Source organism: Abramis brama (assembly GCF_963993115.1).
Source record: "Abramis brama genome assembly, chromosome: 11".
Classification (NCBI taxonomy): domain Eukaryota; kingdom Metazoa; phylum Chordata; class Actinopteri; order Cypriniformes; family Leuciscidae; genus Abramis; species Abramis brama.
The window spans coordinates 6,241,936-6,386,114 of record NC_139973.1 but is presented as its reverse complement, the minus strand read 5'-3'; the positions used below and the strand labels follow the sequence as shown (position 1 = coordinate 6,386,114).

Sequence of the window (144,179 nt, the reverse complement as noted above, 5' to 3'; positions counted from 1 at the left end):
ATTTTTCTTTACCACATATCTTATACTTATTCTCAAGCATACGTTTCAACAGCCCCGTTATCTTCTTGGTAACCAAGTACACTAACCATTTGAACTTTTGATAAAGCTTTACTTCAAAACAGTCATTTAATCTAAAAATTATTTCCAAAAAAAACAATTCACACAAATATTGCAGTGGCCTATTATATTATTCATTGTTTAGTTCATTGTATTTTAAAATGTTATACTGTCTTGTATATATTTAAAGATTATATTTAAAGTATAATCTTACTGACTTTGAAGATCATTTTCAGAAATAACATTTAAAATTGTCATAAAATAGAAGAAAAAAAAAAAAAAAAAAAAAAATATATATATATATATATATATACGTTATGCGTAAAATAAAATATATATATATATTATGTGCAATAATGTTTTTGTTTTTATTTTATATTTATTTATTTATTTTTGTGTGCGTGCGTGCGTGTGCAGAATCTGACAGCTTGTATTTCCAATTTTTGTTCCCAGGTCCTGTCAGCAGTATCCTGGTCAATAAGTATGGAAGTCGGATCGTTATGATTTTAGGAGGCTGTCTCTCGGGAGCAGGGCTCATCGCTGCCTCTTTCTGCAATACTATTGAGGGCTTGTACTTCTGTGTCGGTGTTTTAGGAGGTATAAATAAAATCTTCTTTTTTTTTTTTTTAAATGGTCAAACGTTATATTAGGTGTCCTTAACTACTATAGTTACATTAAAAAAAAGTAAAATGTACGTATTGTATTCATATTGTATCGCAATACACTTAGCTGCTATATTGAGGTAGGATATGGCAAAGGTTAGGGACAGGTTTGGTGGTGTGGTTAGGCAGCTGTAATTATATGCAGGTATTTTACAATGTAAAAACATGCATGTACACAATAAGTGTATTGTATCAAATTATTAGTTTAAATGTAGGACTGAAATATTAGTTAAAGACACCTAATATAAAGTGGGATCTTTTAAACATAAATCGTTGCATTTATCCCATGCAATTTGTAGTAATAGCACTTCTGTTGATGCTACACTCTTGTGACACATTTTAATATCACCCTGGGGACCAGTTATCTTTTTTAACTGTTTGTTATGATGTTTTCCAGGTCTGGGACTGGCATTCAATCTCAACCCAGCTCTCACAATGATCGGAAAATATTTCTACATAAGACGCCCGATAGCTAATGGTATCGCTATGGCTGGTAGCCCAGTTTTCTTGTGTACTCTGGCTCCTTTAAACACTTGGTTCTTTGAACATTTCGGCTGGAGAGGGAGTTTCTTGATTCTGGGTGGACTTCTGCTCAATTGTTGTGTAGCTGGATCACTGATGAGGCCCATTGGGCCAAAACCCCAACCTGCTGTTAAGGCTGCTAACAATAACAACAGAGCTAGAGAGCAAAAGACCATGATAGAGATCATCAATGGCTTTATCGATCTGACACTCTTCAAGCATCGTGGCTTCTTGCTTTACCTATTGGGTAATGTGGTCATGTTCTTCGGCCTCTTCACTCCTCTTGTGTACCTCAGTAATTACGCCAAGAGTAAAGAAATTCCCAAGGAGAAGGCAGCTTTTCTGCTCTCTGTCCTGGCCTTTGTAGATATGGTTGCACGGCCTTCAATGGGAATGGTCGCCAACCTGAAATGGGTGAGACCAAGAGTGCAGTACTACTTCGCCGCAGCTATTTTCCTTAATGGTGTGTGCCACCTGCTTGCCCCTCTGTCCACAGACTACTTAGGGTTTGTGATTTACTCTATCTTCTTTGGGTTTGCCTATGGCTGGCTGAGCTCAGTGCTGTTTGAGACTCTCATGGATCTCGTAGGGGCTCAACGTTTCTCCAGTGCTGTAGGACTGGTGACGATTGTGGAATGTGGGCCAGTGTTACTGGGGCCTCCTTTACTAGGTGAGTATGGAGTGTGCTTATGTCTCATACTCGGGCAAATCAAATGGTTTACTTTATCATACATGCATGTTTTATGACCTCATATTAATTGAGAGACTAGATATTGTATTTGTACTTGTACAAATTAATTTGTCACACAGCAGAAGCATTTAAAGTGCCCCTATTATGCTTTTTTCGGATATTACCTTTCATGTAGTGTGTAATATAGCTGTCTGTGAATGTAAAAGGTCTGCCAAGTTTTAAAACAAAGTGAATGACAAATGGAGTTATTGTCTCCCACAAGAAAGAACCGATTCTGAACTGAATCTTCAATAATTCTAGCCTCCATGTTTGGGTTGTTTATAGAGACCGAATCAAACATTGCAATGTATGAGAAAACTAAAGTGCTTTTTTTTTACCGTGAATGCATGTACAACCTTAAACAAAACAAAATTATGAACCTTTAAAATTGCATAGGTACACTTTAAAATTAATCAGTGAAGGCAAAGGGTAATTAAAATGTTTTTGTTTTGTTTTTTACTAAGAAATTACCAGTCAAATGACCTAAGAAATTAATTTTCCCTAATAAATTCAGGTTAATATTAACGTTCATTTAAAAAAAAGAAAAAAAAGAATAAGTATTACCTAAATTTGAATCGCTTTTATCACATTTTGTTGATAATGGGTTGATGGATCCCACTTGGATCACTGACCTTTTTTTTTATGTCTACACTCACAGGGAAGTTCAACGACATCTACCATGACTACAAGTATACTTACATGGCCTGTGGATTTATCCTGCTGGTTGGCAGTTTGTTTCTGTTCATCGGAATGGGCATCAACTACAGGCTGTTGCATAGAGAGGCAAAAGAGGAATCCAAAAGAGCCAAACTGCAGGAGGAACCTGGCAAAGAAGTTGAAGATGCACTGAAAGTACCCAATAAGAATACTGCAGAGGATGGTGTGTGACATTTTGCTGATTGGTGTTATTTTGGGTGATCCTTACATTTATACACTCTCCACATTGAAGATTTAGTTACAGATATCCATCCTTGGCCTATTCAGGCGACTGAGTCAGTGATGCAAACATTTCAGTGCCTTGCATGAGTGCACACTGCACAGTAATGCAAATTATATTTTTAATTTTATTTTTAGAATTTAACTTGAGTTTAAAAATGTTGCTTTCTAACAAAAAATACACTGGAGTAATAAAAAAGCAGTAGATATACAAATAGTGTATGTTGTTAAATAATAAATATATGCACAAATGAAACATAACTTGGTAAATATTTTCATTTTTGTCAGTATCCATGCACATTTGCCAATGTCTGTTATTTTGTGTAATCTTATGTGTATGTGCATAGCCTAGCAATGTAGTAATGAAAGATTGTTTACTTGTTTAAAACTATGTAAGTCCAACCACCATTTGTGTATAGCCTAAAAGGTAAAATTGCTCTTGAAATGTAAATAATTTACTATCAGAGACAATGTATAATTTATGTTGAAAAACTGTTAAAATAAAAATTATTTTCATTTAAATAAAAATTGTATTGTTTCATATCACCTCTCAAGTGCTGGCTGTTAACTCCTGTGTTCTGTTGAGATTTACAATGATGTAAATCTTATTTTTCTCGTTGACTTCTTTTGCGAAAATGTTTATCTGACCTTAAGTCAAAGCCCATATGTTACCCTTTGTTGGATGCACCTTTCATAAATGTGACAGGAGATATCCAAAATAAAATGTTCAGTTGTGCTTTTGGAAATAATAATAGCATAATAATAATAAAAATACAATAAAAGAAGAAATAAACAACTGGCAGAAGTGTATCTCTACACCAATCAGAAAACGTCAGCATGATGTGAGAGAATGCAATGCATTTGTTTTATGTTACCTTGGGTCTCTGAGGCGCCGAAATACCTTCGAAGCATGCCATCAAGGTTAAAACTGTTAAAAAGGTTTTGTAATACTTAGTAATATTTTGGATGTTATGACTAATATGGGGCAACCGTGTTCATTTCAGTTGCTACTGCTGTTGCTTAAAGTGAATCTCAGCGCGTGGCTGGAACCGCGGCGCGCAAACCATTTCAAATTCGGTGTCACGCGAGTCAAACAACTGACGTCAGGGAAAAACCGTTGGTTAACGGAGTCGTATCAATCATAAAACAGTTCAGACGGAGCTCGTGTGAATTGTTTAAAGGTAAAGATGTTTTAAAATTACGTTTAATTACGTAAACATGGTTTATAAAAGTGGAGGAGTAACGAAAATTTGATGATTTTGATCATTTGTAAGGAAGAACTTACAGCCTACCGTTCACGTTAAAGTTAGCTAACTGTCTCAACATTTTCGACTTTCTCAGCTAACGTTAACGTTAGCCAGTAACAGTTAATGTTCTCAAAAGGGAAAAGCCCTGAACAATAAAAACTATTCGGTATACAGTCCTGAGGATTTTTTAAGTGCTATTTCGTTTGACTCCACAGAATGCAAAAACCATTTAACTTCAAACTGTTGGTGCCCCCAAGAGCTCATTTGAATCAAGTGTATGCAGTGAAGCCTCAGGAAACAGGCTTGTTTGAAGAAAACTGTGTTTTTTCTCCTTCGGGTCAGGTTGGCAAACTTGTAAATTCTCTGTTTGTGCTACAATGTTGCTATTTGACCTGTGGCTGGCTGCTAAAACTGCGGTGTAAACTTTTAATGAATTAGCAGCTAGAATGATAGGCTAAGTTACATGTATTTTGTTTGTAGAGTTACAAGTGTTCAGATATGGAGACAAGCCTTCCATTACCATCCAAAATGGTGCTTCCTACGAAGGCATCCAGACCAGGTAACATTTATAAAGTCTAAAATGTAGAGATGTAACGTTACGTTAATATTTATGAATAAAATGTAGAGGTTTTTAATGTAGTGTCAATTCCAGTCTTAAAAGCAACATGTTCATTAAACCTAATACTTTGTGATTAAAGAGGGTATGAAGAAGGTTGCAGTCATGCCAATGGAAAAGGAGGAGGTCAGATCGAATGCTCATTTTATTTTGTATTTTTGTTTATTCCTTAAAAGATTATTCATTCATATATTTGTATACTATATAATGAGGTCCATGTTATGAATTTCGTAAAATGCATAATGAAAATAAATCTAAGCAGTTTAATTACTATGGTGCTTTTGCATTATAGACATCATTAAGATCCAGCCAGCTGTACTCCAGATTGCTGGATGAAGCTGAGAAAATTAAAATGTGGAAGTTCAGAGTAGATTCTGAGAATTCACAAAAAGACAGGAAGCTTCAGGAGAACAGAAAAACCATTGACACGCAGCGCAAAGCCATTCAAGAGCTTCAGGTAAATATTTTTTGGGTAGTACATTTGTTTTACTTCATTTTTTTTTTCTGTCTGCTTTACTAAAGACAGAATTATAAATTATGTCTGTTGCAGTTTGCAAATGAAACTCTGAGCATGAAATTAGAGGATCAACTCAATGAGAATGAAGACCTTAGAAATAAGTATGTACATCATGGGTTATATTTAAATAAGCACATACAGTACTATATTATATAATAATAATATTATATTATATTTTTATCATGCAGAAGTAATGCTACCAGAAATTTGTGTAACATACTAAAAGACACATTTGAGAGATCTGCTGAGAAAATGAATCTGTGTAAGTGTGAGAGCATGTTAAAAGATGTCATATAGCATAACATAATGTATTAATTCATTGCCAATTATTAGAGAACAATAATGTGTTTTTCATTTTGCCTGAAATAGTTGAGGCTGAACGGGAAGAAACTCATGATCTGTTTATACAGAACAGTGAGAATATTCAGGTAACTATATAATGAGTGTATTATTTACACTAGTGCTGGTGAAGCGTGGGGAATATGGCCAACTCTAGATTGGGACAATCCTTTTCACGACACTGTAATTTGTTCATTTGCAGAGGATGGTGGCAGCATTTGAAAGTCTTCGAAAGCAGGCAGAGGCTGATCAGCAGGAAATGTTAACATGTGCTCATTTTTAAATCATTTGTCTAATTATTATAAGTAAATTCATTTTAAGCATGTACTGTATTTGACACAACAAAATGAAACATTTTAACATTGTTTTGTTAACACATCCTTCAGTAAGAGAATGCCTTGCGCAGTTTGAGGATCTTAAAGTGAAGTTCCAGAGTGAATGCCATGTGAAGGAGAAGGAGGTTAGTCTTTATTTTGAGTGATCTTTTAATGCATACTGTAACACTCACCTGTCTTTGTGTTCATGTTGTGATTAAAACGCATATCTATTTTGTGTTCCTTGCTTTGACTTGTTGAGGTTGCCATGCTTCAAGAAAACCTCCAAGAAAAAGAAAACAATCTCAAAGATTTTTCAGTAAAACTCCAAGAGGCAAAGCAAAGCTGCAGTCTGCTAGAGGAGTCTGCAAGTAAGAATGCAGGACACATTGCATAAGTCTTTCCTTAATTTTTCCACAAGTCATGTATGTTCACTCATTTTGCTTTTAGGGGAACATCAGAAATTGCTTCAGAATGTTACACAGGATCGGGAGGTGCTTGAGGAAAAACTCAGGGTGACGGAGCAACTCAAATGGGAGATTGAGGTTTGTCCTTAAACAAAGTCTTACTCTTAATACAATTGTTTTGGACTTACTTGTAAAGGTAGGTAGTACATAAAGGTTAAAAGAGTTTATGTTATTGTTTTGCAGTGTTTTATATTGTATTGTATTTCTTTCCCAAGGAAAACCAGAGAGCCTTAACTGACAAACTGGAGCAAAGCAAGGAAAACCATGAGAAAGTTCTTCAAAAGAAAGACACTGAACTAGAGGAACTAAACAACATCAAAGAGCAACAGTCAAACCAACTTGCAGAGATGCAGCTGACAGTGAATTCTTTGCAGTCCTCACTAACATCTGAGATACAGAGGTACTTCATAGTATATCAGTTCAAGATCTAACATAATTAGGGATGGATATCGTTCAAAGATTTTCAATACCGATACCTTGACTTCAATACCAGTTCCTGAACGATACTTTTCTTCCATACATGAAATCTGGTTTAACAAGATTACTTTACAGATTACCTTAAAAAAAAACTTTGGTTTGTTGACTTTTTTTTTTTTTTTTACATACTCAAAGACTCAAATAGGCCACTGGGGGGCCGAATATATAGGCGAGGCGCGCCTATAGAGAGAAATGCACCTTTCATTTTGATTTAATAATCAGAGAGTATTTGTTTTCGATTCGAATTGGTTAGTTTAAAAGTAGACATTTCAAGCTTATAGCACAGGTGGAAATGAAGTACAATATTAAACCAAGAACTTTAATAATTAATTTTAATCCATATTGAAATGATTCCTTTGTTTTCACAGGGTACAAGACCTTGAGACAAAGATAACCTCAGTGGGGAATAAACTCAGTATCAAAAGCGCAGAATTGGGTGTGTTAAGTTTGTAAATGTTAATAAATAATGGCGCAGTTGCATGTTTTGTACCATTCTAAGATCATTGGTTCCATTATCTTCATGCAGAAGTTATCAAGGGGCAGAAAGAGGACCATAGCAAGCAAATACAGATACTCCGAGATGAGCTGGTATGTGTTTCCCCTTCTGTTTAAGCATTTATATTCTATGATTTATGCATTTATGAAACTAAGCTCACAGTATTTCTTTAACAGAATGAGAAGTCAAACTCACTCTGCTCTATAAAGGAGGAATTAAAGACAAGTGAGGTTCAGATGCTTCAGGTTATTGCTTCACTTGAAGAGAAACAAAGTGAGGCAAATCATTTGAAGGTGAGTAGAAGGTCATTAAGCATTCATCGGTATAGTAAAATGCATCCTCCATAATTTCAATGCTACATGTGCTTCGTATCTAACATTCACCCCTCTCAGGATGCAGTGGAGAGTGTCACCACAGAAAATAAAAACATGATGGAGGCCCTGACAAAAGCTAGACATGATAATGAAGAGCTGCAAGAAGCTGTTGTTTTAAAAGAGGTCAAGACATTCTTCAGTTTTTGTGCATTTGTGGCATATTGTTTCAGTTTTTCACTATATTACACATCATGTATATTTATTTGAGTTAAGTAATATGACAAATACTTTGGATACTCAAATTGAATGTGTACATCTTTCATCCAGGCTAAATTGAAAGAGATGGAGGAACAATTGTCAGGAGCTTTGGAGAGCTGTTGTAAATCATCTAAAGAGGTAGAAAGATTGGAGAGGGACTTAAAGGAACAGAAGTAAGAGCAACCACAACCTGTCTGGTTTTACACCATTAATCTTTAAATCTCAAACTAAACCTCTAATTTATTGCATACTGTTTCACATACAGTTAATCTTGATATGGGTAGTAATGTAAGGGAGGTAATCTATCTTTGAATTCTTTTAGCATCAAAATGTTTTGCAAATGCATATGTATTGTGAGTAATTAATGGGATGTAGGCAAAAATTCTAATGAGAAAATTTGTTAAAAATGTAATGTTAATTTAAATCTCATTAAATGAAGCATGTTGGCCATTTTCTATTGTATAATTGAGATCTGTTCAGTATTTTATTGAACTTATTGAAGTTGTTTTTTGCTTGAAGGGATTATTACAAGGAGCTGATGTTGAAGTTTAATGACCTGAAGATGCAGAAAGACATCATTCAACAACAGCTTGATAGTGGTGCTTTAGAGAAGAAAGTCCTTCAGTCTCATCTAATGGTTTGTAAATTAAATCAAGTCTCTAAATGTTGTAAATTTACAGAATGACATCAAATGCTGCATGTGATGGTTTGTTTTTTTGTTTGTTCTTTACAGGAAAGCAATGTAAATGCCGAACGGCAGAAGACAGAAATAGATAGACTTGAGAGAGAGAAGCAACAGCTTCAGTAAGACTGGAGGAGACTTTTTGTCTTGCAACATTGCAAATTTGGTTTCATTTATCATTTTATTTTGTCTTGCATGTACAATTTCTTATTCCAGGGAACAGGTGAATATTTTATCTGCAAAAATTGCTGGTCAGGATGAAGAGAGAAAGAATGCTCAGGAGCAGTTGAGAGAGAGTGTGCGTTCTTATTATTATACTGTTTTATTCCATTAGTTTGTTGACGTGTGTAATCTCATGTGTTTAACAATAATTCATGTTTAATCACCCCAACAGGGCAAAGGTGCAAAGAGAGAACTTCTCATAAAAGAAAAAAAAATCAAAGCATTAGAGTCAAAGGTAAATTATCAGATTGTGTTGTACTTAGGATGCAAATTAACGATTAATTCATTAATCATTAATTGATTGACCTTATCGATCGATTAACTGATAAGCAGCTATTTTCCTGAGAATGTAAATTTCTCACGGTATCAATAGTGTCTAAAAAAGCAAAATATTGCTTATAGGCTACTGAATAAAAATGCATGTTATATTGCTCAATTGATGTTTTATTGTAACAGTTGGGATATGGTACAGATAATGACATTCATGTAGTTTAACAAAATAAATTATCTACAGAAAATTAAAATACATAAAAAATAATTGTGCACTGGCTCACTTGTTGCATGTGAAACATTAAGCAACATAAAATAAATTTTAAATAAAAATCTACATGGGTAGACTTAGCCTACAATATTAAGCCTACATATAATAATCTATCTGGTAAACTACTTGAATGAAAAACTTGAAACCTTAGCAGCAGCAGCACTTATAATCCCCCTTGGTCAGAGAAAGGTAACAGTAAGATTACTAGACCTGGAAACTTCAAATATAGAACTGAACACAACTTAAATCATCCCTGAGGAAGGTGACCGTAAAATCCTCGTTTACACTGTCAGTGAAATGTGACCAAATTCCGATTTTTTGCTCACATGTGACACAGATCTGTGTTGTGTTCTATGACAGTGTAAACAGGAAAAAAACGCATGCATTCGGATATATTGAGATCGGTTTCAGGCCTCATTCATATGTGGAAATAAATCGGATATGTGCCAATGCGACTGTCATGTAAACAGGCAGGTCGGATTTTCTGAGGCATTAGGCAACGTCTCCGCGGTTTAATGACGAGAGAAACCCACGCGCATCTGCAAAGGGACGGATGACCCAACGAAACGTTGTGTCATCGTAGGAGAGGAATGGGGACAAACGTTGACACAACATATTGTTGTACACAACAAAATTTCGGACCCACTGCTCCTCGTTAAAGCCAATATTTAAAGCCAGTATGCTCCCACCAGTCCTGAGGTCTCTCTCACACACAATAACTGAAGCATATGCGCAATGGTGGCACTTTTCGTCCTCCGCCTCAAATTTGAAATGCTCCCACACTCCACTCCGTTTTGACCGCCTCATGTTTGGTTTCTTTTTTGCCGCCTCAGGTTTGTGTCGGGTCTCTCGCCGCCCGTGAGAATCTCGTGTCACGTTTGCAATGTTCAATTAGCCGACAATTTAATTTAATCGAGTAAATTCTTGTCGAAAATTAATCGATAATCGATTAACCGTTTCCATCCCTAACTCAAACACATGTTTTTAAACTGAAAATTGTCTTAAAACCAAAACAAAAGCTCACAAGGAATGTATTAAAGAGGTTTCACTATTATTTTGTAAAATGATAATGTTATAAGAAGATTGTTGAAGTCAACATGAAGTACATAAACATGAAATACATGAAACGGCATTTGCAACCCATTTTGCTAAAAGGGTATTCAGGATTTTATTCAGCAGGTCTTTAGAGGGGAGGGTGTGAAAAATAAAAGACCCTGGTGAAATTAATTTCATTCGTGACAAGTTTTCTTTAGAGGATTGAGATTGCATACACTGCTTTTTCATACATTTGAATTATGAAGTTTGAATTATTTGACATATTTCTCTTAGATGAGTAAACTTAAGGAAGATTCGGATAATTTAAAGAAACTTCAGGAAGAGGAGCTTCAGAAAATACGCTCTGACTTTGAAGACAAATCAACAGCAGAGGCCCAACTCAACCTTGAGGTGATTTTTTTTTCCCCATTAATTGCAATAACTGGAAAAAATAATAACAAGACATGATGCAAATAATGGTTATGTTTTATTGTTGTTTTGTATTTTGTTTTTGTTTTTAGATGCAAAAACTGAAGCAAACAGCCATGGAGGCACTGAAGAGTAAAGATGACACAGAAATTAAATGCCAGCAGAAGATATCAGACATGGTTGCTTTGATGGAGAGGCACAAGGTCATTACCATTCTTAATATTTTCCAGTGGTCTCTAAAATTCTACAATATTTTCAGTTGTTTTTAGGAAGGCTGCCCTAGACTAAAATTTTTTCTAGTCAACTAATAGTCGTTTATTTAAGTGATCAGTCGACTAATCACGCGTTTATATTAATAAGCCATGAATCAAAAGCCTTCTATATAAAATATATAGCCTAATCAGCACTCAAGCGCACTCATAAAGCTTGCCACAGCACACTAGCAAAAGTAATGATAATGAGTGTCGTGTAAAAACAGAAGGACACTGTTTAAACGTTGTAATCATTTATTGGTAATGTTTTCTGTGTTTTTGGCTGCAGAGATTTAGTCAACAATGCTGACTCGTCATCTCCACTGTAGTGGATACGCTTATATGCACGTTTCATACGGATTACATAATCTGAGAATATTTATTTTCCATTTGAATTTGTTCATTCAAAAATAGACATTTTAAGATTTCTATAGATAATTTCTCATGTCTGTGAGGCAAGTATACACTGACTCTGAGTTTCGGTTTATTTATGTGACGCGCATCCTGATTGTTTTCATTAATTTACAAAAGCACAATGTTTTGTTGTTATTGTGAGTTTACAGAAATAAAAGTAGACCCTTACAGTTTGCATTACTTATCTGTATGACCAAAAAAGACGGAGTATTTTAAATTAAATACAAGTGATCGCATTGGCACCTGTATGTCATGCAGTAAGCTCGCTCTTCACACAAAAACTTGGATATGCACCTAATAATAGTGTAAATTTCTCTAGGTTAATGTTAGTGCAAGCGGACTTGTAAAGTTGCTGTTACTTGTAGTGTTGTCAAAAGACCCGGTACTTCAGTACCAAGTCGGTACAAATTTCTTTTTAAACGTCACGGTACCAGGTTTTCTCAAACCCGGCACTCATAATAGAAGCGGCGCGCTCGTTTTTCCATGCGCGCCTATGTTCATGGATGCATAGCAACAACAGACACCACGGGAGAACAAGCGCTTGTGGAAAGGAGAAAGCGGTGCGAACTGCGCTCTCCATGATGACGAGGAAGTATTAGCAAATAATTAATTGATTTCTAGCCCTTGCATTAGCTTTACTACTATATATAGCCTATTTATATATAGAGGAGAGGAACTATATAGATATATTTATGGAGATGAGAAATAAAAAGCCGTCATTAATATCAGTCCGTCAGAAAAGCAGTTCTAGTCTTATTCTTGGCTGGATAACTCCTAGCAGGTTTAAAAAGCCCTTTTAAAATTAAATATGAATGCAGTTTTGGATTAAATAAAAGTACAGTCAAGTCAAATAAAACACGTTTTATCTCCTGTATAGTTTGGTAACGCTACAATAAGATACCATTCATTAACATCACTTAATGCGTTATCTAACATAACACATTGAGTGAACAATATATTTTTACAACATTAATTAATGTTTGTGAATGTTATTAAATACAAACACTTGATTGGTCATGTTTGTTCACTTCATTCATTGTGCATTAAATAATGTTAACAGAAATAATGTTAACTTTTGATTTTAAAAATGTATTTTTAAATTAACCCCTAAAGGAGAATAATTGCGACAGTATATAACTATTGTTTATTGTTAGGTCATTTTATCTAATGTTATCTAACAAATGGAATCTTATTGTAAAGTGTTTTTAATACTACAGTTTCCATCTTTGTAACTGTGATATACACTTTAATATAATTATGTAAATTTAATCTAAATTAAGCTTTGGTACCGAAATTGGTACCGAGAACCGTGGATTTTCACTGGTATTGGTACCGAATACTGAAATTTTGGTACCGTGACAACACTAGTTACTTGCATGTTTCAAGTGATAAGCCATATTTGAGGTCAATGAATGATAGGCGAATGTTTGGATTTTCTGCCGTTAATGATCTGTCCTTCACAGCCTGCGTGATTTTTCCACTTCCTGTGGAGTTTTTTTTTTTTTTTTTTTTTTTTTTTACCGACTAATACAATTTTGGTGGACCAAGCCTCTTCTAGTTGACTAACAGTTAGTTGACTATTAGGGGGCAGCCTGAGTTTTTAGCCACTTTTCATTCATTTTAATGTATTTTCTTTCTTTTTTTTGCAGCATGAGTATGACAAAATGGTAGAAGAAAAAGATGCAGAGCTGAGTGAAAAACGGATGAAAGAAGCTGAAGTCAATGCAAGCAAAGCATCACTGGTAAATATTGAATTCTGTTGTCTGCACTGAATATCATACTCAGCATAACTGAGTTGTCATTAAATGCCTGAGATGCTAATCCAAAAGTCCTAGGTCCAAAAGATTAATAATTACATTTATTGTAGAGTTATCATTGTGTTTGAGACATTTAACCAAAGGTTGCTGAAGCGAGACTTTTTTGTACCTTTAGTATAATATGTAAAATCTCTAAAAACCAAATAACCTATAAATTTAGGACCTGGAGCTGTCCCACTTGCAAGTGGAAAATGATGAGCTGAGACAACAACTTGAAAAGCTCAAAGGAGAAAAGATGGCCTTGAGGACACCAGTTTCATCTCTTGAAAAAGACACACTTTACCAGGTATTGTACCTTGTCATTTGAGATACCATAGGTATACATGGGAATTTAACTTGAACAGTACAACATGTAAATCTTGTTTTAGATTACTGAAATCAAACCAAAGAAGGGAGGAAACAAGATCTCTAAAACTCAAAAAGCTGGCACCACTAAGAAGAGACTGTATGAGGAAGAAAATGAAACTCCATCACGAAATGCATCTTACACTCCTGTTGTAGGTTTTTTTTCCATTATCTTTGTGCATTTTGTACATATTCACATCTAACAATCTTTTTTTATTATTATTGGTGCAAGGGAGAAGTGAACGAAGTCCTTCATACCCCATTATGGAGCCTGAGCAAAAAAACTCGAACACCTCAAATAAAGGTATGGGGGCAACCTAAATTGTTTGCACTAGTTATTATTCATCTTAAGCGTTTATACCAGCCAGCCAGTTTATTTATTTATTCATTCATTTTGCTTCAGTCATTCAGAATCCGCACACCACCCTCACCTGAGATTAAGGGGTCTTGGAAGAAAAACATTCTGAAGCTGGACCCAAAGTCAGACAACTCCGAGAGCAATGACATACTGGTAAATTGTATCTACTGTCACTCTATTCGCATACCATTAGTATTGTGCTATAAACAGACTCTTCAGTGCTCTGCTTATTTATTTGTGGTCAACTCAAGTAAATCCTTAGGCTTGTGGTTTTTTACTCTTTCTTAATCTGGTGTGCAGAGTTTCTCTCCAAGACCTGTTAAATCAAAGAAACCTATGCAGCCAAAAGACCCAAACACTGAGAGTTTGGACATGGTCAAGAAGGTAAAAAAAAAAATCACATTACACCAGTTTTTTCAAAATTTGTCTTCTTTATGTTCTTATTTTGACTGTCTTCATAATGTGCAGGTGCAGAGCTCTTTCATGTGTAAGTCTCCAGGAACAGCGCTGAAACTGGCTGCAATGAAGAGAATGCGAGATGCTGGATGGACCACCGTTAGCAGTTCAGATAAGAAGAAGAAAAAAGTTATAGACAAAATCTTTGCTTGAAACTGTATGCATAAAAAATGTGATTATCCTTTTTTTTTTTTTATTACATAGTGCACAATGTCTGATAGACAATAGCTTTTGATTGTTTTTAATTTCTACTGGTGTTTGAATTAGCAGAAATATTTATATTATTTATTCTAAGCTCTCAAAACAATTTCACGTCATAGTATGTTCAGTTAATATACAGTACCTTACAATATTTATCAAAAGATGTTCCTGGTACAGTTGTTGGTTGCAGTTACAAATCTTTGTATTTACATTTATATGTGTGTACGGTATTTACATTTATATTTGTGGGGTTTTTTTATGTTCAGTAATTTCATTAGTTCAAAGTAAAAAAAAAGAAGAAAAAAGTTGCAGTTTAAAAAAAGCTTTTTTTACCAGCCTTTTTCATTGAAGCTTTAAGTAAAAGCAACATTTTCATCTCAAAATGTGAACTGAAAAACCTTTTTTTGTTTTTGTTTTTTGAATAAAAAGAGGTTTGCTGAGATCTTAAGGCTCTTGGTCATGTGCATGAAATGTCTGAAAGGTGGAGGTCTCGTTGTCAAATGCTCTGTCTTGATCCTCTCTCAGAAACTCCAAGCGGAACTGAGTAGGTCTGGAAGCAAATCCAGGTATGCCTGTCTGGAATTCTTCCTCGTTCTGCACTGTCATGGTGGGGTTGTAAATCTGAGGGCCGTCATAGAGTCCCCCTGAAATGACCAGCGTGTCATCTGGCACTGCAAATGGCTCACCTGTGAAAGCAATTTACAGACAATACAGTAATACTATTCATAATTTTTATTGTGAGTATATATTCTTTGTGATTACTATAAACTAGATGAAACGGGCTTGCCCATGCACAAATTGATGGCATGGTGTTGGACTTTGCCTGACAACTTTCCCAGACTATAACCCATTTCTATGGTGTCATCAGCTGTGAGTAAGGTTTTTTATATATATATATATGTTGGTAAACACCACTAATATGATCATAAACAGATTCTCCTAACCTGTATCTTCATTCTGGAGACGGCGATGAGTATATTGGATACTTCTCTCTTTGCTTCTGCCGTACTTGTACACAAAGTTCATCAGAATTACCAGAACTATTACACCAAGCAGAATGCTGAATAAAATAGTCAGAGATTTCTCTGAATGATTCAGGCCACCACCTGCTTTAAAATAGAGGTAGGAATAGTTAAGCAGGATACACATATTTCATTATTTGGCTTACATTATTAATGCTAGGATATGTTCAAACCTACCTTGAGATTCATTGGAAGAAGTTGTTCCATTTTGAGTTACAATGGGAGAAGTAATCGCTGTTGGTTTGGTCACTGGTGCAGTGTTTGAAGTAGTAGTTTCATTGTTGCTATGAGTGCTGTTGTCTGTAGAAGTGCCAGCTGTTGAATTGATGTTGGTTGTTGTGAATGTGACTGATTGGGTTGTCTGAGCATTTTCTGTTGAGTTTGGCTGCACTGCTGATCCTGTGACTGTTGCATTGCTTTGGATGGGTCCCAAAGTACTAATGAAGCCAGTAGGGGTCGTCTGGGTTGTGAAGGTGTTTTGAGTTGTAGTACTATAATTGTACACTGAATTGCTGGATGAATTTGAAGCATTGTTCTCTGTGTGGTTTCTTGTTGCATTCAGAGGTGGAGCTTTTAATGGTGACTCACTGATCATCTGTGCATCGGTTATATTATTCACAACCAATGAAAACAATATTAGTTGGCCACATACCAAAAGCCGAAGAGTTAGCACACCCATAACTGTTGCAACTGCTTTCTCCTTAAAAATAAAATAAATAAAAAACATACACAGAGCATAAGTCAGTCTAGGTAAAAAAATAAAGGCATACACTTTCATACAGCGCATGACCTAGTTCAGTGTGTTTTATCTGTACGTGTGTGGTGTTGACATGTGGTTTCCTGCTAGGCGTTATTTCTGGTAAAAAAAAAAGAACGAAAAAAAAGTCATCATGACTTCCTTAGTATTTTACTACTATATTCAGTCGATTATAGTCACTTGATTCAAACAATACATTTTTATTTTATTGTCCTGGATTAAAAAATAAAATGCATACTGTATGTTTAGAACACATAATGATGACTTATCTTCTTCTAAATTGCTGTATATCTAAAATGGCACTGACATGAATCTTAAGACAACAAAGAGCCACATGAATTGTGCATAAGTTAAACGAACAATCACGAGCAACCGGTTTTATTAATGCCATCCATCACAGACTTTCCTCACATAATTTAACATTCTCGCAATTTTGTAGAATTTACATCATGTAAATTATTTTGAGAAAAACTGTATGTTGTGAATCTTAAGAAACTAATTGTACTTCTATCTCTTTCTCTCATCTCACTTTCGTTCTCCTACACCCTCTTGTTTGCGTAATTGTAGTAGTTTATATATATATATATATATATATATATATATATATATATATATAAACAGTATTAATATATGACAACAAGAGCAGAACTTACCTTGTAAGCTGAAAGGAACCCGGTTAGTGAAACCAGGAAGTGTCTCGCAGCAGTTATTACACTCCCCCCACCTGCTGCAGGCTCAATGCTTTTTCCACTCCCTAAAGAAAATGGCTCGGCTCCACGTCAAACAAACAGGTAGAGTGGGCCGGCCTTCAATCACTGACTTCCTTATCCAGCATCAAGGAGGCAAGTGCTCAGCCATTTTTAACCCTTCACTCTGAAGTACTTGTTTGATTTCAGTGTTTTTCCCCCTTTTCCTTTGTGTGTGTGTGTGTGTGTGTGTGAGTGAATGATATTCTGTGAGTTTGACATGTAATCATTTGTCAAATTTTATTTTAAAACCATTCAGATTTAATACAAAACCTTTTACTAAATATAGCTGTGTAAATGATTCAAAACTTGATCATGAAAACCGCAGAATGTTTAGTTTATAAGGACAGCCCATATGTAATATAAAGTAGCCCACTGGCACAAAAATAGATGCTTGCTATTAATTTATTCCTTCTCTTATGGGAAAGTTTAAAATAACTGAATTTATCATTATCATCATCACTCAGCAATTTCAACAGACAAAAATACAGTCATAATTTACTATTTACAATGCATCTATATCTCACATCTAAAACTTTGTGATCTTCTCCTTGTGGTCTTTCTCTTTCAGTGCAATTTCATTGTCATAGAAAACTGGACTGTCCAGACCCTGGATGTGTTTTGGATCTTTCTCAATTAAGTCTGACACCTAGAAAGAAAGAAAAAATATGCAATGCATTTAATAAATGTCTTTTGCAAAGCAGCTTTACTAAAACTTCAGCAATGAAACAATCAGAACTGAACAGCTAAGCATCTAGAAAAATGTATATTTACTGCAGACATTTATAAAACTTTCCATATAAATATATATGTTTGCATTGCTACAATATTTTAACAATTGTAAATATTTCGTGTACAGACGACAACGTTGTCAAAATGATCTGTGTTCACACGGATCCGTGAAAATAACTAAAAACTCTTTATTATGCTGCCAGGTCAGTAAATGTTGTGTAAATGAACACCAAAACTCATTTTTGTTTTCCGTTTTTAGTTGAAAACTGTGTTGTGTAAACGGCCCCTAAGTTATGATCTTTAATCCTGCTCAATATTTTTGGGCTGTGTTTGTCACACTGGTAATAACAGGTCTTACCTCTGAGTCTGAGTTTCTGCAGCCAAAGCAAATGAGATCTGACTTTCTGACAAAGAGCTCAGGTCGAGCTTTCTTCTGCTTACAGCCACCTGAAGTAAAAAAAAAAAAAAAAAAAAAAAACAGTTTAGGTTCAATCTTTGAGTGTTTGCCTCACCAACAGGCATATGAGAAAGTGTCATCTTACCTGAGATTGCACTAACGATTAGTCCTGTGATCATGGTCACCAGTATGCCCACAGGGCAGAAGTACAAGTAGGACAGAGAATACCAGTTGTCTGCCAAAGCTGGTCTTGGCCTTAAGGACAGCATGAGACATTTGTGTATTTGTTAGTTTTTGAAATGTGAGCGGTATAGATTTCATTAAAACAACAGCAGAAATAAATAACTATTTTTATATGAAGAAATGAATACTTTTATGTAGCAAGAATGCATTAAATGTTAGTGCAAATTAGTGATAGTAAAGATGTTTATAATGTTACAAAATGGTTTCCACAAAAACATTAGGCAGCACAACTGGTTTCAACATTGGTAATAATGATGATAATGTTTTTTTGAGCATGAGATTAGCATATTAGAATAATTTATGAAGGATCATGTGACACTGAAGACTGGAGTAATGATGCTGAAAATTCAGCTTTGATCACAGGAAAAGATTACATTCTAAAACATATTAAGAAAATTTAGTTTAAATTGATATAAAATTTCACAGTATTACGGTTTTACTGTATTTTTGATCAAATTAATGCAGCCTTGGTGAGCATAAGAGACTTTCAGCAACATTAAAAAATCGTACTAACTCTAAACTTTTTATTAGTTGTGCGTGTGTGTGTATATATATACTACTAACTGTGGAGTTGTGGTTTGTAGGACTGTGCTGAATGGTATCATAGTGGTGGTTTCATTCACGTCCTGTGCAATGCATCCTTCCACACTCAAAGGAAGGCGGAGGATCTTCTCAGGTAAAGGAGGATACAACTGAGCTCCAATTCCCACCCATAACGTTATAACCAGGCCGGAAATCAAACCAACTAAACCTCCCTGTTGGAAACAGTACATCATTAATTTGTATGAATTTTGTTTAGTGTTAAAAGTGCACAAAGTACTTTTTGTTTATATGACAGTGGTCTTGAAATTTACACCAAGTGCTATTGGTGTGGATGTAGCATGACAAACATTTTTGGTTACTGATGCTATAGGAATGCCCACTTGCTATGGAAAAAAATTACTTAGAGCACATTTAAGACATTTTGGTTATTTGTTTAAAAAAAGTGACACCTGAAATATTTAAGTTCTTACAGTGGAGTTTGCACAGCGGAAGAACATGCCAAGCAAAAAAAGGCCCAAGAGAGGTCCACTGATCATACCAAATATGGACAGCGCTGCCTGTGGAGGAAGGGATTCACAGCATGTCATTACAGTCTGTTATCAGCAGAGGGTGAGACAGTGAAAAAGTCAATGCAGGGACATTAAAATTTGCTTTGTGTACACAATAGATTTACCTGCAGTATATTGCCCATCAAAGATGCGATACCAGCCATTCCAATGCATACACCTCCATAGAATACACCTAGTGATGAACAGTACACCGTTACACATCAACATGCACGTCAATTCATCATCCCCTGCTTCACTCTGACGTGAAGCATGCAGTTGTCAGTGTATACAGCTGTCACTGAAACTCACTCATGCCCATGTTGATCCAGGTCTGCTGTCTCTCTGTCAGCCAGGGCATTGCTGGTTTCAAAAAGTCCGCCACTGTGACAGCCACCAGAGCGTTGATACTCGATGACACCGTACTGTTGAAACACAACACAAAAGCTAACTAATGGTGTCTGATACAAGATTCACATTGTGTTCCATCAAGCCTTAAAAATCAGGATCCCATATTTTTTCTCAGCTAAATCCTAATGACCTTATTTTTTATTTTAAGTACACCCAGTTGGTTTTGGTTTTAGGTTGTTCCCCCTCTCAATGACCTTGTTTCAGGTTAGAAAACTTTCCCAAAATGATCAGAATGGACTTATCTGACAGATATTTATTGGTTGTTCACCTTAATGTTCCACTGTAAGCTGCAGCCACAAACAAGCCTGGCAGTCCTGGGAAATCAGCTAGTATGTCCATCACCAGATAAGGAAGGAGCTGGAAAACATTTTATTTGGACAGATTAATTGTAAGCATTGTGAGTAAAAAATTAAGAGGTCACTTGTATTACCTGGTCTGAAGCTCCTACATCTTTATTGGTGAAAGGATCACAGTCTTTATATATGGAGTACATGGTGAGACCAGAGAGCATGGCCAAACTCACTGTGACCCATAAACCAACCATATTCACATACAGAGATCTGTGTGGGCAAATATTGACAGGACACCAGTGTTTGCATTGAACATATGCAGTATTAGTCTAATAATATCATGTCTTGAGTGAATACTCACAGCTTGGCATGAGTTACTGTCCGACAGGAAATGTAGCGCTGCACCTGTGATTGGTTGATTGAGTACATGGACGCCCACATCAGACTGCCGCCAACAACGATTGTCCAAAAACTATGACGCCTCAAAGGATCAGGATCAAAACTGGAGAAACATTTGAGAGGTAAGTCTATCTGTCTGTCTCTTTCTTTACACCTACCTTCTAACTATACACTACCATTCAAAAGTTTGGGGTTGTAAGTTTTTTAATGTTTTTGTAAAAAGTATATATCTAGTAATTAATTTAATAATTAATGATCTTTACAACGGAACTGAATCAACATTGAACTGACTTCAGCTGAACAACAGACGAAATGCATTATTTTCCTGTTATCACTATAAAGCTGCTTTGAAACAATAAAGCGCTATATAAGTAAAGGTGACTTGACTTTTGACCAATTTAATGCATTCTTGAACCTGAATAAAAGTATATATATATATATATATATATATATATATATATATATATATATATATATATTAATCAGTATGTGATCTAGTTTTCTAGTCCAGATTTCTTTACCTGAATGTTTCCAAACGTCCTCCATAGTAGCTGTCATTCCAGATCTTCCCGAGTCCCCCCTGCAGCACAGCCCCCCGAGCGATGACCGCCACAAACCCAGCCAACATGATGATCATCTGGAACACATCTGTCCATATCACTGCCTTCAGCCCTCCCTGTTAACAAAAGCATATCCGCGTAAAGTGCACAAATTGCACCATAGTTTAGATGAGCACCTGAAGACCAAGAACAACATGTAAAAAACAGTCATGTTGGTTTAAAAAAAGAGGTGGTTTTCATAGCAATGAACAATTCCAGTGAACAATTCTCAAAATAACCTTTTTTTTTTTTTCTTACTGCAAAGAACATTTAATAATCTAAAGAGCATTTTTTCACTATAAAGAACATTTTCTTCATGGAACCATCGATACCAGTCTATCGATTGGAAGTTAATGCAAAACTAGTAAATGAGCCAGGGGTGAATGGGACATTATCTGCTCTTGCCCTTTTCTGCAATCGCAAACAGAATGTAAAATTGTGATAAAACTGAATGATGTTACTGACCAGGGTGCAGTAGATGATGCAGACAGCCCCTGTCGCCACTAGCACTCCCCACAGATCCAGACCTGTGACTGTAACACAAGAGCTTATTTATAGACATTAATGTGTTTGTGGCCCTGTTTACACCTGGTATTAAGATGCGTTTAAATACAGGTGTAAACGGGGTCTAAAACGTTTCGAGCTTGTCCACTTTCGACCACTTCCAGTAGTCAAAAACACATTCGACCAGATTGCTTTCATATGCCCTGTTTACACCTGGTATTAAGATGCGTTTTGGTCGATCGGATCTCCAGTAGATGAGGGAGACACATTCCCGTTCACACCTGGTGTTTAAATCCGTCTCTTTTGTCCACTTTCAACCACTTCTGTCCTGATTTCTTCAAGTGGAAGGTCTATGGGCGGGTAAATGCATGGTCTTTTTTTCAGATCTTTTGATCTAATGGATGAAATAATCTCACACAATTTACTTATGAATGTAAATTGTGTGACTGGAAAACACTGAGAGCAGCAGTTTTAGTTCTTGCTCTGATAGCCACAACAGCAGTCGAACGCTGTGAATGTGTGTTAGAAATCAGGAATGGTGAGAGAACATTGTGCTTTTGTTTTCGTCTTCAAACCAAACTTGGGTAAATAGTGTGAGCTTATTTTGTCCATTAGATCGAAAGATATGAAAAACCCATAAATTTACCCACCCATAGACCCTCCAGTTGAAGAAATCAGGACAGAAGTGGTTGAAAGTGGACAAAAGAGACAGATTTAAACATCAGGTGTAAACAGGAATGTGTCACCCCTCGTCTGAGATCCGATCGACCAAAACGCAACTTAATACCAGGGGCCGGTTTCACAAAGATAGACTTTGACTATGGCTTAGATATAGTATAGTCAGACTTCAGATAGACATCTAAATCAGACCGTTGCACAAAGCATTTAAGACTCTGACTATCTTAAGTAGGACTACACTGCAATGCATTCTGGGTAAAATAAGACACTTTTCAAAACAAAAAACTTGGCGGATCGAGTAAGCGCATTCAACCGCTCAGTGCAGTTTACCCCAGCGGAAAATATGTGTTTGTTGGAGGAGTGTAACAGTTACAAGGACATTTTACTTGGGTAATTTAGCGGAGAATGTAGTAACAAGAATAAATTTTTAATTTGGAAAAAGATTGCTACGACAGTTAACAGCGTTAATCCGATCGTTGAGCGGATCGTTAAAGACATACAGAAAAGATACAAAAACATGGTACAAGATACCCTGTATACCACCCGTGACACAGAAGCTTTGCTGAGACCCACTGTGTCACCAACAGCATTCAGAAAAGTTCCTGTTGCATAATATCTCAACCAGTGCAAACCGGCGGCGCCCAGCAACGGCTCAGGACCTTGTTCAAAATTGTGCCACGCCACAGAGCGCCATTTACATTTTTGTCTCATATTTGTCTCAAATCGTCGTTAATGTATATACTGACTTCACCCTGTCCTGCAATATACATTTAGTTATACATTCATTAACAGAAATCAGCTCTGAGGTAAAGTGTTGCAACGATTGTATTTAATTGTACAGTACAAGCATAGCATAGTACAGACATATCTTAATTCCATAATGTCCTTAAACATAACAATATTGCTGGCCATAAACTGAGAAAATGCGCGTCCGGTGTGCGATACCTCGAGTTGTCCTAGATGCGAAACTTTTTCATCAATGAATGATAGTTGGTAATGTATTGCTGTATTGGGGAAATTGTTTTATTTTATTTTTTTTAAATTGTACATAAAAGCTAAATAACAATTTGTGTCATTTTCTTTCCCTAAAAGTATCCTAGGTGACAGAAAAGTTTCTATATTTGAAGAATCACCCTTATGCATTTCCGTACAAGCGTTGTTTGGTTTAATATACATTATATATGTGTGAAGTCATGGGGAGGCATTACTATTTCTTCTAGCAGGCTTTGTTAAATGGTTTTTGACATTAATAAATGAAAGATAGTTCTTTACTTACTCTGATTAAGTGCAAGTGCAGGGGCATAGATAACCATGCCTGTGTATAAAGCCTATGAGAGATAACACCACCCATTAGATGATTGAACAAATCTGTTTTGCCTAAAATTCGTTAATATATTCAACATTTATGACTCTATGACATGGAAAATGCATATACACAACAGACATTGTTTTTCCAAAGTGATTCACGATGACACAATCACTCATCAGATGCATGTTTAGTTATGTATAAAGTCATGCAAGAAGCTAAAATCCAACTTACGGTTTGAGCAATATACATGCTGGTCCCAATCACTCGGATGAGCTTGTTGAAACGCATTTCCAAGTACTGCAAAAACAAGTGACCAATTCAATTAATTATTAGCAAACGAAACAACATATTTACATTATATCATTTACATCATTACACAAAAGTCAGATTGTACGATGAACTATTACATACTGTTTTTCTCAGATTAACATCATTGTTGTTTTAAAGGTTAATTGTAAGAATCGTGTGCTGATACTGTAACTTATCAGTGACAACATCACCCGAACCCTTTTAGTTTTGCTGTTTTCGAAATACACTCAATGAATATATTCTAACACTAAATATATAATTTTTTTGTTTTAATTTTGATATGTTTTACTTTTTTATTTCATTTTAATTACTCTTTTTCATATAGACAGTGACCAGTGACAGTGATTATACAATAAAGCACTTCTGACTATGAAGTTGTCAAATCCAGTACAATGTCAGAGGTGATAAATCTGTTTGTCAATAATCTATCCTGACATTGCCTTTTTCCTTTTAATCCTCTCTCTCTCTCTCTCTCTCGTCCTCATTGCATTTCCATCTATTGATTCTTTATCAAACACAGGCACAAATGAGTGTGTTTCCAGTCTGTCTCTGTTCTCTGTCCTCATGCAAACCCCTTGTGCCCAGTGTCGCCCTCTTACCTCGTATGTGCTGGTGATGCCCAGGCGGTAAAACACAGGCACGAAGATTTCAGCGCTGATGATGGACATGATGGCATAAGAGAAGACAAAGATCCAGAACGGTGTGCCGTACATGTACGCCTCTGCAGGGGTGCCAATAACAGTGATCCCTGACATGAAACTAGCCGTTAGGGACAAAGCCACAGGCACTGCGGTCATCTGACGGCCACCCAGTAGAAAGTCTTCACTGCTGGTCTCCTTGCGTCCACGGATGGCTTGGAACAAGCCGATGCCCGCAGCAAAAAGGACCAAGCCGGCGAACACCACATAGTCCCAAACTGAGAACGTCGCAACTGGACCTCCAGTGCCCGCCATGATTTGGAAAGTGCTCTTTGAGAGACCCTAAAAAGTTATATACCCAGTGTCACGCCGGTTAGAAGTGATGTTCTGCTGGAAATTCCTTCCGAAGCTTTTGCCAACAGGAGGACGAAACCAAGTAGCTCCGGTCAGTGCCAATGACTGATAAGAATTAAAGTCTTCTGCAATCTTGGACCAGCAACAAAAAAAACTTGGGTTAATGATCCCTCAAGGCTAGAAGATATATCAAGTTACATTGTAAAAGGAAGTGAATGTTTCTTTTTTTTATCCCTAATCTTGCAGAAACAGTTTAGTCAAATTAAAATGAATTCAGGAGGATGCCTTGTGCTGACTTAAACCTCGCTTAGTCAGTCAACTTGTAGGTGATGAAGAACTAGGCTCTTTTAAGATCATTTTTAACAAGACTTCCAGAATATGACTAACATACCTCTTCATTGTGAGCAGGTCGTGTTAAACTCCCCAGTTCCTGGTACTGTTTTGAGGTTTACTTGAAATAAGACTTTTGTTTTTAGCTTAAAAAGTTTCCTTTCGGTCGTGTTGAATCATTATCTATCGATGGTTTCAGGTAAATCAGAAACCGTGAGCAGCTTTCCAATCAGCTACAGCTTGACAGAAACAATACACGCGATAAGATGAAGCAATTATTAACCACATATGAAACTCAGTTGATATGAGCAAGCAAAAGAGCTGTAAAATCTCAGATAGACATTCAATTGCACAGGTGTACTGTGAACGTGAACCTTACAATTCACACCAGTAAAACAACATAAGTAATGGTGCTGTGACGGTTGAGAAAGTTAATCTGTGACACTGTCAAAACATCTTGATGTTGTGATGCTGTTATAGGTTCTCCAAGCTGTAAAACAATTTTTAATGGCATTCTTTCTCCTATTTGAGCGCTGAAGATATGCGTCACTCAGGTGGAAAGAACTGCGCACTAACTGTGCATGCATTTACTTTTCCATTTTCAATATTGTGAACACAAGATAAGGCCTGCAAGATTTATACAATGAGAGCTTGGTAAATTGACTGAACTGACAGTGTGTATCTTTATTAAAGATCAGGTGTGCGATGATCTGCCAAGCGAGATGACTTAATGAAGCCCATTTGTTGCCATGTTTTGTTATAATACAGCTTGATTTGTGTACATAACCCACATAGGATATATTTCAACACTGAGTATCTTAGAACACCAAAAAATTGTAAAATGAATCATGTAATTATTGTGGAAAAGTGACCATTTATAGGGTATGCGTTTAAGCCAAAGAAGCTATATATCATACATTGGCAACATAGATACTGGATCAGACCCAAAAAGCTACTGTGTAGGAAAGGAAAATCCCAAGTGAGATCTCCCTAGTATCTAAATTGTTTCTCCTATACTGCGAAAGCAGATGCTGATTCTCAGTTAAATCTCCTGCTTCTCAGATTTTTCTCCTGGAAAAAAGGCTTTTATGTCTGATCTCAACAATGTCTCTTGGGCTACAAAGTTGCAAACAAAGGTCAGAGATTTTAATATTAAGTAATAGCTTAAAATAGCTTCCAAGATTAATTTTAAGAATTAAAAAAAATGTAAAATGAAAAATACTTTGTATACTATGGGCCCTATCTTGCACCCAGCGCAATTGACTTTGTACACCGATGCATGTATCATTCCTATTTTGCACCCAAAGCACAGCGGACTTTTCCCTCCACAGACGCACGTCGGTAAATTAGGGAATGAACTTGCGCTCCCGGGGGCGGTTCAGCGAAAAGAGGAGGCGTGTTCCGGCGCAAACGTTCCCTGGTGTTATTTTGCAGTTCCAGAAAACAATTCCGCCACCGACCAGGAAAAACCTAGTCTAAAGTCAGTGGTGCGTTCAGATGCTATTTTAAGGGCACATGCTTGGCCATAATGTAGCATGTGCACAACGCGCATACACTTTGCTTCTCTCATCTACACACAGACGGCAGTTGCCATTTTTGCAAACCATACATAATTACAAGGAAAAATATTCCACACAAGGGAAGATGTGAAAAAATAGGCATAAATCTAGCTTACACATTTACCAAAATTATTATACGCCTGTTTAACCGAAGCTAATTTGGGTGGATTTCTCCCATCCCTACAATGTCACTTCTCTGTGTTTTACGGCCCTGACGAGAACGTCGGTCTCCTCGGCTGTGAACCGCTCCTGGCGTGCGCCTGGCAAATCCGCCATTATAATAGCAACCCGCCATGGAACAAGCGTGCCTGCTCTTAAAGGGAATGTGAGATGTTGCTCTGATTGGTTTATTTCATGTTACGCCCAAACCACACCTATGAATAATGAAGCTACTTCAGACCAACCCATTTTAGATTTGCGTTGGACGCAAGAGTCATTTATCCCGCCGGTATAATAGTAACCACAAAGTTACTTGCGTTTCACGCTTGATACTTGCGTTTCAGATCGTTAAAATAGGGCCCTTTGTGTCTATTTATGTATTTGTTTTGTTTTTTCGCTTGCTTTTATTTATTTTTGGATTTTATTTTATTTTTAATGTTTATTTTGCAAGTAATTTTAGAAGAAACATCTGAGACTTACAGTAAATTGATATTTAAATGTAACAGAGATTTAGGGGTATTGACATGCACTGTGAATATTTAGTAGGCCCTTAATAATGACCATACAGCATGTAAGTGATTTGATTAGAAAAGAGTCATTTTTATGCATGCTGCACAGTATGATGGAGATGAAAGAGACAGAGAGAGATCAGGTTCTGTGTCTGTATAAGAGCAGCAGCCTTTCAACACAAGCAGGTTTAACCAGATCCTCCAGGTAAGTGGTCATTTTGATTTACTATAACACTGCTGTTTGGCAGCCAAAAAGTAGGAAAGACACATGAAAAGATAGCAATGAGATTCTGTATGCATTTTTTGAGTTATAGTCCAAAAAGTGACTTTCTCTTGGCTGACACTTTTTCATCATATGGACAACTTTTTCTCGTTGCAAAACAATGCTGTTCTAGGCAAGTAGGCAATGGAATGCATTTTTTGAATTCCATAATGGTGTCTTTTTTTCTAAACATGCATTAGACCAGGGGTTCTCAACTCAAGGTCAACTTTCATGCATTACTCCAACCCTAAACACACCTAAACAAGCTAATCAAGATCTTCAGGCTTACTAGAAAGCTACAGGCAGCAGGTGAGTTGGATGTTGGAGCTAAACTCTGCAGGAAAGACCACGAGTACCAGAACCCCTGCAAATTAAGGTTAAGAGTAGATCAAGTTCAAAACGGCTCTCCAAGCTCTGTGTTTTTTCCATTCATCAGTGCTCGTCCCTGCAGTCGTGCTGCGCCTCACATTTTTACTGCATAAACGCTTTCTGTGTGAATGACCCTTTACGTTTTTTTCCGCTGTCAGTGGAGCTACGAAATCGTAGAAGCCTATTTCCACCACATATGAAAAAAAATGCTTTGTTAAATCATAATTATGACATGCTAAGTAATATTTATAAGATGAAAAGTCGACTGTCAATTATGAGATGAAAAGTCTAAATGATGACTAAAAAAGTCTTAAATGTGATTGACACACTATGCCGAAATTATGACATGCTAAGTAATTGTTATGACATACTAAGTCAATTTTGAACTTTATTTCAGAATTATGAGATAAAAAGTAAAAAATTATGACATAAAAAAGTCATATTTATGACACACTGAGCCATTGACAGTCATTGAGATAAGAGGTCGAAATTATGACTTTCTATATCATAACTATGACTTTTTGTTATAATTTCTTCTTTTTATCTCATAATTATGACTTTTTAATGTCAAAGATGACTTTTTGATTTCAAAATTTAAACTTAATGTCACAATTTCTACTTTTTTAACAAAACTTGACTTTTCATCCCAAAATGTGACGTCATAATTTTGACTTTTCATCTAATATAATTTCTTCTTTTTATGCCATAATTGTACAAAAGCATGATTTATTTAATTTTTTTCTTATGTGGTGGAAATAGGCTTCCATGAAAGAGACCATGATTAGAGTTAACCTACTGTGCCCTTCAAGTGGAGACAGAAATATTATAATTACGAGTTCTGAGCACACGAATGACCAAACATAGTCAAATTTACTGGTGGAAAACTTAAAATTCTAGATGATATATGAGTTGCAAAGTTGTGATGTTGGAAGGAACGTGTTGATTTGAAAGAGATAATAAATATGCATAATCTATATAGAGATCAGTGGGTAAGTGTGTAGCGAATGATGTTAATCACTCAACTTTCACAGTTTGCATCACATTTAGTTGTGATAACATGTAAAAAAAAAAAAAAATGATAGAAATTATCATCATTTTGAATTCAGATGTGGTTATTTGGGTTAATTGTTTGCAAAATATTTCGACATGTCGTAATAACTAATGCCCGACTCTGAGATAAGAGTTTCCCAGCTGCACTTAAAGGCAGCAAAACAAAATCCTGGAAACCCCCCACAACAACAAGCCACAGTGGCAACTTGTGCAATCATGTGCTATCTATCACCAATCACATTTCACAATAAATGCTAGATGACTTTTAAATCATGTTGCCTGGTTTACTATGTTTATATTTGTGATTTTTAGAGTAAATTTGTCATTATATTCACTGTAGTTCTCCATATCCCACTAACAGACATCCTGATACCCTGCCAGCTATAATGTCTCCTCTGTATGTGGTTGGCATGCTGGGACTTTTGATGAAGATATCAGCGCCTATGTGTGCCCCCACTGAGTACACCATTTACATCGAGAGACAGGAGTGTAATTACTGTGTGGCTGTCAACACCACCATCTGCATGGGCTTCTGTTTCTCCAGGGTAAGTGTGAGGACAGAAAGTGAGGAGGGTTATGTAGAGAGCTGGATCCAAGGAGAGACGCTCCAGCATGATGTGTGACAAGCTGATTTTAACAAAAGATGATATCTGTCACTGTTTATTCACATCCATGCCAAACCTGTGACTTTCTTTCTTCTGTGGAACACAAACTGGGATGGGATTTTTCCATTCCATTTAATTTCATTTTGTGTTCCACAGAATAACAAAGATCATAATCTCTTAATTACCTGCATTTTCTGTGTAGATGGCACTATTGTTCAGTACTAGCAGGCTAGCCTTTTTGCCTGTGTTTTTGATGTTGATGTTTGTAAGTTTTATAGAAGACAGAGAGGAAACACTGTACCTTTTCCAGAAAGTATTGATGATAGTGATGGCAGTGCATCAGAAAATAAGGTGAAAGGAAGAAGTTGGAGATCAAGGAGGATAAAATAATAACAGAGATCAAGAATATAAATCATAGATTGTTGTGGAAGTCAGGCATTTGAGTACATTATCCTATGCCAGTTTGGAAGATGTGATCCATACTACAACCAGAGGTCAGGGAAGACGCCACTGCCTATTGGCCTCACTACACTGACACGCAGTGATGCTCCAAAAGTGATGACTAAACAGGTCAAAATCCAGTCATACACTGAAAACGAAGAGTCTTGGTGATTTTCACTTGTGCTACAATTGGTTTGGAATTCCAAGAAAGAAACAATGTTAAAGATTTGTTTGATGTTTTAAAAAAAAAAAAAAACTAAGACATTCACTACTTTGAAACCAGTGAAGTTACATCTGAATTTGTGTCAAGTTTTTCACATGTGAGTTCCAAATGAAATATACTAGCACAATGGAATATTAATAAACCCTTTGGATGTTTTTTTGAAACACTAAGACCTTTCTACTACTTTTAAGACAGTGTGTGACGTTTCAGAAAATTTGCCAAAATTATTTTCCCCTAATAGGACTGAGCTGAAACTTCACAGACGCATTCTGGGGACACCTGAGACTTATTTTACATCTTGTGAAAAGGGCCATAATATTTCCCCTTTAAGAGTTTATGGGTATTGGTTTAAGAGTGTGTAAATGAATTTAATAAACAACTACTTTAAGAAATAAACTGGGATATTCTAGATCATAACCTCAAATGTTTTCTGAAATGATTTAGTGGCAATTTGGCTAAATATGCATCTCTGCGTACATTCGTCCTATAGGACAGTAATGTGAAGGAGTTGGTGGGTCCTCGTTTCCTGGTTCAGAGGGGCTGCACCTATCAGGAAGTCGAGTACCGGACGGCCATCTTGCCTGGCTGTCCTTCATATGCAGATCCTCACTTCACCTATCCAGTGGCACTTACTTGCCACTGCAGCACCTGTAACACCCACAGTGATGAATGTGCCCACAAAATCAGCAGCGCTGCGAGGAAATGCTCCAAACCTGTCCGTCATCTGTACCCCGACCCTGAGGAGGACTACATCCAGCCATTTTGGGAACAGTACGAGTAATGTTTGATAATTCCTTGACTAAAACTGAAATTAAAACAAAGTGTATGTGTTGTAGCAGTTGACTGGGGGGAATTGTTTGCTAGAAAATCACTGAGTAAACCTTATGTCACTAAGTTACCTAACTCGTTATGTTTGCTGTATTTTATATCAAGCATCTGACGTCTTTAATGAGGCCAAAAGTGGTTAAAAAAAAGGTGTGGTTTTAATGGGGTTCAAATACTTATGCTTTTATGGATAATAGACCTTCTGCGAACTTTAATGATGCTTTAGTGTTTGATCGGCAGTGTCTCTATAAAAAATTTAGAGGAAATATCTTTCCATAAAAATGTGTTTTATCACTATTGCTAGTGTATATGGTTTAACAATGGGTGTTTATGAAATTATTCATCCAGTTGGTTGTAAGGACAATGGCTTGAACCATTTTATGTTTTGGAAAATTGTTGACTAATTCATATGAATTTCTACAATCTCTTTTGTACGTTTTTCTACGATCTGCTTAGGTTTGGGGTGAACCATCATGCTTACTTTTTCTTTAAAAAAACTCACATTTCCATTCAAATCACATAATACAAATTCATACAAAGTTGCTGCCTCTTAAAATAGTTACCAAAACGACTGCCAAACATTCCCCCTGTCTGCCATTAGTCATCAAACTGATAGTCCCACCTTAAAAGCATACCATTGGCTGAACCGATGTTGCTTTGCTTAGAGAACCATTTGAATACTGATTCTGAGACTGTGCCACTTGGTAAAACATTGTGTTGCCTAAATGTTTTTCATTAAAAGACCTGCTTTGTATTGAACCACCAAACAGTGTCATTGACTTTTAATTGTCCAGTGTGTTTGTGTGTAGTAAATGAGCAATCATTGCTAGATAATGCACATTTAGAGAGGCAAATAGCTGTGGGTTATTTATATTACGAACTCAGAGGACGGTTAACCCAAGTTTGCATTCATTCTAGTCCTTTTGTTTCTGTCTTTATAGGCCATATTGTATTTTATAGGTACTTGTAACCAGCTGTTACTATGTTTTTCTTTTATGGCTGTCACGCAAGAATATATCTTTCTTTTTTTACGTGTCAGAAAATAAGGGCTACTACAGGGGAGGGTTGGGAAAGAATTGCCTAGAGGTGGATCAAGGGCTGACACCATGGTTACATGCCTGGGGTTCATAACAGGACAACAAATTAAATATCCACCTCTTAGTCAGTGTCCTAACAACCAGCACAAACATAACCTACTCCTCTTTTGAAACAAAGGAAAGGTACTACATGTTCTATAATTATGAGTAAAAATACAGTATGTCCTTTTGTTGCCATCCAAATATGATATATTGATGTGTAAGTATTACACAATAGCATAATGTGAAGTTGTTCTTCATCTTTCAGCTGTTATTTAATTTTTTCTCCTTGCTAATTTCTCTTTAATGTTCATTCACATGTAGAGACGTGATCCCACTGTGATCCCCTTTATATTATTCAAGGATTCCTGTCGGCTTGGTCACAATCTGGCCAATCAAATTAGAATGCCGCAGATGCTTTCTTGACAATAGCGCATGAGTCTGTGTTGTGATAATCCAATGCCCTGATATAATAATACATCAAACAATAAAGCTGGTGGAATCTGGCTGCTCAGCAGTCTTTAACAGGGTTGGTGGGACTAGAATACCTTCCCCATGTGTTCAGTGTCCAGTGGAATTTTTTTCTGCCACATTCCTCCTGCTAAAACTGGCTAGACTTGAAACATAAACCAAAGGTTGAGAAGCCAATGGCTGAATTTCAGTGGGGTTGTTGTTGCTGAACTATAGTAGCGTTGCATTAAAATCTGAGTATATAAGATACATTCCAGTCGTGTCTTTGATGTTTATCATGACCTAAAAACGTTCAGATGTCATTCAGGTCTCAACAAGTCAGAAGCTCAAAAAAAAAAAAAAAAAAAAAGTGTTTGAAAAAGAGAGTCTAAAGAAAAAAGAAGAGCAGCATGACAGAAAAACACAACCGTGCAATATGATAAAACAACGTTTGCTTTTTGTACCTAAATTAGATCAAGATTAGACTTAGACTTTTAAAATTAGACTTTTCAAAAGCATTGTGAGCCAAGTTTATCGTAGAGACCATTGCTGGCAATGGTTCTTTATCTCCTTAGTCTTACGATGCTTTTGGGAAACGCAGCCCTTATCAATAGCCGTGGATCACATGCTATGAGTCAATGAGCTAAATAAAGCTGGTACTGTGACTGATAACCAGCAGCTGCATGCCTGGTCATTTTAATATAACACCTGCAAGTTCATTGTGTGTTATTTTAAGCATATCGGACAGCTGTCTGCTTAATTTATAACTGTATTTCAACCTCAGCCAAAGAAACAAAGATTAACATGATCTTTCTGGAGTTTCACTTAATCTCATTGAGAAGAAGTGTCGTTAGATTAGTAACTTCCGGGTATTTGCCTTCATCATGATCTGTAGAAAGAGCGTGGCGTATTCTACATCTCTTAATCACAGTTAGACCAAACAAGTATACACTTTGCCTCAAAACAGGGTTTCAGGTGAAAAATAGAGGCTTTTTTGCAAGTTGGCCTTTATACAATGTTTACACAAGCATTCTAATGTTAATCAGGGCAATCAAGAGAATTAGATTACTAGTGTCTGTGAGAGTAGTTTCTGTGATTGCTGTAGAACACAGCTACTCTGGAAAACAAAATGTACAACAATTTGTTTTTGTTATGGTATGTTTTTATGTTTATTCATGCTGACGATAGATAGATATTACTCATGTTGTTTTTAGCACAAACAACTATTATTCTATAAACGTCATTGAACTAAAACACTCGTAGCTTTCCATTTGGCTGGTGTAATTTGACACCAATGCACCCACTCGGCTTTGACTCATAGGAGGAGGTCCTTAGAATGAATGTGGGTATGCAAATACATTGAGGCATGATTGGACAAGCACATTTACACCCGGAACAAATGGCCCGCCTCCTATTTTAAAGCTGAAAGGAATTTTCCGTAGAGTCACTCATTCAAATTTCTTCGCTGTGGAAGGTTCTGGTACCGAAACTCATTTAAATATTTGAACGATTTCAGAGGTGAGTGTTTATTTAGGAAAAAAGCCTAAACCAACTTTATGTTCTAGTAGAGTAACATAGAAGTTAAAATTTAACATAGTAGAGATATAAATGTTATGCACCGACCAAACGTTTATTAGTAATATTATCAAGTCATTGGACTCATATTTTCAGTGGTGGAGGTGTGTTCTCTTAAGTGTTTGACTTATTTAAACCGGCTTTATTGTGTTTGCCAACTAACCTGCAGTTTTGACTGTTAACGTTAGTTGAAACCGGGTAATTCATTCATTTCCGCCTTTCTCGAAATTTCCTTTACCGCCTCGTAGTTTTGAATTTTCCGCTTTTTATAAAAATGCATTGCATTAGATACTTCATTGTCTTGCTATTACTGTATTTGTCTATCTTAAATGCTACAGCCACAAAAAATGCATATCTTTTAAGAATAGGGAACTGCATGTGTTGTAAATTAACGAAGAAATAACATGCAGTCTTCAGTTTCTTTGCATGCCTGAAGCAAAAGCTGTGTGTTAGAGGAATGTCACTGAAACATGTCAGGTCTTGAGTAATCTTGTTAAATTCTAAGTGAATTTGAATCCTTCTTTTGGATCGACTCTTTTCGAACCAGTTCACACAACTAGTTTGAATGAGTTGTTCACGATTTCTGAAGCAGTCCGAGCGTCCATCGAGTCAATAACACATTCCATTATTTAAAAATTAAAACGTTATAAACTGTGTATATATGGCTTTATTATAACGTTATAGAATTTAATCTGCGAGGTGTTGGGGACAACGTGATGGCGTAATTACGTCAGGACGTAAAAGAATTGCCCGCTCTTTGAAATGTTCATAAACCAATTCGCGGAAATGAGTCAGATTTCCCATTGACTACTGCTATCTCTACTCAGCAGAGCAGAGATCCAATAACACGACACAAAGGCAAAGCCAAACCCTGACGGAACTGAACACATGCGTACAGGGCAGGCGTGCTTGTGTACATGCGCGCGCACCCTCACACACACACACACTAGCCGGAAGTGAGTGAGTCCGTGTCATTTGACCTTTATCGGTCAGTGTTTTGGTCAGTGGATTAAAGCGTCATGAGATGCGTAGGAAGAGCTTAATGACAGTGAGGTGTAAGTTATTTTTTCCGGTTGTAGAGTACGTGCAGACAGGCTTATTTATGGTATATCAGTCAGTTAACAGTCATCTCTGTGTCTTTTACTTCCAGGTCTCCGCACTCGTGGTCTGTACTTCCTTGCTTCCTTCACTGATCAAGAAGCTCTCATCAAACTCTCAATCTTTATCTGAAACTTCATTATGTCTCAGCAGATCAGGTACAGGAGAATATTATTCATTTATATACATTTTAACGTTTTGTTTAACAAATTAAATCGTGTTTTCTGGGTGATTTCTTCTGTTGAATGTCTAGTTGATGTTAATGAATTGACAAACACCACCTTGAATTTACTGAATTGCCTTTAGTTAAATATTTTATAAACATAGAAAGTGTGTGTTTATATTCATTAATCGTGAATTTGATAAAAGACCCCTTGAATTCACTTATTTTTAAGTGTTTTTTAGGAATTTTGTAAAGCACTTTAGTTGTATATATTAATTTAAAATATTTCTGTATATATATATATATATATATATATATATATATATATATATATATATAAAAAAAATCTTGGGCATGCTTTCATTCTCACCTCTTTTTGTTTGTTTTTCCTCTAGCCTCCCTGCCAAGCTGATTAATGGTGGTATTGCTGGCATTGTTGGGGTCACTTGCGTGTTTCCCATTGATTTGGTTAAGACCAGACTTCAGAACCAGAGACCAGGCCAGCAAGTCTACAAGAGCATGTAAGAGCCTGCCACTTTTTTTCTTTAAACCTCTCAATGCTTCAAAAATTCTTTTCCTTTTCAATTCACAAACACCATTTTAGTGGTGTTATAATATACTCCTGTTTGAGACATGGCTGTGCGTCAGACCCCTTACTTTGATTTGATAAACTGCCTTGCATTGGTGGCTAATCCTAGTGGAATGTGATGCGTGGGCAGGCGTTAGTTGCCGCCTGACATGATGGTTTGCCCGCTATGGTCACTGCAAAGCCTTATAAGGATTAAAGCCAGACAGTGTCCCATGCATGATGCAAACACATACATAGTGAACCGAGAGCACATGGCTTTTGTTGTTAATAAAGGTTAATTTGTGGAAACCGGTAGACTGGTCCATGTTAAAACATCTTGTTTGTCTTTCAGGATTGACTGCCTCATCAAAACAGTGCGATCTGAGGGATACTTTGGCATGTATAGAGGTAAGATTCACTCATTTATTTATTTATAAGTGCCTGTAAATATATAGTATGCCTTTTTTAGATTAGTATAGTTTTTTTAATGGCATGATGGGTACACCTGAATAGACTTGAGGAATCCAGTCCATATGACTTTGGATAATGAACTAGAATTGCTTGGCTGGTGATAGTAAACTCAAACTCAGACATTTTTTGTAATTGGTTGCACTTATAGTAATATTTAAGCATTTTCCCAACGTCTGAACAGTCTTAAAAAAAAAAAAAAATCAAAGAGTTGAACTAAAAATCAATACTATATAGTATACTTTAGGTTGATAGTGCGTCCATTTTACCAACCAGAGTATTACTTATACCTTACTTTTAACCCCCTGATGCATGGTGTCCACTATAGTGGCATTTTAACCATTCAGGGTGTGATGTTACATCCAAACCACAATGGGGTGATTTATATTTACCCTTAGCCATAATTCTGCATGACTGTCCATATTCATGACCATGTGTATTAAACAGCTCATGAAAGTGGTGATGCACCAAGTACATTTGCAATATTTACCATAATCTTTTCATTTTAAATGGGCCAATCTTTCAAAATGCAGATTTTATTCTAAATTCAAGAAAGTTGTTTAAATAAATACAAATTTTTGAGAATGATTAGATGCTGTTTTAAAGTCTTTAGACATGTGATTTTAATATTTAATGCATCAGAGGGTTCATTTTAAATTAAGCAGATCAAACATGTTGTCATTATTACAATTGGTAAATCGGTTGTTTGGCTTCAGTTATTCAATTGGCCAATATAAGTGTCCTTGAAGAGTGTTATCTGTAGAGTTTGGGGGAGATTGGAGTCGGTGTTTTGTGCCGGGTCTCCATTTCTGTGAGGAATGCTGTTGTTTGCATCTGTGTTTTTCATGTTACAGACATGGGTCCCCGCTGGCATAGTGAAGGCTAGCCGATAAGGCGCAGCCACGCTGGAGGCAAATCATTTATCATGGTTCTTACCCACTCTGCTCTATTACAATTAGGCACCAATATTTTTGTTGTTGTTTTTATTTATAGTTAATTGTTGAATCATTTTGATATTTACTTTTTTGCTTGTTTCTTTGTAGATTTTTTTTTTCTTCACTTTTTTCTTCACTGTCCTTGCTCTTGTCTCATTCAGTACTAACCCATCTTGCCATGTTCTGTTGGATATTATCATCACTTATGCTCATTATCTGCTTTCTTTTTTTTTTAAGATCAGTCTGATCATGTGAACAACTGTTTCTTTTAAACAGTTGTATCTTAAAACAACATGGTCCTAGTTAGGGCTGGGCAGTATGAACAAATACTTACAGCACTGTACATTTATTTATCACAATTATTTTGGCCTGAATTCAAGTAAAAACATTTTATATATTACCGAAAACAGGCATTATTACATGATTATGTAATATAGTGAATCGAATATGTTATAAATGAATGTTACTTAATCTTATTTTCCTTTCTTTTATATGAATTATTTTCTTTATTTAAACTTAATGCCAGACTTATGCATGTGTGAATTTATCAATGCAGTGTATAATTGTCTGCAACATTTTAAGCTGTTGTAAAATGGCTGTGACTGCACATCAGTTGATTTACTTTATTAATGCTACAGTTAGCACATGCAACGCGTCAAAACTACACATCAACAAAGCTGTCTTCATTGAAAGCGGTTTGTTTGCAAATTTAACGCTGCATAAACGGCATAGCGAAATCTCACATTTCTACCGTTGCACCGAATATACCGTCATGCTGCACAACCCTAATGTCAGTCTCTTTCTGGAATGTGCCTGCATTCTTTTCTCACTATATTGAAAATTCTATCCTATATTTCTAATATCCTCTCTGTTTGTTTATATAGTTGTTTTTATTTTGTTTTTCATTTTGTTCACATTATGTAAAATCCCCCTCCATCATCATCTCACAGTTTTCTAATAAGCTTTGCTTATATTCTTAGTCCGTTAGTGGCATTTTTAACTTATAATCTGCTTGAATGTTACTTGATAAGGTCATGTTGTAGATGTATCTCTGGTTTGATGGTGGTGGGGAATGTGTGTTTGCTGATCTGTGATCAGTTGTGGTGTGGTTTTCATTAACCCTCTGTTTGTTTGTCTTTTAGGTGCTGCAGTTAATCTTACACTGGTCACTCCTGAGAAGGCCATCAAACTGGCAGCCAATGACTTCTTCCGGCACCACCTCTCCAAAGACGGGTATGTTTGCTACTGCTACACTTGGTGCTATTCAATATCTGCTTTACCTAACAATTACATTTTAACATCTGTGCTGTTATATAACCATTGCCTTGTTTGTTACAGGAGAGGGCTGACTGTATTTAAAGAGATGTTGGCTGGATGTGCTGCTGGCATGTGCCAGGTTGTCATCACTACTCCAATGGAGATGCTGAAAATTCAACTACAGGATGCTGGGAGACTAGGTAGGTTTTCCTTTTTGTGCTTATTGGAGCAGTGAAATCTAGTAGGGCTGCTCGATTATGGCAAAAAATAATAATCATGATTATTTTGGTCAATATTGAAATCACGATTACTGGTGTGCAATATTGTGAAATAAGACTTTGATCATAAGTAAATTGCGAAATTTCACAATTATCGATACTTCAGCATAAACTAATACTAGGTTAACTAATGTAAGAAAAAGGTCCTCATAATAATTACACAAGACAAGTAAACTGTCAGCAATACAATAAAAACAAAGAAACTGATTACAAACAAAACGGAAAAAATACAACAGAGCAAAATTTTGAATGAACAAAATAAACAGTGTTAAGTTTTTCAGTAATATGTACAAACAGTGGTATTCAGATAATATATTTAAAAAAATACAACACTTCATATAACATTGCATAGTCATACTGTACACATTAAATATAGATTATCCTTATTAAAGCTACTTAAGTTTTTCAGTCAAGATCAGTGAGTGATTTCCTGTCATTTGTTGATTATCTTTAATGACTTGCAGCAGGTTTATTAGGCTGCTGTCACTTTAAGAGCTAATGCACGAATCCAATATACTGTTACACACACGTTTTCTTTCTTAACTGTGTACGTTTACTTAAGACACAACTCACTGTTTACATGAATACTCTCCAAAAAGGCATTTTGACTTGTAGACAGTAGACTGCATTTTACAACACTCACTTATTTGGCTGATTTGGATGTCAAGCTTGGGCTTTTAGGGAGGAACGAAAGCGCACTGCTGTTAAGGAAAGGAAGGTACGCTGGACTGAATGTGGCAGTGGCACAATGATCGTTTTACTTTGATTATCTTGTTTTCATAATCGTTAAAATCGAAAATCAATTACGATCAATTGTACAGCCCTAAAATCTAGTATATGCAGTACTTTATTCTGATGCTGACGGAGTTTATTTAGCAATAATGATCAACATTATCCCTTATTGTATTTATTACTCACTTGGAACAACTTTTCTGATCGTCTTTACAGCCGCACAGCAGAGAAAACCAGGCATCATCCCTCCCAATAGACTGGCCACCACAAACACGGTGCTGAGTCGCTCCTACAATGTGATACCCAGCACCTCACACCGGGCCGTATCTGCCACCCAGATCGCAAGAGAGTTACTGCACACTCAAGGCATTCAGGGGCTCTACAAAGGCCTTGGAGCAACTCTATTGAGGTAGTGCATTGTAAAATCTTTACTGTGACTGTTAAATGCAAACATTCACAATAATGAGAACATAAATGCAACTTTTTGTTTTCTCTTTTTCTCCAATTTAGAGACGTACCTTTCTCGATCATTTACTTCCCACTCTTTGCAAATTTGAACAAGTTGGGTAAGCCCTCCTCTGAAGATGCGGCACCATTTTATTGGTCATTCATCTCTGGATGCGTTGCGGGCTCCACAGCTGCTGTTGCTGTTAACCCATGTGATGGTGAGCTGCTTTTCTGTCCTCTTAAGCCCATCTTGTTGGTGCACTTCAAATGGGAATGCAGATGCTCACCTTGTCTTTTGTTTTTAACAGTGGTTAAGACCAGGCTGCAGTCTCTGAACAAAGGTGCCAATGAGGAAACCTACAGTGGCATAATTGACTGTTTCAGGTGACGCATCAGTCCCATTACTTGTTTTAAATGTTACAGTTTAACTTGATTTGTAATTCTGGAATGTGAGTATATCATCTACTGTGTGTGACCTTTGCTTGTTTCCTTGTTCCTACAGTAAGATCTTCAGGCGAGAAGGGCCGTCTGCATTCCTGAAGGGTGCGGGTTGCAGGGCTCTAGTCATCGCACCGCTGTTCGGCATCGTGCAGGTCATGTACTTCATCGGTGTGGGAGAGTTTATCATGAGCCAGTCCCCCTTAAAGCTAATCTCTGACTGAACAGACACAAATACCTCTGAGTCGACCAAGACTGTGGCAGCTACACAACCAACTGTACATTTACAAGAAAAGATAAACATTAATCAAGATGGAGAAGTTGTCGAGAGAACGACAACTTCTGCTCTGGTTAAGTTCCTGTGAGTTTATCCAGCCTTACCGCACTTCCTCTATGGTTTACAGGCTTCTTTGATGGGCTGTAGCCAACATTTTGCACTTGTTGGTAAGGATATGTCTGGAGGAGAGCGCTTATGATGTGCTTACATTTTCTAGAAGCATATGTGAAAGTTTCCCCTCAATGAGGAAGACTGGTGTTGCTGTAATGACACTAATGTTTTTGTTGACTTTTTTTTTTTTTTCCTCCCATCTATTCACTTTGTACAATTCTTTTTGCATTAATACTTGCTTTGTCTCTGTCTTTTTTCAAACTCAGAATTCATTTTATTTCTGTTCCTGTCACTGTTTTCAGTGTCTAAACAATTGGGTTATTTAATGCTTTGAAGCCTTCAGACCTTGTAACTCTAAATTGTTAATTTTAGGGAATGTCATTGCTTGGCTTTTATTCTGTTGATGCACATGCCCTCAATCTTACACCATTTTGGTTTTTGAACCAATTTGGGGAAAGTATGTGAGATGCAGTCTAAAATTCAGGATTATCTTGATGGTTTCCTATAACAGACCAACATTTGATGCATATCGTATTTATGCAATATTTTGCAATTTTGTAGACATGCATTTTATTGCATTTACTTCCGTTACATGGACCAGCACATGTTACAACTGTAGCTTCCTGAGATTTCTAATCTCAAAGCATAGGTCATTATTTTTAGGTCATGTATTTGCAAAAGTTTGTCCATCGTATTCATTCAGGGCAAAGTTTGAAGGACCCAGCCTTGAACAAAAGACAATATTTAAGTGCTATGATATTTTGACTACAGTATTAACATCTACAGACAATGACACTTCAGTGCAACGTATTCATTTCTGTTCAATGGAAATGGGTTTTATTCAACATTGCAAAAATAAAAAAGCAAATGTATACTTGTGAGCTCTGTTTTAATATTGTTCAGGGTTTATTGACCTGTGACCATATTTTCTCATTTCAAAGCCATTTACATGCAACACAATGCTATAAAAGAGTTTAAAAAAAAAAAACTACTTGAAGTTGAGGAGCTACAAACTTAAATGTGTATATTACTGGAACTGCAAACACATAATGGGGCTTTGTCAGTTGTAAAGGCACATCGATCAATTAAACTATTGGGTCATATTCTTGAACAGAAGACAGAGAAGCAATGGCTGAAGAATTTAGATATGTTTTTGATTTGGCTGCTTTTGTACAATTTTACAGTAATTTTGCAAATTACATTTGTTGATCTCCCTAAAACCTGGTGTTTGAATTCTTCATATTCAAAATCAGCCAAGTGAGGACGGTAATGTGGATTACCCACTTAAACAAGTGACACACTTAAGTCAAAATGAATGAAAACATGTTTAAAGAGTGGAACATGGAGTCTTGAAGGTTGAGTTTCCTCTCAGCAGTAAGTTTACAAAAATTTATATTTGCTATTACTGCTGTAATATTTATTACATTACTATTAATCAACATTAAATTCCTACTGGCAAGATTTTTACAAAGTAACCAAATTAGGAATTTGCTTACTGCTTAACATTAACCAATAGCCTAGACAATAGCAGCAAACTCAAAAGGTTCCAGAGGAAGAGCAAGTTTACATTTTGATGAACAATTATGAAGCTAATTGTTTTTCTTTGTAATATCATGCACTCATGAATCTTTCACAATAGAACCAGGAACGTTACTAAATCAAATAGGTTTAATTTTGAGTTCATGCTGACTTTAAGTGTGACAATCTGTGTCAGAGGTCTTTAATCACACTATTCCACTCTTTGGCTTCATTCAGTATCTATATGATGTGGCAAAATTACAATAACCAAATATTAATAACCAGCAAAACACAAACATATGACCCATTATCTATTAGCACAGAAAACCTGGTCTACTTCACACAATAAATAACATGAAAATAAGTTGATCAATAAGAGGCATCAGAAAGCTTATTTACATCAGTAAGAAAATGGTCAGTTCACTGAAAGTCTGGACTGAAGAAGATACTCAAGATGTGAGAACTCTCTATTAAGCGAGAGCAAGTTTGAAAAAGAGATGTACACTATGTACCCCGTGTAATGATTCAGTGATAAATAAAGACAAAATAAATGTAAAGGTTAATTGGGTTACAATAGCAGTCCATGCAGTGGAGGTCATCTTCAAACAATGCAAGGAACAGAAAAGACAGAAACGATCAGAGACAGAATGCTGTTCACAAAACAGTACCACAAGACCCACACTGCCTCATGGGAGTTCCTCCACCCTGCTCCCAAGCCTGAATGTGATGGTCCGATGAGGTCAAAGAAGGTGCGCTTTGAAACAGTCCAACTGGGCGAGAGGGGAACTGAGGTGCCTAAATAACTTCTCTGCTGTTTCGAATGGCACAGCAAAGAACCATGCTGAAGATCATGCCAATTATCTGTTAAAACAGTGAGGGAATGTTCAGATGTTATACATGATAAATAAATATAGGCTACAGTGTTCCCAAAAAGCATTTGAACACTTAAGCCACACTTATAAAGCAAATCTCAATTTTTTCATCTCAAAATTAAGCGATAGCTCTTTATATAAAGTTGTATATATGAGTATGCCCAACTTTGAAAAAGAATGTTGGTTTCATATTCTTACCATTATTCCAGCAATGCCAAGCCCAACATATCCAATTATGAAGAGTTTTTCATTGAAGAAGTCTTCGATAGCTTTAACGCAATCCTTGAACGCATTTAAAAAGAACATTAGATGAGTTTGGCAAACTGATGTAGTGCGTTAATGTTAAAACAATATATAAGCCTACACATCTGTTCACTTCTGTTCACTTCTACAGATTTAGCTCTGGCTCTGACATCTGATTGGACGAGCACCAAAGCTGTTGTAAAATAGCAGAGATGTGCACACCATTTATAACTAATTATTATTCTGATTAATTAGTTAATTGAATATTAGAGTTTTATATCACATCTTTGTTGCCAAAAAGCTTTGTTGTGTCGTGCATAAAAACCCATAAACTATGTAAAAAAAAATCATTGCAACGCATAACCGTATTTATGTTGATTTAAAAAAAATAAAAAATAAAAAAAACTGGATGGAAATGCCAAGATTGCGTATTTCATCAGCGCGCTCTGAGACGCCAGTCATTCATGATGTAGGAAAAAAAGTCACAGTGGCTTCCCTGATAATATCTTACCAACCCAAGACTTTTGAACGGCAGTGTATATTCACACACACACACATGAGCTGCACCTGAATAGTAGTCATTTTTTATAGGCTAAAGCCATTGTAAACACTGTTAACACGCTGTTGCGGTATCTTCTTTCTAATGTGCTTTGCTTATTGGGATCAACTGACAGTATGAACTTCACAACTGAAGCACAATGTGACATCATGTTTCTCAGCCGATCAATGTGCTTTCGTGACAGCTATAAATAAAAAACTGGCGCCTTTGTGCCCCTGTGGGCTTATCGGATCAAGTGACTCATTGGACATCTTGCCGCTGTCTGCTTCATTTCTCTCTCTAAGCCCTTCTTACCTTCTCCCTCCACTGGTCTGCGCCCCTCCCTCCCTTTCTTTAGCCCGTACAGAGCAACATGGCTGCCACCTAAGGGTCTGTGTCAGAACTGCTCATCATTCGAGTATGAAAGGTAACGTCCTTCCTGTGAGTCTAAGGGCCAGATTTACTAACAGCCAGCACAAAGCCTATTTTGGCATTAAAAAACTACTGTCAGGATTTGTTAAAGACATGCTTGTCTGTCCTCATTAACACTCTCCCTGCCACTGATTCATTTTTCTAGCAATCCGTGTTTTCACTGTTATATGGTAGGGGGCGCCGTTACACATCTTCTGAAATAGTACAGCAACTCTGGATCCAAAAACAAGCGAAGATCTGTTAATAACTAGAAGGCATGGATAGTAAGTAAGCTAACGTAATTAAACATTCAACAGCATATAAATCAAAACTGCCTAATGTTACTAAATGAAATGTTGAGCCCAAATCGCAAATTTTGTTGAAAAATTTTGTTTGGATATATTGTTGTAAATTTTCTTTGGATATATTGACTCAGTGAATCAGAACACATCTGATAATTAATAAACATGTGGAGTGGATTTTTTTTTTTATCAAATAATGCAAAATAATAGAGCTTTGGCCTATACAGAAATAACGGATGGCAAATCGTCTCAAATCACCTGGCATTGAAACGTGTGTCAAAAAGTTATGTTTCTCTTCAACTAATTCAAGAGCTTCCTTCAGAATAGTGAACTGAATTCCAATCAGCAGATGAAGTGGCAGAGGTGAAATGATATTGAGCCATCTAACATAAGCAATAAAAGATCTGTGCATTTTAACTAACCGTGTTAGGACTGGCTTCAGTGCACAGATCAGGAGGGCGAGAAGATTCAGTCCCACAGCACTCCAGCTGTGAAATAAGAACAGACATTACATCCACACAGACACTATGGCCACAGATCATTTACTAAATCAAATGCTTGACTGACCACTCTGTGATAGATGGTGGCAATAGCAGTCCCGTTGTCATTTCCCAGAGTGGACTCATAGTAGTTTTGTACATCATTAATGATCTAGAAACACATGTGCGAGTATCAGCTCATTATTACATGACAGTTCATTTCATATTTATGCTCAATTAAATGATTGACACGGTGCATGCAATACCTTTTCCTTATTCAAAAAGCCAAAGACTCCGGCAGCGACCTCTGCCCCAAAGATCACCAGAAGGCAAGCAAAAAACTACAAAAGAGACTTCACTTTAGTTTTTCAATAATAATTGCAATTCAACAGTATCATATAACAGGATATCAAGAATGTTATTTTCAATTATGTAAACATTTTATTTTATTTTAACACTGTGCATGGGTCGAGCATAATGAGACCAGGAACATGTATTAAGGAAGTAAAAAAGCTCCATTTTGATTTAATGTTTAATTTAAAAAGTGCAAAAAAGGCAGAGTTGGCTGCAACTCATTACTATGTAATTAATTACTGTGATTTAATTACTTTTCCCTTGAAAAAGTAAAGTAAGGGATTACTCTTAATTTTTCTGTAATTTAATTACTGTTACTTATGATGTAATTGCATTAAATATTATATAGACAATACAACAATTCTATATAAAACAATAGTGGATTTAACATCAAAATGTTATGTCCAATTTTAAAATGTACGTTTTTAACGAACAGTAACCTTCCTTTAAATACTTTGGTAAATTTAAGAATAATTTATTCAATTTATTATTATATATTTGAAAGAATTATAAGAGCAGTTTCATGTTTATCATTGTATTGTTCAATGTGGGATTTGAATTGGAAAATAATTAGTAATAAGTAATGCAATACTTTTTAGAGAGAGTAATTAGTACAGTAATAGAGAAACAGTGTGTTTCAGGGTATTTCTTCATTTATTGTTGTGTAGTTTGTACTAGAGGTGTTCACAGGTCCACTATGATCTGAAAACCCGAGTCCAAACTTTGACAAGTGCCTCAGACACGGGTCGGGTGTGATATTAGTAGCTTCTGGTCTTGGGTACTTTTAAATATAAGTGCTTTTACAGATATAACCTGAGAATACCCAAATTCTTTCAAAATATGCCAACTTTTCATTATTCGTTTTGGCCGTTCAATAATATTTTATTATTTAAAACGAATGATTCTACTTTATTCCAGGCTTATATGTGTACACAACCAAACCCTCCTGGACCGTGTTCTGCAACACCCGAGGCATTCAAGGGAATGATTAATGTTAACATTCATATCAATTTATGTCGTTTGAGGTGCAACATAAAGCTTGTGAGCGGTTGGACTCGCTCGCCCCAGAAGAAAAATGATTTACTGTTGCCAGACACATTAATTACAGAAAACCATCTCTATGCAGTACTAAATCAAATGAACAAAAATGAAACCATAACTATATTTTGGTGTTTTTCCTCAAACAAAGCAACTTGTGAAAATCCACGGCAAACATTTTCACACATTTTTGACATACTCAAAGCAGATATTATATGGCAACATGGCTAAACAGCTAACGTAAACGTTTGTGAACTGCAAATAAAGTAGAAAGACGGGCATATTTTTAAATCTACACCTGCCGTGGTGTTTCTTATTTGTTGTATCTTATTTTGGTCTGTCATATCCGGTTGAAAAAGTCCCCACTCAACCACTATGCAGGGGATCGGGTTTGGAAAAAACTTCTCAGGTCTCAAGTCTAATTTTATCGGGTCAGGTTTTTCTTTTTTTCTTTTTTTCAAATTAATTGATGCACATCAGGTTTGGGTGAGAAGTGATTCGAGTCAATTCGGGTCAGGTACAGATCTTAGGACCCGAGAAGACCTCTAGTTCTTACCCACCGATCCCAGAAGACACTGTGACTCTCTCACGGCCCCAAAGCAACCAAAGAACCCCACCAACATCATGACACCTCCTGCTCCGATCAAGATGTACACCGCTGCGGGGAGAACAGAGTATAGTGTAATGTTGAAAGTTAGTTCTAGAAAATCCCAGTGTGCAGTTCATTTTATGACCAGATGATGGCAGAACATGAATAGGTAATAAAATCATTTATTAATTTCAACTGTAAAAGTGTTCATATGCTCTAATACAGATGGTAGTTAAATGAAAATAATGTGGACCCAGGTGTACTTTTAGATGACTGAGAGTGAAAGCAACTGATTCAAATTTTATGAAGGTTCTGTAGGCATTTCCTGACAGATGGTCATAATCAAAATCACCTTTATGTGTTAGGTAATTTCCCAGTCAATGTAAACCACAATCCCACACAAAAACAATTCTTGTGTTTTGCGTGTCTATGCATTGAAGTGAGAAGTTTGAGTTGCGCCTCCTCACGTATCTCCAACAACCAGTGTCAAAGGCCTCAGCTCAACAGAAACAGTCTTTGTGTGAACAACACATACAGAAACCACAAGCTCAACCGTTGCCCTGACGCCTCAATCGTATTTACTGGCATAGTTTTATTTTTCCCAAAACAGTTAAGCGCAAACCTTACCCTGCAGCCGTTTTCATTGGTTATCTCGATCACACACACACACACACACACACACACACACACACACACACACACATACATATATATATATATATATATATATATATATATATAGTATTATTATTATTATTTTTATATTTTTTATATATTATTATTTTTTAATTTTTTTTATTGCACACACACACACACACACATATATATATATATATATGTGTGTGTGTGTGTGCAATAAAAAAAATAAAATAATAATAAATAAATAAATAAATAAAATAATAATAATAAATAAAAAAATTATATATATATATATATATATGCAATCAAAATGGTCATATATTTCATGCATAAAATATATTATGCCATTTTTTCTAAATATAAAGTATAAACTGATAAACCACCTAAAACACCCTAGCAATGCACAACAGTTGCACATTGTGGCAGCAGGTTTTGCATGAGCAAACAGCACTCTAATTTTCTTTAGAAAATGTGAAACTGTAGTTAAAGACATAACATTTCAGATCTATTTTGGACATTCATGATTACGGGATCTTCATGATCTTGTTGTCTTTCTCCTCTTCTTGCCAATTATCTCACCATAGCAACAATTCAGCCACCCCAGACGCAGGGCGCTGACACGTCTGCTGTGCCACACTCACTTGAGACCGCCGTTGCTAGGATGGCACAGTCTCCCTCGCGAACAACTGCTTTCCCTTGCCACTTTAGACAAGCTAGAGCCATACTAATTAATGGAAAAAGATAAACTAGAGCAAAATCTGAGGGCCTGGTGAAGCTAAACGCAGCTAAATATGCTACAATCCCTGTTGTTTAACGCCAGACTATAAATTAAAAGCCAATTGTACACAGGTTTACATTTCAGATATGACTCCACTGACATTTCCATCCTCGAAGGAGTCAAGAAGGCCAAAAGGCTTGCCAGAAAGCACAGAGCTGAAGTTTTGCCGAGGTTTTATTAAGGCTAAAGGAAGACAAGCATCACAACCCACAATAATTGATCCCCAAGGGAGAAAATAATGTTGTTTTCCGAGGACAGAACAAAGGAGATTTGACACGAGTCCTCTGTGAGTTCAGCAAGCTAAAAACACCAAGCCTCCTCTACTCTTGACTTCCTAATTGCCAAATGGATGGAAAACAAGCTGACATTTAATATAAACAGCCCTCCTCCTTTCCTTATGCTATAAACACTGAACATCTCTAAATGGGCAGAGAGCTCTCTCTTCAACATGCCAGGACTCAGTCAATTCATTACTTGAGAGCCCGGAAAATGGGCAATTGTTGTTTACCAATGATGCAAGAACATCAACAGCAAGAAGACGAGCAAATGGAAAGTCTTGAGTTTTCTGCAAAGGTGTTTACCGAAAGATCACATGCTGGCAGTGTTGACTGGAATTATAAATGCATGATATAGCAACAGCTATGATGCAAAAAAAGAAAGGAAAAAAAAGCACCCATAGGAACTAACCATAGTGCATAGATAGATTGTTGATGTTGATGGGAATGTTGATTTCACTTACATATTATTAAAATAAAAATTACAAAATACATTTTAAAAAAAACATTTCACCAGTAACTCTTTACTTAGTTTTTAATAGTCCAGTCTTTGAAAATATGAAGAAAAAAAAAAGTCTGTTAGGATTATTTTAGTTTGCTCAAAAAGCTAAATCATCTGTTTACTGATGTATCACAAATCTATTTAAACTAGTGCTGTCAAACGATTAAAATATTTAATCGCGATTAATCGCACATTTTTATCTATTCTAAATGTCCCTTGATTTCTTTTTGTCCCATTATTTTTTTCTCATTAACATGGAAAAGTGGATCGGCTTGTTTTGTGCAAATGTTTTTTTTATTGAAAACAACATTGGCATATACTGTAGTGTTCAATTTAACACTAACATTCTCACTTGGAGCAAATAATCGCATCAGAGAAATCGCATCATCTGTGTGCTTGGCCATCAAGTGGTATTTCAGACTGGACGTGCTGCGATGATAGCTCAGTTCACAACGACAAAACACACAGATGATCACTTTGGTCTTGTCAATGGAACCATTTGGCAACTTTTTAAAAGTAAACTTTCCATTCAGAATCTTATTGGCATCCATTTCGGCGTCTCACGCTAGCCATCCACTCAAAAGGTAACGTTAGCCTACTACTCTTTGGCTGGCTCGCAAGCCCAAAGTGTGTGCGGCGTGCCTGTTGTTTTGTTTCCGGTCTAGCTAGATCCGGTGTGGTGTTGTAGTTTTTCTAACGTTACTAGTTGTTGCAACGGCATGTGAAAAAAACTACAAAGTTTGCTAGGCCAAAAAGAACGTTAATCTTGCGATAAAAAAATTAACGCCGTTAAAATGGGTTTACGTTAACGCCGTTAATAACGCGTTTAACTGACAGCACTAATTTAAACGTACTTAGATGCAATTGATTTTAAAACTTTTTCCCACCACTTCTGTGACTAAAATAAGTGTAATTTGCATCTGGTAAAATATCTGAAATATCTGAAAATATCTGCAAATATCTGAAATATCTTTAGCTAAGAAGTCTGTGTTAATAAATAAATAGAATATCTGAGCTGTGTTTCATACGGAAATACAATATCCTAGTGTTATATATATACTAGGAAACAGAGAATATATTATGTATTTTTGCAGAATTCTTCATCTTACTTCCTGTTTTTGTCTCCTGCATCTGCTGCATTAGCTTCATAGCACATAGTTGTTTGCCAAGTGATATTTTTCTGTTACTGGGTAGACACTGTTTGTTCCAAGCATAAACATATTGCCAGGAAATGCTTGTTATCTTATGGTCTAGATGAATCCACAGAGCATCTCTCACTTCTTCTTTTTTTATTATCGCTCTGTCACCGAGACATCATTGAAACGTTTATGCCTTAGGCTATACCTGGTTGATCAGCTTCAGTGTCTGGGTATCAGCATATGATGTCAAGACCCAGTTTTGCAATTTGTTTCATAACAAACATTGTGTTTAGCACTTGCAAAGTAGTTGTTTGTCCATTATGTAGCTACGGACAGCAGTTAGCAGTCCCATATAGATCGTCTCATTGCTGCCACCAGTGGAAAAAAAGCAGGAAGCCGGGTTATAAATGTGCAAATAAATGCCCTTAAACGCAGTTCTACAACTAGACACACCAATCAACACGCTAACCATTACAAATAAACCAATTACTGCACCACTCCTCTGCAAGACCAATGAGGTATATGTTGAGACCAGCTTTCCGACCAAACGCCTGCTCTGGGGACTAAACCGGAGCTAAAGGGGAAATTACGCTTTTATAATTAACCGACACCAGTTACACGCCTTCCCCTATGAGAAATCAGATTTGGCTATTAGCAAGAACTATCAGTGTCCCTGCTTATTCATCACAGCTAAAACCAATATCAGATTCGCCATTACAGAGGCCATTAGGGCTCCATGATGCAGATGGGAAATTTCAGCTTGAAATTGCCGTTGGAGCCTGGTGCTTTATTAATAGGCATTGGTGTTGTGCTTATTTATGAAACTGTGAGGTACATTATGGATTTCTTTATGACAGTTTCTGTACTTTGTGATTAATAAACAGATAACATACCATGGTAGAATTAATGCTGCCTTCACGACACATGCAATCAGAATTATGGTAAATATGAGTTTCCTAGTTAAAAATAGGACATGAACACCCTCTCATGTTATATTTACCACTGGGAATCTCCGAGATAATTTTCATATCGGAGTTCCCGAGTTGAGCGTGCCATAAACCATAAACATGACGGAGGGGAGAACGATTGCTGCTGTGACAGGAATGCTTTATTAGTTATTTCACAACAGCTACAACACCTTGTCTTATCATTAGAGTAGTGCATATTTACATATATGAATAATCATTTGAAGCGTATTGTATGTTTGTATACACAGCGAAAATAGCCTGTATTTGACCGAAATTCCAGAATCACCAGCAAGCTGATTATCTAGACAGTGCTGTGAATGTTTATATAGTTGTCAATGAATGGGACACTACATTTCATTTTGGCTTTCCAAAGATTTTCCCAATAAATAGGCAAGAATAAACCTAGTGTCCTCCATTATTCCTGTTCTTTCCAACAACGAAGCACTTAAATGCAATGAGCTAATAATCATGAAAGTGGGAAAGTGGGAAATAGGAAATTTCCGCTAGCACATGAAGGCAGCATAATAAATGCCACATTATCATTACAACACATACTATTTATCCCATGATGTAGTGCATAATGGCATATGTAGCATGTTCAACAACAAGAAGGGAAGCATTTAATGATTATTCACTGTCTGTCACAATATCTCTATAGCACAAAAAGGTTTTTTTTTTATCTGATTGGCTGGCTTTATCTAACAAAAGTCAGGGTGCAAAGGTTTATTTCAGTCTTTCTCGTGTACACAATATTTTTTTCTCTGTTTTCTTAGTTTTTAGAGGGACATAAATTTAGATTACAAAGTCTGTACAAATTTCGTAATTACTAAATTGACTAAAATAAAATAAAAATAAATTAAAGCTAAATTAACACTGGCCAACACTCCTGTGCAATTATTTTTCTTGCATGTTTTTTTCTTTATTTTGCTCTATCATTGTAGTATCAACTATTTCAGATAAACAAACTCCTAAAAGGTACAGAAAAAGAAAGGAAACTGTGGTTAGTCATTTTATAGTCACATGGCCACTTTTTAACAGTTTCTCCTATTCATATATTTACAGTGTAGTTTCCACTCCTAAAAACCCCCAAGTCTGCTTTCATGACACTATATTTTGCGTAAGGTTTATGAAACCTACAAAACTGTTATGTAAACATTTGCTGTGGGCTTCAAAAAAAATGTGCAACTCACCAATGAAGAAGTGTTCAGGGGCATCATTTTCGGCTAAGAGGTTGGCCGTGTCCGAGTCAAACCTCAACCATAATCCCACAGCCAACACCACTGAGCCCGACAGCTGGAAACAAGAGTGAAACAAATCAGGAACATGTGCGGAAAAAATTCACTTCACACTGTTTCTATGACCTTTGCTGGTCCTTCCTCCATGTCTTTGATTTCAAATTCTGCACTGGTCTATTTAGTTACAAACTGGGTTTGACTTTGAGAACAGGATACTTTGTATTTTTCCCATCACCGTAACTGGAAGGATAACCTTGACTAAAATAGAGCATTGATTGTAATTCTGTAAGATAAAGTGTATTATTGTGATACTGAAAACAACCTTTTGTCCATCTGTAAGGTCATCAGAGAAAGTTTGTTTGCCTTCTAGTTATCAAGTCAAAGGGAAACCTACTAGACATTTTAGATTTACAAATTTTAGTAGTGTTGTGGTCAAGACCACCTAAACTAAGTCGAGACCAAGACCAGACTAACATTCCTCAAATTCATCTGAAAGATTAACATTTACTGCCTGAGAAATGTCTTATTATTAATCAACTATTACAATTAGAATAATAAGAGACTATATAGAGCTGTTACTAATCAAATGAAATCACTAACAACAAAATGTATCTTTTCACAGCAGAGGTGGCACAGAAGTTCATCTGAATCGGTACAATTACAAATGCACAAATAATGTTGAGATTAATGTTATAAAAATAACATTTTGTTTATTGACCATTTGTATAAAATCAATATCACTTTGCAATTGTGATCATATTTGTGAAAACACCCCTCTTGCTCGTGATATTGCTTAACTATATCATATGTTATAATATAAATATCAAGATATCAAGTACTTTTCTGTAATCATATCTTGAATTTTGTGGGCATTTGTATTCATTTTGGTGACATTTTTGACACAATTCCTTGTATAATTTCAGACCCGCCACAACAGTAACAAAATAAATGAAATTAGAAATAAGTTACTGATTGCATTTGATGCAGGAAGTTTAGCATCCAATTCCATTATGATGTTAACAAATAAATCAGACAATGCAACGGCAATTACATCCCCGCTGTTGTGGACTTGAAATAAAATCCAGAATCCTCTTAGTCTGAGACCGAGAAAAATGCGGTCGAGACCGAGACAAGATCAAGACCTTCAAAAAATGGTCTTAAGACCGGTCTCGAGAACTAACACTAAATCTTTAGAAATTTACCCTTTCCAATGAGTCAACAGTTAATGTTTGCTCAGTTAAATCAGCCTCAATATGCAATTTTGAAATGGTGAAATATTAATAATAATTATGACAAAACTCAGTTGAAAGAAATTCAGTTGATATTAAAAAATATTTTCCTATTATTACCTTTATATTTCATCATTTTGATTGCTAATAACTGACTTTTTAAATTCATAATTTCGAGTTTTTATGACTTTTTGTCTTATGTGGCAGATACGGGCTTTCATTGAAATGACTGCATAATCTTTGTGGAACAGGTGATTATTGCAAAGGCGACATCATGAATGTTATCCGTGCGCAATTACATTTTTAAGTGTAAATTGAGAATCTAAATAGTTTTTAAGGCCACTGTCTACTTTGGTGCCCATCTCTATGATCAACAGGCAGGCTGTGCCAGTCTGACAGGCTTGTCCTGCTGGTATCCACCATCCCCCAGTGCCATCCCCTGCCCCCTCATACCCACCCTATGCAACACCAGGACATAAAACTGCACAGGACAACGACCCACTTCTTTTTTTGCCTGCCCTCTCAAAGACAAAGGCCTTGCTGTCCAGCGCAGTGAAACCACTCTACAGATAACCAATGACTGAAGCCACTGTGCCCTAAATTACATCTTACACTAACCATCTAAGCCAATCTAATGACCATTAGCGCAGTGACAAAATCACAGTGTGATGTGGCCTTTGAATGGTTCCTATGACATTTGTGTGGTTTTGAGCAACAAAGACTAAAGAACAAAGAGAGGCTTTAAAAGAACTTCATTTAAACCCTTCATTAAAATAAAGCTGAAATCAAAACTTACCTTTAATTTTTTCAACTAAAACTGATTTTAGTTCAGTTAATCGCATATATGCCACATTTCTAATTTTAGCTCAAGTACTAAAATTACTAAAGCTGAAATAAAACTAAATTAAAGCTAAATAGAAAAATAAAAAACTACAAATGCACATAACAAAATTACTAAAACTTAAACTACAATTCAAAATAAAAGCCAATTCAAAAATATTAATAAATGCCACAATAGTTGTGTATAACTATTAGTACTTATATAACACTGATCTAATTATACAATCTATTGGCTTATGCATAAGTTTAAGTATATATTTATTTAGTCGAAAATGAACATTTTCTCATCAATTACTTGCATCCATGTAATTCCAACCCTGTATAACAAAACTAGCAACACCAAGGTCATATGCATGATCAGATAAAATATAAAACTAAGTCGCAATGGATAAAAGCGTCTGAAAATGTAAATCATATTTCTTAAGCACAAAAAACAAAATTACAGAGTGTTTGAGACTGAGCTTCATTTTTACATTTAACAAAACAGGATGGTAATTTATACTAAAAGGATCAAAAAAAGCACCATAAAAGTATAAAAATACTGGTAAAGTATTGTCTACTAATAATCTTTCTTTAGATTTTAATATGAGGCCATGTAACTTGCAGCATAACAACTGGTCACGTGATACATAAAAACTAATGGCATTTATATCAGCGACATGATGCACCAATAATGGAAGGCACAGTTTTTTATTTGAGCATAAGCACAAATTAGGAGGTGAAGATTATGAGCCAATAACAGCTTTCACTCTGTTTCTCGCAAAAGCTATCGTCTGATTTCCGAAGACTCGGAATAACATGGGGTCAGAAAAACGTGGGTGTGTCTCATTTATGGGTGATCTATCCCTTTAAGTAGGAGTAGTATGCAAGGAAAACCAAAGATATCCTTCATTTAGACGGAGATGAATTTATGCACTTTTAGCACTAAGCTGGATTGAACTTTTATCAGGAATAATAAAACGAAGTGTAATAAGCAACTGAGACCATAAAATGGTCAAATATTAACCTTAGCCACCTCACGGAACATGCTATAAAATTATTATCTGGGACGTACTGTGCATGTACTCTGCTTTGCATGTGACAAAAACCTAATCAACAATGTAGCGTTATTAGGGGTGTAACGATACCCTAATTTCACGATTCGATACATATCACGATACTGAACTCACGATATGATATTATTGCGATACTCCAAGACATATAATAAAAGGTTAAGAAAAAATGTACTTTTGATTAAATGCTAAATTTTATATAACATTGTGGGTGTAAATGAATAGGCTTGGACAATGGTGACACCAGAATAAATATATTCATGATTCTGAACCTGAAAATACAGAATTATTTTAGACGAATATGCTTGCACTCTGTCACTGGCTAGATATATTTAAAATAATGTAGGCCACTTTTTACTGGTAACATAAGACTTATAACATAAGCATTATCAGGACTCACTAATATTCCCCCATTATTATACATTATCTTCAACATAATATATTGTAGTTTAATGTAGTACTGACTCTGAAAACTTCCATTTTTTCTCACAGGGTAACTTTTATTTTTGGTGAACTATCCACGATACATATTGTCACTATCCACGATACATATTGTTGCATTTTTGTATTGCGATATATTGTGACACGATATATTGTTACACTCCTAGGCGTTATCTTTGAAGAAATGACAACACCATTATTATCCAGAAAGTCGTTTCAGTCTCAATGCACCCTTCAGAATTCAATGCAGCCCAGTGAATAAAGGGGTGTTGAATGCAGCACAAGAGGGTTGTACACTTTCAATAACTTTCCTTAGTAACCCGATCTTTGAGAACTAGCTTTGAAGGTTTGCCCATTCAGCATGTGCAGCTTGCATCTTAAAAAAAGTTTGCACAGCCACAGAGAAATTTCAAAGCCCCTTATGATGGACTGCATGTTGTTTGCTTCTTACGTACAAGTGCAAGTATCAAGGATCAAAACGATCCTGTTAGTAAACTTGTCACATTCACATTCTATAATTTAGGGTACATATCGGCAAAAAAGTGTAAAAACAATATGCTTTCTTAATACAACTACAATTGGTTTATATTTATATATTTTATCAGTGTAACTCGTCAGCTAGTTGCCAATATCACCATTTTGATATTACAAATAAAAAGATGTTTTCCCTGGTAAGTTTGCAAACTCTGTTACCAGCAAACTGCATGCCACTACAACTACACTTATTAAGTGCTACACTTTAAGTGACTCAAATATTCAATGTTTCTTTGGTCTATTCTGCCATATGCACAGTGGTTATTTAAAGACATTTTGCAGATATTTCTGTAAAATTCTCAGCATGCTCAGTAAGGACAAGAATATTTTGTAATCAGAAATCTTCCTTAAAGATCATTTTGATAGTTTTAAGAGATGTCCTGCAAAACTCCAGTCCGTGTAGATGTAAACTCTACCCTGAAAGAATATCAGAAGCAGCATTCTAGTTATTTAACAGTAACATAGTTGACACAAGAAACATAGTTGACTGGACACATTGTTACAATGACACTCAAGTCATTTGCATGTGAAGATCTCTTATGTTTTCACTGGCAAATAAACAGTTAAGTTAATTTAGTCAAATTTAGTCAAAAGTCAAACATCCCTTAATCCTTCCTCATCCTGATTCACCCTCATGCACATCAACACTCAGTCTCCTCTGAGACAAATAGGGTTAAATTATGATTAAAAACTAATCCATGACAAATAATTCATTATCATCAGAGGACACGAGGACACAGTCACACAGTTGGACCATTACAACAATTTCATTCAAGAGTTGGCTCTACAGGGTAACTTATTTGACAGGTAACATAGTTGACAATGTTACCATTTTCACTCATAATTTCAAGGGCAGGCCTTGTCTGGCCAACCAAGCGTTATGTTTTATTACTTGATCAGGTTAACCTGAAATTTTAATATTTACTTGAATTAAAAATCATAAAAAATATTGCAAACCATAACAATGTACCCAACATAGTTGACGGGCAATTAGTATACTCCTTGACAAAAGATCATTGGAGATAAAATAAAAAATTAAGAGGATATTTAGCATAATGTCTTCAAAATATCTGCTGCCGAAAAAAAAAAAAAAAAGAAGAACCCATTTTTTTAGATTTTCATGGTTCGGTTAGTAACATATAGGCCTAGTTGACAGAATTTTAGCTTACAGTTAAATTAAACATTTTCTTATTTGAAAGAAAATGACATTTAAACTCAATGTATTTTTCTAAGGTTTTTAGATTTTAGAAATAAATGTAGTTCTCAAGACCCACTGACTTCAAAGAATGGTCAAAGCAAGAACTAATTTAACGGACATAAAGGCAATTTCAAGCAAACTAAAAAACAGGGTGCACAAAATATTTGTGTGAGATTATAGTTTGCGTTCTCTTAATGGATAAAATATGATATTTCAAAAGAAAATTGTTACAAAAAATATAATCATCATTAATGTACATCAAATGTACCCTAAATTATAGAATGACCCACATTCAGCTTTAGACATATATGCTTTCCACTTTAAAACACACTTATGGATCCACGCAGTACTTTCTAAGACTTGACCGAAGGAAATCACATCACAACCCCAAATGATCCTAAATAAATAAGACCAATTCTGTTTATCTGGCTATACATTAGTTTTGTTGAAAATGTCACAACAAACTGACAGCCTGTTAAACATTTGTCACTCTCAGCTGGTGGGGTGTACTAGAAAATGGCCAAATAAAACATTGAGACACTGTCCACAATGCAAGTGGATGGATAGAGAGTCAAAAAAACAATAAGAAATTTCTCCTATGGTATGGCATAGTTAGTTAACTGTTATATATACATACAGGCGAGACTTGGCCTATTCTCTAGAAGTGTGGTTTTTGTATATGTTGGTTTCAAACACCTAGTTAAAACTGTCCTAAAACTAGAATCATTTTGTAAAATATAAGTTCCAAATTAAAATGCAAAACAAGTAAAACCACAGACATTATTCAATCAAAAGTCAGCTAATGAAGGTTTTACTATTTGCATTTAACTTAAAAGCCAATAAATAGGCTACGTTAAGTATTTAATAAATATTACATTAAATTAATAAATACAGATATATTGTGGAAAATGGCTTTTTCAAAATAAGGTACTATTTTAAAATCAGTGTCAATAAACAATAAGTTCCCATTGAGACATGCTGACAGAAATCCACGCTAAGAATATTCATTGGAGAAAAAAGTGTGCAACTTGCCTCGTTCTTCCTTATAATAGACAATGGATACTATAAATATAAAAATATATAGCTTTCCTCTAAGACATAGGCACATTGTGGCTGTGTTTCAAAATCTACTGTCTATCTATAATGCACAAATGATGCTCAAAATGTCTGCACGTGCCTATGAGGCTCAAAAGTGTTGTCCAGATAGTCAGCTCGCTAGGTATTGAGACAGAGCCGACATCTGTCACCTGTTTGTAGTTTACAAAAACATCGAATCCTAAATGTGTTGCTGTTGTTGTTGCTAGAGCCCATAAAAACCTGCATCATGCGAAAATAAATAAATAAATTGTGCCGAGACAGAAAAATTATCCTACAGATGTTGAGCAACTCCTAGAAAACAAGGCGACAGCAAATGCACGCACACTTGTGTCAGTGCAATTCATTATAGATCAAAGCATGTATGTGTGACATCATCGTCACGCAGATATCATCAGCACTGTTCGCACTTACCCAGAATATGAAGTTGAAGACGAACAGCAGGTATTTGACACATTTCATGCCGCCCTGTACTTTGCTCATCCTGCCAGCCGTTTCGTTTCGCGCGCTCGCCGTTTCGACCAAAATGTTTGCGCAAATGTGCAGGCCTGTCTCGGAGATTTAGGTCAGTAATATTATTCAAGCAGAATCCACTCACGGACCGTCAACACCAGCGCTGCTCGCGTGTGCACAGTGTGAGAGCGCGCGCGCGCGGATCAGCACCGCCCATTGGTCCAGCAGGACACGGGGGCGAGGGCAATGCTTCTTTCCCGCGTTTTCCTGATAGATAGATAGATAGATAGATAGATAGATAGATAGATAGATAGATAGATGTGAAAGAACACACGCCACACACACATACACACACAAAATACAATGATTTTAAGTTTAGAATTGCTTTAGGCATTATGTTTGAAACTACAGTGTAATTTACAACGCCTTCATCATGTGGTCAGACATTCAGGGTATTCATTACTGAGTATCTTTCATAAGGTTTGTTTCACTACACAATGAATCTGTCACAATCTCTGTCATCTCCACGACCATTGTCTGCTGGTCTGAGGTCAAACTCGGGACACACTGATAATCATGAGATAATCTTTCTCACATTTTCATTAGAGACTGTCATATTTATCCAAACCCGTGGTAGTTTGAGTATTTATACATAGCAATGTAAAACAAATCAGGCTTTTTATATATATATATATATATATATATATATATATATATATATATATATATTATTTAGGCTACTCATATTTAGTTGTATTATCTTTAACCTTCCCTGTTTGGGTATAAACTTTAAAATGCTTTAAGACAATGATGCCAAAACACAAGTGGTGCCAACAAAGAAGAGATCAACAATGATGAGCTTGGGTTTATAAAACATTAGTAAGCTTGAGCTAACCCTATAGGCTTTGACCATTATCTGAGTTCATCATACAGCCAGCTAAATATCAATAAAGTCTTCACATACAGTACTTCTAGGACACAAACAGACATGAATTTAAAGAACAAGAAGACATATCTTTAAAATTCACCCAGTGTAGAATATTTTAATAAGGAGTTAAATCTACCTCCAAAGTGTACATGTGTACAAGTGTAAATGCACACTCGGACATACGCACACACAGACACATAAGATGCACAAAGGAAGGAAACACCATAAAAAGGACACATGAGGACTTATCTGCAACTATGCAGGATTGCATGCTGCAAACTAAGCATAAAAGTCACTAGACTGTTTCCCCCAGTTCCTCTGGAAAAACCCAAAGTGGCCTAAACAGGAACAATGTGTGGTTTAGGATATATACCTCAGAAAAAGAATGTTCAAGTGTGTTCATTTTTTGATGTTCATGTCTAGAGGGAGTGAATTCTCTCTAGATCCTTATTTTTACCTGCTGCTATTTCATAACCTGAGAAGCTCAAGACGAGAACAGGTTTTTTTTTTTAATCAGATTGCTTGTGTGAACTGGTATAACAAACTAGCCAGTGTAGTAAACCTGACCTGACAGCAAAAGACCACCTAACTAGGGGTTAATCAGGCACTGAGGTAAATACCAGATCTCACCACACCAGACATAGTGGTAATGTTATATATAGCATTGAGTTATGGTCTGAGGACAAATGGTTTTATGGATAATAATGAGTGATAATTATAAAACCATGATTTAATAAAGTAATATGAAAAGTAATAAAATATATATATATTGATTTCAAAGTGGAAATGCTGCTATTTAAAAAATTCATAATAATCTCAGGAACATGATTTCCCATGAATCAAGCACAACCTTATAGAGCTGCAATACAATCATGACATGGGGTATATGAGCAATAAATAACATTACATTAACACCAATTTCATAGAGATACAATTTGTTCTGTAAGAGCAGTGCTCCCTCTTGTGATAAAAAATGTAGGCTGTGGTTCAAACTTGTTCAGTAGCCTACTGTACAAACATGTACATTCAGTACAGTACTGATTTGGTTGAGGGTTAGTTGCATGTAATTATGCATAATTTACTGTTATTTCTATGGTAAGTACATGTAACATATGTAACAAGGACACTGTAAAATAAAGTGTTATTAAACTTCGTTCTCACTCATATTACAGAGGAAAATGCAAACAGTCATCATCCGGGAAAGCGTAAATGAGCGAATGAACCACTAGGGGGCGACAGTTGTTTGTTTTTTGAATCGCTCCATCCAGCGCTGTTTACTGTTGTACACCTTATCACTTTACATAGCCTACCATAATACACAGTCATATCTCGATTAAGACTTTTAGACTTTTATGTGAATGTAATTAGGGAATCTTTAACCTTTCTAAAGACAATAAATCCTACGTTGTAGTAGGGGTGGCCGTAGCCTTGTTTGAAATCTCCACGGTGTGTCAGTAGCCTACCATCCACACTTCATTAATCTCATTAATATTCTTTGTGAATTAAACAAAAGAGCTTCTCTTGGATTTGTCACAGCAGACTCTCCATAGGGAGCTGTCCTACAAACAATCAGAGACAGGCATGTTTGTTCCATTTACATGAGCGTGAGGAAAATTCTCTCTCATTCTTCATCCGAGTGCACAGAACTGTTTGAAATAGCCGATGACCACAAAACATCACCTAACGAGAGCAAATGAGTGTGTGAACGTGATTTTGTTTGAAACGACGACCCCTTTTGACCTGCACTATATCGCTAAACAAACACGTGCTGATGAAGGACTCGCTTGTGGGTGATGTGATATATAAACCTAACAATCCTGTTGAATATTCCACCCGAACTTTGACGCCTGACCTCGCAGACTTAAGCCTGTGGCTTTCAGGCTTCCAGACATGACCTCATCATTTGGCCATGCACCTGACCTTTGACATGTGGTCTCCCCCTGTTTACACAATCAAACCTGAGGTGGGTATTGCAGGCCGCGGCCCATCTGTTTTTTAGACTTCCTCATGCTGCCTAAACAAATGTATTCAGAGTCTGATTGGAGTGACACACCTGTTTGTGGTTGTTAGAATTGCTTTTTAACGATTTTCACTCTCAAGGCCAGTTGCATCATGTGGAAGCCTCTGGAAGGATAACGTCTAATGCATTCCAGCATAGGTCCGTTTCCATGTGTAAGAAGCACATCTGTTGAGACGTGAGGTCGACCCCACCAACACATTCAATAAACTCTCCAGCTTACTCAAAGCTTCTGACAAAATTTGCCCAAACCATTTAGTTTTTCTGCCACATGGTTGAAGGTCATGTCTGAGTCACAGGGGGGTTTTTTTTACACCAAAACCAGAAAAAAAAAACTCAACTCCTGAAAGCTTAAACTGAGGTCGTTACGGAAAGTTCAATGGGTTTTTTGGGCTTCAAGCACACTGGAAAATATTTAAAGGAATATGCTAGATTAAATGCAATTTAGGCTCTGTCAGCAGCTTGGCATGCGCTCGATGACCACAGAAAATAATCTGGACATTCCTTAATGTTCAAAAAATAATATCAAATATTTATAGTAAAGCAATTACAATTGAAGTCTAGTGGGCCAACATTTAAAAGCAAAAAGATGAAGGTAAATTATGTTATAGTTACCCTGGTAATCCAGAGTTCTCACAAGAGCACAAGTTGAATTTGCTCAATGAGTTACTCTGGTGTCGAGTAATGATGCTCATTAAATATGCCCCTCGATCAGAGCTGCACCAATCACATCGGGTTATCTGATATAGGCGGGCCAGAGGCGAGCTAAACAGATGACGACAGCGCTGTGACGTCGAAGTCATTAGTAAACATTGCAAGATGGCTATGGATGAACACCAGTTGTTTGAAACGGCTTTGGCCGCTACAATGAACGAGTTAGACTTGGCTTTTTATCTAAAACAGGAACAGAAGACGCCGCTCGATTCGTTCCTTTGCAAGAAGGACGTTTTTGCTGTTTTGCCGACCGGATATGGTATAATCTACCAGTTAGCTCTGCTGGTAGCTGGGGTTTATTGTTGTGATTGGTCGTAGTGTTATCCAATTGCGTGCAGTGAGATTTTCAAATGCATGCTTGGTGCCGCCCCTCGAGCTGGCCGATTTTCATTAGTCGACGCCAGACCATTAATCTTTCAGATTTAGGTCTGGATTTCCAGGCTATGTTATAGTAACTTGCATGAAGTAAATTTATGAGGTTTTGAGGTGGAACTAATTTTCTAGTTAGATAAAGTTCTGGTTATACACTACCACCAACATAATCACTGGTTTCCTTCTATGTCCATTACTGGTATTCTTGCACAAATACCAAATGCAGGTTTAACTGGGTTTAACTTTGGTAACACTTAATTTTAAGGTGACGTAGTAACACGTAACTACAAGTACTTACTATAGTAACAGTAAATTATGCATAATTACAAATAACTACCCTAAACCAAACCCTAACCATAACTCTAAGGTAAGTACATGGTTAATTAATATTACTCAGTCAGTACTTATTTGATGTAACTACGTTACCTTAAAATAAAGGGTTACACTTTATTTTAAGGAGTCATTGTTACAGTGTAATTATATATTTAAGCACTGAGTAATAATAATTAACAACATGTACTTACTATAGGGTTAGGGTTGGATTAGGGTTTGGTTGAGGGTTAATTTAATGTAATTATGCATAATTTACTGTTATTAATATGGTAATAAATTGGTAAAATATGGTATATGCTAAAAAAAAGTGTTACCAAATAAAGAGTAACCTCAACTTTTTTTTAGCTGGGTGATAAGCAAATCTTTCAAACCAGTGTCATGCTAACATGTAATGTTTGAGTGTTATGATTTTATAACCAAAATAATCGTGCAGGATTTTCGCTAAATAATAAATTAAATGTTGGTGTGTTTTTCACCAAACCCTATCATATGTCCTCAGAACACTTGGAAAATATGACATTAGTCATATGGGTTCTTAAAAATAAAAGTCATATGGCATTATAACACCAACAGGGTGAATACATAATGACGGAATTCCCATTTTTTGGGTGAACTGTCCCTTTAAAGGGGTGGTATAATGCCCTTTTTACAAGATGTAAAATAAGTCTTTGATGTCCCCAGAGTGTGTATGTGAAGTTTTAGCTCAAAATACCCCACAGATATTTTTATACAGCATGTTAAAGTCGTTAATTTTTGAGGGTGAGCAAAAACACACCATTTTGCTCCCAGCACAGAGGCTTCAACAGCTTGTGTCATTTTACTTCACACAGATATGCACTGAAAATTTCTAAACTTTTAGCCTTTTATGTTCAAACCAGAGTCAGACAATGATAGAGAGATTCAAGAAGAAGTGATAACATGTAGAATGCAACAGGATATTTCTGAAAGGTTAGTTGATGAATTTATGTAGCTTATGTGTAGTTATCTTCTAGTGATTGATTAGCATATTCTGTCTTGATAATCTATAAATCGTGTTCAGGGGGCGGGGTTTATGTAAATTCTAGGGTTGGTGATGTCACTAACCCGGGAGGAATGTTGTGTAGTTCCTATCAGCCGTTTGTTGTAGTCCTTAAAAAGCAATTTCTTTAAAAGCAAATATCTCCCTTTGCTTTGAACTTTGAGCGTTGTAACTTTGCAGATGTTGTTTATGCTCAAACAGCAACATTACAAACTAACTAAAGTTGGAAAAGTGAAATCATATTCAACCACCCCAAGCATTATCTACTAGGCTTCACTAAGTGTATCATAGAAGACACATTTCGTTAATGTGAAATAATTTTCTGTGGTAACCAACAGCACAAATGCTGTCAAAAGAGCTTAAGTCAACATGAAACAGATTTTTTTTTTTTTTTACCATTTCCAAACCATTTTAATTTGATAAGGTGATGAATTTTAGAGTCAAGATATTCAACAAAAACAAAATGCAGGCCAGCAGTTGGTTGCAAGAAATCCCTTAAGAAAACCCTTGACAATACACTTCTTGCAACTGGGCCCATGACTTCTTGAACTATTGGAGACTGGCAAGTTGTCTGTGAAAATATGTTGACAAGTGGTTGGAGGGGCCAAAAATGAAAGTCATTCAGTAAATTTTTTTTGCTTTGGAAAAATGTGCACCAATCTATAATAAAAAGAACATGTATTAGGAAAAAATTAAGTTCACTTTTGTTAACAAGTTGTTCATCCAAAAATTAAAATTCTGTCATCATTTACTCACTCTCATGTCGTTCCAAACCTGTATGGCTTTTTTCTTCCACAGAAAAAAAAACAGGACAAAATGTCAATGCAATTACAATGAATGTATTGAAGTTTTCAAGTAAGAGTAAATCATGACAATTTTAATTTTAAGTTGAATTTAACCCAGAATGTTGCTTTAAAAAATGATCCACGTCCTAATATGCACACTAAGGACCCTCAATAAACTTGACAATAATGCTGCAGTTTAATAAATAACAATTACCACACACAACAATGTATGTACATGTTCAGGTAGGCCTACTGCTGCAAAAGAAAACAATTATTTTAAAAAGACAGAAATGCATAAAAAAGAACTGAAAAAACAAACTCTGAAGTCCAACTCATTCCATTGACAATATCCTCCTTAGACGGTGTATTTTATGTCACAAAGTTATCATTAACGGTTTGCTCAAGTAAAATGTCCACCATCCCATGGAGGAAATTGGAATATCAAGTTTGATAGCATAAGGCTTTTGCTGGTGTATTCAAAAGCAGCCAGTGTGTCACTGTCTCCAAGACTTTCGGCTCAGCACACACACACAAGCTACATTGATCCTTATGAGTCTCCACGCCACCAGGTTCTTGAATGAAGTCAGCGCTCGCACGAACGTGTGCGAATTGGTACAGTACGAGTTCCAATGGCGCGCATCGATTCCCAAACACCCAGAACCTCCGGTCCGCCCGCTGCTGCAGGTCGTCTCAAAAAAGTACTGCTTTTTCTTGGAGTTGTTGATGATGACGTCAGGCAAGACGGTGACCTCGTTGCCTGACATGTCTGTAGCTTTGGTTTTGTTCCCCTCCCAAGTGCTGACGCTCTCACAGACGGAGTAAACGCCGCGGTGTTGAGGCGGTCCTGCTTTCCTCTTCGTCCTGCTCCTCATCCGGTGCCCAGTGGGCTCAGAGTCGGGGGGGTGTTCGCTGAAAAGTACGCGGGGCGAGCGGTACCGTCTCTTGTTGAAGAGTTTGGGATCCACGGTTGGCACAGGGATGGCTGTGACATCTTGTCCGTGGTGGTTGTGTTGTAAGCAGATGTCACCTGGGCGCTGGGCAAACATCTGGCTGCAGGACAAGAGCAGCAGGGCAAGCATGGACCACCGCATGGGCTCAGCGTGACCTGAGTACAGCACAGATTCATGTTAGGTTTGATCACACAGAATACCAGTAGCATACACACAAATAATGCCAAATTTCTTCAGATTTTCTTCTGCACTGTGATGCACAGGTGCTTTGGCTGATATAGGTATCCAGTAATTATATCATGGTAGCTAAAGAATGGTAGATAAACTATATGATGGCTGATATCTGTAGATCTAAACCGTATTTTTCCACAAACAGCTTCACAATAAAGCTCCAATCTAGTATTTTACTAGATATTTTTTTCTTTCATATTTTTCAGGCACTTCTTATTTTCAAGTAGTGAAAAAGTTCAAGTAGATGGATAACTGTTTTTGTTTTATACTGTATAGACAAAAGTGTACTGTCTAAATCTGACTAAAACTTATCTACTTTTAATACTGGCCAATTCATATATTGAAAATAATGCATATTTATTGAACTGATGGTCAAAATAATAGTGAAATATAAAAATAAAAATTAGCTGCAGATGGTGTCAGTTATATATGACCATCTGTAGCTGAACATCGGTTTAGTTTAATCAGTTTTAAGAATCCATTATCCAATGTAATAAACCTTTTTTTAAAAATAACTAAGAATATTTTATAGGGCCCTATTTTAACGATCTGAAACGCAAGTATCAAGCGCGAAACGCAAGTAACTTAGTGGGCGGGTCTTGGGCGCTGTTGCTATTATACCGGCGGGATATATGACTCTTGCGTCCGACGCAAATCTAAAATGGGTTGGTCTGAAGTAGCTTCATTATTCATAGGTGTGGTTTGGGCGTAACATGAAATAAACCAATCAGATCGTCATTTCACATTCCCTTTAAGAGCAGGCGCGCTTGTTCCATGGCGGATGGCTATTATAACGGCGGATTTGCCAGGCGCACGCCAGGAGCGGTTCACAGCCGAGGAGACTGACGTTCTCGTCAGGGCCGTAAAACACAGAGAAGTGACGTTGTATGGGGATGGGAGAAACCCACCCAAATTAGCTTCGGTTAAACAGGCGTATAAAAATTTGGGTAAATGTGTAAGCTAGATTTATGCCTATTTTTTCACATCTTCATGGACACAACAATGATTTCCCTCGTGTGTTAATATTTTTCCTTGTAATAATGTATGATTTGCAAAAATGAAAACTGCTGCTTCTGTGTAGATGAGAGAATCAAAGTGTATGTGCGTTGTGCACACGCTACATTGATTATGGCCAAGCATGCGCCCTTAAAATAGCATATGAATAACATGCGCAACACGTTAGAAAACAATTCCGCCACTGACCAGGAAAAACCTAGTCTAAAGTCAGTGGCGGAATTGTTTTCTAAACCTGCAAAATAGCACCAGGGAACGTTTGCGCCGGAACACGCCTCCTCTTTGCGCTGAACCGCCCCCGGGAGCGCAAGTGTATTTCTTAGTTAACCGACGTGCGTCTGTGGAGGGAAAAGTCCGCTGTGTGCGGGTGCAAAATAGGAATGATACATGCATCGTGTACAAAGTCAATTGCGCTGGGTGCAAGATAGGGCCCACTGTCTCCTAAACTGGATATTGTGACAGAACTGATGATATCATATTGGTAATATTACATAAACCACAGAATACTTCAAAGAATACTTTAGTATTAACATGGTATATGTCCAAAAAACATGGTAGTACCATGTTACCATGTCCAAACTACTCCAAAAGTAGTTTTTTTTTTCTTTTCTTTTTTCATTGAATCTGGGAGCTGAGATATAATGCCTCATACATGTGTTTCAGCACAGCCTGAATGAGCCTCTGTAAACTACCATGACATGCTTTTGCTTTCTGGACATTGATTATTTTTTTCAATTGAAAATATGAGACTTATATGCTTTTTATACAAGTAATCTTGTACTTGAAAGAAAGAATGTTTACCTGTGAAATGTATCCAGGTGAACTGTTTTCTCCTGTCTGTCTTTAGCGTAGATCTCCTGTGCTCCTCATGGTACATGTATCGACCAGCGTGGCATCTTCTGCTTCCAGCTCCTCTGCAATGAGGTAGAAAAAAAATAGGAAGCAAGCTATAATTTTAATAATTACCATTTACTGAATACATAATGCTCATGCAGCATTGGAAAGCCCGATTCATTCTTGTGAATCGGTTTATTTGAGCAGATTTACACAAATGATTCACCAGTTCAACGCATTCGGCCTTTTTTCTGAAGACAAAAATCTAAACTTGCTCTCAATGACGTCTCACTGTTGTCAAGGAGAAACATTTCTCACATTAAAGAGATCTCCAATGACTTATTTCTTTCCTACAGGGAGAAACACCTCATCTGTCCAAATACATTCCTTCCACTGCTGAAATGCTGGGAGAAAAGGCACATTTCAGACATCTTCAGTCAATGAAAACATCTTCTGTGAGTGATGTAGTAATCACTGTCGAATTATTGTTCAAGCGTGACGCGCGCAGACAAACAAGACAGACCAAAACCCAAAATGTGACACACATCAACTAACGCCCCACACCCAAACCTCCAGTAAATTGCTTTGGATCGCACAGCCTTTCTGTGTGGCTTGTCTAAGAAATCCTCAGCCGCTGACCTCAAACTCATTAGCTGTGATAGAGACAATTTAACACGTTCCGTCTGGCATAGCCGGTGTTATCGCGCTGACACAAAGAGCCGAGCCAGGCGGTACTCTCCTTTCAAAACAGTCTGCTTTCATATGGTAACAGTTCCTGGGTGGCATGAGTTTCAGCGTGTAACGTGAGCCCTTCCCAAGCGCACATACGCACGGCCTTATCTCCAGCCTCCACAGGGCTATGGATTCCAGCGGCTGGAGGGCAAGCTTTCTCTAAGCACTCATGTGTGGCAGAGCTCAAGCATGAAGCATGGCTTTGTGCTGTGGACTAGTAGTCCATGCATAGACAGCATCCGCTTTAGTGCACACTGAAGACTTGTTCTAGATAGGTTCACTAGAAGCTGTCACATAACATTACATAAAATGAGAATCATCATGGTTTGGGATGAGGTGAAACGGCGGGCATGTTCGGACCCTCCTGCAAAAAAAAAAGAAGCTAGTCAGATTAAACTTATATTCAATAAAGTATGAAAAATACCCAGATGAAAAACATAGGTTCAAATGACAAACATTTGAACCTTTGTTTTTCATCTGGGTATTTTTCATACTTCATTGAATATAGGTTTCATTTGACTAGCTTCTTTTTTTGCAAGTTTTTTTTTTTTTTTTTTACAATAACATTTTTTATATTTTTGAATATAATTTGACTGTTATCACAAATTAATAAATAAATATATCACATTACATAACATACATACTGTATGTATATATATATCACAATTTAAAAATGTAGAATTAATTTAGAATTAATTTCATATATTTATTTCATATATAGTTACTTATTTGTCATTTTACAATTTTATCACAAATTATTTTTTTTATAATATATAAATGTTTAATATATACCATTACATATATAAAGCTTGTAAAATGTTGTTTACATATTCTAAAGAAAAAGGAAGTGAATGCTATAGGCTTTTGTGGGTTGTTCCTCAAACAGAGCCCTAGTCTCTATTATTTTCTGGTTTCTAGATATAGCTCGGGTCCTTGCTTCTATGCAATTCCATAAGATTTTCCACTTGTTTTATCCCCTGCCAGAAGGAAATCATAAATATGATGGCAGTATTAGTAGAATGAGTTGTATAGTTGCACAGGGAAATATGTTAGGATATAAAGAACATTTATCTAAAGGCAGTTATTGCTTGCACAAAAGTCAGACAATAAAAATAATGATTTAAGTACAGTATTTCATTGCCAGCATAATTTATCAATGTTTCACTGACAAATTTATGGTTGTTAATAAAACCAACCAAGGACATAATGAACACAAACACACTCTCATACACACATCCAGATGGCTGGCTGGATGAGCTCTGTTACGAGAGGGTGTAAAAGACTTATTGCTGAAGTTATTGACAACAGACGATGATGAATCCAGATGGGGGAATGATAATCAGCTCTGGATATAAAACTGGACACTATTGTACCTTCACATACACATGCTGTTAGCAATTATACAAAGATATCATTTCACAAACCATAAACACATGTATGATTTACTGTACATGTGAAAAACACAACCAAACCCCTAACCAGGGGCGTAATTTGTGGGGGGGGTTGGGGGGGAGATAACCCCACCAATATTTAAATCTATGCATTACAACCCCCCCAATATTTATACCATGATCACATGAAAAGGAGGCATCAGGAGGCATACCCAAACTTCAGCCCCCCCAATGTTCAAACCAAATCTACGCCCTTGCCCCTAACCCTACTGTAGGTATTAAAGTATGATGAGTAACATAATGCTACAGACATAAATGATATAATGCAGCTCGTTGACGAGAGGTGTGCTTTTATAAAGATCTTGGGAAAGCCCTCTTTCCAAAGATGCAAAAAAACTAGTTATTGTTTTCAGAGTGATGGAGTAATATTTAGGTCATCACTGTATGAATGCATGACTACGGTATTCATTTTGGACACCAGTTGGCCATTGAGGCCCATGATGATGAAGTGTGACGTCACTGAAACAGATACATTTATCATGACTGAAATTCCTGGATGGAGTACATTAGTTAACCACCTAATTATATTTTAGGATAAGTATATGCAAAAAGGATGAAAATAATCTGTAATTTATTTCATTCAGTTAAACAGTCCTGAAGTACACACACTAATGCATGTAGTGTTCTGGAAAGAGCCACCCAGTAGACCGACATGATCAAGATGAAGCACCTGCTCGTCATCTGTGGACAGGCTCATCTGAGCGAGTGGCCAGAGGGTGTGTGTGTGTGTGTGTGTGTGTGTGTGTGCGTGGCACACAGTGTAAGGTTCAGGCTATTGTATCAGACAGTTGCTCGAGCCTCTCCCAGGACCGGCTAAAACCCGGCTAAATTTTTTTGTCTCTTTGCAGTGATGAACAGAATTGGCAAAAATCAAGTTTCTACAAGCTTCAGAGAATAAAATAGAGATAGACGAATCAAAAGAGAGATCAACATTCCTGATGAAATGTTTCTTGAGCAGAAAATCAGCATATTAGAATGATTTCTGAAGGATCACGTGACACTGAAGACTGGAGTAATGATGCTTGGCATCATAGGAATGAATTACATTTTAAAATTGTAATTCAATTTTACTAGATAAAGCCTTGGTGAGCATTAGAAACTTTTTTCAAAAAAAGAAAAAAAATCTTACAGATCCAAAAAAATGTTTTACAGTAGCATAATTATTAATGAATTCATTATTTAAAAAAAAAAAAAAAAAAATATATATATATATATATATATATATATATGCAAATGACACACACACACACATCATAGTTTAAACAATAAATGTCTATTTTTCATTGAATAATAAACTATTTACAACAAACTATTTTAAAAATAAAAATAAATGCATAGTATAATCTATTTATATTATATACTGGAATTTAAATTTTATATAATGCAAATTAAATTGCAACACTGGCTGTAATGTAACTCCATTACAGCTGTAATTTATAAATGCATTTTTTCTGGAAAATGAGGACATACATTCCAAAACATTACTCATTTGTTTATAACTTTCTACCAATGCTATGATGCTTCCAAGACTATCACAAATCATTTAGACAGAACCTAATCTATGTCAGCCAACTAGATAACGTTACTGTTACTGTTCATTTGCAACAACACCATTTAATACACCACAGTAAACTAAAAGTGTATGTTTGCATAAAACACAATGAATGCAGCACTATAAAAAATTTCTGCCATGATTATCAGTTAAGTTTACAGACATTTCCTTTAACCCCAAAACACAACACAATGTAATGCATAATTCAAAATAGGGGTAAAAAAACCTGTGAATAAGCAATATGGAAAATGTGTGCCCTATTTTTGTTACTGACTTTTCTTAGAGAGAAGATAGTGTGAACACAGCACTGGCCTGAAGTCCCTCATCTCAAACTCTCTCTGCCATCATACTGTTCATCCCCAGTTCATCTTAATCCAGTTACTCTTACCCTTTAACCCAGTTAAGGTTAAATATGAAGATAAGAGCAGTTCCACAGAAAATTGCAAAATGTATATAGGCCTAGAGTAAAAGTATAAACAATTTCAATACAACACAGAACAGATATTCAGTAGCAAATGACATCTATAAAAATGCTAGTCACTCATTAATGGCTGTTAAGCTAGCAGATATGTTTTCAGTGTGTATAAAAGTAACATGTGGGAGAACAGTAAACATTTCAAACGCATCAGTGGTCACATAATGAGAATCTTTTGATGTTTCCTTGACAAAAACACTACTGAGACTCAACTTTGTTTTCAGACTAAAGAAAACAGGTTGACTTTTCCCACCAGAGAAATAGCCATGTTGAAATGTGAAGACATCAATGTAAAATATATCTCACATCTCCCAAGCATAAAGCCAGATCTCTTCTGCACTTCTCTGAACCAGCAGCTGTGTAATTTAACAATCTCAACAAATTCCCTCAATGAGAAACAGAAGTTACATCATTTACTTGGACAACAATAAAAGCACAGGCATTTGGGACAGTCCCGTGCAGGGGCCCCTCGGTGAGTTATGAGTTATGGCTGCATTGCTGATTTTTACTCTGCATTGAAGCCACATCTAAGCAACAAATACTGAGTGACTTTTTAATGCAGTACAGAGAGGCAGACTAAATGTATTTACACAAAATATGCTCGAATGTTGAATTACATGCACATAGGACAGACAACAAGACATTCGTGTCAATTTTGCCAGTAAAGGCTCGTTCACACCAAGGACAATAACTATAACGATAAATATATAGCTCCAAAAATCTTTGTAAATATAAAAGAACAGCAGAGTCGGCACAGAGGAGAGGAACAATATCGCTGGAATCACTTTCAGAAAGTTTTTTAAACATTGACAGCCAATCAGAATCCATCCTGCTTTAAAGAGTTAAGCAGCAGAATAAACAGAACAACATTATCGTTATAGTAATCGTTTTTACAGTGAACACTGTGAACGATTTGCACTTTCTAAGTTAAAGATTATCCAAAATCGTTTCACTACATACAGTCATGAGTATGGAAGCCATTTTCTGCCAAATTTAAATAAATAAATTAAATGATTAAAATGAAAATTAAAACCAAATTAACGATTTCATTACAGAAAACAGTACGCAAAATATGTGACAAAATTGAGAATGAAATTAAATTATTTCATTTTCACAGCATTATCCCTGTCAAATTGAAAAATAAAATGCAATTGGTGATTTCACATTTCATTTTCCATACAGTCTGGAGGCAAGACTGCCAATATTAAAATGAAAAGCCAAACGTGAAAAAGAAACTACAAATACAGTTTTTACAATACTCTTTAGTAACGCTCACGCAATAATAGTGACACAATTCAAATACAAATGTAAATTTTCGTTTTCATTTTAATTCCTCTTTTATTTCACAGTTTTCATTTTCGTTTTCATTTTCAAAGACAACCTGCATGCAAATTCTATGTTAATGAGTGGGTGTGGCTTATTCTAGTAACGGCGCTAGAGACACGCCTTCTGTAAAGCGAAGTCATCGACGTCCGTGTGCATGAGTTGAATGTGTGAAACGAAATTATTTAAATGTGATTATATTGTAATTGAGATGACGAGATATGGCGAAATCTGTTAGGGAGCTTTTGCGGGAAGCTGCCGCAGCATTAGAACATGGAAACAACCAGCCTGACCATGTTAGTTATGATGTTAGACTCAGACTAGACCATAATCGATGAGGTTCATTCATGTATTAGGCTGTTTTGGAAATTCAACTATTTGGGTGTACAAAGGTCTTAACACAATTTCTACAACAATTATAGCCAGACATTAATACCCACTGGCTTTAACCGAGGACCTCGGCCAATGTTTCATATTCGCGTCGTGCCTAACAACGCCCTTCAGCCGTGACTTATTCAGATACAGCACTAGCCTGTATCTGTCCGCTGTTTAACTGTTACGTGTCTTTTGGTTATTTTAAGTTTGTGTACAAAAAGAATCACAATGCTGATTTTCATTTCCAGTAACAACTTCTGGATGAGATCGAGAAAGCGAGTGTACCTGCATTTACAGTAGGCTAGATATAGCATTTTCCTTCAGGTCAGTCCTATATTCATAAAAAATCCGTTTGAATGTCCGGTGTGATATCTTGTACTTTTAACAGTTAATGGGGTTGTCCGTGCCTATAGTCATGTCAAATGCGTCTTTCTTCTCCGTGATCACAAGTTTGAGTCATTTCAAAAGTCTTCTCTACTGACTGACTGACTCACTCATTAAGACAGTCTTTGTCTCCATCTAATGGAGAAATAATGTAACTTCTTCTGTTGCTTTATGGTCAGGGACTATTTTTTTTTCTCCAGCGGAAGGAATTGGCTTTTAGTGATTCATTTTACTTCATGAAAGTTGCATAGATACATATGTTTCGGGATTAATATTTGTATTGCGTGGTAACCGTTTTATAAAAGCAATAAGGTAGGCTACTCTAGGCTAGTGCTGTATCTGAATAAGTCACGGCTGAAGGGCGTTGTTAGGCACGACGCGAATATGAAACATTGGCCGAGGTTCTCGGTTAAAGCCAGGGTATTAATGTCTGGCTATAATTGTTGTAGAAATTGTGTTACTAAGACTTCTGTACACCCAAATAGTTGAATTTCCAAAACAGCCTAATACATGAATGAACCTCATCGATTATGGTCTAGCCTGAGTCTAACATCATAACTAACATGGTCAGGCTGGTTGTTTCCATGTTCTAATGCTGCGGCAGCTTCCCGCAAAAGCTCCCTAACAGATTTCGCCATATCTCGTCGTCTCGATTACAATATAATCACATTTAAATAATTTCGTTTCACACATTCAACTCATGCACACGGGACGTCGATGACTTCGCTTTACAGAAGGCGTGTCTCTAGCGCCGTTACTAGAATAAGCCACACCCACTCATTAACATAAGATTTGCATGCAGGTTGTCTTTGAAAATGAAAACGAAAATGAAAACTGTGAAATAAAAGAGGAATTAAAATGAAAACGAAAATTTACATTTGTATTTGAATTGTGTCACTATTATTGCGTGAGCGTTACTAAAGAGCATTGTAAAAACTGTATTTGTAGTTTCTTTTTCACATTTGGCTTTTCATTTTAATATTGGCAGTCTTGCCTCGAGACTGTCGTGAAAATGAAATGTGAAATCACCAATTGCATTTTATTTTTCAATTTGACAGGGATAATGCTGTGAAAATGAAATAATTTAATTTCATTCTCAATTTTGTCACATATTTTGCGTACTGTTTTCTGTAATGAAATCGTTAATTTGGTTTTAATTTTCATTTTAATCATTTAATTTATTTATTTAAATTTGGCAGAAAATGGCTTCCATACATGAGAAGGTATTTTAAAAAAGGGCTAAATTGCCAAAAATAAAATCACTGACTGTAAGAGTAATGATTACATTTGTAACCCTGGATCAGTCACAAGTCGCACGGGTATATTTGCGGCAATAGCCAACAATACATTGTATGGGTCAAAATTATCGACTTTTCTTTTATGCCAAAAATCATTAGGATATTAAGTAAAGATCATGTTCCATGAAGATATTTTGTAAACTACCTACCATAAAACATTTATTTTTATGTTTTTGAATGCAGCACAATTGCGTACATAAATTGACAACTTTAAAGGCGATTTTCTCAATGTTTCTATTTTTTGGCACCCTCAGATTTCAGATTTTCAAATAGTTGTATCTCAGCCAAATATTGCCCTATCCTAACAAACCATACATAAATGGAAAGCTTATTTATTCAGCTTTCATATTATGTATAAATATCAATGTACATCATGTGACTGGTTTTGTGGTCCAGGGTCACATTTGATAAAGAACTATGTGACTCAAAAAAAAAAGTGGCAAAATTATTTTAGTTTTTGAGATTTTGCCTACCACAGTATTCAAACGTTTGTCTCCATCAGATACTTAACATTAGACAAATTCTGATGCATGATGGTCATACTTTAATAAAAAAAAAAAAAATTAAACTGATTTTTTAGAAATAAATATATATAGGTCTTTAGAAAAAATATCTTATTTGTGATATATATATATATATATTTCTATATATTTTAATCAAATGGTTTGTAGGGAGTCACCAAGAATATGGAATAGAACAAATTTTACTCACAAGGAATCATGTAGAAAACAACTAACAACATAAGAAATGCTTTGGTCTGGGAATCCATTCAAATACTTCACAAATGTCTTAGGTTTTATAAATTATGTTGTTTTAGTTCATTTGCTTGCACAAACTGACAGTCAGCTACTTAACCAACAACTATAATTGAGAAAAGGGAAAAAAACAAACAAAAGCTGATCAAAAGAATAATTGCAGTGAATTGATGCTCCCGGCCAAGCAAATGCTTGAGTAGGATTGCGTGCTGCCGGCTAGCTCTGGCTTGCTTGGAATCCAGAGGCCGAGATTTTGTCTCGTTTGCCCTCTGGACGTTATTTTGCGGAAGCTGTCTTAAAAAGCATAATAGCAGGCAATTTAGACCAACTGTCAGCTGTCCTATTTTTTCGACACCCTTTCTGTTTCTCTGTGTGGAGGTGAAAGCTCGCCAATTACTGAATTATGGTATTGAGTAACTGTGGGGAAATCACAGGCATGAAGTCAAAGATGCCTAAATCTGACCGCTTCTGTCAAGGTATTTCAATCTAAAACAGATGTGCTGGATCTTTTGACCAGAACCAGGAGGTCTTGGTAGGTTTAGGAATAAGCTGAAATATTTCCCTTAGAGTAGCAGACTATTTCAAGGCCTGTGTGAACGTAGACAGGACCTAATTAAGTTATAATCTATTAGGGAACAATGTTCCTGCTGGTATAATACACAATACAAATTTCCGTCAGTTAAAGCCATGCAAAATGCAATCATTTAAATTCCTCCACATTAATATTTATTCTTTTATTTTTCAAATGAATGCACAAATACATTACGAACACATGATTGCATTTTCTGAATCTGAATGCTTTAGCACAAATAGTTCAGTGTCTCATCTTTGAAAACAGCACAGAAGACCTTTGCCAGTACAAAAGACATACAGTATTTACATTGTTTCCAAATTTTTGGCAGGTGAGGAGCGACTTCACAAGCAAGTCTGAATAAGGCTCTGGATGCCAGTAAAAGAGCGAAATGACATCAGAAATAGTTAGGAATGAATTGTTAATGGTCCTGAAATAAACACTTGGACATTCTAACCCTTGCAGTCACGAAAACAGCTCACTCTATGGCTGGAGAACACAGACACGAAAGGTATTTAAAGAAACTGCCGCCGCTCACGGGTTTCACCTGGACAGTCTCATCACTCGCTTTAAACCATGTTTGGTATCTACCGTGACAGAGTACAGACTGCACTTGTGCATGATGTTTCTTTAGAGTAAGAGCAACTCTTTTGGCATGCAGACTTGATACCTTTGGTCTTAGGGATTTGTGAGATTTGGCCTCGGACTTGTTTACGGCTACACTAGTGATATAGGCTACCATAGAAACAGACAAAGTTACTTGTCTCGGCAGCCACTGCATGTGAACTACACAAGATATCTGCATTATCTCTTGGCTGTCAAACTGTGTAAGACCACATCATTTTGGACTATGGTAATGGTTAACAACAATTATTATACGGTTCTGTGGAATACTTGATTCTGATTGGTCAATCGCGCCATCCAGCGGTAAGTTATTCCCAGATAACAAACTTACAGTCTCTCACTCTCACCTGCAAATATGGATCAATGATTTTGATGACATCACTCTGCAACTTCAGCTTCTCATCAGATTTTCTGTCCAATCAAATGCTCTCTAGAATCTAAAGTGTCCCGCCCCTGACGCTGAAGCTCACTTGATCACACATTTACTATTTTCTACATGGTGAATGGCACAAAGTGCACTATATAAGGGATAGGGAACGATTCAGAGAGTATGAACATGCTTTCCATTGGGGCAAATGAAGTCTGGTTTCACGTTAGTGTCACTCCGGTCCAGAGACACGATAGCACAGAGCGGATATGTGTGAGGCCACAAAACTTATCGGACCCATTTGAAGTCTGCTATATTTTAAAGCGATATGGAGGAGATTAGGAGGAGAAACAGTTCGAGATTAGGAGGAGGAAACTGCGGCTTTACCGAGCTCAACAGCTCTGAGCTGTGATATAAACTAAATGCTATTGGCTATTTAAAAAAAGAAGAGGTCCTGTCTTCATGTTTCAGAGGAAATTACATCAACACATTGAATAATGATGCACGTTTCAAGGCACTTCAGTGAGCCTTTTAAAAAAAAATCTGAAGTCGTTCAACCCCTACTAGTATATAGTGTAATTTTTATTTTATATATAATAAATATATAAAAATTACATATATATATATATATATATATATATATATATATATATAATAACAGATTTATGCCTTCCACATCACAGCTCAGGATAGTTTCTTCACATTGGACGGACAGGGGAAAAAAAAAGAATGATTATAATTATTATCTTCGAAAAAATGAGGGGAGCAAATTTAGTCATTTCTATATAAGGGTTTTAATGGCTGCTATGCCGCTGACAAAAGAGTCAATTATATCATCTATCAACAAGTCACAAGCAAAAACTCATTTGGAAAAAAATGAAGGGGCAAGGATGTTGAGAATCTGTCACAATCAAACAGCCTGGCTTTGCTTTGCGGTCCATAAACCCTGAGCCTGAGGCTGCGTGGTTAGTGGTCCTATGGCAAATGAATCCCTGCTCTTGTTGTTTTTTTTCACATCACATTTCCCACAGATGTTCTGATTTACACTGTGCTTCATGGTGGATGTATACAACTGTCCTCAGCCGCTCTAAATATTGAAATTTGTTCCAATGTTAGGATGGCGAAAATAAATCCATGTCACAGTGGAAAAGATCATTCATCCACAAGTAAAATAAACAGGGCTTCAAAGGTGCTGTAAGCGATTTCAGCTGTCTTGCTAACTTCCGTCATCTTGCTTGAACCACGTTCCCTCTGTCCACAGACATGTCAGCAAACTGGATGAAAGCTAGCTATTTGTTAGCAATCCCATTCATCTCAATGGCTCAGCTGCAGCATGCACCCCTGGAAGTACATGATTGAAAATCTGCCATCTTTGCTTATGGGCTGAATGCCACGTGGCTAATCACTCTGGAGCCACAGGAAATTATGTCATGCCAACAGTGATTGGTCGATGGCACCACAAGAATGCAAACAGACTCTTTTTCATTACAAAGACCAATGTGATTTCTCAGATAATAAGGCCATTTTATTCTTAGCGTTCCAAGAAAATGGCTTACAGCACCTTTGAAGCAGGAAATGAAAGACCTGTTCATATGAACGGAAAAGAAAACCCACGTGAAACACTTTATAATAGAAGTGTGCAAGAGAGTGTGAACACTGTCTAATAAACAACATATCTTGTTAAGAACTGGGATAATCGTTAAACCACATAAAGCTGCTTGCGAAGAAGAGTCTGATCAAATTACTGTATACGCCACAAAATTGACCCTTAAAGTAGAAATGAGGGCTGGGCAGCATGACAGCATACACTTGTTGTGACTGTAAAGATGTTTATACTCCAATAGAGTAGGGTTTGAAAGTGCAAAAACTTTTAACAACTTGAGTGAAATCTTTATTTAATGCACTCGAGCTGCATGCAGTCTGAAGTTTATTTCAATATTATATTATTGTAAATAAAAAACAAAATTGGCCCCTATACTGTGAAGCTATCAGTGTTCAGGACAGCTTTACATTGTTTGCAGGTGAAAGCCACACACACACAAAAAAAAAAAAAAAAAGAGAAGAGAAGAGAAGAAGAAGAAGAAGAAGAAAAAAAAAAGAAAAAGAGGAAAATGTAATGTGTTTGTATGAGACTTCATACTTATTATTTTGGTTTGTGTGTCTATCAAGTTTAAAGTAAACTAGATTTTATCTGTTAAGCATTTAATTAATAAGATTATACAAAAATATATATCATTGTTACTGTCAAAATATTTGGGGTTGGGAAGATGTTTTTATGTTTTTGAAAGAAGTCTCTTCTGCTCACCAAGGCTGCATTTATCTGATTAAAAATACAGTAAAAACAGTAATATTGTGAAATATTATATAACAATATTATTATTGTGAATTATTATTATTTAAAATAACAGTTTTCTACTTTTAGATTTATTTTTTAAAAAACAATTTATTCCTGTGATGCAAAGCTGAATTTTCAGTCTTCAGCGTCACATGATCCTTCAAAAATCATTCTAATATGATGATTTGCTGCTTATTATCAACATTGAAAACAGGAATTTTGTGTCTTTGCTGCCACTTATGATCAATTCAATGTATTTTGCTGAATAAAATAAATGTAAAGAAAATTTGTATTAATTTTTTTTTTTTTTTTTTCAGTAAAAAATTACTAATTTGTCCACCAGTAGGAGTGACTTGTTTGTCTTCTTCAGATATAATGCTGCAGATATAATTCTTTCCCTGCAGGTGCATTCCACTAACATCATTAACACAGAGCAAGACATGACAACCCAATTGTAGCAACTGCATAAGAGCTTGTTATGTCAGGTTTGAAAGCTAAACTGCAGGGGAATTAGAAGTTCAAGTCCTTAAACACACAGCTCCCTGAAGCCAGGTTGAAAAGAGCGAACGAGGCTGGCGGTGATCCAGGCCTGAGGAAAAGGCCTCCGACATGTTCCAATAGTTTACAGAGCACGGCATAAAAGGATGTGTCAGAGAATATTTCACAGGCGAACACCTGTATCTCTGGAAACTATTAGGAGGAGAAATGGTAAATATGCTGGATAGTTTACATCAAAAATCCGATTCAGAACTGTATGGGGACTGACGGCATACATTTAGAGTGATATTTATTGGAGTGCCTTTGAATTGAAACCACGTGTTAAGACACTTTAAAGCTCAGTCGCTGATCTTCAAAGGGAAGAAAGACAGAAACTACCCTTGCCTGTTCCACTCCACCATGCTGATAACTCATAAGAACACACATGAATCCCATTTAGCACATGCTTTACATTTATTATACGGTAAACAAAGTTTTTTTTCCCTTTCTGTGCCCCTTCAGTCCTTGTTTCAAACACCTCTTGAAACCATTTTGACTGCAAATCCAGCCGTTAATTTCTATTTAGTCTGAGCTCTGATTATCACCTCTCAGTTCCCCTTCACCTCTCGATCTCGGGGTATTTGCTTTCACAGTGCTGCAGATTTTTTCGCCCCATTTCTCTTGTTATTCTTCAGGTAATCCCTGGCTCAAAGGAGGAAGCCCCAGGGTCACCACCAATAACCCCCTCAAGGCTGACACCATAAACCCCTCTGAAAAGCCCCCAGACGCTTGTGGGAAAGAGGGCAGGTGGACTTAAATCCCAAAGAGAATGGTGTCTTGTGAGGGTCTATGGCAAGACAGCAAGTCAAGTTTTTCCTTTTGTTCAGTTCTTGAATTTCAGGCCAAATGGAAATTTTTTCCTGTTGCAAGAACGTGTTGGCAGATGTTGAAATCTGAAAGTTACAGCCAATTTTAAAGTACCTGACGGTTCCCGATAAACATTTCAAAGCATACGGACAGAAGTTGGGAAGCAGCTTTTGATTTTACAATGTCCACATAGATACTGCAGCTAATTACGGTTGTCACGCCTCTCTGAGTATTCAATCTCTTTCACAGAGTTCGGCTATTTACAAAACAGATAAACTCATTTTACAACCTTACAGTTCTGAAAAGTGACACCACCATCTTTGTGACAGCTTGTCTGTGGTGCAATGCTATGAAAAAATAATCACATGTATATCTTGGCTTATTCAAATTTACAAATTTAAAGTTTGATAAAAATTGAAGAATACCATTCAAAAGTTTGTGATCGTTAAGATTTTATGTTTTTAAAAGAAGTCTCTTATGCTCACCAGGGTTGGATTTACAGTAATACAGTAATATTATTATTACAACTTAAAATATAACTGTTTACTGTGATGGCAAAGCTGAATTTTTATGTCTTCAGTGTCACATGTTCCTTCAGAAATCCTTCTAATATGCTAATCTGGTGCTTAAGAAACATTTCTTATCAATGTTGAAAACAGTTGTGCTGCTTAATTTCTTTGTGGAGACTGTGATACATTTTGTCAGGATTCTTTGGCCCTGTTTGCACCTGGTATTGAGATGTGTTTTGGTCGATCGGATCACAAGTGGACAACGCTAAATACAGGTGCAAATGGGGTCTAAAACGTTTGAGCTTGTCCACTTTCGACCACTTCCAGAGGTAGTCGCATTAAACCGGAAAACGCATTAGACCGCGTTCGTAGTGTGAACGCTCGTGGTCGAATGTGTCCAAGACCACTCTCCACCTACTGACTTAATCCGTAAAAATTACGGGAAGCGCGCTAGCCAGACAGGATTTAAACTTTGTTGCCTGAAGACCCAAGTTTGGTTTGAAGACTAAATACAGACCCTCCCTTTAAATAAATCAGGACAGAAGTGGTTGAAAGTGGACAAAAGAGACGGATTTAAACACCAGGTGTGAACGGAAATGTGTCTCCCTCATCCACGGGAAATCCGATCGACCAAAACGCATCTTAATACCAAGTGTAAACAGGGCCTTTGATGAACGGAAAGCTCAGAAGAACATCATCTATTTGACAAAGTCTTTGCTGTCACTTTTGATCAATTTAACGCTTTCTCGTTAAATAAAAGTATTCATTTCTTTTAACGGTAGTATCTGTTATTCAGCCAGTGTTGCTTCAAAATAGCTTGCACCAAACATTTTAGATGACATCCATGTTCTTGTTTACAACCTTGAGATGCCAAACTGTTTCTATGGTTATCACTACTTCAGCCATCTCAAATGCAAGATGTAACACCTGTATTTTGTACACACATAGAACAATTTACTTTTCAGTTATTCTCACTCCCAAAACTTGTGTGTACGTGGCCTAGTAGCCTTAAAAAGTCTTGAATATAAGCCAATAGTACAGATCACTTGGCTTTGAGAGGACCAGCTACCCAAACACTGTCCTTTCTAAAAGAGAAATGGCACAAGAAATTGGATCTTCATTAAAGGGCAGAAGACAACCTGTTGTGTTCAAAGTATGAAGCTAAAAGTATGTCAGGTGTCTGGAGAACATCAGAGTCCATGAACCTGGCTTGCTATGTGGCAATTGACCCGAATAAACATCTGGTTAAACAGCATGAAATGCAAGTTAGTTTAGAGAGGGATAATTTACACAGAAATCATAATTACTCTAACGCCATTTCCAAACCTGTGGAACAAACTATGCAGAACACAAAAGGTGAATATTTAATCATGCAGGCCACTATTTTCTATTGTCTATTTTTAATGAAAGTGAGGACAGGGGCTGTCAAGCTCCTAAATGACCAAAAATAAAAATTAAGTACATTACGTAAAGATAAGAATAAAGTGGTCCATACTGCATGACTCGTGCGCAACTAAAAAGTGAGAATGACAAAAATCCTTCAAAGCAATAATGGCTTTTCCTTCTTGAAGCTAGAAAACTCCAGTACGGTGGCCAAGAGAGCTCAACACGCTGCAACTGTACAAAACACATGCGAAGAGTAGGGGAAAAAAACACCAGCAAATTAAGAAAACATCTTTGAGCTCTCTCGGCCACCGTACTTCAGTTCCCATTCATTACAAGGTTACTTTTGCATTCCACGGAAGACAGAAAAGTTATTAAGAGTTTGGAATGATGTGAGGGTTAATAAATAAAGACAGATTTTCAGTTTTTACAATTGAATTTTCTTCATGGATTTCTCATCTGCTTTTAATAATGTCCAAACTAATCTTCTTTTAAAGCGCCTTTATGATTTAGGTATTAGCTGGATGATTTCATGGATTAAGGATTTTTTTTTAAATTGCTTTATCAATAATATCATGTCTGACGGCTTGGTTTTAAATACTGTGTACTGTCTCCAATACTGTTCTCATTAATGAATTACAGTGTGATGATGATAATCTTTCCCTCGTGAAGTATGCTGATAGTATTTCATTGGTTTCCTATCAGAAGGAAATGAACAGCTATATATCGATAGTCTTATCGGTTGGTTTGATAGTTTTTTACATCTTAGGGTTATTTGATCATTTTATGGGGGGGGGGGGGGGGGGGGCGTCAATTGCGATTTTTAAAGACCATACACACTCTTCACTATGTTTTTGAAATACTCCCATCTTGGCACAGACTCAAAATACATATAAGAGAACGCCATTATTCTCATTTTTAAAGTCAATTTAATGTAATATAAGTTGAATTGACTTAAACATCCATGTTGAATGTACTTGCAAATTTAAGGCAGCAACTTTATTTTTAGTGTACACCATTCCTTTAAAAACATCTTCAAAATAGAAGTATTAAACACTTGATCATTTATAAGTTGCATTGTCCTTACAAAAAGTTAAAGTTTGCTTCACAAGAATGCTGATGTCAAAGGCTGTCTTTCATGGCTTCCATGTGTATACTGTACTGCACATATTATGTCTTGTAATGACTGGTTCTCATGAATCAGTAATGAGTGATGTAGGTAACTGAGATGGCTGCCTTACAACACAGAGGAAAAAATCATTAAAAAAAAGAAAAAAGCGCTGACAGTTTGTGTAGACTTCCATGATATGAAAAATATGGACGGTATGTTTGACCTGATGCTACAACCTCACCAGTGTATGACTGAGGTAATATGAGTCATGTGTGAGTATAGGTTTTGTGCATGTGTGCTGCAGCTGAAAGCGCTGCTATGGCCCGTATCGCAATGGTAACCTGATGATCCTGAAGTTTAAAGGGAGGGAGACCCGTTAAGCCCCCCAAAGAAAGGACAAATGGGATTGTTGGTTACCCCTGAAGACTGTGAACTAAGCTAATCCTATAGGTATTGTCATAAACTCTCTTACATACAATTACATGCATACACTTTGGCTTTTAAAAATGTGACTTTTTCTGTATAAAGTACAGAGAAGAATAGTTTAGATAAAAACAAGATAAGATTATGCACAAGAATGTTAAATTAATCAGTCCAGGTCAGAGTTTAGTCTAAAGCTTAAAAAAGTCTAAAGCTTAAAAGTGGACTAAGGTTAAACTAAAAATCAATATTTGTTTTGTTATTTGTATGGGCACAAAGACTTCACAATTAATGGACACAACTTCACTTCTAAAGTATTATATGCATGCATATGTCAAACTGTCCTACCTCTCTGCTCCTCTTCTTCACTCTCTGTCGCTTCAGAAAGTTAATCAGATGATGCCTTGATTATATATTTATGTTTAAATATTCCAATATTAAAGCTCCAATGCTTAATCCTGAATTGGGGAAACAGAATGCTCTTGTCATCCAGTCCGAAGCAGCTCCTGTTGTTGAGAAATTGATTGCTGTGGTAGTTAGAGCCAGAAGTCCCCTGTCTTAGTGCCTCCTCTGTGGAAGGGGAATCCACAGGTCCTAAAACCTGACAGGTTTCAGCCTTTAGTTTACTATGGAAAGAAAGGTACGGTTCACCAAAAAAATGATATTCTCTCATTATTTACTCACCCAGGTTGGTCAAAACCTGCATGATTGTCTTCTGATGAAATGTTCTGTGGAAAGTCAAATCTGCTATTTTCCATATAAGAAATATGGTAATTTACACCGCAACACAAAAAAGAACAACAAAAGTAGTTAAACCAACTCTATTACAATTCTTCTGACGAGGATATACCATGCAGTAGAGGAAAGGATTGAAATTCTGAATGTTATGGAAAAAATTTTTTTAATGAATGATCCCTTGAAAAGCCATTAAATGTGCAATGATCCTAATATTAGAGTAATATGAATGTTGAGTGCAACACAATATTCAAGGAGAAAAAAATAGAGGGGTTTTATCCATTTGCATTTGACTGGATTGTGAAAAGTGTCCATTAGATCCTAGAAATTGAATAATAATAAAATTACGAGGTCTTGGTGATGTCAACCAAAAAGGAATATTGTATCAGAGGACAAGCAATGCATTATTATAGAGTGGTGCAAACAAGTATCAATAATAAACATATGTTGATGATACTCAGACGATATTCGTGTTCGTTCGTTCGTTGGCCAAAGGAGGACTGGCTCCCCCGACTGATGCTTGTTTCTCCCAAGGTTTTTTTTTCCATTCTGTCACCTGATGGAGTTTGGGTTTCTTGTCACTGTGGCCTCTGGTTTTCTAGTTGGGGAGACTTAATATTCAACAATATTATTGATCTGACTGTACTAATGCTGCTGTATGAGAAAAAATTTTGCAGAGCTGCTTTATTTATGAAACAAACTAATTTAATAACAACGGAACTGAATCAACACTGAACTGACTTCAGCTGAACAACAGACGAAATGCATAATTTTCCTATTATCACTGAAAAGCTGATTTGAACTGATATTTTATAAATCGCTATATAAATAAAGGTGACTTGACTTGGCTAATTCGCCACTGGTTCGCTCGAGATTTTCCTATGTTTCCTATTTTTATAATGGGTTTTTTAAATTTATGAGTAAAATAAGGTCTGTGGTAAACATAACTTGGCAATAGTTTGATGTTTTGTTCTACAACATACTCACACCCCAAATGTTCTTATCTAGTTCCTTATTAGAAACATATTTTTTTAAATAAACATAACAGCCCCTCATGTTTTCGATATTGGTGTGTGTAATTTATTTTGTAGAACAATTGGCAAGTATTGTCAACATATGTTTACCACAGACCTTATTTTACTCATCAATTAAAAAATCCATTATAAAACCCCATTGGAATCTCATAGCACACAGCAGCCAAATTAGCTAATAGCTAGTGACTAAGGTTTAAAACTTCTATACTTAATCCGTCTCACTGTTTGAAGCACAGAAATTTAATTCTTCCCAGCTGGACCTTCGAGTCTGCATATGGTTGAGTTAAATGTGACTCAACTAGTTGAAACCCTGTGATTTGTGTTTGTTGATGAAGGATTGTACAGAGCGCATATGCTAACCTCTTAAAATAGCAAGCTGAAGACTAAAACAACACGAAGAGACAACAGCAATCACTGGAATTTCACATGTGACACCATCAGTCACAAATCTAGCGCCGTTGCCGTAGATAGACCGCGTGGCAAACATCACCTGAACATCACTATTAGCAGTATAAAACAAAGGGAAACAGAACTGTTGTATAAATGCAACTCATACAATATTGCGTGACATGACACACAGATTCACAGATTCAGAGAGGTACTTGCACAGGATTTCCAAAGTCTTTGCTACATCCTGAGGTAATTCCAAAAATGAAACATATTTATAATGAGGTTTCTTTAACAAATGCACATTAACCGAAACATTCCAATGCAAGTCAGTCTTTGTTAATTCTATGGCATTTTGCAATGTCCAGATTCGTCAAGGCTCATTTGCACAGTGATGAAGCTGCCCAGCAACACACGTTTGTTTACATTTTGGGGCCAATCAAAGACTCATAAACATGTGTTTTTCCATCTGAAGACTGAATTGCAACACTCTCTAAAACACTGCATTTCAAGGCAAAAGGAATGGAGACAGAAAATATTTTGTCAATTAAAAGAAATCCATAAAATGCAACAACATATTTAACTATTATTCATCAGAAATAATAATGATGCTCGTCTTGGCACGCACCACTAATAAAAATAACTTCTGGATTGTACTGCAGATATCCAACTCGGTTCCTCAGTGTTTTTCCTTCAGGGTGTTATACAAAGGTCTTGCCTTTCACCGGTGGAGACGGAGTGATAGATTCTCACAACTGCACAAAGTCGTATGTAGTGATGCATAATGATGTCAAAATCAAAGCCCATCACAATCTATAAAACTCCCTCAATGGTTGATGATGTTGCTTGCTGCATGAAAAGGATTTAAGGGAATATGTGATAGGAATTTGTCATGTTTGCAGACAGACAATCAAGTAAAAGTCTTCAGACCATGTGTAACTGTGTAAATGTAATTTTGAGGTTTGCAGCCCGTGACATTCCAAACAGTATTGTTTCTTGTTGATGTTGGCATGGGAAGCAGGACTCTTGTTTTTCTGCTGTTTTCAACAAATAACAACAGGGAAAAAGAAGCTATTGAGTGATCTGTATAGTTTTAATAAGCATGAAAACAGACAGTGGTACAAAAACTTGTGCTGACTAATATGACAAAACTGAAGTGACCACCAGAAAATTGTGTTGAGTTTTTTTATTTTATCTAACGATAAACACTGCACGATTTTCAAAGTCGCCAGATCGCTGTTCTTCTCACTCTACATGTCTAACTGGGGTAATATGTAGTTGCTGTTGTGTGCACATTACACGACGGATCGGCAACAGGGTAATGTTGACACATTACACAACATTTCAATAGGAATAATCGCAGACAATGTTTCACAACCAAACACACGTGAGAATTGAAACAGGAAATAACATAAGATCACGCAATAGACAAGAGTTCTCGCGCAAGACTGGATTTCTTCTTGTTAAAATGATGCACGCAAAAAGCTTGTGATCCAAATTGCCTGTAAGCTGATTTGCAGCAAAAAAGAAGAAAAAAAGAAGAATGAAGGAGAGTATGGTTGCTTGCAGAAGCCATGCTTGCTGATATTCTGTTGCAGGTCTATGACTCCTCTCCTTGAACTTCATAAATATAAATATCTCACAGGCATTGGCGATGCATCAGCGCTTCTCTCAGATCTCATCTTTGATCATACACACTACGCGATTGACACTCACGTGAACAAGCACAGATTTGCCTCTGATTTCAGGCATTTGTTGGCGATTTCCACAAAATGAGTGAAAATCTGGACTAAAATCGTGCAGTGTGCAAGTGGCAATAAAAGCTTATTCTGGCCAAGAACCATCCATATCGGAATGACATGTAAAACAACAATCCAAAGTAGTAGAGCTCCAAAGCCAATGGACCAGCCCGACCAAGAAAGCAAACCAAAACACACTCTCATGTAATTTATACCTGTATGACTTTCATTTTTTTTCTGCAAAACATTTGAAAAAGGTGTTTTGGTATTTTTTTGTCCACACAATGAAAGCCAATACACTCTTAAAAATAAAGGTCCTTTATTGGCATTGATGGTTCCACAAAAAACCTATTAATATCCATGGAACCGTTGCATTGTACAAATGGTTCTTTATAGTGTAAAAAGGTTCACTGAAAGGTTCTTTGGGGAACCCAGAATGGTTATTATTCCATGGCGTTGTTGGAACCTTTATTTTAAAGTTTTGGATCCCATTGACTTTTACTGTATGGACAAAAAAAAATCTTCCAAATTTCTTATTTTGTGTTATGCAGAAGAAGAAAAAAAGAAACCTGTTTGGAACAGAATTAATGTGAGCAACCAATGGCAGAATTTTCATTTTTAGGTGAACTATCCCGTTAAGATGTTTATTTTCCAGCAGGGATGTTCAAACATGGCAAACCTGAATCTAATTCCTGACAGGTTTTCTCAACCATTAAGGTGCTTTCATCTTTTATAATATCCTATTCAGCCAAAAACAAACAATTATTTTCTTCATAATTAAATGGAACTATAAAAAAACAACAACAATTGGTTGCAGGTTCCTCTTCATTCTAATCAAGAATCAACACTAATCCTGAACTTGTATGCTCTTTTGTGTACAACAGATTTTGCAGGTTTTGTATCAGACCAATCTATTAGCTCCAGTCATTTGTCATCAGATGTCTTTGGAGGTGTGTGAAAAAAGTAACTGGATAGGAACATACTGAACATACTGTATCTCTAACAAAGGCAAATTGCTTTGCGTCACATATATGGATCTCAACAGCCACATCTCTTTTTTTCTACACATATTATGTGATATGTAGGAAGCAGCTCAACTTTCACAGTTTTCTAGAATAAGTGCAAGCAGACCTTTTGGATGGATGAAATCTGTTCGCATTTACTGTCCACCTCTGAATCGCAGTCAGATGAAAAGAATTACAAGATCATTTCCTATTAATTTCCCCCTCAAAAAAACACCCAAAATGAATGAAAAATAAATTCCTTGGTTGTTTGAAATTCTTTCATGAAACTAATCAATGAGGATTTTGAATCAAGCATGAAAGAAGGATTAATATCTTCAAAAGACTTCAAAGGCAGTACAGTAGCGCAAGAGGCAAAGAAAAAGGGAGAAGGAGTAAAAATAATGTAAAACCGCAGGCCAGAACACAATGGAAACGGCAACGTAGATGAGAGAACTACTTAAGACTTTAATTCTAGTCTTAACAAATATAGCCGACAGTTCGGTTTCAGAAAATTCAGGTAAAGCTAGGATTGATTATAATTCACACACTTACTGAAATCATAAACGCTATGGGGAAACATGCCACTGTGTGATTTCCACAATCCTGCTCCAGTAAAAATCAGGGACTTTCAGACCTGGAAATGGAGGTTTTTCAGCCACAAATACTTTAATTACTTCTATATAATTATTGTTTATTAATAATACATAAATACTATTATTGTTATTAAGCATATATTATACAATATTGTACTACTAACCTAACTAACTAACCCTGTCCATAAACCTGATCAGCATAGGTTTTCACAATACCCTGATCTTGCTTTGCATGTAAACACACTTTCTGTCAGCTTATTCAAAGTCTAAGTTTTGACATCAAAACTGGAGATAAAAATACAATGATTTCAAAGTCTCATGTAAATGCCTTTCTTATGGCTATCAGCTTTCTTTTATACATGCAAATGCACTCAGTGTGACAACACAGAAACAGGATCCATAGTTGGAAAATGATACAGATGTAGCAGCAGCATAATAATCTCAACAATACTATTTATGTAACTCAAACACACAGCAGTGTGAACAATACTGAACTTATGCACCCCCCCCCCCCCCCCCCCCCCCACACACACACACACACTTGAGATGAAGAAGTCATTTCCTCTTGACGCGAGAGCCAACTGTTAAGATGAGAAGAAAGTCTCATCAGCTCTGCAGCTTCTCAAGACTCTGCCATACAGTCAGAGTGAAGGAATTCAGACTCTGAAGACTGAATCTGCTGCCAAATGACCCTTTGACCTTCTCCTTGAGCCATCAGGACGAACATCATTTCGCTTCTGACACATGGAAAGACAGTATCTGTGTTGTGTCAGATGTAAAGGTCGATTTCCATGCTGGATTTCAGTTCCCTGAAAACAACATGGATAGCTATGAGGAATTCGCAAAATCCCGCCATTTTATGTTCTTTGGAACAGACAACAGCCTCTTTGAAAATATTGACTTTGAACGTGTTTGTTGATTACGTCAATGAGGAACTAAAACCAGGCTTTAGTGCTGTGATTGCGATAATGACTGGAAATCTGTGTGAACTACTTGGTCCGAATGCTCTTGACCTTTTTACCTTAAACACTAGTTATAGCCTGCACACAGAATCTTTTTAAAAACCATAATCCTCTGGAGAATGTTGAAGAATTAGTGTTTAGCCATTAAGCCAAAAGAGTTTTCAATTCATCTCAGCATATTACAATTAAAGCTGAAGTCCGTAAATTAATTTTTTTGTTTGAGCCTGATGAACCTATTTTGGGCTGTTAGTTGAACAATGGAAGACAGAGGGATGTTTGTAGTGTTTACTTCAAATTTAAATGGATAGTTCACTCAAAAATGAAAATTCTGTCATTTACTCACCTTCATGTTGCTCGAAATCTGTATGACTGTTTTTCATTTGTGGAACACAGAAGAAAATATTTTGAAGACTGTGGACATATTACACTATTTAATATACTGTATACTAGATGCAGTTGACTTCGTTAGATATATTAGGGATGTTTTCTGCATTCTCTGTTCTCTGGATGAAAAATACATCACATTAAGTGCTCAATGACCTTTAATATGAATAGTGCCTTTAATATGAACAAAACCGGCAGCTATACTGTTGCTCTATATGAATATGTAGCATAGTTTGAACAGAATTTGCATTTTTATCCTGAGGGGGAATCGTTTTTTTATGCCACAATAATAGAATTTTGAATTGACAGTCTGAACATGGCACCCTTTGTTCGTTTTCTTCAATGTAGGCATTATTTCCTGTCAAGTTCAGTTCTTCTCAGACAGAAATGTCTTTCTCTTTTATATGAATGGCTTACAAATCCTTGAGAGGTTTTAAAAGAATAAAATATAAGTGTTTCAGTTTCTGGCGTTACACTAATTATATGGGTCATGCTGTATCCTTTATTATGAGAATCTGAAAGATATTTTAACAACTGCTAGTTAAGTGTTGATGATTGTTTTATCTGTATTTTGTCCCATTTTTTAACTAGTCTAAAATGAGAATGAGGGTTATCATCACTCAACAAACTGTTTTCTGAAGCTGTTGTTCAATATGGAGTGTTGACATATGAGCATACTGTATATTAAAGCAATTACACAGAACATTGTTTTGAGTTTTGCGTGAGACACAGGGCAATAAATGGAAGTCAACTGTTTGGTTACCGACATTCTTCAGAATTTTTTTTTTTTTTTTTTTTTTTTTTTAAAGAAGATATTCTGAAGAAGGTTTTGAACAAATTGATGTTGAGTACATTTTCTTTTTTGGGTGAACTATTCCTTTAACTCCACTTTAAGACATATACTCGCAATCTTCCCTCAGGGGAATGAAGTGTGTTTAACTTTGTCAAGTGAGCGAGGGAAGTTCATTTGGACAGACCCTCGACTCCTGGATTTTGACAGAGGGAGCGTGTCTACTCAATGGCTTCATCCGGAATCACATACTTCCATACTATATACAGTAGTAGGCGAAAAACAGTATGTGCCAAAGCTAGAATATCCAAATTCACTGTACTCATAAAAGAGTAGGTAAAAAGTACCCGGATGACCTACTTCTTCCGACGAGATTCTGAAGTGTGAATACATTGGACACTTTACTATCCTGTGAGGACACAGGAGAGGATTTGTGAATGGCAGTTAAACGACGCAACTGACGCTGGTACGAAACATGACAATGACAACATGGCGAATGTTGTACGTCTGAAATACATTCACACTACACACATTCATACTACTTAGAACATATTTTTTAAATGGTCGTTAAGTAATTACTTATTCAAAATAAGTACCTACTCAAGAGAGATTGCGATTTCGCACAAAGCCAATATGTACACTTCAGGCAGATCCATAGACCACAAGGCAAAATGATTTTAAGCTCCATCCACACAAAATAGAATCAGCATTTTTTAAGCCATTACATCAACACCTCTCATAATGGGAGTGGGGGAACGGATTCCGACAGCTGGTTTGTTTGCCGTCGGATTCTGTTCCCCCCATATTTCTAACACACTTGGTTCTATTATTTATCAAAATTGATGCTGGTTAAGCTCCATCCACACACAGAATAGAATAAGCATATTTTAAGCCAATACATCAACATCTCTCATCATCGGGGTGGGGGAACGGATTTCGACAGCTGAACAATTTGCCGTCGGATTCTGTTCCCCCTGTGTTACTTACACAATGAGGTTCTAATATGTATTAAATAGAAACTGTAATCTAGCCTCGTTAGCCTAGTGGACAGTGCACAGACATTCATTATTTTTGAGCTTTGGGCGACCCGAGTTCAAGTCCCGGCTCGTCCAACTTTCTTGATCCTATACTGTCTTATCATAATAAAAGGCAAACAAATACTCTTTAAACTGATGCCAGTTAAGCTCCATCCACACACAAAATAGAATCAGCATTTTTTAAGCCATTACATCAACACCTCTCATAATGGGAGTGGGGGAACGGATTCCGACAGCTGGTTTGTTTGCCGTCGGATTCTGTTCGCCCCATATTTCTGACACACTTAGGTTCTATTATTTATCAAAATTGATGCTGGTTAAGCTCCATCCACACACAGAATAGAATAAGCATATTTTAAGCCAATACATCAACATCTCTCATCATCGGGGTGGGGGAACGGATTTCGACAGCTGAACAATTTGCCGTCGGATTCTGTTCCCCCTATGTTTCTTACACAATGAGGTTCTAATATGTATTAAATAAAAAACTGTAATCTAGCCTCATTAGCCTAGTGGACAGTGCACAGACATTCATTATTTTTGAGCTTTGGGCGACCCGAGTTCAGGTCCCGGCTCGTCCAACTTTCTTGATCCTATACTGTATTATCATAATAAAAGTTAAAAAAATATTCTTTAAACTGATGCCAGTTAAGCTCCATCCACACAAAATAGAATCAGCATTATTTTTTAAGCCATTAAATCAACACCTCTCATAATGGGACTGGGGGAACGGATTCCGACAGCTGAACAATTTGCCGTCGGATTCTGTTCCCCCTATGTTTCTTACACAATGAGGTTCTAATATCTATTAAACAGAAGCTAAATATTATCCTCTTTAGCCTAGTGGACGGTGCACAGGATTTTAGTTTTTTTGAGCTTTGGGCGACCCGAGTTCAAGTCCCGGCTCGTCCAACTTTCTTGATCCTATACTGTCTTATCATAATAAAAGGCAAAAAAATACTCTTTAAACTGATGCCAGTTAAGCTCCATCCACACACAAAATAGAATCAGCATTTTTTAAGCCATTACATCAACACCTCTCATAATGGGAGTGGGGGAACGGATTCCGACAGCTGGTTTGTTTGCCGTCGGATTCTGTTCCCCCCATATTTCTGACACACTGAGGTTCTATTATTTATCAAAATTGATGCTGGTTAAGCTCCATCCACACACAGAATAGAATAAGCATATTTTAAGCCAATACATCAACATCTCTCATCATCGGGGTGGGGGAACGGATTTCGACAGCTGAACAATTTGCCGTCGGATTCTGTTCCCCCTATGTTTTTTACACAATGTGGTTCTAATATGTATTAAATATAAACTGTAATCTAGCCTCATTAGCCTAGTGGACAGTGCACAGATATTCATTATTTTTGAGCTTTGGGCGACCCGAGTTCAGGTCCCGGCTCGTCCAACTTTCTTGATCCTATACTGTATTATCATAATAAAAGTCAAAAAAATATTCTTTAAACTGATGCCAGTTAAGCTCCATCCACACAAAATAGAATCAGCATTTTTTAAGCCATTAAATCAACACCTCTCATAATGGGACTGGGGGAACGGATTCCGACAGCTGAACAATTTGCCGTCGGATTCTGTTCCCCCTATGTTTCTTACACAATAAGGTTCTAATATCTATTAAATAGAAGCTAAATATTATCCTCTTTAGCCTAGTGGACTGTGCACAGGAATTTAGTTTTTTTGTGCTTTGGGCGACCCGAGTTCAAGTCCCGGCTCGTCCAACTTTCTTGATCCTATATGTCTTATCATAATAAAAGGCAAAAAATACTCTTTAAACTGATGCCAGTTAAGCTCCATCCACACACAAAATAGAATCAGCATTTTTTAAGCCATTACATCAACACCTCTCATAATGGGAGTGGGGGAACGGATTCCGACCGCTGCTTTGTTTGCCGTCGGATTCTGTTCCCCCCATATTTCTAACACACTTAGGTTCTATTATTTATCAAAATTGATGCTGGTTAAGCTCCATCCACACACAGAATAGAATAAGCATATTTTAAGCCAATACATCAACATCTCTCATCATCGGGGTGGGGGAACGGATTTCGACAGCTGAACAATTTGCCGTCGGATTCTGTTCCCGCTATGTTTCTTACACAATGAGGTTCTAATATGTATTAAATAAAAAATTGTAATCTAGCCTCATTAGCCTAGTGGACAGTGCACAGACATTCATTATTTTTGAGCTTTGGGCGACCCGAGTTCAGGTCCCGGCTCGTCCAACTTTCTTGATCCTATACTGTATTATCATAATAAAAGTTAAAAAAATATTCTTTAAACTGATGCCAGTTAAGCTCCATCCACACAAAATAGAATCAGCATTTTTTAAGCCATTAAATCAACACCTCTCATAATGGGACTGGGGGAACGGATTCCGACAGCTGAACAATTTGCCGTCGGATTCTGTTCCCCCTATGTTTCTTACACAATGAGGTTCTAATATCTATTAAATAGAAGCTAAATATTATCCTCTTTAGCCTAGTGGACGGTGCACAGGAATTTAGTTTTTTTGAGCTTTGGGCGACCCGAGTTCAGGTCCCGGCTCGTCCAACTTTCTTGATCCTATACTGTATTATCATAATAATAGTCAAAAAAATATTCTTTAAACTGATGCCAGTTAAGCTCCATCCACACAAAATAGAATCAGCATTTTTTAAGCCATTACATCAACACCTCTCATAATGGGAGTGGGGGAACGGATTCCGACAGCTGGTTTGTTTGCCGTCGGATTCTGTTCCCCCCATATTTCTGACACACTGAGGTTCTATTATTTATCAAAATTGATGCTGGTTAAGCTCCATCCACACACAGAATAGAATAAGCATATTTTAAGCCAATACATCAACATCTCTCATCATCGGGGTGGGGGAACGGATTTCGACAGCTGAACAATTTGCCGTCGGATTCTGTTCCCCCTATGTTTTTTACACAATGTGGTTCTAATATGTATTAAATAGAAAATGTAATCTAGCCTCATTAGCCTAGTGGACAGTGCACAGACATTCATTATTTTTGAGCTTTGGGCGACCCGAGTTCAGGTCCCGGCTCGTCCAACTTTCTTGATCCTATACTGTATTATCATAATAAAAGTCAAAAAAATATTCTTTAAACTGATGCCAGTTAAGCTCCATCCACACAAAATAGAATCAGCATTTTTTAAGCCATTAAATCAACACCTCTCATAATGGGACTGGGGGAACGGATTCCGACAGCTGAACAATTTGCCGTCGGAATCTGTTCCCCCTATGTTTCTTACACAATGAGGTTCTAATATCTATTACATAGAAGGTAAATATTATCCTCTTTAGCCTAGTGGACTGTGCACAGGAATTTAGTTTTTTTGAGCTTTGGGCGACCCGAGTTCAAGTCCCGGCTCGTCCAACTTTCTTGATCCTATACTGTCTTATCATAATAAAAGGCAAAAAAAATACTCTTTAAACTGATGCCAGTTAAGCTCCATCCACACACAAAATAGAATCAGCATTTTTTAAGCCATTACATCAACACCTCTCATAATGGGAGTGGGGGAACGGATTCCGACAGCTGGTTTGTTTGCCGTCGGATTCTGTTCGCCCCATATTTCTGACACACTTAGGTTCTATTATTTATCAAAATTGATGCTGGTTAAGCTCCATCCACACACAGAATAGAATAAGCATATTTTAAGCCAATACATCAACATCTCTCATCATCGGGGTGGGGGAACGGATTTCGACAGCTGAACAATTTGCCGTCGGATTCTGTTCCCCCTATGTTTCTTACACAATGAGGTTCTAATATGTATTAAATAAAAGACTGTAATCTAGCCTCATTAGCCTAGTGGACAGTGCACAGATATTCAATATTTTTGAGCTTTGGGCGACCCGAGTTCAGGTCCCGGCTCGTCCAACTTTCTTGATCCTATACTGTATTATCATAATAAAAGTCAAAAAAATATTCTTTAAACTGATGCCAGTTAAGCTCCATCCACACAAAATAGAATCAGCATTTTTTAAGCCATTAAATCAACACCTCTCATAATGGGAGTGGGGGAACGGATTCCGACAGCTGGTTTCTTTGCCGTCGGATTCTGTTCCCCCCATATTTCTGACACACTGAGGTTCTATTATTTATCAAAATTGATGCTGGTTAAGCTCCATCCACACACAGAATAGAATAAGCATATTTTAAGCCAATACATCAACATCTCTCATCATCGGGGTGGGGGAACGGATTTCGACAGCTGAACAATTTGCCGTCGGATTCTGTTCCCCCTATGTTTCTTACACAATGAGGTTCTAATATCTATTAAATAGAAGGTAAATATTATCCTCTTTAGCCTAGTGGACTGTGCACAGGAATTTAGTTTTTTTGAGCTTTGGGCGACCCGAGTTCAAGTCCCGGCTCGTCCAACTTTCTTGATCCTATACTGTCTTATCATAATAAAAGGCAAAAAAAATACTCTTTAAACTGATGCCAGTTAAGCTCCATCCACACACAAAATAGAATCAGCATTTTTTAAGCCATTACATCAACACCTCTCATAATGGGAGTGGGGGAACGGATTCCGACAGCTGGTTTGTTTGCCGTCGGATTCTGTTCCCCCCATATTTCTGACACACTGAGGTTCTATTATTTATCAAAATTGATGCTGGTTAAGCTCCATCCACACACAGAATAGAATAAGCATATTTTAAGCCAATACATCAATATCTCTCATCATCGGGGTGGGGGAACGGATTTCGACAGCTGAACAATTTGCCGTCGGATTCTGTTCCCCCTATGTTTCTTACACAATGTGGTTCTAATATGTATTAAATAGAAACTGTAATCTAGCCTCATTAGCCTAGTGGACAGTGCACAGACATTCATTACTTTTGAGCTTTGGGCGACCCGAGTTCAGGTCCCGGCTCGTCCAACTTTCTTGATCCTATACTGTATTATCATAATAAAAGTCAAAAAAATATTCTTTAAACTGATGCCAGTTAAGCTCCATCCACACAAAATAGAATCAGCATTTTTTAAGCCATTAAATCAACACCTCTCATAATGGGACTGGGGGAACGGATTCCGACAGCTGAACAATTTGCCGTCGGATTCTGTTCCCCCTATGTTTCTTACACAATGAGGTTCTAATATCTATTACATAGAAGGTAAAGATTATCCTCTTTAGCCTAGTGGACTGTGCACAGGAATTTAGTTTTTTTGAGCTTTGGGCGACCCGAGTTCAAGTCCCGGCTCGTCCAACTTTCTTGATCCTATATGTCTTATCATAATAAAAGGCAAACAAATACTCTTTAAACTGATGCCAGTTAAGCTCCATCCACACACAAAATAGAATCAGCATTTTTTAAGCCATTACATCAACACCTCTCATAATGGGAGTGGGGGAACGGATTCCGACAGCTGGTTTGTTTGCCGTCGGATTCTGTTCCCCCCATATTTCTGACACACTGAGGTTCTATTATTTATCAAAATTGATGCTGGTTAAGCTCCATCCACACACAGAATAGAATAAGCATATTTTAAGCCAATACATCAACATCTCTCATCATCGGGGTGGGGGAACGGATTTCGACAGCTGAACAATTTGCCGTCGGATTCTGTTCCCCCTATGTTTTTTACACAATGTGGTTCTAATATGTATTAAATAGAAACTGTAATCTAGCCTCATTAGCCTAGTGGACAGTGCACAGATATTCATTATTTTTGAGCTTTGGGCGACCCGAGTTCAGGTCCCGGCTCGTCCAACTTTCTTGATCCTATACTGTCTTATCATAATAAAAGGCAAAAAAAACTGATGCCAGTTAAGCTCCATCCACAAACAAAATAGAATCAGCATTTTTTAAGCCATTACATCAACACCTCTCATAATGGGAGTGGGGGAACGGATTCCGACAGCTGGTTTCTTTGCCGTCGGATTCTGTTCCCCCCATATTTCTGACACACTGAGGTTCTATTATTTATCAAAATTGATGCTGGTTAAGCTCCATCCACACACAGAATAGAATAAGCATATTTTAAGCCAATACATCAACATCTCTCATCATCGGGGTGGGGGAACGGATTTCGACAGCTGAACAATTTGCCGTCGGATTCTGTTCCCCCTGTGGTTCTTACACAATGAGGTTCTAATATGTATTAAATAGAAAATGTAATCTAGCCTCGTTAGCCTAGTGGACAGTGCACAGACATTCATTATTTTTGAGCTTTGGGCGACCCGAGTTCAGGTCCCGGCTCGTCCAACTTTCTTGATCCTATACTGTATTATCATAATAAAAGTAAAAAAAATATTCTTTAAACTGATGCCAGTTAAGCTCCATCCACACAAAATAGAATCAGCATTTTTTAAGCCATTAAATCAACACCTCTCATAATGGGACTGGGGGAACGGATTCCGACAGCTGAACAATTTGCCGTCGGAATCTGTTCCCCCTATGTTTCTTACACAATGAGGTTCTAATATCTATTAAATAGAAGGTAAATATTATCCTCTTTAGCCTAGTGGACTGTGCACAGGAACTTAGTTTTTTTGAGCTTTGGGCGACCCGAGTTCAAGTCCCGGCTCGTCCAACTTTCTTGATCCTATACTGTCTTATCATAATAAAAGGCAAACAAATACTCTTTAAACTGATGCCAGTTAAGCTCCATCCACACACAAAATAGAATCAGCATTTTTTAAGCCATTACATCAACACCTCTCATAATGGAAGTGGGGGAACGGATTCCGACAGCTGGTTTGTTTGCCGTCGGATTCTGTTCCCCCCATATTTCTAACACACTTAGGTTCTATTATTTATCAAAATTGATGCTGGTTAAGCTCCATCCACACACAGAATAGAATAAGCATATTTTAAGCCAATACATCAATATCTCTCATCATCGGGGTGGGAGAACGGATTTCGACAGCTGAACAATTTGCCGTCGGATTCTGTTCCCCCTATGTTTCTTACACAATGAGGTTCTAATATCTAATAAATGGAAGGTAAATATTATCCTCTTTAGCCTAGTGGACTGTGCACAGGAATTTAGTTTTTTTGAGCTTTGGGCGACCCGAGTTCAAGTCCCGGCTCGTCCAACATTCTTGATCCTATACTGTCTTATCATAATAAAAGGCAAAAAAATACTCTTTAAACTGATGCCAGTTAAGTTCCATCCACACACAAAATAGAATCAGCATTTTTTAAGCCATGTTTCTTTCACAATGAGGTTCTAATATGTATTAACTGGCATCAGTTTAAAGAGTATTTTTTTGCCTTTTTTTATGATAAGACAGTATAGGATCAAGAAAGTTGGACGAGCCAGGACTTGAACTCGGGTTGCCCAAAGCTAAAAAAAACTAAATTCCTGTGCACCGTCCACTAGGCTAAAGAGGGAAATAATTAGCTTCTATTTAATACATATTAGAACCTCATTGTGTAAGAAACATAGGGGGAACAGAATCCGACGGTAAATTGTTCAGCTGTCGAAATCCGTTCCCCCACCCCGATGATGAGAGATGTTGATGTATTGGCTTAAAATATGCTTATTCTATTCTGTGTGTGGATGGAGCTTAACCAGCATCAATTCTGATAAATAATAGAACCTCAGTGTGTTAGAAATATGGGGGGAACAGAATCCGACGGCAAACAAACCAGCTGTCGGAATCCGTTCCCCCACTCCCATTATGAGAGGTGTTGATGTAATGGCTTAAAAAATGCTGATTCTATTTTGTGTGTGGATGGAGCTTAACTGGCATCAGTTTAAAGAGTATTTGTTTGCCTTTTATTATGATAAGACAGTATAGGATCAAGAAAGTTGGACGAGCCGGGACTTGAAATCGGGTCGCCCAAAGCTCAAAAAAACTAAATTCCTGTGCACAGTCCACTAGGCTAAAGAGGATAATATTTAGCTTCTATTTAATAGATATTAGAACCTCATTGTGTAAGAAACATAGGGGGAACAGAATCCGACGGCAAATTGTTCAGCTGTCGGAATCCGTTCCCCCAGTCCCATTATGAGAGGTGTTGATTTAATGGCTTAAAAAATGCTGATTCTATTTTGTGTGGATGGAGATTAACTGGCATCAGTTTAAAGAATATTTTTTTGACTTTTATTATGATAATACAGTATAGGATCAAGAAAGTTGGACGAGCCGGGACCTGAACTCGGGTCGCCCAAAGCTCAAAAATAATGAATGTCTGTGCACTGTCCACTAGGCTAAAGAGGATAATATTTAGCTTCTATTTAATAGATATTAGAACCTCATTGTGTAAGAAACATAGGGGGAACAGAATCCGACGGCAAATTGTTCAGCTGTCGGAATCCGTTCCCCCAGTCCCATTATGAGAGGTGTTGATTTGATGGCTTAAAAAATGCTGATTCTATTTTGTGTGGATGGAGATTAACTGGCATCAGTTTAAAGAATATTTTTTTGACTTTTATTATGATAATACAGTATAGGATCAAGAAAGTTGGACGAGCCGGGACCTGAACTCGGGTCGCCCAAAGCTCAAAAATAATGAATGTCTGTGCACTGTCCACTAGGCTAATGAGGCTAGATTATAGTTTCTATTTAATACATATTAGAACCACATTGTGTAAAAAACATAGGGGGAACAGAATCCGACGGCAAATTGTTCAGCTGTCGAAATCCGTTCTCCCACCCCGATGATGAGAGATATTGATGTATTGGCTTAAAATATGCTTATTCTATTCTGTGTGTGGATGGAGCTTAACCAGCATCAATTTTGATAAATAATAGAACCTCAGTGTGTCAGAAATATGGGGAACAGAATCCGACGGCAAACAAACCAGCTGTCGGAATCCGTTCCCCCACTCCCATTATGAGAGGTGTTGATGTAATGGCTTAAAAAAATGCTGATTCTATTTTAAATAATAGAACCAAGTGTGTTAGAAATATGGGGGGAACAGAATCCAACGGCAAACAAACCAGCTGTCGGAATCCGTTCCCCCACTCCCATTATGAGAGGTGTTGATGTAATGGCTTAAAAAATGCTGATTCTATTTTGTGTGTGGATGGAGCTTAACTGGCATCAGTTTAAAGAGTATTTGTTTGCCTTTTATTATGATAAGACAGTATAGGATCAAGAAAGTTGGACGAGCCGGGACTTGAACTCGGGTCGCCCAAAGCTCAAAAATAATGAATGTCTGTGCACCGTCCACTAGGCTAAAGAGGATAATATTTAGCTTCTATTTAATAGATATTAGAACCTCATTGTGTAAGAAACATAGGGGGAACAGAATCCGACGGCAAATTGTTCAGCTGTCCGAATCCGTTCCCCCAGTCCCATTATGAAAGGTGTTGATTTAATGGCTTAAAAAATGCTGATTCTATTTTGTGTGGATGGAGCTTAACTGGCATCAGTTTAAAGAATATTTTTTTTAACTTTTATTATGATAATACAGTATAGGATCAAGAAAGTTGGACGAGCCGGGACCTGAACTCGGGTCGCCCAAAGATCAAAAATAATGAATGTCTGTGCACTGTCCACTAGGCTAATGAGGCTAGATTACAGTTTTTTATTTAATACATATTAGAACCTCATTGTGTAAGAAACATAGGGGGAACAGAATCCGACGGCAAATTGTTCAGCTGTCGAAATCCGTTCCCCCACCCCGATGATGAGAGATGTTGATGTATTGGCTTAAAATATGCTTATTCTATTCTGTGTGTGGATGGAGCTTAACCAGCATCAATTTTGATAAATAATAGAACCTAAGTGTGTTAGAAATATGGGGGGAACAGAATCCGACGGCAAACAAACCAGCTGTCGGAATCCGTTCCCCCACTCCCATTATGAGAGGTGTTGATGTAATGGCTTAAAAAATGCTGATTCTATTTTGTGTGTGGATGGAGCTTAACTGGCATCAGTTTAAAGAGTATTTTTTTGCCTTTTATTATGATAAGACAGTATAGGATCAAGAAAGTTGGACGAGCCGGGACTTGAACTCGGGTCGCCCAAAGCTCAAAAAAACTAAATTCCTGTGCACAGTCCACTAGGCTAAAGAGGATAATATTTAGCTTCTATTTAATAGATATTAGAACCTCATTGTGTAAGAAACATAGGGGGAACAGAATCCGACGGCAAATTGTTCAGCTGTCGGAATCCGTTCCCCCAGTCCCATTATGAGAGGTGTTGATTTAATGGCTTAAAAAATGCTGATTCTATTTTGTGTGGATGGAGATTAACTGGCATCAGTTTAAAGAATATTTTTTTGACTTTTATTATGATAATACAGTATAGGATCAAGAAAGTTGGACGAGCCGGGACCTGAACTCGGGTCGCCCAAAGCTCAAAAATAATGAATGTCTGTGCACTGTCCACTAGGCTAATGAGGCTAGATTACAGTTTCTATTTAATACATATTAGAACCACGTTGTGTAAAAAACATAGGGGGAACAGTATCCGACGGCAAATTGTTCAGCTGTCGAAATCCGTTCCCCCACCCCGATGATGAGAGATGTTGATGTATTGGCTTAAAATATGCTTATTCTATTCTGTGTGTGGATGGAGCTTAACCAGCATCAATTTTGATAAATAATAGAACCTCAGTGTGTCAGAAACATAGGGGGAACAGAATCCGACGGCAAATTGTTCAGCTGTCGGAATCCGTTCCCCCAGTCCCATTATGAGAGGTGTTGATGTAATGGCTTAAAAAATGCTGATTCTATTTTGTGTGTGGATGGAGCTTAACTGGCATCAGTTTAAAGAGTATTTTTTTGCCTTTTATTATGATAAGACATATAGGATCAAGAAAGTTGGACGAGCCGGGACTTGAACTCGGGTCGCCCAAAGCTCAAAAAAACTAAATTCCTGTGCACAGTCCACTAGGCTAAAGAGGATAATCTTTACCTTCTATTTAATAGATATTAGAACCTCATTGTGTAAGAAACATAGGGGGAACAGAATCCGATGGCAAATTGTTCAGCTGTCGGAATCCGTTCCCCCAGTCCCATTATGAGAGGTGTTGATTTAATGGCTTAAAAAATGCTGATTCTATTTTGTGTGGATGGAGCTTAACTGGCATCAGTTTAAAGAATATTTTTTTGACTTTTATTATGATAATACAGTATAGGATCAAGAAAGTTGGACGAGCCGGGACCTGAACTCGGGTCGCCCAAAGCTCAAAAATAATGAATGTCTGTGCACTGTCCACTAGGCTAATGAGGCTAGATTACAGTTTCTATTTAATACATATTAGAACCACATTGTGTAAAAAACATAGGGGGAACAGAATCCGACGGCAAATTGTTCAGCTGTCGAAATCCGTTCCCCCACCCCGATGATGAGAGATATTGATGTATTGGCTTAAAATATGCTTATTCTATTCTGTGTGTGGATGGAGCTTAACCAGCATCAATTTTGATAAATAATAGAACCTCAGTGTGTCAGAAATATGGGGGGAACAGAATCCGACGGCAAACAAACCAGCTGTCGGAATCCGTTCCCCCACTCCCATTATGAGAGGTGTTGATGTAATGGCTTAAAAAATGCTGATTCTATTTTGTGTGGATGGAGCTTAACTGGCATCAGTTTAAAGAATATTTTTTTGACTTTTATTATGATAATACAGTATAGGATCAAGAAAGTTGGACGAGCCGGGACCTGAACTCGGGTCGCCCAAAGCTCAAAAATAATGAATGTCTGTGCACTGTCCACTAAGCTAATGAGGCTAGATGACAGTTTCTATTTAATACATATTAGAACCTCATTGTGTAAGTAACACAGGGGGAACAGAATCCGACGGCAAATTGTTCAGCTGTCGAAATCCGTTCCCCCACCCCGATGATGAGAGATGTTGATGTATTGGCTTAAAATATGCTTATTCTATTCTGTGTGTGGATGGAGCTTAACCAGCATCAATTTTGATAAATAATAGAACCTAAGTGTGTTAGAAATATGGGGGGAACAGAATCCGACGGCAAACAAACCAGCTGTCGGAATCCGTTCCCCCACTCCCATTATGAGAGGTGTTGATGTAATGGCTTAAAAAATGCTGATTCTATTTTGTGTGTGGATGGAGCTTAACTGGCATCAGTTTAAAGAGTATTTTTTTGCCTTTTATTATGATAAGACAGTATAGGATCAAGAAAGTTGGACGAGCCGGGACTTGAACTCGGGTCGCCCAAAGCTCAAAAAAGCTAAAATCCTGTGCACCGTCCACTAGGCTAAAGAGGATAATATTTAGCTTCTATTTAATAGATATTAGAACCTCATTGTGTAAGAAACATAGGGGGAACAGAATCCGACGGCAAATTGTTCAGCTGTCGGAATCCGTTCCCCCAGTCCCATTATGAGAGGTGTTGATTTAATGGCTTAAAAAATGCTGATTCTATTTTGTGTGGATGGAGCTTAACTGGCATCAGTTTAAAGAATATTTTTTTGACTTTTATTATGATAATACAGTATAGGATCAAGAAAGTTGGACGAGACGGGACCTGAACTCGGGTCGCCCAAAGCTCAAAAATACTAAAATCCTGTGCACCGTCCACTAGGCTAAAGAGGATAATATTTAGCTTCTATTTAATAGATATTAGAACCTCATTGTGTAAGAAACATAGGGGGAACAGAATCCGACGGCAAATTGTTCAGCTGTCGGAATCCGTTCCCCCAGTCCCATTATGAGAGGTGTTGATTTAATGGCTTAAAAAATGCTGATTCTATTTTGTGTGGATGGAGCTTAACTGGCATCAGTTTAAAGAATATTTTTTTAACTTTTATTATGATAATACAGTATAGGATCAAGAAAGTTGGACGAGCCGGGACCTGAACTCGGGTCGCCCAAAGCTCAAAAACAATGAATGTCTGTGCACTGTCCACTAGGCTAATGAGGCTAGATTACAGTTTTTTATTTAATACATATTAGAACCTCATGTGTAAGAAACATAGGGGGAACAGAATCCGACGGCAAATTGTTCAGCTGTCGAAATCCGTTCCCCCACCCCGATGATGAGAGATGTTGATGTATTGGCTTAAAATATGCTTATTCTATTCTGTGTGTGGATGGAGCTTAACCAGCATCAATTTTGATAAATAATAGAACCTAACTGTGTCAGAAATATGGGGCGAACAGAATCCGACGGCAAACAAACCAGCTGTCGGAATCCGTTCCCCCACTCTCATTATGAGAGGTGTTGATGTAATGGCTTAAAAAATGCTGATTCTATTTTGTGTGTGGATGGAGCTTAACTGGCATCAGTTTAAAGAGTATTTTTTTTGCCTTTTATTATGATAAGACAGTATAGGATCAAGAAAGTTGGACGAGCCGGGACTTGAACTCGGGTCGCCCAAAGCTCAAAAAAACTAAATTCCTGTGCACAGTCCACTAGGCTAAAGAGGATAATATTTACCTTCTATTTAATAGATATTAGAACCTCATTGTGTAAGAAACATAGGGGGAACAGATTCCGACGGCAAATTGTTCAGCTGTCGGAATCCGTTCCCCCAGTCCCATTATGAGAGGTGTTGATTTAATGGCTTAAAAAATGCTGATTCTATTTTGTGTGGATGGAGCTTAACTGGCATCAGTTTAAAGAATATTTTTTTGACTTTTATTATGATAATACAGTATAGGATCAAGAAAGTTGGACGAGCCGGGACCTGAACTCGGGTCGCCCAAAGCTCAAAAATAATGAATGTCTGTGCACTGTCCACTAGGCTAATGAGGCTAGATTACAGTTTCTATTTAATACATATTAGAACCACATTGTGAAAAAACATAGGGGGAACAGAATCCGACGGCAAATTGTTCAGCTGTCGAAATCCGTTCCCCCACCCCGATGATGAGAGATGTTGATGTATTGGCTTAAAATATGCTTATTCTATTCTGTGTGTGGATGGAGCTTAACCAGCATCAATTTTGATAAATAATAGAACCTAAGTGTCTTAGAAATATGGGGGGAACAGAATCCGACGGCAAACAAACCAGCTGTCGGAATCCGTTCCCCCACTCCCATTATGAGAGGTGTTGATGTAATGGCTTAAAAAATGCTGATTCTATTTTGTGTGTGGATGGAGCTTAACTGGCATCAGTTTAAAGAGTATTTTTTTGCCTTTTATTATTATAAGACAGTAGGATCAAGAAAGTTGGATGAGCCGGGACTTGAACTCGGGTCGCCCAAAACTCAAAAATACGGAAGGTTTGTGCACTGTCCACTAGGCTAATGAGGCAAGCAGAAATTTGCTATTTAAACTGATGCCAGTTAAGCTCCATCCACACAAAATAGAATCAGCATTTTTTAAGCCATTACATCAACACCTCTCATAATGGGAGTGGGGGAACGGATTCCGACAGCTGGTTTGTTTGCCGTCGGATTCTGTTCCCCCCATATTTCTGACACACTGAGGTTCTATTATTTATCAGAATTGATGCTGGTTAAGCTCCATCCACACACAGAATAGAATAAGCATATTTTAAGCCAATACATCAACATCTCTCATCATCGGGGTGGGGGAACGGATTTCGACAGCTGAACAAATTGCCGTCGGATTCTGTTCCCCCTATGTTTCTTACACAATGAGGTTCTAATATGTATTAAATAGAAACTAATTATTTCCCTCTTTAGCCTAGTGGATGGTGCACAGGAATTTAGTTTTTTTTAGCTTTGGGCAACCCGAGTTCAAGTCCCGGCTCGTCCAACTTTCTTGATCCTATACTGTCTTATCATAAAAAAAGGCAAAAAAATACTCTTTAAACTGATGCCAGTTAATACATATTAGAACCTCATTGTGAAAGAAACATAGGGGGAACAGAATCCGACGGCAAATTGTTCAGCTGTCGGAATCCGTTCCCCCACTCTCATTATGAGTGGTGTTGATGTAATGGCTTAAAAAATGCTGATTGTATTGCTGAAATATGGGGGGAACAGAATCCGACGGCAAACAAACGAGCTGTCAGAATCCGTTCCCCCACTCCCATTATGAGAGGTGTTGATGTAATGGCTTAAAAAATGCTGATTCTATTTTGTGTGGATGGAGCTTAACTGGCATCAGTTTAAAGAATATTTTTTTGACTTTTATTATGATAAGACAGTATAGGATCAAGAAAGTTGGACGAGCCGGGACTTGAACTCGGGTCGCCCAAAGCTCAAAAATAATCAATGTCTGTGCACTGTCCACTAGGCTAATGAGGCTAGATTACAGTCTCTATTTAATAGATATTAGAACCTCATTGTGTAAGAAACATAGGGGGAACAGAATCCGACGGCGAATTGTTCAGCTGTCGGAATCCGTTCCCCCACTCCCATTATGAGAGGTGTTGATGTAACGGCTTAAAAAATGCTGATTCTATTTTGTGTGGATGGAGCTTAACTGGCATCAGTTTAAAGAGTGTTTTTTTGCCTTTTATTATTATAAGACAGTAGGATCAAGAAAGTTCGACGAGTTGGGACTTGAACTCGGGTTGCCCAAAGCCCAAAGCTCGATGATGAGAGATGTTGATGTATTGGCTTAAAATATGCTTATTCTATTCTGTGTGTGGATGGAGCTTAAAGGAATGGTAACACAGTTCCCTTTTGGATGCTTTTATAAAGGAATATCTCCTCTCAAAAAATTGGAGAAAGAAAACTAAAGTGGTCGGTAAAAAAACTCTTGTATGGGAGATGTTTCTAGAGAATATAAAGACAATGCCCCCACCTGTTTCATCAGTTCATATAATAGTTTTTTTTCCCAGATGTTCTAGATATTTCCAGTGACACATAACACTGCCACGTTACAAACATCTGCCCACACGCATCATCGGCATGTACAGGAAACACTATGAAGAGGCCTGTCTGCCCGCATCACGGCTTATATCGCTCAGTACTTAAGAGTTGTCAACACAATGTGATAAGTGAAACATGATGGAAGAGCATAAAACAAATCTGATTTGAACAGCGATGAACAATCCTCTCTGCCGGCCTGTTGCAATAAAATAAGTTTTGAGCAGTAAAAGAAAAGGAACAGAAAACATTTGTGTACAATTTCCCCAATAGGCAAAAAATAAAATAAAATAAAATAAAATAAAATAATGATAACTGCACATAATTGGCTATGAACTTTGACAAACACGTTATCTAACATATAGGCCTGGTTTCACAGACAGGGCTTAGACTGAGCCAGGATTAGACCTTAGTTCAATTAGGACATTTGAGTAGCTTTCATAAACATGCCTTAGAAAAATAAACATTACCTGGTGTTCATCTTGAGACAAAACAATGGCAATGACATATTTTAAGATATGTCTGTGAAGTTGCTTTAAGTTAAACCAGCTCAAACTTGCATTTTAGTCTGGGACTAGGCTTAAGCCTTGTCTGTGAAACCGGGGGTTAAAGTCTGGTTTACTTTAGGATTTAATCTAGAGTAGTAGGATCTATAGGATCTAGAAACTAAACAAGACTCCAGGTATTCGGTCATGATATGAACTATAATTGATTTGACCTCAATGCTGCAGATCAAGTGAAAAACTCCTTTGATTTAATGGATAAACACTAATTCTTCAACATTCTCCAGAAGATTATATGGTTTTTAAAAAGTTTCTGTGTACAGGCTATAAATAGTGTTTAAGGTAAACGGGTCAGGAGCATTCGGACAAAAAACATTTGCTAAAACATTTGAATCCAAAATATATCCCTCAGGGAAGATTAATAGGAATGTTCAAGGAATAAATAAGCCTGACACCTAACAGTGCTCATAATGATCTCTTCAATCAGACTGACTAATAAGCAATGTCAACAAATGTTCTAGAATTCTCTGGCAAATTAAAAACACACCAATTTGTCTAAAGCTTATCACTTGGAAATCAACTGGAAGTCCAGCTTGGAAGATGAATTACCAGTTAGGGGATTAGGTTTGCCAAGCTACTATTCCCACCCACGCTATATGTGTGCACACACAAACACTATACTGACATCATTATAGAAGAGCTCCTAAGCTATTGCATGTCATGAAGCCCCTCCTAACAAGCACCAGCAGATCAAGTGACCCCTCTCACCTTTGAAATCTAAGAAGAGATCCAAAAATCTACCATCTCTCAAAGAATTAGCACAAAAAAAAAAAAAAACCTCTCCATATGAATGTGCATGGCTCCCGAAGAGTTAAACGACCCTCAGGCACTGCCTCAATTTATTCAGCTAATAATATACTGACTAAAAATATGATGCTATAACAGCTTTATGACAATTATAGTGCACAAATAATAATACAAATAAACAAATAATTGTTATTTAGGTCACAAATACGCAGTCAGGCTATTGTTTGTCAATTTACTTTGAGAACTAGACAATAGGAAATCCATCAGGTTTCTTTCGCACATGTGGTGACCCGTGTCATCTCTTGGGTTTACCTCCCACTGTCATTTACACTCCTCTGCAATCTGTCCATCCAACCTTCATTCAACTGTTCATTGTTCTCCTCTGTCACTGGGGGAAAAGGAGGGGAAAATTCCATTGTAATTAATCTTACAACACAAGCCAGGGATTTCGGAGTAAGGTTGCTTGGCTGGATTAATGAGGCAATAGGTTTTGTCTTTTGCTCTAATACTCTCTCTTAATCATATGATTCATATGAATCATATGATATGACATCATTTCTAGATTATAAGACTTAAGCATTGTTAGTCTTGGCATTTGATTTTTTACCTACAGTGCTATTTTGAGGTATTATTCTTTTTCTTAATATTTTGAATTAGTTTTATTTTTTATTTTTATATTTTCTGTTTTTATTTTAATTTTAGTTAGTTTTAATTTAATTGTTTTTGTCATTTTTATTAGTCTATGTATTTTTTAATACATTTTTATTTCAGTTATTTTAGCACATTAAGCATTGTAAGTTTATATATAATTATTTTATTTCAGTTAACGTTTATTTTATTTCAAGAAACAAATTTTTTTTTTTCAAGGTTTTAGTTTTAGCTTAACTATAATAATTATGACACTAAAAGCATATATTTTTACATTTTTAATCTACTACGTCAATAAACGTATTCCAACATCAGACATAGGGCCCTATTTTAACGATTATAGGTATTTTAAGTATCAAGCGCGAAACACAAGTAACTATGGGGGCGGATCTCGGGCGTTGTTGCTATTATACCGGCGGGATAAATGACTCTTGACTCTCCTCATTATTCATAGGTGTGGTTTGGGCGTAACATGAAATAAACCAATCAGATCGTCATCTCACATTCCCTTTAAGAGCAGGCGCATTTGTTCCATGGCAGATTGCTATTATAACGGCGGATTTGCCAGGCGCACGCCAGGAGCGGTTCACAGCCGAGGAGACCGACGTTCTCGTCAGGGTCAAAAAACACAGAGAAGTGACATTGTATGGGGATGACAGAAACCCACCCAAATTAGCTTTAGTTAAACAGGCGTATAAAAATTTGCCTAGATTTATGCCTATTTTTTCCCATCTTCATGATTTCCCTTGTGTGTTAATATTTTTCCTTGTAATAATGTATGGTTTTCTAAAAATGAGAACTGCAGCTGCGTCTGTGTGTAGATGAGAGAATCAAAGTGTTTGTGCACACGCTACATTGATTATGGCCAAGCATGCGCCCTTAAAATAGCATATGAATAACATGCGCAACACGCCACTGACTTTAGACTAGTTTTTTCCTGGTCAGTGGCGGAATTGTTTTCTAAACCTGCAAAATAGCACCAGGGAACGTTTGCGCCGGAACACGCCTCCTCTTTGCGCTGAACCGCCCCCAGGAGTGCAAATGCATTTCCTAGTTTACCAACATGCGTCTGTGGAGGGAAAAGTCCGCTGTGCGCGGGTGCAAAATAGGAATGATACATGCGTCTGTGTACAAAGTCAATTGCGCTGGGTGCAAGATAGGGCCCATAGTGTAAAAGTAAATAACTTCAAGAGATCAAACCACAAAACAAAGCTAAGTTTTTGTTGCATTTACAACGTTCTGACCAGCAGGAGTCACTAGCGTGTGGAGTTTCAAGCGCTTCGAAACACTGAATCACATTGCGAAGCAATTGGTTCAGTTGATTCAATGTTTCGAAAAGCTTTGTTTCTACCATCACTAGTCAAAGTAGCCTGAGCAACTTTTCTTTATTTATGGATATGACGAGAAACGCACGGGTGAGTGACATAGGCCTATGTACTGTACACAATTTCCCGCTAAAACCATCCCGCTCTGTCTAAATTATAAACACTTATAATAGTCTTATCATAGCGAATCAAGATAAAACATAAACATATTTTGAAAGAATGACTGATAATTTATTGTCTCATTACTTGTTTTGTTAAAAAAAAGTTACATAGCGCATACCTTAAGGTTAATAAACTCTGATATTATTAAGTTATTAGAACTTTAGATTTTGATTTTCTTAAACATAAGCATGTTAATTGCACTTAACTAATTAAATATGATTGTATGTGGTTGCCAAGGTGTTGGAATGCTATTGCTAAGGTGTTCTGAGTGGTTGTTCACATGTTGCTATGTTGCTAGGTGGTTGCTGGACACAAAGCTTGAGTAAAAAAAAAAATATATATATATAAAAAAAGAGAGATAAGTGATTCTCGCTTTAGCAAACACTACTAAAATATAACTATATAAACCACACAACCAAGACCGAGAACACTGATGGATGGCAAACTCAATGGTTATACATATTTGCTGCCTCCTTGTGGTGTCCATCAAACACATTCATTGTTGTTTCTTTAAGTCTGCAACAAATGTACTTGTAGAAATACATTACTGGGTGGTGTGAAGAGGTTTATACAAGAACAACTGTTATCTCTAAACTGCCCAGCTGGAGTGTTTCACAATAAATAAAAGTCACAAAAAACAAATTCCCAATCTAATAGTTGTGTTGCAGCCAATCCTCCCCAAACATTTATCTTCATTGCTGGCTCCATGTTTAACCACAAGAGGGCATTGATAACTTTTTGGACACTGACTGGACTGCCCCCATTTCAGTGTTTACCAGGGCAGCAACACATACATAAATTAGATAAAGCTATTAACACAACCAGCCTGATGAACATTTCATTTTAACAGATGACTGTATTTCCAAACATACTTTGCAAATTGCATATGCATGTATTATGTTTTTGAAGTCCTCTAAAGGGAGCGGATTTGACCCACCAAAGGCTTGTTAGCAGAGATAGCAGGCCTACATTAATTCTCACCGGAGAGACTGCAACAGATGCAACAGATGCTGCAAACCAGCCGCTGGAAGTTTCAATTAATTAGTTAATTAAGCTTGACTTCCACTTGCAGCCCATCTACAGGTCAGAGTATAATGTAATATGGTAAACCCATGTCCACTTATACATGCTGAGACAGTCAGTTATATGAGAGAAAGCAAGATTTCATAAAGTTGTGTCATGTTGCTGTAGATTTCTAATAACTAAAGCAAAGAGGAGATATAATTTGAGTGAAATTACCGTGAAAGATGCAAAGTCAGTTCAGAAATATTTATAATTAATCGTTCCAAAACCTATCAAGCTATCAAGCTTGAAAACATACATTTAAGGCATTGTAGTCAAGTCAAGTCAAAGTTTGTTTATAGAGCACATTTAACTGCATTTGACCCAAAGGGTTTTACACTAAAATATGTACAGTAGCAAATTGTAACAAAAATAACACAAATAATAATAAATAAATATATATACATATACATACATACATACACACACAGTACCGTTTTTGAAAGAAGTCTCTTATGCTCATCAAGCCTTCATTTATTTGATCAAAAATACAGAAAAAAAATTGATTTTTTTTATAGAAAAAGATTTTCTATTATAATATACTTCAAAATATAATTTATTTCTGTGATGCAAAGCTGAATTTTCAGCATCATTACTCCAGTCTTCAGTGTCACATGATCCTTCAGAAATCATTCTAATATACTGTATATATAATTGTAATTGGCTGGAAGGTGTGCAATAAAACCGTTTAATGTACATCTTTGTGCTGATCGGAGCTCTTAACTTCGCTTCTGAATCACTACATTATATTACACTGAAAAAAGGTTGTAACATCACTGTTTTTGAAGTAATTAAACTCACAGATTCATTGCTAGTAGAAAGACACTGCACAGAAAGGTAATTCACACACATCTCTCTCTCTCTCTCTCTCTCGATAGACTAATTCATTCAAATAAATGTTATAATTTAGTCAAATAAATGTAACATTACTGCATTTCATCTCTGTATCTGATTTAAAGAGGGCAGAATGCTAGATCCAACGAATGGTAGCTGACAAAAATAACCATAATTTTAACCCTTCCAGTCAAATTTAGCATTGCAAACATCAGTGGCAGCTTTAACTTGTCAATGCTGGTAAATGACCATGGTATAAGCGGGATAATCGTGTGCATTAAACAATTTGTCTGCAATCTGCAGCGTCGGGCGGTTCTTTACCTCCATGTCGCATATTAAAATCGTTTAATGCACAGCTAGTCGTGGATTATCCCTTACATGTATTTATAAATAAGGCTTGATCTTGTCCATTTGGGGATTGATTGGATTGTTTGCTATAATTGCTGCAATCTCATGTGAGTGGACAGATTGCTAGAAGGAAGGGATTATTGTCCCACCCTTGTGGACAATCAGATGTCGTTGCGAAGGGAATATGAAGTCAATGTTTTTGATTAAAGATTATGAGGGATCATGACTTTATGTGCAAGGATAAATCATTCATAATAAACACTGCAATATTTCGTAAAGAAATATGAATTGTGATTTCATGGTGACTTTAAAACTCATTTAGAAGGGGCTGTGAAGAGTGTTCCACTTATGTTACCATCTACCCTGTTTTTTAATTGATGGTCTACTCTATGTAAACATGCAGTAGAAGTGTCTTGTTAAAAATAGTTCAACTTTTGACATGGATCAGTGTCAGTTCTAAAACAATGAACTAATCAGATAAATCTGGAGGTGAGATAGCCATACAGTATTTAATAACGTTAAAATGCCTATAAATGCCGATGTTATAGACAGTAGACAGCAAACCAGCTCACTAGGTTTTAAAATACAAAGATGATTTAGATTTAAATCGGTTATTATTTGCACGCGAAGGATTTCAAAGGACGTGCATGTTGTTTTTATTGATTTTTATAGCATGAACTTTTCATACACAATGAAAAAACACTGTGATATGTTCCTTTCAATTAGAAATCATCAAACAGAATCACTAACAAAGACTCAATTCGCACTACAAAGGGCCAGCTGTGCTTTCAACTAGCGCTTTTCTTTCAGAAAACAATCCCAGTGTCAATATTCTAACAGTGAAGGTGACAATAATGACACCCAGGTTATGCTAGAGAATAGTACAGGTGTGATCGCGAACGGTTCCACGTAATTTGCTCTCCTTGTCCCTGTAACATGCAGCCACGTCTGTTCTTATGAGTTAATGGCAGTAGAAGACATAGCGTCTATTACGGAGGGACCTCGGGGGGAGCTAAATACGTCCCTGCTCGTGATCAGGAATATTTATACCTCTTTCTAACCTCTCAGTCCCATCTGCACAGAGATTTTTCCTCCTTTTCATAAATCACTGGGTTGAGGCAATTGCACACAGGCACACTGGAATGGGATTTTACAGCTGGGAGGGGGATCGTATGGGGGGATGGAGCGGAAATGGGGACGCTCGTTTCTCAAATCTTAACATGCTGGGAAATTTAGGCTTTGACACATTTAGCCATGTGCATTTATAAACATCCCAGATTTGCAGCGCTCTGATGTTTCGTCTCACAGCTACCAGAATGTTCTGCAGATTTGGTTTACTGAGCAGACTGAACAGACTACATTTTTAATCAAGCAATTTATGCCTCCATTGTTAATGTCTCCTTCATTCATTTGGATAACTGCATCTTGTAGCATGCTGTGAGCTCCTTCCTACTTGTATGTAAAGAATCATTTGTCAGAGTCGTTTAGATGAGATTTGTGGGCAATTTTTTCCTCTCTGTTTTGGAGATGAACTCTGATGGCGTTCTGTGATTTCAGGCTCTTATACATGTCTGTGTCACAATCAATAAAGTCATTAGGATTCCCTGACTGGGCTTTCCTACCTTCCTCTCCTCCATTCATCACTCTACCCCTTTGAGATTAACAATGCAATTCCAGACCCTCAAATCTAGCAGATCAACATTACAGTTCCTCAAAACCAATCAGCACCTGAAATACAGAAAAACAAGCAAAGTATCAGAAGCAAATATCTTATTGGGCCATTAAGGAAATGCTTATCAGCTTTTGAAAGCCTTACCTTAAAATGTTTTGATGCCATAAATGTAAAGCTAGGTAACCACTGTGTACAAATTAATTGCATTAATCATTATTTTATAAAAGTTTTATCAATGTACTTTCCAATGCAAAAATATTTATTTATTTACTCATTCATTCATTCAAAAAAAATTTTTTGGAGTACCATTTGACTACTTTGTATTCTCAAGAAATAATAAAATATTTTATTTAAATATATATTTCAACCTTTTAATGAGATGTTTTTCTTCATTACATTAAAATTTATAAAAAGGAATAATATCATAATGAATTTTAATATCGAAATTTAAGGCATGTTCATTTATAGAAGACGTGCATTCATTTTATTTATTTTTTTATAAATCAGAAGATTCATACACAAAAAAACTAATATCACTTTATTGACTGCCATCTACATTTATTTACTTTTAAGAATTAAAAACTGCATTAGATGTTAAAGAGAGAATGCTGTAGACTAGAGGAAGAGGGAGTTATATTTCCATCCAAAGAACAGACTTTTAAAATGGTTTTATGATTCCTTTCTTGAGGATTCTGAACTGTCCATTCTGAATGGCATTCTAGATCCCGTTCAGTTACTTCCTGTCCATTTTTATGTTAATGACATTTCCGTGGCATTTAACAGACGGAGGGAAATGACCTTTCGTTGCCTGATGAATCCAGGGGTCAGATGATGGCTCTACTCTAACATTTAACAAATCCTCATGTGCTGCCTAATGGGTACAGAAACAGATTGGAACACAGCCCAAAAATGAGGTGTCCTCATCCAACCCAAAGCCCACTGGCCTCTATAGTTAGTTTGTTCACCCTTTAGCTGTAACAGTGAGACGACTGCAATAATTACCAAGCGGCCTGTGGCTTCTGTGACTCGAATGGAGAATCTGATCTTCCAACTTTTCCCAAACAAAACCATGTTCACTTCAGTGTTTTGGGTTTACGGTAAAATGCACTGACCTCAAAAGCAACAAACCAAGCATTTGTGTCACTGTGCCCTAGCTGTCAGTTACTGTTATTCAATTTTTCAGTTCCTTTCTGCTTTGAATTTTTGTTTAATCTTCAGCAATGCTGTATTTGTTTAGTGTTTTAAGGACACTGAAGTAATCTGACTGTTCCACAGTAATTAATGTTGACACTGTTAAGAAATTAAACATGTTTATATAAAAATATTAAGGTGTTTATATCTTTAGAATGGAACTTCTGGTACTACTTTCTATTTAAGTTATATTTTGATGACATAACGCATGCATTTGTAATGTACCTCAAAGTCCATACTAATGTGACATAGATCCTTATAGTGCTGTGGGTTTATAAAACCCATTGTTGCAAACTATTTATAATGCACCTCACATTGGAGGGAATGCTTCATTCTGTATAGATTTTCTGCTGCTATGTCTTGAGTCTGGGTCTCAGTGTGCATGACAACATTTATTGATGCATTATACAAATACATTTCCATTGTAAATAAAATAACAAAGCTGGAATTATTTAAATTGCGTGCAGCTTCAAATGCTTCATGTCATGTCATTATTTTTAGTGTAGAACTTCATTAAATCATGGTTTTATTTTCACCGGAAGATAAACATCTCGCAAGACTCACGTGCGAGAAAAATATCCATGTTGCTTCTAGAACACGGAGTCGACTCTTGAGATCTAACCCACTTTTCCCTCCACTTGAGAGAGATCCTGATGTGAACCAAATTAAAATCATTAAGATGGAATCAAAATCATTTGTGGTGCTTGTATTCATTGTGCCTTTCTTACAAGGATTTGTATTCTTTTTTTTTTTGTGGAGGATTATACATTTCACTACAGTCAATTCAAATAATTATATAAGGGCTTTTATGGGTTGGACAATGACACAACATAATCTCTCATATCATTTTAATTGTCTCATTCTTCATGCCCTTAAACCACCAAATCCAAAAAGCCTCCTTTATAGTTGATGTTAAATCAAGCAGTTTCTGTAGTAGCCTATCCTGTGGTGTGACATGCAAGAATTCACTAAAGCTGTCCTTTAAAAAAATGTCTTCTATAATTAATATACATGGAGCTTTTATGACCTTATACTAATTGAGGTTACTGGAAATAGTTGGTCACATGGTCACACCGCAGAACCACTTAAAATTAACTAGAGAAGGAACAAAGGCGAATATACACACATACCGTGGCTCACCATTCAAAAGTTGGTAACATTTTGCAATGTTTTTGAAAGAAGTTTCTTATGCTCACCAAGTCTAAGGGTACGTTTAGCCCACAACGATGTAATAAAAACGGCATTTTCCGCGTCCAGACAACACTGTCAAAATGATCCCCGTTCACACGGATCCGTGAAAACGACTAAACAATGTTGTATTATGCTGCCAGGCCAGTAGTTGGCGATGTCACTTTGTAAAGAAACCCTATTGAACACATAACATACTGTACATGCGCATGGCTCGTTTTTGTAGTTTACACGGGACAATAACATGTTATTTATAGGCTATTGTTTTCAAAAACTTTTGAAACTCGTTTCTACTCCAAACTTTTGAATTGTAGTGTATTTATATTAGAGAAAAACTTCATTGGTGAAAATATAATTATAATTATTTTCTCTAATAATTAGAGAAAAAAAAGAGAAAGGTTTGACAGTTTCACAGCATCTATGACAGGTCTCTGACAATGGGCTTTCATGCATTTAATCAGAGGCCGGTTGCATAAACTGCTCAGAATATTCTTTCAAGTTATTCATCATATTTTTTCATTATACTGTTCATAACTTTTTGAAGTCAGTTACATAAAAATGCAGATTGGTCTAATTGGTCTACAAAAAGTAAGACTGATTACCCCTAACTAAGGCCACATTTACACTGCAGGTCCATATGCCCAATTCCAATACTTGACTATGTGCTTTTTTTTCTTTTCTTTTTTTTTACGAACAGCTTACTTCTTTTTTGTTAAAGTGACCCATATCCCATATGCATTTACATTTGGTGAAACAACCCAAGGTAGACGCACTGACCCGGAAAAGCTTAGGCCGAAAAGCAAGTAAGAACGGCGCCATTTGTAATGGACACAGACGAAATGATAATACAAGCTTTTGCTTTCTGCACAATCTTTAACGGTCAGCAAGACATTGTTCTCTTAAGGCAGTAGGAAAAAAAGGAGAGCCCTTGTTGAAGCCTGAGTGAATGTAGCAGTGTTCGCTGCTGTCCACTTCCGAACCGTCCACTAACATGGCACACGCAAATGCACGTTTCACGTTCGTGGGTCATATCCGATCTGTGCCACATGGGAGGAACAAATCGGAATTGGGTCGAGTAATGTAAATGCGGCCTGGCTGCTAGCTGGTCATACTAGTTCTTTAGACACAGTCTTAACATAATGGCTTTTTGCAACTGGCTCCAGAAAACATCACAGCATCGATACATGTCACCCACAGACACAAACAGAAGTGGTGAACATTTGATGTCATCTGCCTGACCTAGTTAGGATATGAAAGCTTGGATCATTTAAATGGCAATCCTTACCTTCCTTTCAGAGGCAGTTTGGGTCCTCCCACTGCTATTAATATCACATACTGATTGACTTCAATGTAATCTGAACACTTCAAATAAAATCAGGTGAGTCTACTTTAACCTGAGCCAGTGATAACAGCATGCTAGTTTAAAGCTCTCTCTTAAACATCACATTAAAATTAATATAAACAGATGGAGATGCAAAAATACATTTGATCAATATAATATACAGTACATACAGCTGTTATGAACATGCAGTAGAATCTCTGTTAGTCAATGCAATTCAATATGCTACAGTAATAATCCACAGATCAATCCAAGTTGCACAACATATCTCAAATGTGTCATTATATTAACCAGAAACCTGAAGAGTGATTTGAGATTGTTTTTTAAGTGCGTTAGTTCAGGAACTGGAGCCAGTGGGAGTCCTGATGCCTTCCTTGCAATCAGTTCTTTATGGAGAAAGTCCATTCTGATAACATTTCACACAGCTCACCTCAATTACCAATATTAACACATTACCTGATGCCAGCTGTGAGCACACTGGTTTCATTAGTGCAGGGTATTGCTATAGACCCACGCAGGACACACTTTTAGCATACAGTTTAGGTGTGATCACGCCATGTTGTATATGGATTCTGAACCGTAAAAAGCCTAAAATAAATTTTAAAAAATTAAATAAAAACCCTGGCACCCACCCACAGCAGCCTAGCATCCTGGTGCTGACGTTTGTACGTGCAAACCAGCACATTTCCTTCAGAAATTTAAAAAAAGTGCTTTGTATAAGGAAATATTTCATGCTTTTTTCACTCTCTTTCTTATCGGGTCTCCTCAGCTTGCCACTTAGCTTCCTTTATGATAAACCAGCCCTGCTCTTTTTGCATAATTCAATGTGCTATACCATAATTGTTGTGTATGGGCATGTATTCTTTTTTATGGTATTAAAACGCTATTGGCAATAACCTCACCCATCCGCATATAAACACAGGGCATGTATTTGTTATGTTATGGAAGCCTGTAGAGCGTGTCCAGGGTAATCTCGCTCTACATAATGAATACGCTCTGTGAGGTGCTCAGCTGCCAGTGTTTCCCAGCTCCGAGGTGCAGGAAGGGAGAGGTAAGAGGAAGAGGGGGCTGGGAACGCGTGAGCTTTTTAATTCTGCACCAGGGGAAAACCCTTCTCAATTTCTGTGTGGGTGGATTATGGGTTATAAGTGTGCGAGCGTGCGCGCATGTATTATGCAGGAGTGTGTGTGTTTCTGTGTGTGTGTGTGCATGGCTTTTTTTTGTGCACATAAATAGATGTTGTAGTATGTATGTATGCCAACTGCAAACCACCATGAGTGTTTGCTTTTCCATTGGATTGCAGTGTATGGAGGGCAAGTTGTCTACCTGTGTGTCTATGTGTGTGTGTGTTTATTGGACACCTGGTGTGATAAATGAGACACGGGGGTAGGGGAACCTTTTTCCCCCTGTAGAGCAGATTGCATGTGTGTCTAGGCTTGCCCGTCTGACAGCTCCTATAGGAAGCATTAGGAGTATTGGGGGAGGGGCGCAGCTTTGCACATTTATTAAAGGGATAGTTCACCCAAAAATGAAAATTCTGTCAGTAATTACTCACCCTCATGTTGTTCCAACCGCGTAAGACCTTCGTTCATCTTCGGAACACAAATTAAGATATTTTTGATGAAATCTGAGTGCTGGATCACTCCTCCATAGGCTGCTAGGTGGCCCAAACTTGCTGGCCCAGAAAAGTTATTAAAGAGATCGTTAATATAGTCCAAGTGACTACAGTGGCTCAATCTTAAGTATATCAAGCGACGAGAATACTTTTTGTGTGCAAAAACAAACAAAAATACCGACTTTATTCCACTATTCATTTCCTTCACTCTGGACCTCTAGTTGGTTCACGTAGTGTTTTTGCGCAGCGCGTCTGTGTTACACGTCACCACGTAGGCTCACTATTGGCCGACGCTGGTCATGTGTGTGATGCGTGATGACGTATAACACAGACGCGCAGCGCAAAAACACTACGAGGCCCAGAGAGAAGGAAATGAATAGTGGAATAAAGTCGTTATTTTTGTTTGTTTTTGCACACAAAAAGTATTCTCGTCGCTTGATATACTTAAGATTGAGCCACTGTAGTCACTTGGACTATATTAACGATCTCTTTAATAACTTTTCTGGGCCAGCAAGTTTCGGCCACCTAGCAGCCTATGGAGAAGTGATCAGCTCTCAGATTTCATCAAAAATATCTTAATTTGTGTTCCGAAGATGAACGAAGGTCTTACGCGGTTGGAACAACATGAGGGTGAGTAATTACTGACAGAATTTTCATTTTTGGGTGAACTATCCCTTTTATTAAAGTGTTTTAGGTGTTTTACACCAGTGAACAGGTTTGCTTGTTGGCTTTATATATACTTATATGGCTGTTTATATCATATAATACAGTTTTAAAGGGATAACTTATTCAAAAATGGAAATTCTGTCATCATTTACTCACCCTCGTGTCATTCCAAACATGGATGATTTTATTTCTTCAGTGGAACATAGAAGATATTTTACAGAATGTCCAGAGTGCTCTGTAAGGATACAAAATAATACGTCATAAATGCAACTTGTATTGCATGCATTCTGAAGCCATTGGATAGCTTTTTAGGTTTGATGTCAATGACAATACACACAAGTACACTGACTTTTAAGGTATATTTACATGTCTTTTACTCACTTTCATAATGGACATTTTTAAACATTGATGGCCTCAGTCCCCATTACACTATCCTTCAAAAGTTTGGGATTAGTAAGATGTTTTGTTGTTGTTGTTGAAAGAAATTAAAATTGTATTTAGCAAAGACATTAAATTGTTCAAAAATTAACATTAAAGACATTTATATCGTTATAAAATATTTCGATTTTAGTTTCTTTTGTAGTTTCTGAAACGCATAAAGGTTTACACAAAAATATTAAGCAGCACAACTGTTTTCAACATTGATAATAATAAATAAATTAATATTTCTTGAGCAGCAAATCTGCATATTAGAATGATTTCTGAAGACTGAATAAGAGTAATAATGTTGAAAATTCTGTTTTTCCATCACAATAATGAATGAATGAATGAATGATTTAATTAAAGAATACATTTTAAAAATATTTTTACTCTTTTTACTGTATTTTTAATCAAATAAATGCAGCTTTGTTAAGCATATAAGAGAAATCATACCAACCCCAAACTTTTGAATGGCATTGTAAGAGAGAGCAAATCTGAAATGAATCGTAAGCTACAGTGAATAAAAGCATCTGTAAAATCTTCTATAAAAAAAACAATGAGCACTGAAAATATGTAAAAAGACATTGATACTTTCAATATTTAATTGGCTGAACGAACAACACCCAGGTACACAACACTATAACACGTTCAATACACTAAGCTCCAAATACAGCATCTACTCCAACTCTATTGTGTATGCAAGAGTCATTGCAACATATTTGTTTAATATGCCAAAAACATAGAAAGCGTTTCTTTGGTTCTGCTGGAAATGTATATATATATATATATATATATATATATATATATATATATATATATATATTGCCATGTTTATCACACAGCAGTCAAAATATTACTCAACTGAATCTTTGGTTTATTGCTGGAAGTGAAAATATGTGTCAGTCATGATGAGTCACCACAAAACATCTCTCTAGAAAATAGCAGTGAAATTAATATTTATTTGAGCCACAGAATAAAGGAAATGTCATCCTTCTGTTTGTTTTCATACTACTAACCGCAGAATGATTTTCATTGACATGCCTAATGCCAGATGTTCAAATGAATCTCATCCGCTGCCCTGCTTGTTCAGTGTGTGTTGACTGATGTGAACTCCACATCAAGCATTCTTCAGACATCTGCAGCTGATGAACTGAAACAGTCGATGTCCTCTGGCAACAGAAGCATGTAGAGAACTCTCGCTGACGTTGTGGAAGAATGGATGAAAGACACATGCAGACCCGCTGTCAGGATAACGTTATGGGAGGTGCATTCACACATGGCCCCCCCAAGGGCATGTCGAGATTATCCAGTCTATTCTCAGTCTATTTTTTACACTGACAGTGCCCTAAAGAGGAGAGGTGTGGAGAAAAATAAAGAGAGACGAGTTACGGCCACTCATCTCCACGGCTTCTCCTTCCCTTTGACCTTCACCCTTCATATCTCTCTTATGTTTTTGAAAGAAGTCTCTTATGCTCACCAAGGCTGCATTTATTTGTTCAAAAATACAGTAAAAACTGTAATATTGTGAAATATTCAAATAAATGTTTTCTATTTTAATACATTTTAAAATGTTATTTGTTCCTGTGATTGCAAAGCTGAATTTTCAGCAGTCTTCAGTGTCACATGAAGAAACATTTCTTATTATTATCAATGTTGAAAACAGTTGTGCTGCTTAATATGTGAAAACTGTGATGATTTTTCTTTTTTCTTTTTTTTCAGGATGAACAGGAAGCTCAAAACAACATTTATTTGAAATCGAAATCTTTGGTAACATAATGTCTTTACTGTCACGTTTGATTTATTTAATGCATCCTTTTTTAATAAAAGTATAAATTTCTTTCAAAAAGAAAATCCTTACTGCACAGTGTAGTGTATATTAATACAATATAAAATAAATTCCCCCTCTGAAGATCAATTGTAATGAAAAAAAAGAAAAAAGAAAACTTACCATTTTTTTATGACCATTTTCCATCCTCTCTCTCTAAGCCTGTTCATGTTTAAGAAATACATAAGGAAGGCAAGTTGTCACATATCTTTTAAATGTTTACGATTACAATTGCTGTAGGCCAAAATTTTACACTTTATCTAAATTTTCATGATCCTGTTATGACGACTACCCCACAACAAGCCCCACAATTGGCCATGCACACTCAAGTGCAAGTGGATTAGAAGTGCTAATGCAAATCAATGGAAATTATTTGTTTTGCTTTTCTCATTTAACAAGAATAACACATACAAATGAATGGCATAATTACAAAGAACAATGTGCATCATTTTGCTTGCTCATTCTCTTCTAATTGCAATTTTTCTGCGTGAGATGTTACATTGTTTTCAAAGCAACTGTAAGTTTGTGTGTTCATGTACCTATATGGGAGCATACCTGTGTGTATGTTATATTTCCCCATGGTTAAAATGGTTGGCAGGGTTGAGGAGGTGTCAGCGATTACTCCCATGGAAATAGGTGTCCAAGTCATTGATGTGTGTTTGTTTTTCTAATTACCATGGCAGCAGATGTTCTGATTGGTAGCACTGCCTAATTAGCAGGGGTGAGAAAAGAAGATGCATTCAATAATATTGCCAAAACATGAGGCTTTATTCTATATAAAAAGAGAAGATGAGTTTGAAATGAGTTTGGTTTGACTCACAAAATAATTTTCAGCCAAAATCAGAGAAAAATAATTATATCTGCTAAAAGAAAATGAAATAATTAAGATAATTAAGACTTTTCATTGGCATTGTGACATATTTTCATTAAATCTAACTCCTATATTTTTTATAGTGTAGATGATAACTGACCAGCCTTTGAGGATCATCGCCATAATAGTTAAAAAGAAAAGAAAAAAATACATTCAACAGATATCCACACAGATCTTTTGCCATTATTTTGTGATTAGGCCTGTCTCTGACTGCTGGCAGTCCTGAAAATATTTCTATATCCTGCACTGACCTTGACCAATGTGAACATGTAATGATCTCCAGCTTAGCCTCCTGATCAGTGACTCCAAACCCCCATCGATTTCTGCTTTTGCTCACCAGCGAGTTGCAAATTAGTGGCACAGAGGCCTTACATTTCAGCAAGCTAATATTTGCTGGACAGTCTAGACACAATGTCTCATAGAACTTAATCTGTATTTTATTTCCCTCCCCCTGTGGTATTTTCTGCTGCATTTGCTTTGCAAGAATTCATTTCTAAAGCCATCCGACCAGTCATTTAAAGAATAGTTTCACTTTAAATTCCGATTAATAATGCATTACTATTTGCAGGCTCATACAAAGGGCAAAACCAAAAATGCTCATAAATATTTAATTACCCTGAGCTCTTTTTTTACAAAGATGAATCACCCCTGTGCTCTCTTGATGGCTCATGCTGTGCAAATAACCAGTTTAATCAATGGCTAGCCAATCCCTGCTTGTGCAATCATGACAGACACCAGCTACGGATCACAGTGGAGAACGGATTCCATTATCAGAAATGGGGATTGCTTAACATGAGCTCAGGAACGAGGACACACAGACAGAAACGTAATCACGGAAACAAGTTCCCACTTGAGTTGAGGACCAGTATGTGCTTGAATGAGATGAAGAGAGAGGGTGAAATGTAGGAGAGAGCTGCCATCTTAACAGCTCTGTGATGACAATGGTGAAGGCTGAATATGAAGAGAGTATCTGTATTACTCACCCTCTCCTCCCTGCGTGTCAAACCACTCATTGAAGATAAGATTGAGTGCAAGGGACACATCAAGGCTCACAACATCATTCTTCTCAAATCTGAAGAAAAAGAAAATTAAATGCTGTTTGGAGGATTTATCTGTCCTTGCAAAAAGATTTTTCTGTATAAATGTGCTTTTATTGACTTTGCAGTGGCGAAGGTTGTTCTACTGAACACTACCAAAAGCATATAAGCAGAAATAAAGAGCCTTTGTGAGAAAGTTTTTTATCTTTCTAATTTGTTTGTCCCCACGAGGAAAACAGCTTATTAATCAGACTAAATAATGTTTTTTGGAAATGTAAAAATGCAGAAAGTTTTCTGTGATGGGTAGGTTTTAGGGTTAGGGGATAGAATATGGAGTATTTACAGTATAAAATGTCTATGGAATGTCCCCATAAAACATGAAAACACAACATGCATGCATGCATCCTTGTGTGTGTGTGTGTGTGTGTGTGTGTGTGTGTGTGTGTGTGTGTGTGTGTGTGTGTGTGTGTGTGTGTGTGTATGTGTGTGTATGTGTGTGTGTGGTTACACTTTATTTTGAGGTGTCCTTGTTACAGTGTAATTATACAATTAAGTACTAAGTAATAGTAATTAACTACATGTACTTCCTATATAATTACTGTAGGGTAAGGATTAAGGTTCGGTTTACTTGCATGTAATGCATAATTGACTGTTATTACTATAGTAACTACATGTAAAATGTGTAAGGGTCACTGTAAAATAAAGTGTTACCAACTACTCTATTCAAAAAAAAAATGGCCAGACTATTTTCGCCTTGATAATTTGACATAACATCGAGATATAAACGACTAATTGCGAAGATGTGATTTTCTTCAGCAGATACAGGTCAGTCTCTACATGTTTTCCTCCCTCGCGTGCTCGCTGAAGCGCGCGCACGTCTTCAGCACCATGGAGAGCTCCGGTGTCTTCATTGGAACGTTCAGCCACGAGACAATTCATGCGTTAAGTCATACCATCATAATGTATAAAACGGAAGTAATTGTTTACGCTAAGCTATTTTTGCAAAAATGATAAAACAAGCACACTTGCGTCGTTTAACCAAACAGCCCATTATGACATCATTTGACATCATTTCGACACACTCTTCCTTTTGTAAACAATACATCAAATGGCATTTTATCGTGACAACGTACATGACGTTTGTTGCGCGATGAGAATCCTACGAAGTCCGGATCTGTTTTTAAACCAATTTGAGATTCTAAGACACAGTTAGTTTCTAGAATTTTACATTTTTATTTATTGTATTTGTCATTTGCAAGTGATAATGACAGATTTGTCGGTCTGCACTCTTATAAGAAGATAAAACTATCATATCAAACTAAATAAACTCGGAAATCGCGCTCGCCTGAGGAAGTGTACATTGCAACAGTTACGTTTAGTATCGAATGGGAAAACGAGATTTATCACTATATAGGCTAATCACCAAAAAACGTTATAGGCTAGTTTTGTAAGATAGGTGACTGTTACATGTCGACTCCTAAAGGCGTAAAAGATTTTGGTTGCAAGAAAAGAACCTCAGAACAAAAAAGAACATACATTGCTTTAAAAAGTCTTTGTATAATTCACACACTGTGTGGGAGAGCACGTCTTTGGTATTGGTCAATTATTTAAACTTGAGTCGTGTTTTGTATACTTTATGTGAATGATTTGCGTAATGCGCGCAAGGCAAAACACAGTGGCGCGCGCGCGCCGAGAATCGACTATCTTTTCTTGTTGCGCTCCGATTGGGCGAGTGTTGGAAATGTGTCAGGCATATGTTTGCCGTGGGCGGGAGTAGACATGTGTTTATAAAGCTCCGTGGGGCGGCGACAGTGTGTTAAGAAGCAAAAGAGAGCGCGCGACAGAGAAACCCTCAATTCACCCGATGTTAGGTAGGGGAGGCGGGTCGCCCTCTGCCGCTCCGTCTCCTCACCTGTATGGATGACCACTACAACCTCATTGACTCACCCTCAGCCAGCCACAGAGGGAACAACGCCGACAACCACGGGTACGCGGAGACGGAGAAGGACATCATGACAGTGGTCGCGTGCGATAACATGTTGGAGGAGAGCGCGGCGCTGCCCAGTCACCTGTCGCTGGATCGATACGAGCCCGACCACGAGTGCTGCGAGCGAGTGGTCATCAACATCTCGGGACTGCGCTTCGAGACCCAGCTGAAAACTTTCAACCAGTTCCCGGACACGTTGCTCGGGGACCCGAAAAAGAGGATGCGCTACTTTGACCCGCTCAGAAACGAGTATTTCTTTGACAGGAACCGACCGAGCTTCGATGCCATCCTGTACTACTATCAGTCAGGGGGGCGTATTCGGAGACCCGTGAATGTTCCCATTGACATCTTCTCGGAGGAAATTCGCTTTTATCAACTTGGCGAGGAAGCCATGGAGAAATTTCGCGAGGACGAGGGATTTATCAAAGAAGAAGAGCGACCTTTGCCAGACCACGAATTCCAGAGACAGGTTTGGCTTTTGTTTGAGTACCCAGAGAGCTCTGGTCCTGCGAGGGGCATTGCTATTGTGTCTGTTTTGGTCATTTTGATTTCCATTGTTATTTTCTGTTTGGAGACCCTGCCCGAGTTTAGGGATGACAAGGACCCAACTCCTGTCTCGCCTATTATAAATGGCACTGGTCCTTTTGTGTCCAGCACTTTCACAGACCCTTTCTTTGTGATCGAGACCCTTTGCATCATCTGGTTCTCTTTCGAACTGCTCGTGCGATTCTTTGCGTGTCCCAGCAAGGCTACTTTTTCCAAAAACATCATGAATATTATTGATATTGTGGCTATTATTCCTTACTTCATCACTTTGGGGACGGAGTTAGCCGAGAGCCAGGCCAACGGTCAGCAAGCCATGTCCCTCGCCATCCTCCGCGTGATCCGTCTGGTGAGGGTCTTTCGCATCTTCAAGCTCTCGCGCCACTCCAAAGGCCTCCAAATTCTCGGCCAGACCCTAAAAGCCAGCATGAGGGAGCTGGGACTCCTCATCTTCTTTCTCTTCATCGGGGTCATCTTGTTCTCCAGCGCCGTCTACTTCGCGGAGGCTGACGACCCTTCCTCGAGTTTCAGCAGCATCCCTGATGCTTTTTGGTGGGCTGTGGTTACCATGACCACTGTCGGCTATGGAGACATGCATCCAGTAACCATAGGAGGCAAAATTGTGGGTTCTTTGTGCGCCATCGCTGGCGTATTGACCATTGCGCTGCCCGTCCCTGTCATTGTGTCCAATTTCAATTACTTTTATCACCGGGAAACCGATGGGGAAGAGCATGCACAATACCTCCACGTCGGCAGCTGCCAGCATCTCAACTCCACAGAAGATCTGAAACGGACACAGAGCACATCCTCACTCAGTAAATCGGAATATATGGTCGTAGAGGAAGGAATAAATAGCGCTTTCAAACAGACAAACTACTCCAACCAGAACAATCAAAACTGTGTGAATATTAAAAAGATTTTCACAGACGTGTAAATCATGTGCAGTGCCAGACAGTCTTACAACAATCATCATGATGGCACCACTGAAAATGTAAGGTGCCGTGTTATTAGGGTACGACGGGGCTAAAAGACGGGGCTTTTTTGTTCTGGTCCCAAAGGATATGACAGGTGAAAAGATTATTATTATTATTTTTTACTGAATATTGGAGAAACTTAATTTGTATAAAGTAAATGCAACAATTAGTATGTTTTGATTTAAAAGGCAACTGGAGGGAAGAATTTGTCACCATATGCAAATACTTTTGATATAGCAAGATTTTGAGTAGTGTTGCCAAATCGATTAATCGTGATTAATCATGATTAATCGCATCTAACATAAAAGCAGCTTTTATGTTAGATGCAATTAATCAAGATTAATTGATTTGACAGCACTATTTTAGTGTGCATTTAAGTACATACTTGTTCAAAATGATCACTTCAGCAAACCATGTAGCTTTTTTTTCTTCAAAATTAAAACTATTACCTCCCAATTACACAACACAGTTGGTTGGACTACAGGTAGCATCATCAACCTTCTGTAACAGAGTTTTTGGTTAAGTTACACTTATTCAACAGGTACTGAAAAACTATAGATTTAAATCAGCTTCAGCAAAACTTAAGATCAACAGGTGGTTAGGAAAGTACTGTGGTAGTTTTTGTTGCTTTTCAGAGTTTTGGGAGTAAGTAAATCAAAGGGCCTTTTACCCCCGATGGCCTTTAGATCCGTTGTACCCTACATGTTTTAGACAAGCCAGCATATTAGACTGAAGTAAATCAGGGCGCTTTTTTTGGTAGAAAGGTGCCAAACTCCGACTCACGTGTTGCATTTGTTTACAGCACAAAGGATAAGGTTCAGGTCAGGGAGTAAAAAGAAGCACCACTCACACTGCATATATTGTGCTCGTAAGTCTGCGTTTGTTATCAGTGTTAACATATAATCATCATAATACATTAGTATTCGCAATATCTTACGTTTTGTGGCAAAGTGAAACAACCGAATATGTGTCGCTATTAATGTGAACAAACTGAAGATAATGCTGTGTTGATCATATGTATTTTGTTGAATATATGGGTGATTCAATTAGGGGAACTTTTCTGTCATTTAGGATGATTTTAAAGAAAAACGCTTTTATAAAAATAAAAAAAAATCCTATCCTTGTTTTAAAGAATAGACCTCTTTAATAGGGTGAAACAGTCGGGTTCCAGAGGTAAAAAGCCCATTCATTTTCTCCATAGGGAAATTTATTTACTGTGAGCTACGAGGTTGTTAATCCATAGTATTTCAGCTTCTGCTGAAACTGCCAGCCCACATTATTTCAGCTTATTTTTAAAATAATCGTGTTTAATGCCTGAATTCTGGGTGAAAAACTACATTACCCATAATGCTGTACAGAAAATTACACCAATCAGTGAGTCGAAAAAAGTGACATGAACCAAAATAGCTCTTTAGCTCCGCCCACTCCCATGAACACTGCGAATGACGTAATCGAATCGTAGTCTCTCTAAGCTCTCAAAATACTTAAATGTTTGTATGTACAAGTATATTTTGCAATAAACTTTGCACAAAAAAAGAAAAATAATTATATTAACATTTGTAAATGTGTAGTTTTATATTTTTCCATTGTTTTTATGCTGAATATGTGATTATGCTGTTCGCAATGCTTCATGGGATTGTAGTTCTTTCCATCACTAAAGCCGTTAAGTACCCAGTCTTGAACTTCTGAATTTTTGTCAGATTTTCAAAAACATTTTTGCTTCAAATTAAAGTTTGTAGTGTTGTGATTCACCTTGTAGCTAATTGGCTTGTTATATAAAAATATTTCCGGAACCAGCGCTGCTGAAAAAGGGGGCGGGCACTGTTGATCTCTTCATTTAATTTGTCAGAATTGTCTCCTACCATGACTTTTTAACTTCTCTTCTACCATAAATCTATATTAAATGTAACTTAAAATAAACCAGATTTTTTATTAATTTGCTATTTATGTGTAAAATTAGAATTTTTTTTATAACAAAGAATTGCTGTCCCCAATACTGCTGTCACTACAGAAACCTTTTTTTAGTCTTTCCAAGAAAATGTTTCTACTTGGTTATGATAATATGTGACAGAATATCATTAATTTTTAGAGTTAGAGTTAGAGTTTAGAGTTAAAGAAATCATGACCTTAGAGTGGATTTCTATTAGGTGTAAATATTGTTTTAATTCTGAAACAATCCATTTATTATGTATTTTTAAATTAGGTTAATTGGCTCATAACTGACTAACTTTTTCTCAAGGTTATCAAGGCCATCTGAGCTTTATTCCATGATAAATAGCATAGATTAACATAGATTAAAAGTATAGTCACAAAGTTCCCCTAATTGAAGAATCACCCAGTGCAGACTCAATGAATGTGAAAAAAACAATACGTTTTATTAATAATGTAATCAAAGCTATGTGTGTCTATTGAATTTGACTTGCCTGTACCAAATGAAATTGGTTTGTACTGATTGAAAGGAAATAGATCTTTATTTTATATAGTCATCTATATATAGAAGATATAGTCATCTCCAGATTATGTAAAATTCAAATCTCATCTAGCCTAAAAATAGTGTGTTCGCGCTTTCCCCTCAAAGTGAAACGTCACTGTGGTTTTGAATTATGAAAAAAAGAAGCATCTGAAAAGATGGTTTGGATGGTTGGTGAAAAAAAGCTGTTGGACTCAATGGAATGGCAGACAACGAGAACGGAGACTGAAAGACTGAGAGAGATCACGCCTTGAGTCCGCCTTGTGATGCAGTCTCCATGGCGACTACGGTTTCCTGGGTAACCCCCGTTAATGTTACCATGACATCCTCCCCCGTTGTCAGAGCAACGCTCCAGATGGTTCACAAAGCCTGACTGGCAAAATAGAGTGCGAGAATTGTGATCAGAAAAGGATCTATCTGAATCCTTTATACAATAATGTAAAACAGATTCTGCAAATAATTTGCATAACCTTGGGTTTGCAAACCATCGAGAGCTGATGCACTCCCACATTTTTCCATTTTTTTATCTTTAACAAATGACTGAATGTTTTGCATGTGGAAAACGATTGATATTGGCGAAACGGACTGACAGACAGACAGAAAAGCACAAAATGTTGTGCATGCAAATTGCCTGCGTGACTCCAGAGCGCGAAGTAGGTTGTGGTGGATTGTTGTTATCGCCCGTGGCTCGGGTGCTTTTCCTTTGTAGCTGTCAAAGCGTGATTGTTCAGGTTATGGGCTCACTCAGGCGTTCCCTATTTCGTTCTCCTGTGGAGAAAACAGAACGCAAGGTGCAGCGTGAGCTGATTACCGGAGGTTTCACGCTGACACTCCTGTTGACGGGTGTAAGAGGACGCACGGCAGTCCGCCAGACACGTTCCAAACGCTCAGTCACAGACGATCACTCTCAGCCTGTAGACTTCTGCTCTTATGTCACAGTTGTCATTTCACACTACCTAGAATTAGAGCAGAAACATAAGACAAGCATGACTGTTATTAACCTCATTCATAAAGAAAACAACTAGTTTATTGCTCAATTTATTTTTAATGATTCTTAAAGTGTAAGTTCACCCAAAAAGTCAAATTATCCCATAATTTACTCGCTCTCAATCCATCCAAGGTTTATACGACTTTCTTCTTTCAGCCAAACACAATCAGAGTTATATTCAAAAATATCCTGGCTCCACCCAGCTTTATAATGGGAGTGAATGGTACCTTAGATTTTGATGCCCAAAAAAGCGCATCCATCCATCATTAAAGCAATCCATACGACTCCAGGGGGTTAATGGATTAATGGCCTTCTGAAGCGAAGCGATGCGTTTTTGTTCGAAAAATATCAATATTTATAACTTTAAATACTAATCACTGGCTTCCGGTAACGGCCGTACGCAAGTCGAGTTCCGGCAGAAGAGTGACCTCTGACCCGACGTATTGACGAACGCAAGAAAAACAAAACCAGTCACAAATTAGAAGAATTTTTGAAGAGAAATGTGGGAGTTTGTTGCCGAGTCCTATTTGTTTGAACCGTGAGAGGCGTCTACTCTCATCTAAGCTTACGCTACTGTATCCTACATCATGCGTCGAGTCAGAGGTCACTCTTACGCCGGAATTCGACTTGTGTACGGCCGTTACCCGAAGCCAGTGATTATAGTTAATAAAATAATAAAAATAGATATTTTTCGTACAAAACCGCATCGTTTCACTTCAGAAGGCCTTTATTAACCCCCTGGAGTCGTATAGATTACTTTTATGATGGATGGATGCGCTTTTTGGGCTTCAAAATCTAAGGTACCATTCACTCTCATTATAAAGCTGGAAGAGCCAGGATATTTTTTAATATAACTCTTTTGTGTTTGGCTGAAAGAAGAAAGTCATATACGCCTAGGATGGAGTGAGTAAATTATGGGATCATTTAAATGTTGGGGGGAACTAACCCTTTAACACCTGATATGTTTTTTTACTGGTATGAATCAAATAGGTCCTTGCTGACTTGTTGCTCAGTGCTGCCATCAAGTGATGTGTCCATGCAACAGAACAACCACTGCTCAGATGACAAAGTATTCCTGTGCAAACCTTCAAAAACACTTTAAATTTGCCAGCTAGACCATGGACATAAATTAAAAACATACATGAATTTAACATAAAATTAAATATCTGGCAACAATACTGTTTGGAATGCAACTTTTTTGTTTGTTTTCCTCACCACAAGCTTTTATGTCAAGCATGTGGACAAAATGACAAAAATAAATCATGCCCGATTTAATGTTCTCTCCATACTCGGTCCTCTGTCTCTCTGAAACCTTCAAGCATCCCTGTGTCATGGAAGGGCTTGTCTATGATGATTTCTTATTATAGAGTATGTGTGTTAGTTTGGTGGCCGCACTGACTCTCACATTTGCGAGCTGTTATTCTCGAGGTGTTAACATGGAAGCTTGCCGTCTGAGGTGTTGTGGCTTGCATTACACCTCTCAAAACTCACACTGAGACTCAGAAGTCCATTAACTCTTTGCTAAAAGGTGCTGATAACAATGTTTAATCCTTCTTCGATAAAGTAAACTTCCTTCTTGTGTGTGTTTTTTTCTCAAGGAATCAACATGGAAGAATGTCCACTGGAATTCTAGTGTCTGCCGATGACGGATATAATAAGACAAAGGGTGAAACACTCTTGTGACGTACTCCAAAACAATGAAGATTCAGAAGGTAAAGCGATTGCATTTTATTCTGGTATTTTTTGCTGTCCAATATTATTGGGGTGTTAAGTGTTTTATTAACAAAGTTCAGGAGGAGCACGTTCAGATCATATAGGCTACATAATCAGCATGAGAGGAGGCCTTTATAGTCGACTTAGCCTACATCTATCCTACGACAGTTTTCAGACATCTATCCTCAACCACCCCAACTCTTTCCTCTCGATTGTTCCTATCCCACCCAGGGATATGGCCGGAGTAGACTACTCTGGGTTCGGGCCAAATTCCGAGCTCGGAGCCCTTTCTCACGGACAGCATGCCAAATATGCATATTCATTATTCTGTCTGATTAAACGTAAGTGTGAACTCGTGAAAATGCAGTTGATTCTTAGTATAATTGTGTAACCCTAATTGTTCAAATATACGGTTAAAAAAAGAAACTGCAGAGTTTAATGCATCTAAATCACTTAATGTAGCCTACACTACTGTTCAAAAGTTTTGGGTCAGATTTTTTTTTCAGGTTTTTGAAAGTCTCTTCATTATTTATTAGAAATACAGTTTAAAAACTGTAATATTGTGAAAGTATTATCACAATTTAAAATTTAAAACTGTTTTATTTTTTAATATATTTTTAAATGTAGTTTATTCCTGTGATGTCAAAGCTGAATTTTCAGCATTATTACTCCAGTCTTCAGTGTCACATGATCCTTCAGAAATCATTCTAATATGCTGATTTGCTGCTCAAAAAACATTTCTGATTATTATTAACAATGTTGAAAACTGTTTTTGTTGTTTGTTGAATAGAAAGATCAAAAGAACAGCATTTAGCCTATTTGAAATATGAATCTTTTATAAATGTCTTACTGTCACTTTTGATCAATTTAATGCATCCTTACTGAGTAAAAGTATTAGTTTCTCTATGGTTCAAGCATAACATTCAAAGTACTTGTATGATATACACTACCGTTCAAAAGTATGGGTTTAGTATGATTTTTTAAACAAATTAATACATTTATTCAGAAAGGATGCATTAAATTATTCAAAAGTGACAGTAAAGACATTTATAATATTTTAAAAGATTTCTATTTTTTGATCACAAATGCACAACTCTTTTCAACATTGATAGCATATTAGAATGATTTCTGAAGGATCTTGTGACACTGAAAACTGGAGCAATGATGCTGAAAATTCATCTTTGCCAAAATCTCCAAAAATAAATTTTATTTTAATATTCATACAGAAAAGTTATTTTAAATGTAATAATATTTTACAATACTACTGTTTTTACTGTATTTTTGATAGAATAAATGCAGCCTTGGTGAGCATAAGAGACTTCTTTCAAAAAATCTTTTAAAAATCTTACCAACCCCAAATTATTGAATGGCAGTGTACTACATATAAGTAATAACAAATAAGTTTTATTGCTCTGATGTAGTTACTGGATGTTGCGATGCACATACTCATTTGTAGTTTAGGTTGAGCATGGCAGGTGCATTAAAATAACATTACTACAATAACAATGCTTCAATATCTTGCATTAGAGTAAATTAGTGTGTTAATAAGTTCATTTTGCTAGCAATTAAAAGTAAACACACTCCAGTGGAGAGTCGTGGTGCATCAAACTCAGCCTGCAAGCGTGTGTGCTTGTGTATGCTTATACATAATTAACAAATTATACATAATTATTGCAAGTTATTGACAGCAAACATTATTATTTAAAGCTTTCATGAATCATGAGTCATAGCATAAATGCCTTTGTGAGGAATTGACCTGATTAAGTGGAGGATCAAATTGCAGAGATGCTTGATCCATATCTGACCTGTTCCGGCACAAATTGCGCCCTTCGGGTGTATGATTTCAAGACATCTTTCCTGTTATAAAATGAAAACAAATATAAATTGATACCCTTTTACAGATAATAACGAGTACACAAAAGTTTTTGTTTACTTAACCCTGAAGGTTCTATTAAATAGAGCAGATTCTTTTCACTAATGCTTGTAATTCTGCCTTGATTCTTAAAGCTTATGGCGTTGTTGGGTTACTGGAGCAATTTGTCACTGTATTCATTTTAGGTGCATGTGTTCGCGCTCACAATATGTAAATAATCTCCTCTAGTCATCTCGCATTTGCTCTTGAGTGATATAACTGTTCTATCATTGTCGCGTCTGCTTCAGTTCATTAATTAGCCAGAGACAGAGGTTGACTAAAAGAGAGAGTGAGAGAATCCTGACAGAGAGAGAGACATTAGAATACAGAGCTGTGCTCAAGTAGGCGGTATAATAAAAGTCTCTCAGCCTGAAAGATGTGTTTCCCTCTCACTTGAGCGTGTGAATAAACTGCCTCATTTCATCTGTCACATTCCAGCAGCGTTATACGTTTGTGTGTGTAATGCGTTGCGTGTTGTTTCTGCAGGCTTCGGGGGAGATCCACGCAGTGCCTAGGACCAATGACCAATAGAAACGGAGGCCGTTAACCTTTCCGCTACCAAAACAGAAGTGAACTCACCTTCAGACAACACAGAAGATGCTTGCATATCTCTGCTGCCACTTTCCATTTACATCTGGCTGGATCACAGTGAGCCGCAACTCTCTAGAAGTGGCCTTTTTGGGGGTAAATTCTGCAGATTCCCATTTAATAAGGAGAAAGCAATATGAAGAGAACTGAACTGTTGGACATGAGCTGATAATCTATGAAACTACTGCCCTCTGCTCTGGCAGATATTAATCAAGCTGTTTTATGGTGTCCATCATGTATTTACAGTTTAGCTATTGTTGTGCCAGATGTGAGAACTGTGTGAAAACTAAATCTTTCTTGCTTTTTGACCATATAAATAGTCAGACTGATTTTTTTTTGGTCATATATTGCATAAATGATATGATGAATTCATCATGCTGAAGTACTTCCATATACAATGCTTTAGAAAATCCAGACTTAAAAATGTGTGAAGTTCACTGCATTAGATGACAAAATATCAAACCGTGCACACTTTATGCAAAACATTTAACAAAAAAAGATGTTTAGTAGGTTTTAAATGATAAAATACTTGATGAATTCAAGTTCAAAAAGACAAAGGGCCACATTCACTAACAGCTCTTTTGGCATTCAAAATTTAATTTGTAGGAGTTTCCTTTTCAGATGCAAAATTTATAGGAGGAGAGGATTTAATTGAATCATGCAAGGTGGTTTACTAAGGTTTGCACTAGTCAATGTACTGTTTTTTGCAACATTTACCACACACAAAATTAAGCATGTCTTGATCCAGACTCTAATTTGCCCTGCTCTTGACAAAGTCTTAGACACTTTCTGGTAATCAAAGTTAGTGTATCACCATGGTCAACGTGATTTTGCCAAGTAAGACATGTTCATATTTTCTTGATCCTGGAACAACATTTCTGTCCGAAAAATGTCTAGTAGTCCTATCCCTAACCCTAGCCATAAGTTATCCCCAAAATCAGGGGGAAATGACAGGTAGAAGCATCTAACCCTGGTTGTATATAAGCCTAAACTTGACATACAGTAAACTGTAAACTTGTCCCTTAAATATGATTGGTTGATAGGAATGTTGTACCAGGATCAGCAAAGACTTTGATCCAGGAACATGTTGTACTTGGTGAAATCATGTTCACCTCATGTTCATAGCAGGCCTAAATAATACTCTGCTAGGACACCCGTGTGAACTTCAGGAGAACTGATTTCATACATCCACTAAAAATTACCAAAGCAACAGTTGATTAAAAGACACTGATCAAAAATGGTTCAGAAAAGTGAAGATAATTCTGCATTTGAGTGCAGACGACTCTAGGTTTGTGTTTATATTATCTAATGCAATAACATTCAGTCTTTTTAAGTGTGATTTAAGTCTCCAAAACACTCCTTTCTCTCTGGGAAATGAGACGCAGAAGAATGGAATCAGTTTCACACAGGCTCTGTCTCAAAGATGAAGTAGATGAAAACATGTTATGTTTAAACTTTAAACATAAAATATTAATAATATATTTTTATTAATCACAAACCTGAAGTTATAATGATCCAGGTCCTGTAGGGCGTAGGTGGCGCAGCAAATCCTTACAACAAAGCTGAACTTTAAAAGCCACAAAAGCCTCTTCCATTACAGACAGCAAACCAAACAATCTTTCCACATCCCTCTTAAACAATATTTGAACAACTGAGCTCAAAAAGAAGAATTAGACATGTGGAACCCTAAATACTTGTTTTCTCAAAATACTAGAGTGCAACAGAGTAGTGTTTGGCCGCTGAAGAGTCACTGAGTTAGTCTGCTAGTTTCAGACCTACAGCGGTCCCATATGGTTGGGATTTGGCCAGAACAACCCACAGAGCCTCAGAGCTGCATGATCTCTCTAGATTTTACATGAAAGCACATATTTTTGTACACGACATTACAATTTCACATCACTTTATGCAGCATCATGTTGTAAATTTATTTGATGTCTTCAACTAAACTGAACTTCTTACTTGTACTTGATAAGGTAAAAAAAAAACACACCCTAGCAACCACCCAGAGCATGCTAGCAACCACATACCATAGCAAACACCTAGTAACACCCTATTGTGACCACCCAAAACGCCCTGGCAATCACATACCAAAGCAACTCCCTGAAGGCCCTGATATATACTTAAAACGAAATCAAAAAACAAACTGGTGTGATGTCATTTCGAACAAAATCAGGCCAAAACTCCGCCTTCTTTGACGTGGAAATCTTCTCCAGTTCTTTTGTTCAGTCCGTCGAGGTCGGATGTCTGAGAGTTCAAATACAAGGACACACTTGAGGGCTGCTTTAGAGTAGAAAATGAAGCTGAAATTCGAACAGAAAGCGACACTGACACTTTTTTATGTTTAGTACTGTAAATACTGCCATATAAATAAACGTGACATGACTTTAGTGGAGTGCCGAATTGCAGAGCTCGCGCAAACATCCATATGGCTATGATCAGATGTTTTCTTATATAACTACGGTTTTCTCACCGCTGTCATTTTTGTTGTGCGTTTATTTGGATATTGAGAGGAAACACATATTTACATATTCATCTTAACGCCGCTCTCAGCAGCTTCAGGATGTTCGCTAACAGTATAGAGCAACAGTGCCCGCCCCCTTTTTCAGAGCACAGTTTTTTTCCATTCATTTTTCCCATAGGGATTTTTAAAAAGGCTTTGTTAAAGAGTTATAAGCCATGAACAAAGCCAATCAGCTATGAGGTGCATAACAACATTATAAACTTTGATTTGAAGCAAAAAAAAGTTTTAGAAAATCTGACAAATCTACAAATGTTGATTATATATAAAAACTATATATTTGACATTAATTGCAAAATACATATACCAATATTTAAGTATTTTGAGAGCTTAGAGAGACTGACTCGATTACGTCATTCGCAGTGTTCATGGGAGTGGGCGGAGCTAAAGAGCTGTTTTGGCGCATGTTGCTTTTTTCAACTCGCTGATTGGTGTAATTTTTTGTACAGCATTATGGGTGATGTAGTTTTTCACTAGGAGTTCTGTGTTAAATATAATTATTTTAAAAAATAAGCTGAAATCATACGGGCTGGCGGCTGAGCTCACTGCTCAGTCTTTAAAGGTTAAAAAGTTATCGTTCAAAATCAATTTCCCTATGGAGAAAATGAATGAAGTTTTATGGTGTTGCACTTTATACCGCTGGTCACTTATTTCAAAATTCTTTTTACCCCAAAGCGAAGAATGAAAAAGAACTTCACCGCACGTATTTTGGGGCCTTAAACAACCACCTAGCAACACCCTAATGACCACCCAAAACACCCTGCCAACACCTTAGCAAACACCTAGTAATACCCTAGTGACCACCCAGAAACTATAGCAACCACTTAGTAACAGCTTAGCATTAGTAATACCCTAAAGTAAAAATAGCTTTAGGGAAGCAGAAAGTATTTCTGTGCATCTATTAAACCTTTTCTTAATGTACAGAAATAGGTATCCTCCAACATTAAATGACATGAGGATCTTGATGAGTGTACAGAGGCCTCAGCCTGTGTATGTGTGATAATAAGATACTCATTCACTGCTGGAACGAAACGGCTGAGCCACGGCACATCTCACCGGGGGTGGGGGGGGGGGGCAGCTGAGGCATGTTATGTGTGTGTTTGTTCATACAAGCATATGTGTCCTCCTAAAGCTCTCCTGCAAAGGCTGGGGTCTTCCCCCTCTCTCTCTGCTCCGCTCTGCCACACACAATCCCAGAAGTGTTTCATTCTAGCTCAGCAGTAACTCCCTCTGACAGGCTATTAAACCAGTGGAGATTGGACTGTACGATAACCACTTTAAGTGCAAAAGTGCTTGGAGGTGTTAAACTCCCTCAACTTTATAATAAAGTTTTGTGCTTATCACATTTGGTCTAAAGAGCAATCTGATCTGTTATCTAATTTCATGCCACTTTGTTATCTTTATGCTAAGCGTAGCAGCATACATTGGTGGTTAATCTCCCTCCAATGTTAGTGAGTCCCTTCACATTTCACCACATAATTAAAGACATTTAACATTACAAGTATTTCAAGGATCATTTAAGTATATCATGACAAATTTTCCACCCAATTTCTCATGTTTTTTTGTTGTTGTTTTTTTATTTTTTTTATTTCCCATTATTTTTAAAGGTGATTCACAAAAGATTCACACAATGATTTTATCATCATACATTTAAGGCAGTGCAACAAATTCTCTTGAATTTTAAACGCAATTTAATGATGAATTTCTTATTACATAAATTCGATTTTTTTTTTATTTATTTTTTATTTTTCATTACAGTAATGAAAATATGGGTGAAAAATGTGCCTAATCATAATGCAAAAATAATGTCATAATGCAACCACACACAAAAAAAATATTTTTCCTTATTGTCCTATTGATTCTATTGATTTTTGGGTGAAATATGACCCAGTTTGAAATGATTCACTCTACTAATCTTGGTCTGGCGATTGGACTTTCAGTTGCAAGTTAATACAAACTTTAAGGGCAGTTCCTTATAATGGCTCTACATTAAAAATAAAATAAAAATTGTTAACATGGAATTGGATTTTCCATGGTGTTACAGACAGTGGTATTTATGGCTGTGGGCTGAACAGGAAATTGAGTGTGAAATTAAAGGGAGACTCCGGGAGCACATTAGAGGTCTGCCCTTGAGGATACTGTACACTTGGAGAACAGAGCAAAGACTTTATAATCCATGAAGTCCGAAGTAAAAAAAAAAAAAAAACTTGACTTGAAATAAAGGTTTGTGGTCCTATAATGTACCACAGGAACAGAAGGTCAATGCTGACCAATACAATAACAGATAA

At 36.9% G+C, this 144,179-nt stretch overlaps 9 protein-coding genes and 2 long non-coding RNA genes across 14 annotated transcripts in view; 6 read left to right on the top strand and 5 right to left on the bottom strand.

Moving 5' to 3' along the window:
* Nucleotides 1-3,459, top strand: part of slc16a1a (solute carrier family 16 member 1a) — a 16,556-nt gene extending 13,097 nt beyond the window's left edge. Inside the window, exons 3-5 of one of the 2 annotated variants that reach the window (XM_084127704.1) lie at nt 511-654; nt 1,117-1,911; nt 2,630-3,459. In XM_084127704.1, coding sequence (XP_083983830.1) covers nt 511-654; nt 1,117-1,911; nt 2,630-2,859 — 1,169 coding nt within the window. In that variant the 3' untranslated portion in view covers nt 2,860-3,459. The remainder of the gene's footprint in view (nt 1-510; nt 655-1,116; nt 1,912-2,629) is intronic. The other variant, XM_084127705.1, reaches the window with a different exon arrangement.
* Nucleotides 3,460-4,370: 911 nt separating this feature from the next.
* sycp1 (synaptonemal complex protein 1) lies at nt 4,371-14,688 on the top strand (the record flags this gene model as incomplete). Its single annotated transcript, XM_084129654.1, has 29 exons — nt 4,371-4,496; nt 4,635-4,713; nt 4,853-4,896; nt 5,063-5,227; nt 5,321-5,388; nt 5,476-5,549; nt 5,657-5,715; nt 5,829-5,895; nt 6,013-6,086; nt 6,203-6,311; nt 6,391-6,485; nt 6,623-6,807; nt 7,253-7,320; nt 7,411-7,472; nt 7,557-7,673; nt 7,773-7,877; nt 8,022-8,125; nt 8,472-8,589; nt 8,686-8,756; nt 8,851-8,932; nt 9,029-9,091; nt 10,727-10,843; nt 10,954-11,064; nt 13,176-13,268; nt 13,504-13,629; nt 13,712-13,840; nt 13,921-13,992; nt 14,092-14,199; nt 14,347-14,688. 29 exons carry the CDS (start codon nt 4,371-4,373, stop codon nt 14,653-14,655), a joined length of 3,000 nt encoding a protein of 999 aa, XP_083985780.1. The 3' UTR covers nt 14,656-14,688.
* LOC311091693 (uncharacterized protein) lies at nt 14,464-17,255 on the bottom strand. 2 transcript variants are annotated; one of them, XM_084127710.1, is made up of 4 exons: nt 17,136-17,255; nt 15,903-16,425; nt 15,648-15,812; nt 14,464-15,389 (listed from the first exon to the last, which is right to left on the bottom strand). In XM_084127710.1, the coding sequence occupies exons 2-4, from the start codon at nt 16,402-16,404 to the stop codon at nt 15,148-15,150; spliced, it is 909 nt and encodes a 302-aa protein (XP_083983836.1). In that variant the 5' UTR covers nt 16,405-16,425; nt 17,136-17,255; the 3' UTR covers nt 14,464-15,147. The 2 variants fall into 2 exon arrangements, with proteins under 2 accessions (XP_083983836.1, XP_083983837.1); XM_084127711.1 differs by having other exon boundaries at nt 15,648-15,809.
* A 195-nt stretch (nt 17,256-17,450) lies between these two features.
* slc5a8l (solute carrier family 5 member 8, like) lies at nt 17,451-25,724 on the bottom strand. Its single transcript, XM_084127689.1, has 16 exons — nt 25,571-25,724; nt 24,787-25,311; nt 24,110-24,175; nt 23,846-23,897; nt 21,853-21,920; nt 21,310-21,464; nt 20,751-20,891; nt 20,530-20,659; nt 20,368-20,456; nt 20,001-20,113; nt 19,817-19,884; nt 19,614-19,700; nt 19,165-19,355; nt 18,503-18,612; nt 18,319-18,407; nt 17,451-17,877 (listed from the first exon to the last, which is right to left on the bottom strand). The coding sequence occupies exons 2-16, from the start codon at nt 25,138-25,140 to the stop codon at nt 17,758-17,760; spliced, it is 1,833 nt and encodes a 610-aa protein (XP_083983815.1). The 5' UTR covers nt 25,141-25,311; nt 25,571-25,724; the 3' UTR covers nt 17,451-17,757.
* Nucleotides 25,725-29,785: 4,061 nt separating this feature from the next.
* tshba (thyroid stimulating hormone subunit beta a) lies at nt 29,786-32,275 on the top strand. The gene is made up of 2 exons (XM_084127716.1): nt 29,786-29,962; nt 31,177-32,275. The coding sequence occupies exons 1-2, from the start codon at nt 29,804-29,806 to the stop codon at nt 31,465-31,467; spliced, it is 450 nt and encodes a 149-aa protein (XP_083983842.1). The 5' UTR covers nt 29,786-29,803; the 3' UTR covers nt 31,468-32,275.
* Nucleotides 32,276-34,431: 2,156 nt separating this feature from the next.
* Nucleotides 34,432-42,256, top strand: slc25a55a (solute carrier family 25 member 55a). 2 transcript variants are annotated; one of them, XM_084127707.1, is made up of 10 exons: nt 34,432-34,555; nt 35,763-35,868; nt 36,269-36,394; nt 36,794-36,849; nt 38,987-39,077; nt 39,183-39,301; nt 40,328-40,520; nt 40,622-40,776; nt 40,867-40,942; nt 41,061-42,256. In XM_084127707.1, the coding sequence occupies exons 2-10, from the start codon at nt 35,852-35,854 to the stop codon at nt 41,218-41,220; spliced, it is 993 nt and encodes a 330-aa protein (XP_083983833.1). In that variant the 5' UTR covers nt 34,432-34,555; nt 35,763-35,851; the 3' UTR covers nt 41,221-42,256. The 2 variants fall into 2 exon arrangements, with proteins under 2 accessions (XP_083983833.1, XP_083983834.1); XM_084127708.1 differs by lacking the exon at nt 34,432-34,555 and adding an exon at nt 35,531-35,667.
* An 11-nt stretch (nt 42,257-42,267) lies between these two features.
* tspan2a (tetraspanin 2a) lies at nt 42,268-60,328 on the bottom strand. The gene is made up of 8 exons (XM_084127714.1): nt 60,068-60,328; nt 53,220-53,322; nt 47,700-47,797; nt 46,014-46,088; nt 45,836-45,919; nt 45,691-45,756; nt 43,973-44,056; nt 42,268-43,763 (listed from the first exon to the last, which is right to left on the bottom strand). Exons 1-8 carry the CDS (start codon nt 60,134-60,136, stop codon nt 43,698-43,700), a joined length of 645 nt encoding a protein of 214 aa, XP_083983840.1. The 5' UTR covers nt 60,137-60,328; the 3' UTR covers nt 42,268-43,697.
* Nucleotides 60,329-65,882: 5,554 nt separating this feature from the next.
* On the bottom strand, nt 65,883-86,845 carry ngfb (nerve growth factor b (beta polypeptide)). The gene is made up of 3 exons (XM_084127713.1): nt 86,660-86,845; nt 69,270-69,382; nt 65,883-67,378 (listed from the first exon to the last, which is right to left on the bottom strand). The coding sequence occupies exons 2-3, from the start codon at nt 69,343-69,345 to the stop codon at nt 66,768-66,770; spliced, it is 687 nt and encodes a 228-aa protein (XP_083983839.1). The 5' UTR covers nt 69,346-69,382; nt 86,660-86,845; the 3' UTR covers nt 65,883-66,767.
* Nucleotides 86,846-125,681: 38,836 nt separating this feature from the next.
* Nucleotides 125,682-126,978, bottom strand: LOC311091703. The gene is made up of 3 exons (XR_014608149.1): nt 126,846-126,978; nt 126,414-126,452; nt 125,682-125,810 (listed from the first exon to the last, which is right to left on the bottom strand). It is a non-coding gene; the product is annotated as an uncharacterized lncRNA (long non-coding RNA).
* A 3,002-nt stretch (nt 126,979-129,980) lies between these two features.
* On the top strand, nt 129,981-132,794 carry kcna3a (potassium voltage-gated channel, shaker-related subfamily, member 3a). The gene has a single exon (XM_084127694.1). It carries the CDS (start codon nt 130,115-130,117, stop codon nt 131,660-131,662), a length of 1,548 nt encoding a protein of 515 aa, XP_083983820.1. The 5' UTR covers nt 129,981-130,114; the 3' UTR covers nt 131,663-132,794.
* Nucleotides 132,795-134,330: 1,536 nt separating this feature from the next.
* On the top strand, nt 134,331-139,299 carry LOC311091700. The gene is made up of 3 exons (XR_014608147.1): nt 134,331-134,470; nt 136,759-136,872; nt 139,272-139,299. It is a non-coding gene; the product is annotated as an uncharacterized lncRNA (long non-coding RNA).
* Nucleotides 139,300-144,179: the final 4,880 nt, after the last annotated feature.

Excerpts from the sequence above, each read along its gene's own strand:
- ngfb (XM_084127713.1), bottom strand. The coding sequence starts at position 69,345 with ATGTACCATGAGGAGCACAGGAGATCTACGCTAAAGACAGACAGGAGA. Across the intron at positions 67,379-69,269 it reads CACCTGGATACATTTCACAG|GTCACGCTGAGCCCATGCGG; the intron begins GTAAACATTCTT and ends TGCTGTACTCAG.
- slc25a55a (XM_084127707.1), top strand. Across the intron at positions 40,777-40,866 it reads TGCTGTTAACCCATGTGATG|TGGTTAAGACCAGGCTGCAG; the intron begins GTGAGCTGCTTT and ends TGTTTTTAACAG. Across the intron at positions 40,943-41,060 it reads GGCATAATTGACTGTTTCAG|TAAGATCTTCAGGCGAGAAG; the intron begins GTGACGCATCAG and ends TTGTTCCTACAG.
- tshba (XM_084127716.1), top strand. The coding sequence starts at position 29,804 with ATGTCTCCTCTGTATGTGGTTGGCATGCTGGGACTTTTGATGAAGATA. Across the intron at positions 29,963-31,176 it reads TGGGCTTCTGTTTCTCCAGG|GACAGTAATGTGAAGGAGTT; the intron begins GTAAGTGTGAGG and ends TTCGTCCTATAG.
- kcna3a (XM_084127694.1), top strand. The coding sequence starts at position 130,115 with ATGGATGACCACTACAACCTCATTGACTCACCCTCAGCCAGCCACAGA.
- slc5a8l (XM_084127689.1), bottom strand. The coding sequence starts at position 25,140 with ATGGCGGGCACTGGAGGTCCAGTTGCGACGTTCTCAGTTTGGGACTAT. Across the intron at positions 23,898-24,109 it reads GCATGTATATTGCTCAAACC|GCTTTATACACAGGCATGGT; the intron begins GTAAGTTGGATT and ends TATCTCTCATAG. Across the intron at positions 20,114-20,367 it reads GCTTACAGTGGAACATTAAG|TACGGTGTCATCGAGTATCA; the intron begins GTGAACAACCAA and ends GTGTTTCAACAG.
- tspan2a (XM_084127714.1), bottom strand. The coding sequence starts at position 60,136 with ATGAGCAAAGTACAGGGCGGCATGAAATGTGTCAAATACCTGCTGTTC. Across the intron at positions 47,798-53,219 it reads CCCTGAACACTTCTTCATTG|CGGTGTACATCTTGATCGGA; the intron begins GTGAGTTGCACA and ends TTCTCCCCGCAG. Across the intron at positions 43,764-43,972 it reads TTGGCATTGCTGGAATAATG|ATAATTGGCATGATCTTCAG; the intron begins GTAAGAATATGA and ends CTGTTTTAACAG.
- LOC311091693 (XM_084127710.1), bottom strand. The coding sequence starts at position 16,404 with ATGGGTGTGCTAACTCTTCGGCTTTTGGTATGTGGCCAACTAATATTG. Across the intron at positions 15,813-15,902 it reads TTCTTCCAATGAATCTCAAG|CAGGTGGTGGCCTGAATCAT; the intron begins GTAGGTTTGAAC and ends TCTATTTTAAAG. Across the intron at positions 15,390-15,647 it reads TCTCCAGAATGAAGATACAG|GTGAGCCATTTGCAGTGCCA; the intron begins GTTAGGAGAATC and ends TTGCTTTCACAG.